We start from the raw sequence: 113,938 nt of genomic DNA, 5'->3' as shown, positions 1-113,938 counted from the left end.
GTGTGAGAACCATTTGGCTTCTTGATTTGTCTCAATGCGTGTGGAGAGCGGACCAGAGGGGAAGGGAAAGTGTAGTTCTTGATTGTGTTGCATTTAGCTAAAACATGTACAGTGGAAACCCGATAATAACACCAACAAAACCGGATAAAACCCCAGCTGTAAATTACTTCCCGCAGGCCTGGACTGGAGAAGTATTATCTGCGGGACACTTCCGGTTAACAGCAGACATACAAGCTCACGTCGCGTCGCAGATGCAACCGTTGTGAGCGTGTAGTTCACACTCAGCTGCGACGCCGGAAATGCTGCTCACCTTCTGCGCAATGCACGATGGGATGTTGGAAAGTTGTGGATAGGAGCAGTCTGTTTCCTGTGTGTTAGTTACTATAGGAGCAGTCTGTTTCCTGTGTGTTACTATAGGAGCAGTCTGTTCCCAGTGTGCTACTATAGGACCATGCAGTCTGTTTGGGAAGGCTTTCCAACGTTGATATGGACACAGATTAGCTGCAGACCAATGGAGCACAAAGGTCTTGTTATCCAGAGAATGGATGCACAGATCCCTCCCTCTCCACACTATACATCCAGCAACCGCGGTTTTCCCGTTGACCCTGAGTGCAACGGTGGGGGTCGATGGGCAAGGAGGGTCGCAAGCTTATGAGAAACAACTAAAATAAGACCTTAAAACCTGGCCTCTCAATACATAAAGCTATATAACCTCTCCATTATCAGCAATAGTCAGTGGTGTGTGTTCCCCACACTCCCGTGCCCCCACCGTTGCGCTCAGGTTCACCGGGAAAACCGTGGTCGCATCCATCCATCCATCGGGACTGTGTACAGTAGGTGTACATTTATTCTTTCCCTGCCTTTACTCGTCTCCGAGGAGAAAGGCGTCTGATGTCACATCAGCTGAGATTGATTGTTTTTAGATGGTAAAGAAAGAGTAGCCTTTGACACAAGCTGCCTTTCATTTTTCATGCTTGGATAAAGAAAATCCGAATAATATGCGTGTTGATGATACATATCCTAATTGTGGTAACAGAATGACGCAAAGTAGTTCGCTATAGCTTTCATAGATTAGCCTACTTTCTTGACTTCTGTCTTCTGTTGTCCACGGACATCCAAAGTATTTAGTGAATACAGTCTATTTTTTATTTAGGCAGTGGTCTCAACCACCCAGGGGTCCTTGGTGGGGCTCCAGGGGGTCCACAGTAAAAGTATAGTAATACAGCAATCATTTTAACGAGTTTATCCTTTTGGCTATTCAAAAATAGCAAATGTAGCCTACAAGCACACAGCACGTCAATTCCAATTTTAAGTACCTTTACTTCTACTCCACTACATCTCAGAGGCAAATATTATACTTTTACTCCACTACAATTATTAACCACAATACATTAACCACGTCTTCAGCCATAATACATTTAGGCCATATGAAACTAGACGATCTTCAATGCGTCACAAATGTGACGCATTGTGAAAACATGAGAGTACTTTTTCCAGCACTATTTGTGACTACATCCAAAAGAAAATAAGAGAAAACGTGAAACCGAAGCACCGTTTCCTATACAACTCCAAATGAAGGTAATCAGCATCATATAAACAGCCATGAAAGGTTTTGTACTGAACTGATTGCTTAGCTGTCGACATTATACATGAAAATGTTGTAGCCTACAGTTACTGCAAACACCAAATAAGCCATTGAGCTGCATTGCGGACAGTGTGTTGGGACCCATCTTTGGGTCGCGGAACACTTTTCATGGCCCGTGGGTAAATATCTCATTATACGAAATCACAACTTTTCATCAATTAAAAACAATTCCAACATTTATCTAAAGTGCAGTATTTCATGAATAAAATGAAAAATTAAGTACAGTGAAAATAGCAGATCTACAACCTCATAACGGGCACGAATCGACACATGAGCTTGTAGGTCTGCTGTTTTCACTAGTCTGGGTCATGGGCAAACGGCAAATTTCTCTTTTGGTTCTTGAGCTAAAAGGTTTGAGAAGCTCTGTGTCAGTTGCTGTGCTTAGACTGTGCAGGTGGTGCAAAAGTGGCACAAAAGAGTAGCGCATTACGCACGCCCCTCTCCATTTGACCATTTTAACAAAACTAGTCTAAAAACTAGCGCAGTCTGCACTCTGCACATCCTTCTGTTCACAAAGACACAGTCTGCACCTCCAGAAGAAGAAGTAAAAAAAAAATCTCTCGACCAAAAATAGCAGATCTACAAGCTCACAATGAATTATGACTTTAGAGTTCCAGTGGATAAAGGACGACTTCACCCATTTTCAACGTCTCTTCATATGACTGATCCTCACTAATGATTATTATAATATGCTACCGTTTTTGAGGGCTGTGGACTGTTCAGAAACCCCCTATAAGTGACATGGAAAATCCAAGCCAATGGAAACTGCAGGTTTTTCTATTCCTGAAAAGTTAGCATGCAATAAGAAACCACTGTTTTTGGAAGCAAAAGATAAATCTCGTTTGAAAAAAATGGAAAACCTGCCTAACGATGATGTCACTGCTATGCAGGTTTCTGAAGTGTCCAAACAGCCCTCCTATGAGACGCAGACTGAGCAGGAAAGGAATGGTGCCATTCCATCAGCAGCTTTAGTGAGGACCAAATAAAGATAGGTTTACAGTGGGTGACCTGAAGTGGTCATTCAATTACCGTACTTGAGTAAATCGTCACTGTCGGGCAGAAAACTCGTATCTCCAAGTTTCAAATGTGTACGTCAGGGGTCTTCAACGTTTTCAGGCCAAGGACCCCTTAGCTGAGAGAGACGTGAAGCAGGGACCCCCACTACATATTGTATGATACAGATTTTCATTGATTTCATAGATGGATTCATAAACTTGTTTGACAGCACTGTCATCAGTCTATGTTAGATTCGTGTTGATGTGTTTTTTTAAACCATTGTTACTTACTAAACTTTGCCTTTCACTCTGTACTTGGTCTGCTCTTTACCTATACACCAAACCTATTTGCGTTGAGAGCTTGTAGATCTGCTATTTTCGGCTAAAGTCTTCCTCAGAATTGGGATGCGAGGGTTCAAGTTGTCAATTTAAAATAATTATACTATCACACAAAGATTTAGCAGCCCCCCTGTAGTAACTCTGAGGACCCCCCTGTTGAAGACCCCTGGTGTACGTTCTTTCGCAAAATAAAGCCCTGCTTCATCACACAAAGCTAGTGAAAACAGCAGATCTACAAGCCCACAACTTAGATCGTCTGTTTTCACTATAGTTCCAATCATTTTTTTTTAAATGATGAACACAAAACCAATGGTTTTGGACATACAAGGTTTTCACCCGACAACGACGAAATGCACTTTGCGTTGCTTCGGTGTGTGTGAGTCCCGTCCAGGGGGACACAGTGAGCCTCTCTACACCTCCAGGACGAGGAGCATGCCAGCCTGTCAACAGGCCGCGCCGGCAGAGGACATTCCATGGGAGTGTATGAATAGGGCCCGACACGCATCCGCAGTATTTAGTGTCCTCTCTTTTAGAAGCCATACACCACACTTGAATCTATCGCTCTCATTTGTCATTGTAACAAACAATGCCATTGTGCAACCCAATCCCTGGCTCTCAATGTACCCCACACACGCGCGCGCACACACACACACGTCATCAAACAGTCTCTCTCGCTCTTTCCCTCTGTTGCAAACCATCCATTGTTCCTTCCTTCGCTGACCTTTGTCTAAGGATACTGTCGCTCATCCCATCGCTTGAGACGTCCTTAAAACGAAGCCCTCTGCCAGGGACACACACACTTGCACAGAATGCACACGTGTGAATACACACACACACACACACACACACACACACACACACACACACACACACACACACACACACACACACACACACACACACACACACACACACACACACACACACACACACACACACACACACACACACACACACACACACACACACACACACACACACACGTTTGTATTGCAGTACTTGTCGAGGACGTCGACATTTTGGGGGGGAGATTTTATGAAAGTTTTGTAATTGCCTTTTAAGGGGGTCATTAGGAAGCCTAAAGTAAACCTAGATATAGCTATTAGTCTACATGTGAGCTTGTGAGCTTGTAGATCTGCTTGTTTTCAGTGCGTGCCGCTGGTGTGCAACCGGAGCATATAATTCAAGCTTAACTCCAACCCTAACTCCAAAACCTAACCTGTAAATTACTCATCCTAAACCAAACGTTCTCCCCTCTCCCTCTCCCTCATGCACGCACAGGCAGGCACAAGCACGCACGCACGCACACACACACGTCACACACACACACACACACACACACACACACACACACACACACACACACACACACACAACCATCAGGCCTTCTAAGGCCATACTGACAGCTGGAGGGGAAGGCAGCCAGAGGGAAGGGATGAGGGATTAAGACAATGTGTCCAGCATGCCGTCCACAAAACAGTTTGAGAGAGACAGAGAGGGAGAGAAAGAGAGAGAGAGAGAGAGAGAGAGAGAGAGAGAGAGAGACAGAGAGAGAGGGAGAGAAAGAGAGAGAGAGAGAGAGAGGATTCCTTGGGAGAATACGAGTGAGGACACCGGTGGGGTGTAATTGAATAAGGTGACGTTCTACTACACCCCATGTGTTGTTATGGCCCTGTAGTGTACAGATACACCTCACCACCGCTCTGCTGGGCCGTGTGCTTCAGGGCACGTTTGTGTGCGTGTGTGCGTGTGTGTGTGTGTGTGAGAGAGAGAGAGAAAAAGAGAGCTGTGCCAAGCGCTCCAACAGTACTTTTGGCTTTGTGTGTGTATGTACGCTTGCATTTGCGTCCCGCAAAGCTGGGAATTAGCCAAGCTTCGCGGGACGTTTAATGAAATTAACTAATGAAAAGGCACCGATCACTTCACAACAGCAATGTATTTATCTGGGACCAACAACTTTTGGATGCAAAGATTGGCGTTTCTACATGGCTGTGAATTAAGGCTTGGCAAGGTGAATCATTTAAAACAGGGGTCAGCAACCTTTTTGAAATGAAGTGCCATGTTTTTATTTTCTAGAGTGACAGTGTGCCATGTCAACATAAATTTGAATGAAAAATGTTTTGACATATTTTGATTGGCAGGACATAACGGTCATTAGTTCAGAGTTTTAATGAATGTAGAATTTTGTGCAAGATGTAATTTGCTATAAATTAGCTAACTTCATTTAATTGACCACGTTTCATTTTTTTTTATGACAAATATTTTGACATAATTTTGATTGGCAGGACGATCAGGACGATAACGATCATTAGACCCAGAGCAATAAGCCATCTATCTCCCCGATGCCCTCCCCAGTCAGAGTTCAGAGTTTTAATGAATGTAACATTTTGTGCAAGATGTCATTTGCTATAAATGAGCTAACTTCATTTAATTGGCCACGGTTAAAAAATCTAAATCCTCTCTCTCACATTCTGCCAGTGTGCCGCCGGTGATCACCCTTCCCTGTGCCAATGTTGGCACCCGTGCCTAAGGTTGCCTACCCCAAGTTTGAAATGTTAAATTTGAACAAACAGTAGCCACAACTTGTTTTAGCCCGGTAAGCCATGCCTAGAAATGATGCGTTGGTAGAAATGTATTGTCTGTGGGGTGGAGCTGACTTTGACCCTGTTGCCCATTACCATTACAAACATAGAAATGTACAGTATATGCTATTGTTATGGATATAGAATTATCAGCTACATCCTCTTCCTGGAGGACTAGTGAAACGTATCATTTTGTTAGTGTAACAATAGTTCTATAGCAAAGTCCTGATGTCACTCGTTCGTCCTCTGGTTCCCGGAAGTCATACAGAGAATAACATCGGGTCATCTTAAAACTGACCTTGTTTACGATAATCAGTCACTTATATTTGTAACAGTCTGTTTCTGTGAGAAAATGTAACTAATTTGGCTGCGATAACATTAGAGTTTTCTCGCCGTCAGTTGATTCTTCATATCCATATGAATCAACCCGCCGAGATCATTGTTTATTTTTGGAAAACAAACTTATTATGACACGATATTTAAAAAAGTCTATGGGAATTCAGAAACGGGACCCAGGGCCAGGTAGGATGTGTAAATGACGTCAGACCTCAGTACTCCATCTGTATAATACAAAAGGATAGGGAAAACTCACAAAAGAGATGCAGGCAGCCAGCAGCAGGATTCTGACCAGGAGGTCCTCAAACTGTTCCCTGATCAACTCCCAGATGCTCTTACCTGAAAATCAACGCATAGATTGCATGAATGTTGTAGTCCATTCATTGTTCTGCACAGATTTATACAGGGTTCCCACACATTTTTACCAATTCATTTCCAAAACTTTTCCAGAATATTTAACCCAATTTCCAGGACTATATAACAATGATTCAGCTCAATAACGAGTCGCTTACTCCTATGCACAATGCCCAAAGACAGGTAGTGTATGCCAGTGGTTCTTAACCTTTTCAGGCCGTGACCCCCAAAATAATCATGTTTTAACTGGGGACCCGGCACCCTGACGAGCACTAAGAGTTGAGGAATTTTGTACAACACGGTTCTATTGTGAAAATAGCAGATCTACATGCTCACAAGCATGTAGATCGGCTATTTTCACAATTTCTGCCTCTAATATTTGACAATTTGGCCCATGTTTAATTTGTCATTTCAGAGGTGTTAACACAATCAATAACCAAAGACAATGCATAGCTATTTATTCCAGGACCTTCCAGGACCCTTGATAAATTCCAAAACTTTTCCAGTACTTGAAAAATATTTTTCTAATTTCAAAATATTTCCAGGAATTCCATGACCGTGGGAACCCTGTGCTGATTAGACCTCATGTTTAAATGTGCAATTGTATTTAAAAGACATCGGCAGACAAATTGCCACGCGATTTTCAAATGGTCGATCGTGAGCTAGCAGCAGTGGTGTAAAGTAAGTAGATGTACTTAAGTACTTTACTTACATACAATTTTTAGGTATTTGTACTTTACTGGAGTATTTCTCAATGTACAATACTTTTACTTCTACTGCACTATGTCTCGGATCCAAATATTGTACTTTTACTCCATTACATTTATTTAAAAACTTTAGTTACTATTTATTTTGCAGATATAAATGATTATATTATAAAACATACATTAATCAACTATTGTATACCTAGGCTATTTGAAAATAGCCGATCTACAATAGAATTATCATATAGAATTATCAGCTACTGCCCTTTTTCCCCTCTACACCAAACCTCTTTACCGAAAATAGCCGATCTACAAGCTCACAACGCCTCTCAGCGCGAGGCGTTGTGAGCTTGTAGATCTGCTATTTTTGGCTAAGGTTCTCAGAATATCGACACTATGGTTCAAGTGGTTAATATAAAAAAGGAGAAAAAAACTTTCTATCACACAAAGATTTGGAGGACCCCCTGTGCTTCAGGGAATCAAAAGGTTTGAGAACCACTGTGCTGTAGCACTGTCACTGCTGATTCTCAATAGCCTTGGAAATGTAATTGGATTTTCTTTTTCCCTCTTTGCTGCAGTATGAAGCAGCACAGTCACACATTGTTAGTGCCCATTCTCTTTTTAAGACCAGTAAGACTCCTTAACCCTCTAAGGCCCACGGTTGTAATAGTACAACGTTTGTATTTTATCCAAAAAAAGGTTTAAATCATTTTATTTTAGCTCCCCCTACCACCTAAACACCACCATTGGATTCTATTGTTTAGTATTACAATGCCATTGGCCACAATATTTGCATATAAATACCCCCCACAGGGGCTGACATTCACACCCGCCACACCCGCTGAAATTCCAGAGTTTTGACGAACAACATCTCACTTTTTCATGGAAGCTATACCTCACAAAAACATAAGTAAAATGCCTGTACTATTTTTTTGGGTGATCATTAGAAAGTCTAGAACATGTACATATGTTATTATTGTGAAAAATATCCCCCATATGTAAATTAGAGCATGATTTATGATTTTTGATTTATGGCTATAAAATCTTACAAATTTTTTTTTGGGAAAAAAACATTACATTTTCCTCTTAATAGGACTCCTACAACACCATCTGATTTTTTTCAATTTTTTATTTCAAGTATTTCTTAATGCGGGCCTTAGAGGGTTAAATCGGGAGATAAGCAACCGTCAGATCAGGAGGGAACATGGGAAATGGGACAGATCTATGTTGATGACATGACTGTAGAGATACTGTGTAGCGCTTTGCGTGATTTTAGGGCAAAATCTGTAGGAGCAGTGTCCAAAAATGTGTTTTTCAAAGATCGGACAGATATGTTGGCGCTAGATGGGACAGATGCATTTTGATGACATGACTGTAGAGATAATGTGTCCCGGTTTCCGTGATTTTAGGACAAAATCTGTAGGAGCATTGTCCAAAAATGTGTCTTGCAAGAATCAGCCTCATGGTGGCGCTAGAAGAGGGCCATGTGAGAAATGGGGGGTGGTTTGGCAGCCAAGGAGTGTGTGTGCAAATTTTGGCATGGATCGGGGCAGAGATATGAGAAGGGCAGACTGACAGACTGACAGCCGGTGGAAGTTTTGATAGTAACTGCGACGTAACGGTCGCAATCATAACGTCTCTCATTGCAAGCCCGACCAGCATTTTTTTGTGGAAGCCATATTGCATAAGTTGATGAAACCGAGTGAGAAAGTCACAGACAGGTGTTGTTATACAGTAAGCTTGGCAGGACACAACGTTACATCACTGCAGGAAGTAGAGGGAACAGGTGTGTCTGGGCAGAACAAATAAACGGAATAAAACAATTGACAGGCGGTGTTATTAATACATGAATAATGGAGAGACAGGTGTCAAAGATAAAAGTGGACTCACCCTCCTCTGCTGGAAGCTCTGAGAGAAACAAGAGAGAGAGAGAGAGACAATGAATATCAGCATTTCTACACAACACATGCACAGTAGTTTACAGTACATGCACCCACAAAGGTCATTTTATGGCCACCAAAATCAGGCATTTTCAACTGAAAAAAGTATAGCAATTTGAAAGTTTAAAGCCTTAAAATACAGGAACTTGTAACATAATTAATATGAATGAATATGCTCTGTAACAACAACAACAACAACAGAAAGATGCATTCTAAACCTCATGTGTTCTTGTCACCATAGGTTCACGCCTGGCATGTTCTATCCGGTTCATAGCTAGAATGTGCATGGAAACCAACAGAGCAACAGAACCTTCCAGGCTAAAAATGTCTAAGTTCCCCCCTGAGCCTAAGTGTTTAATGAGTTACAGTAGCAGCGTTTGCTTAGGGCCTCCAGAGGGTCTGCTGCCGGCTGTGAGGAGTTCAACACTGCTAACTGTTTGACCTTTACAATGACCTTACTTGCCCATGTTGTTTTTCATGCTGTCAGCAGTCATTTTGTCACTTAGCAGTGATCTCCGAAAGCACTGTGCACTGATATGGCTTGATAGTCGAAGCTAACGCTGAAAGTAAAATCATCGTCGTAATTCCCTTTCTGTTTCTCATCTCCCTTTGCGTGCATCATGATTCATCCATTACTTGTATTGCTCGCCATGGGGAAATGTGTTCTCTGTTTGACCCATCCTAACTATTAGGAGCAGTGAGCAGCCATCTAGCGGCTTTTGGGGAGCAGTTATGGGTCCAGCGTCTTGCTCAGGACACTTCGACACAAAGCCAGGATGAGTATTGGGGATTGAATCAGGAACATTCCGGCCCAAGTCACTGCCACCCTAAATGTTTTAATATATGACCTGCTCCTTTGTCATTTTCCTGAATTATTTAAACCAGTATCTCTTTAACCTTTTCTTATGAACCCAAAATGCCTTGCAGGTTTGTGTGTGCACCAAATTGAGGAAGACCAAATTGATGTGGGTTGTGGAGAGATAAAAACAATCCCCTCTGATCTAAACCAAAGGCCTAAAATGCCATAAACACCAGTAGCTATTGTCCGAAACCTGAAACTGTGAAACACCTGCTTGACAATCATCACTCCCTCTGTGACCTTCAGAGGGTGTCACTCGCACCATCACAAAGTCATGCTCATCAGCTCATGCATCAAAATTCCAACTAGCCCACCAAGCCAGAACATATTTCCCGTAGTTCTAATTCTCCTTCTCACTGCCAGACTGTTACTGTGTGTATCTACATCTTGTTCAACTTCTCCAGCAGTCGTTCTTATCTTCCTAAGAAATACAAGTTTGGGGGGCGCGGTGGCGCAGTCGGTAGCGTTGACGCCTCACAGCTAGAAGGTCCTGGGTTTGATTCCCGCTGGGGAAGCTGTGGGCGCTGGGGGCATGTTCTCTCCTCGTTGTCATCAGTACCCATACCCTAGGTGGGGTTGGCAAAAGGGCCTTTCTGTGTGGAGTTTGCATATTCTCCCCGTGTCTGCTAGGGTATAGGTGCCCTCACAAAAACATGCAGTAATCCTGGTCTCTATACTGCCTCCCCCTGGCCAGCCGAGGTGCCTGATGGAGGGGAAAGGAACTGGTTGGAATAACGTGTCCCTTCCACACGCTACGTCCAACCAGGGAATCTCCCCCCTGTCAGGTGAAAAGAAGTGGCTTGGAATCCTCATGCATAGAAGGAAGCATGAGGTCAGTCCGTTGCTCTACCCAGGTTGGCAGTAGCGCCCAGGTTTATATTGGACAATTGACACTGGGTGAAAAAGATGGGTTACAAAATCGTGGGATAAGAATACAAGTTACTTAATTAAATAAGGTGCATGTCAATCAAAACATAAACACTGTCACTCTCTATCCAACAATTCTTTATCCACTGGCTTATCCCATCATCATCATCTGTCATCCATCAATCCATACAGGGGTCATCGCCATGCTGGCTTGTGGACCTTTTTGTCAAAATTACACTTTTTCCATGAAAACACTAGCCCTAAATGACCATTACAGGTCTGTAACTCTGAGTGTGTACAAATGGAAACAAATGGTCCATTTGATTCCATTTGTACACTCTAAGAGTTATGGGGGTCTTTGAAAATAAAACATTTGAGAACCACTGCCACTGGACTCCCCTATGTGCCATATACATAGTTCCGTAGTAGATCAGTGTCATACACATTCTGAAGACAACGTTAAGACTGACCTTCAGTAACTGGGTCTTATGGTTTTTGTAATTTTGTAATGTAAACATTGTAATGTGTGTAATACTAAATAAAAAAACATGCAAAGGACCCATTTGTTTGTGTACGTGTACGTGTACGGACATAATGATGACCCCTGCATCCATCCATCCATCTTTCTTCCTCACCGTTATAGCCATACTTTTCCAAGTTACTCTTGACCTGGTCCTGCGTTAGGCCGTCCTCCTCGCTGACACTGAAGTAGGACAGCACGTCCGCCGTCTCTTTGGCATGTGCGTTCTCCATCCTCGCTGAAAAGGAGAGGCTTCAGAAGGAGGAGGAGGGAAAAAACAAAAAAACTAAAATCAAGTCAAGGAACAGTCAGGGCGCTTAGAAGAGACACCTATTTGGTTGAATAACTTCAATACAGCCAGGCCTTTCTCCAGCCCCGTTAAGGGCTAAAACAATGGGTTTACCCACCACTATGATGAAGTGTGGGACAGGGATCAAAGCTGGCAACCCCCTGCACTCTCTCTCTCTCTCTCTCTCTCTCTCTCTCGCTCTCGACCCCCTCTCTCTGCTATCGCTCTCCTCTCCCGGAGCCCTGGACTGACAGAAAGTGCAACCTGGCAAAGGCTCCTGAAAAGTTTTATACACCGTGAAAACGAGGCCTCATTGGTGCTCGCTCACCATGTGCACGCCCCCTCATTGGCTGCAAAAAAGTTAGAGAAGGGGGCCGGGCAAGGGATGGCCCCCGTAGCAAAGAATAGGCAATGGAGGTGGGGGGGTGGGGGGTGACTATTGCCTGGCAAGCTGAAAATAAGATGCACATTAATTGGGGAACAACATGCACACTTGGTGGAATGGAGAGGAAGGGGCAAGAGGTAGGGGGAATTGCCCCGGCTGCTACTGTGTGCGTGAGTGCGTGCGTGCGCATACTTGCATGTGCACAAAGTAAGAGATTAATGATACAAATTATGGGGGGGGGGGGTTGTTCGTCTACATCCGAAGAGGGAGAAAGAGAGAGTGGAGGAGGCAGTGAGGCGAGACACATGAGGAGGAGACACGTGCATACGTCACTTAGAAGGATTGTGTTTTTGTAAAACCACCATTTCACTCTAATCCTGTGGGGTGTACGGGAGAGAGCCTATAAGGATCTGATGGCATCAAGGATGCAGCAGTGGATCTCAGAGTGGGGTCAGAGGACCCCTTGGGGTCCCCAGCCACATTAGTTACCATACAGTGACATCAAAATCACTTCTTGCAACTTTAACCCTATTCTATGCTTCAGCTAGAAATAGCCGAACTACAGGCTCACACAGTGTCACATCGCAAACCAGATTGTTTTTAAAAAACAAATGTGAAAGTGGAATAATCTTTGAGCATTCGTTACACTAAACTTCTCTTATGGGGGTCCCTGGCACAACATCTTTTACGATTGGGGTTCTGTGGCCAAATACAATTTGGGGGTCCTTGACACGGAAATGACTGTTTTTGTCGTTGGAAGATAAAAATTACATTTCCGTTTAGCTTTTAGGCTTTGAAGTTTCACAGGTCAGATCATGACAAATAACCTATTTGACAAAATAATGTAATCTTAAAAAAAAAAGACAAACACTAGCCCTAAATGACCAATACAGGTCTGTCACTCTGGGTCCATTTGTTTCATTTGTACACTCTCAGAGTTATGGGTGTACTTGAAAATATAACGTTGGAGAACCACTGCCAGTGGACTCCCTACATTATGTGCCATACATAGTGTAGTAAATCAATGTCTTACATATTCTGAGTAGCTCTAGAATTCTAGAAAGCTCACAACACATCCACGGCTTTTTGAAAACGTTTGATAAAAATATGAAGATGTTTTCAACGTGGAAACGATTATGCAAAAATAATTGAGATCATGTCAAATGAATTGCGATTAGATGATTATCAAAGGCCTACGGTTTGATCCTTGGGTTAGAAGTCCAGTGGTGTCAGACACAAGTCATGTTGCCATAACTTAGCAACAGGCATGATGAATTTATTTTAATTTAGTAGTACATTTTATCTTTTTTTCCCCCAGTAGCCAAGGTATGGCAGCTGCCATACCTTGCCATACCCAGTTGACGCCTCTGGTGCACAGAAGTCCATTCTGAGAATGAACACCAAGCCTCCGTTTGTTCTGCTCATCCCCCCCATGACTCAAAGCTTCAGACAGAGGTGGAAAAAGTACTCAAATGTTTTACTTAAGTAAAAGTATCAATACTGCATTGTAGAAATACTCTGTTACGAGTAAAAGTCCAGAATTAAAAATGGACCTGAGTAAAAGTACAAAAGTATTGGCATCAAAATGTACTTAAAGTACCAAAAGAATGTCCCATTTCAAGTTTTCAAATACTTAGATCAGCTATTTCCAAATGGCCAAAATGTATATAGGGTTGAAGTGTTTAATGTATGTTTTGTAATAATAATCAATCTACAAAGTAACTAGTAACACATCATAGCTTAGTTTTTATTTGGGTTTTATTTAGTTTTCGTCAGTGAAAAAAGGTAGTCAATGAAACATTTTTGTTATAATTTTAATCGAAAATATACTTTTTACTCCACTACAATTTAAAACTTAAGATTTGATTAATATTACAAACACTCACTTCAGCTATACATTAAACAATGTGAGTACTTCCACCACTGTCTGTGACGCGTATCAAACTGGGGGGATCCTTTCCTTGATATTAAAAAGGTTTGAGAAACGAGGCTCTAGGTCAGCGGCTCTGACCTATGGTGGTGGTGTGGACCAGACTCAGCCGTGCAAAGCTGCCGACGGCTCACTGACATTTAGCTCAATCTCCCTGTGCGATCAGGTTACCTCAGCTCATTCTGAGCACCCAGCTCTAATACTGATAACACACTGCAGTGTTAATGCTGCGGGGCACGCGCGTGCCCACCCAAACATGCAACACGCACCTCAGCCACCCACCCAGGCACGTGCACACAGACATCAAAGGGGGCTCGAGCCCCCATTTTACTATGGTGAAAGAAATGCAAAATAATGCCCTCTTTCCATGCCATACCTGAAAGGCAGCATTCAAGAGAATTGCCTTGTCCAAACTATCCTGAACTTGAATGCAGCGCCTTATATTGAAAGAAGTATCCTTTCTTTGTAGACATCCATGCCGTTACGCCACATCTCCAGTATTGACTTGATAATGCTTAGTTTAGTGTGGTATCATGTACCGAAAATAGCCGACCTCCAAGCTCACAACGCGTTGCAGCGTGACACGTTGTGAGCTTGGAGGTCAGCTATTTTCCATATTTTCACCAAAAGGCCCATTTAGGAAATTTCAGCCCCTGCCTCTCTAACATTCTCTGCAAGTCCCTGCACCCAAACCTTGGACATGTACCATACTATATACGTGTGCAAACGTGACACTCGACACAGACTTCTGGGTCAACTGTTTGGCATTCGTTCATTGTTGTAAAAGGCGGGATACATCATTTTGCAAGAGTAACGCGCACAGATATTTTATCTTCAATTTTGACAGGTTTCACGCATTGTTATTACCTGTCAGGTAAGCAGCGCTGCTGGCCCTGCCCATGAGTTCCCAGAACTCAAGGTAGTACTACATCAAGAGCAGGACCTAAAAAAGGTTCCCAGAACCTTGACTGAAACCAGGCTGTGCGCTTTGGAAACAAAACCATAACCAAAAAAAACAACCCCTCAACAACCCCTGGGCTTGATAGGAACCACCGACCTGGAGCACTGAAATAAAATATTAGAATGAGAATGATCTGTAATGCCAGCTATGTTTGCAGACTTTGCACATAATTATGAAGAATTTGTCAGAGCAATCAGTGCTAAATGAATTGTGTACATGCAGTGGTTCTCTCAACCTTTTCAGTCCGAGACCCCCCAAATTAATCATATTTGAACTGGGGACTCCACCCCCATGCATGCACTACCCTGACAAACACTTGGAATGTAGGAGTTGAGGCATTACATTTTGTTTGATTCAATTCCACAGGTAAAAACTGGGAAAATAGCCAATCTACAAGCTCTCAACACATTGCAGCAGCACTGTGAGTTATCGCTGTTGGCTATTTTCTCAAATATTTCTTATATTATTTGACAATTTGCCCAATGTTTGATCAGTTTTTATAGTATAGTAAGTTTGTTGATTACTTTTGATGCAGTAATGTTTTTTTTTATTTTTTACTCGGGGCACCTCTGTAAATAACCCATCCACAACGGCACCCCTACATTTGTTTTAATCTTAATTACTGTACTTGTACTGTTCTCCATTTTTGTCTAATAAGATATTCAATCAATCAAACAAACACTGTGTGTCATATTACTTATAGGAATATGCAAATCTTTCCCCCTAAGATGCAGCATGTGTTACGGAGCAATGTCCGTTTACGGTATACTTGACGTTTAACCACTTTGAACCCCAAGCAGCACCCCTATCCTGGGGTGGGGGGGAGCGTTCACCAAAAATAGCCGAACTACAAGCTCACAACGCGTCACAACGTGACGCATCTAGACCAAGTGTTTAAACTGAAGTGATACTGACGAATTCCAAATATCATCAAAGTATTCAGCGGCACCCCTGAACTGGCGTCACAGAACCCACTTTGAGAAACCCTGGCATATAGTGTATAGTATTACTAGCAGTGCCAGGCTGCGAGGGGCTTGACGCGTGCCACTGCACCTATAGCAGCAGTTGTGCCCGTCTCTGTATAAATAGACCCCGTTTGAAGAGGGGTGGCACACAATAGAGTTTCTGTGTTTGTTTCACGGAGGTTGGAGAATGTGCGTGACTGTTGTCACTGTGGCGGCGATGACAACCGTCGACTGGGTCTGAAGGTCATGCCAAGGAGACAGGGAGGGCTGCCCAGGAACACTGGACATTTCTGTGGAATTCTCCATTCGTTCCTGGATTACTAATGTACCTCGGTGTTCTCTTAAAAGCTTTAAGGATCCAAAGGAAAAGTGGACATCATTTGTTAGGAATACTACAACTACAACTAATAATAATAATAATCTTATACAACGTGCTTACAAAAAATACAGATGAAAGAGAAGAAGTTGTACCACCAAATTCAGAGGTATTTAATAAGACAGCTAGCAACAATTCAATTGAACGAGCACCAGTAGACGCACCAAACTTCTGTCACACGGGGAGATTTAAAAAGGGTCATTGAGCTAGCACTGGGGTCCAACGACAGGTTGTTCCTGAGCTGTGTTGAATTTGTCTTGGGTCGCGTGCCCCTGCCGCCCCATATCTTTTCTGAGCAGGGGTTTCTCACTCTACAGTAAACAGACCAACATAGAGTACAAGTGTATACTATACCGAGGACCTGCACATTTCTAAAGTGCCAATTTAAGGACTTTAAAGACCTTTTTAGTACTTTTTAGTACTCAAATATTGGTCAAATTGTCAAACATTAGAGGCAGAAATTGTGAAAATAGCCGATCTACATGATCACAGTGAGCATGTAGATCGGCTATTTTCACAGTGGAATAGATCGAATCAAACTAAATGTAATGCCAACTCCTACAATTCCAAATCCTTGTGCAGGGTGGGGGGGGGGGGGGTCCCAAGTTAAAATATGATTATCTTGGGGGTCACGGCCTGAAAAGGTTGAGAACCACTGCTCATAGACTTAGTAAGACCCTGTTCTTTTTCAGCCTACAGTAAACCAAGTCGCTTCGCCACAAATAGCAGATCTACAAGCTCACAGCGCGTGAGCTCGTCGATCGGCTGTTTTTGGTGAATGTTCCTCCCAGAATAAATAGGAATGCTGGGGTTTAAGTGGTTACATGCCAAGTATAAAATTTATTTTCAGTCTATCCTGTAATGGAAACCGATATTCTCTCTAGTTCTCCTCGTGACGTACTGTATCTTTGGGGGAAAGATTTACATATTTACGTAGCATTAATATGACAAAAGGTGCTATGAAGTAACGGTGTGATTCAGGGGTGCCGTGGATGAGAAAGTTATTTACGGGGGTGACCTGAGCCAAAGATGTTTGAGAACCACTGTGCTACATCAGTGGTTCTCAACCTGTGTGTCGGGACCCCCCAAATTATTTTGGGGGGTCTCCAGATGATTAACTTAATGTGCAACATTGTATTCTCACCAACAAACCAACATAAAGTTTAAAGTGTATAGAGGGTAACTGCACATTTCTAAGTGACAATTTGAGGACTTTTTAATACCTACCAGTAAGACTCCCTAATCGGGAGATAAGCGACCGTTGGTCGCTTATCTCCATAAATAGAGCAAAAATGTGTTTTTCCAAAATCTTCCTGATCCATGTTGTTGACATGAGTGTAGACATACTGTGTAGTGATTTTCGTGATTTTAGGGCAAAATCTGAATCGGCCTCATGGTGGCGCTAGAGGGCCATGTGAGAAATGAGGGGTGGGGTCTCCTCGCCGCCAAGGCGGACGAATAGGTACCGGCCCCGGCTCTCCCGGTCGCTCCTAGCCCGAGTTACGGCATTTTATGTGAGCTGCAGTGGCAGGGGGTCCTCCACTGGGGGCGCCACCACTTTTGCATCCGTTCTGGAGCACCAGGAGTGGGTGGTCCCCGGGAATGCCCCGTGAGCAGCCCCGTTGGGGTGGTCATTTGGTCATTTTTGCACATTTGGTAATTTTTTACACCTGGGGGTCCCCCAGGGACCTGGGGGTCCCCGAAACTCCGGGGGTCCTTGGAGGTTGTAGTTTGGCAGGCAAGGAGTGTGTGTGCAAAATCTGGCATGGATCGGGGCAACGGTTGCAGAGATATGAGCAGGGCAAAAGTGTGACGTGTGACGTGTGACAGAGGGAGTGACGGAGGGAGTGACGGAGGGACAGCCGGTGGAGGTTTGGATAGTGTGCAAGTAACTGCGACCTACGGTCGCAATAAAATGACAAATTAAACATTGGCCAAACATTGGCCAAATTGTCAAACAGTATTGTGAAAATAGCCGATCTACATGCTCAATTTTACATGCTGCTATTTTCACAATAGAACCGTGTTATACCAAATGTAATGCCTCGACTCTTAGTGCTCGTCAGTGTGGGGTGGGAGTCCCCAGTAAAAATATGATTACTTTGGGGGGTGCGGCCTGAACAGGTTGAGAACCACTGTGCTGTGCTGGATGACCGTACAGTGCACAAAACCAGAGGACATAGTGGGCTACGATGCGACTGACGTCCTCGCACAAACTGTCCGCTAAACGGCCTGGTCTTTGTGCCATAAAACTGGGCTGCCCTCCCGCTCACCCTTCACCTCAGACACTCGCCATATTCCAGGACTTAAACCTTTGAACAAGAAGAGCTTTACTGTTCTGGGAAAATGGCTGGATGTTGAAATGTGAAGCTTGTAACAGGAGGGGGGGGGGGGCAAAAAAGTAACGTCACCGGGTCCCATGTGTGGATAGGTTGCTCTCCAACAATCTCTCACCTGAAAAGTCTCGCTATGTTCTCAGTTTCCCAGCTCGGTAGCCCTTGTTCCCTTCTCCTGTCCTCCCTCCGTCAGTAGCATTATCATCACTGCGCTGCCCCCACCCCCCTACACCCCCCCCCCCACACACACACACACACACACACACACACACACACACACACAGGGGTGTCGCACCAAATTCTGGGCCCTGGGTACAAGGATTCACTGAGTTATTTTGTGCTTTAGCTATTGAAAAATAGCAGATATAAAAGCTCACAGACACGCTGCGAGCTTGTAGATCTGCTATTTTTGAAAAATCGTGTAAGATTTGTGCAAGTCTTTGAAGGTTTTTTGAAAAACCAATGTTTCTATGTCAGTGGTGCTCAAACCTTTTCATGTGAGGGACCCCAAAAACATTACATGTATTTGGCCGCGGACCCCCATTTCAAAATATGTTGTTCCAGGGACCCCCCAGAAGCAAAATTTGAGTTACAAATGTTCACTTAAAAAATACATATATTCAAAGATTTGCACACATATTCACAACTTTTCAAAAATAGCAGATATACAAGCTCACAGCGCGGCACTTTTTTATTTTTCAATAGCTAAAGTATAAAATAGTTAAGGCCCCTCCACCTTGGGCCCTAGTAACTCAGTCCCACTTTTCCCCCCCTTGTGACGCCCCTGCACACACACACACACACACACGCACGCACGCCTAAAAACAGGCCCTGGAGGCACGCTCGCTCACTCAGTCCCTGCATGCGCGCGCGCGGGCAGAGCAGGACACACTCCGTCTTCTCAGGTTGCCGTGTTAAGTCACCAGACTCGTGTCTCAGAAGGTGGTGACGTTTTCTACGAGAGCAGAGATTGGAAGGTGAGAAGGAGACACTTCCTCGACTTGACCCTTTAAGACCTTCAGGCCGTTTCTACACGGTGTCCACTGACCTAACCCTAACTAACCTCTATGGAAGAGCCGCCACTCAGACAATTAGAAGTCAATGTCGGAATGGAGAGCGGCCTCCCTGGTTCCCAAACAGTGGGTCGGGACCCATATGTGGGTCACGGACCAATTCTTATGGGTCGCGACACGGGTAACAATCCCATTTTCTTTTCCATACCTTAAATGTGGGATAAAATAAACAGTGGTGGAAAAAGTACTCCGATTCTTTATTTCAGTAAAAGTATCAATACTCCAAAGCAGAAATACTCTGTTACAAGCACTGGAATGTACTCAAGTACATTCTCAAGTACATTCCGGGAAGTGTTGGCCGTTACAAAAGCACTGCGGCCCGCGATTGTTTAAAAACGGTCCTGACTGAAAGAAAACATTATCGTGATAAACAGGATATAACTGGATTACATTTACTCTGATTACTTTTTTGCCATGAGGTACGTAAAATGGCGGGTTGCCATGGGCACCTGCCGATTAAATGTTGAATAATCCTGGGCACGCTACCAGTTAATTACAGTACTTAAGTAAATGTACTTAGTTACTTTACACCACTGACCATGGGATAAAATAAAAGAAAAAAATATATATTCATCTCCAGTGCGATCGATCCCCCGACTGACACGGAGACAGAGGTTTTCTCTGTGCTTCCGCGAAAGGAAAAAAAGTGTCCGTTCTGTAGTTACTGGCCATGGAAAATAGCATGTCTTGCCAAAAATGCATAGGAGAACATCCGAGACGAGATACAGGCATTTCCCCAAAGAGAAAAAAAAGGAAGTGGATGGTGGAGGAAATCTTGCGATCACGTGATCTCCTGGATTTCTCTATGACAGAGAATGAAATGGTGGCTCATAGCGAAGCTTGGCCAATGTTACCCTGGGCGACATACAAACAAACTTTGAGCACTTGGAGCAATGATGTAGGCCAGATGTAGCCCTTTGCGTGCCGGACAAAGACAGATGTTGGAGCTTAGCTCCTTCCAGGAGCATGGCTCAACAAAGAAAAAAAGGAAGGAAAAAAAGGAAGAAAAAAAAATGCATCCTCAGGCGAAAAATTATGTGAAAAGGGGGTTTAGGTGGTCAACTACAGTACTTGAGGCTACTTTCCACTAGGGATGGGACGATAAGCGATATTATCGTTTATCGTGATAAAAAACACTCACGATAATCGTATTGTGGAGATCTGATTCATTGTGATATCGTCCTCCGTCATGCACTGGGATCAATTCACCTTTTATTTTCCGAGCTGCATATCCGGTACCACTTAAACCCTGTGATAATTGGTAAAAGGTACTTATAATATACGTACTTGATAGATTTTCTTTTCACTCTCTATCAAATGTCTTTGCCAAAAAATAGCCGACCTACAAGCTCACAACGCGTCGAAACACGACGCGTTGTGAGCTTGCAGATCTGCTATTTGTTGGCAAATGTTCCGCCCCAGGATAATGGATTTTGATTATCGCGTTAACATCGTAAATCGCGATTTCTTTGGTCACAATAATCGTGATATGAAATTTTCATATCGTCCCATGATCCCTACTTTCCACGCACTGACACACAGACACACAGCACTGACACACAGCACTGACACACAGAGGGAGAGGGGGCTGGATGCTGAGGGCTCTATGTTCGTCCATGCCTTACCTCTCATCCCTAAACTCTTGCCATTGTCTTTACTATTTTGAAAAATATTTTTGAAATGTTCAAATAGCTGATCTAAAAGCTCACAACATGATGTTGATGTAGATCGGCTACTTTAAGTATTTTAAAATGTTTTTAGAAATATATATATACATATAAAAAAAGGCAAAGACGTTTAGGGTCGAAAATATAGCTGTGAGTGTTTGATCTTGTGCTGATCTTCAGTCATTGTCTCCCTCAGGTCATGACACACCCTGTTCACAAGAACGTCACGCACGCACGCACACACCGTGCGCACTGCAATAGAAAAACAAATGGAACACTAGACGTGTGATAAAATATAGAAATGTGACCTTGCAGACACAAGTGACAACATTCTGAGTATGTCACAGTATGTCACAGTATGTTCAAGTGTGTGTGTGTGTGTGTCTGTGTTTGAAAGAGAGAAAGGGAGTGAGAGAGTGAGCGACAGAGACAGAGATCATGGCATTCATTAGACAGGTGCACGTGTGGCGTGTGCGTGCGTATAATACTCGTGCTTGTGAATGTGTGCTTGCCAGCAACTTTGCATGTGTGTCAGTGCGTGCAATCCGTGCATGTTGTTCGTGTGTGCACGCACAAACACGCACACAAAATGTGTACATGAGTGTGTGACAGGTGTTTGGCTGGAATAGTGCTAAGCTGTAAGTGCTGCTCTGTCCCAAACACTAGTCATGTGTCTGCAGTACAGAAACTAACACACACACACAGTGTGTGTGTGTGTGTGTGTGTGTGTGTGTGTGTGTGTGTGTGTGTGTGTGTGTTAAGAACTAATAAACCTGTACAGTACATGCCATAATTATTACGAGTGTTCGGTTCAACAATGCAACTCCTTTCATATCCCGAAACATATTGGGATATACATAGAGGTGTAGCATGTGCATGCTTTCATTGTGTACCAATTGGATTGTGTTGGGGGTGGGGGGGATGGCAACAGCTATAAGAGGAGTCCAGAGAATGATAGGACACATCGCAGCTATTAGGCAGAAAACCTTGTACCTCCAATATTTCAGCTTTTTTTTCAGCAGTGAGCACACTCACCTTTTTTACCAAAAGCATCAATCGTACAAACTTGCAATCACCAAATTAATAGTTTCATGTGAAATATCTTTAGCTCTTTTTTTTTGGCTCCGGTAGCTAGTGTGCAAGGGCCTTTAAAGAGGTGGAGCCATAGTTTTGTACATAAAGACATAAAAGCCCCCCCCCCCCCAAAAAAACCCATCTGGCAGTCAAATGAGAAAATGGGATTTTTTTTCTCAAGTTGTTGGTCCGTGACCCACATGACCCACTGTTTGGGAAACAGTGCGCTAGGCCAATGATCTGGGCCACGCACTCGTCTTCTATTACTGTCAAAGTGTATGGGGGCACCTTTTCCAACCGCACGATCACACCATAGGTTTTTGTATGTATCTACTCGGGCTGTGGATGAGTTAACGCAGTTCCTGTAGCTAGTGTGTAAGGGCCTTTAATGTGGTCAAATGCATATGGGTGGTGGAATGCATTTGTGACGGAAATAATCTGGCTTTCCTGGTTGCGTATGAATGAACAGACACATTTAACACCCCACACACACCCCACACACATACACACACCACCTCAGGTTGGAAACATTGGAATAATTGACAATGGAAGAGGTCACGGCTACAAAGAGATATGAAAATAGTTAGCTGTACAGAAGGTCCCATTTCTCTGAGGCCTGACAACACTCCCTATTAATAGTGAGGGTTGTCCTTGGGTATCTTTATAAAAGGAGATGTGTGTGTGTGTGTGTGTGTGTGTGTGTGTGTGTGTGTGTGTGTGTGTGTGTGTGTGTGTGTGTGTGTGTGTGTGTCTCAGATAGAGAGAGAGAGAGAGAGAGAGAGAGACAGAGACAGAGACAGAGAGAGAGAGAGAGGGGGGGGGGTGAGGATTTCCCAGAGAAGATAGAAAATATTGTTGTCGGGTAGAAACCTCTTATCTCCATATTCAAACTTTTCTTTTTTTACGTCCTACTAATTGAGCACACTATAGCATCGCACAAAAGCTGTAGTATATGATCCACAAGCTCAAAATGCAGTGCGAAGCGAAGCATTCTGAGCTTGTAGATCTGCTACTTTTGATGCTTTCTAATTTGCGTCCTGAAAAGTGTCAATTTAGTTTTTGTTTTTTTTTCACGTATGAGGTTTCCACCCGACAGAGACGATGATATCGTCGTTGTCGGCTGGAAACCTTGTATCTCCAAGCTTCAAATTTGTACTTTCTTTCTCAAAGTAAAGCTTTGCTTCATCATACAAGGCCGTCGCACAAAAGTAGTGAAAACAGCAGATCTTCAGGCACACAACGCCTCAGCCTCAGCATTGTGTCACATGAAACTATTAATTTGGTGATTGCAAGTTTGTACGATTGATGCTTTTGGTAAAAAAGGTGAGTGTGCTCACTGCTGAAAAAAAAGCTGAAATATTGGAGGTACAAGGTTTTCTGCCTAATAGCTGCGATGTGTCCTATCATTCTCTGGACTCCTCTTATAGCTGTTGCCATCCCCCCCACCCCCAACACAATCCAATTGGTACACAATGAAAGCATGCACATGCTACACCTCTATGTATATCCCAATATGTTTCGGGATATGAAAGGAGTTGCATTGTTGAACCGAACACTCGTAATAATTATGGCATGTACTGTACAGGTTGATAAATGCAAATGAACGGTTTTGGACATAAAAGGTTTCCAACCAACGATGATATGTTTCTGTGCAGGCTTGTCACAACTATTACATAATCGTCTAATCGCAATTATTTCACATAGTCAATTATTTTGTCATAATCCTTTTCACGTTGAAAAATGTGCATATATTTTGAAACATTTTCAAAAATAGTGGAAATATAGCAGATCTACAAGCTCACAAAGCGCGTTGTGAGCTTGTAGATAGGCTTATTTTTTAAGTATAAAGTTGTGAAAACTGTCAGTAATTTCTTTGTATACTAGGTTATGTGTCATATCTGCCATGTGCAACTTCAAAGCCTAAAAGCCAAACAGAAATGTAATTGTCAAAGACAAAAACACAATTAAATCGCAATTATTTGAGTGACAATTAATCGGCATGTAAAATGTCATATGGTGACAGCCCTACCTGTTACAACACCTTTAGTCTCGCGTAGCCAGACAACTATTCCACAATCTCCGAATGCTATACAGAGTCTGAAACTACAGCTCCTGAACGGCGAGTAATGGAAGCTGGCATTTACATTCAAGAAAATATATTTTTAAAATGTCATTTCTGATAAGCAGCAAGCTAAATATGATTACATGTTTTTTATTTATATAATGATAAATGTGCGCGATGTGAGACGGAAACGGAAGTGAGGAGGTGGATTCACTTCCGCTTTAACCGGTTACTCATCATTCTTCTTACGTTACTCCAGACTGGAGAGTGCATCTCTCCATTCCGACATGTCTCCATTTCGACACTAACCCTATCTCTTACCCTAACCCTAACCTTAACCTCTGTGGAAGTGTTGCCACTCCGACAATAAGAAGTCACTGTCCGAGTGGCGACATGTCGGAATGGAGAGCGACCCCCCTCCAGACTGTATGACGGAGCATTCGCAAATCTCGGAGTCAACAGTCTGGCCACGCGAGACTACAACACTTCAGCTCTGCATTAGTGTTTCCTGCAGTGGTGTAAAGTAACTAAGTACATTTACTTAAGTACAGTACTTAAGTACAACTTTGAGTTATTTGTACTTTCCAATTTCCAATACTTTTACTTCTACTCCACTACATCTCACATCCAAATATTGTACTTTTTCTCCACTACATTTTTACTTGTAACAATTTCTACACTGCAGTATTGATACTTTTACTTACGGTAAGTAAAACATTTAAGTACTTTTTACACCACTGCCTGAGTCGTTCATCTGCCCCTCTCTGTGGCTTCAGTGGTGGAAAAAGTACCACTTTTTTTACTTAAGTAAAAGTATCAATACTGCAATGTAGAAATACACTGTTTTACTAGTGAGTCCAGAATTCAAAATGTACAGTACGGTATGTCACTACAAAAGTGAAATTGGCATCAAAATGTAGGCTACTAGTACAAAAGTAAAAGTACAAACTGTTTGAAAATAACACCTTGTGAGCTTGTAGATCGTCTATTTTCTAAATTTGAGTAGCCTAGGTATAAAATAGGTAGAAGTTTGTTTTTAATATATAATTTATATCTGCAAAGTAACTAAAGTTTTGAAATTGGAGTAATCGTACAATATTTGCCGCTGAGATGAAGTGGTATAGAAGTAAAAGTATCGTAAATCGGAAATACCTCAAAAAGTACAAATACCTAAAAATTGTACTCAAGTACCTACAGTACTTAATAAGTAAATGTACTTAGTTCATTCACACCATTGTCTGTGCTTCATTCATCCACCTGGATCTTTTTTAAATCCATTAAAAAAACAAACGTGTGAATCAAATGTTATTTTAGGACGGCTACTGGTTGACTTGACGAGAGCCAACTGAAATAGAAATATCTCGCCTAACCTAAAAGTTATGCTTTTCTGCTTCAAGGACTGCACTTCAAATATCACTGGGGCATTTAAATGTGAGTTTTTTTCTTTTCTGTCATGTTCTCTCTCTCTCTCTCTCTCTCTCTCTCTCTCTCTGACGGACACATTGTGGTGCTATTTTTAGCTGTGTGTGTGTGCGCGCGCGCGTGCGCGCAAGTGTGTGAAGGTAGAGTAATGTGTGTGTGCGTGCAAGTGCGTAAAGGTACATGTAGAGCAAAGTGTGTGCGTGTGCACTGTGCATGCATGCGAGCGAGTGTGTGAAGGTAGAGCAGTGTGTGTGTGTGTGTGTGTGTGTGTGTGTGCATGCGTGAAGGTAGAACAGTGTGTGTGTGTGTGTGTGTGTGTGTGTGTGTGTGTGTGTGTGTGCGCATGTGTGAAGGTAGAACAGTGTGTGTGTGTGTGTGTCAAGGTAGTGCAGTGTGCATGCGTACGTGAAGCTAGAGCAGTGTGTGTGTGTGCTTGCGTGTGTGCATGCGTGAAGGTAGAACAGTGTGTGTGTGTGTGTGTCAAGGTAGTGCAGTGTGCATGCGTACGTGAAGCTAGAGCAGTGTGTGTGTGTGCTTGCGTGTGTGCATGCGTGAAGGTAGAACAGTGTGTGTGTGTGTGTGTGTGTGTGTGTGTGTGTGTGTGTGTGTGTGTGTGTGTGTGTGTGTGTGTGTGTGTGTTGACCTGTTGTCTCACCACACAGCCCCAGTCCTTACAAGGACCAGGCGGTGGACACGGTCGCTCGGCAACCACTTGTGTTTTGCACCTAAGCTTTGAGGGTCCAGCGAGCGTCCCCCCACACCTGCCCTTCATCATCCTAATTATCACAGCCATCCCCCTCCCATCCCCTCCCCTCCTTCAACCCCCCCCCCCCACCCACATACACACAGACACTTGCATGACTATACTTGTGAGGGCAATTTTACATTTTTACAATGTTTTGCTGAGGAAGACCGCTACGGTTGAAACGTTGGTTGTTTAAATAAATCATATGCTTCTTGGCTTAAGAGCTGTGCGGTCTCTTTCTTTTCAAACTTTATCATCTGCGTGGTCAGCACCTCACCAACCCAGGTGTGCGCTCCTCCTTTTGGGCCTTTTTTTAAACCATAATAGCCAATCGTCAAGCTGAAACAACGCATCGCAGACACTGTGGTCTGGCTTAACTCCAACCCCAAAGCCCTAAACCTAACCGTTAACCCCCTTATTAACACCTGAGGCCGATTCTACAAATGTCTTCTAAATCAGTTTTCTGAAAACAGTTTTCCTGTGTTTTCCTGTCAGTGGTTCTTTTTTTATAGTTAAAGCATAAAATAATGGTTAAAGTGTTTCCAGGTCTTAATGGGTCAACTCCTTGTCATTGTTAAAAGTTGCCCTACTAATAGCAATCATATAACATAATCACTGTGTAGAAGAAATAGAGTTTGCAAAGTGGCAAAAAAGGAATCAACGTGTGTAAAACCATTTAGATACCAATTGAATCTAAATCAAATTAATTCAACCTCCATTATGACCCAAAGGTGTGTTGACATAATACTCCAATTAGCATGGAGGCCTATAACAATTGAAAATGGCAAATCTTTATGACTGAGGTCAATAAATCTGCGTTTGTGTTCCCAGAGATGTGGCTGGCAGTGGTGGAAAAAGTACTCACATTGTACAAAAAAAAGTAAAAGTATCAAAACTGCAATATACTGTAGAAACACTCTGTTATAAGTAAAAGTCCGGATTTCAAAATGTACTTGAGTAAAAGTACAACAGTATTGGCATCAAAATGTACAGAAAGTACCAAAAGTACACATCATGCAGAATGTTCCATTTCACGTTTTCAAAATGTATAAAACGTATCGTGTCAATGTGAGTGTGAGAGCTATGGATAATGATATCCATAGTGGCCCTCCACTAATAAAACACAGACACGGCTCCTAAATGAAAGTCCTCGACTTTACAATTTGAGCCAGCCTGAGCCAACTGTGTCACAGGCTACAGAGCCCAATCCCATTAGCCTAGCACAGCCAGACAATCCACCCATGTTAAAACAAGGTGGGAATATATACTGCAGTTAGTTAGCTGCATTAGTATATAGTCTGGCCAAGCCAGGCTACAATCCCATAGCCTGCAGGTACACCGTAACAATGACAACACAGCCCATGAGCGTAACAGTGACGACAGATCCCATAGGCCGAACTGCCAATCACTGGTGTTGACACAAAAGCGCTAATAAACAGCTTACATTTTGGGAAAGTGCAAAACGGGCATCGTCATCTTGTGCATATGCTAATGCTCATTGTCCCTGTGCAAGTTGAGATCAATTGCTCAACTCGCTGAGGAAAACCATGTGGGACAGAGTCTGAGAGTGTGATACTGAGAGTGTGACTGAGTTAGTGAGACTGATCTGATCTGTCCTTAATTATATGTAGGATGGGGGTCAATCCTACATATAGGATGGGGGTCCTTGATAGTAGGATGGGGGCCTAATGCATAAAAGAACTGGGGGTCCTTGAAATTAAAAATGTTTTCGGAAAACAACAATTTATGTTTTGTGGCTAGTTGGTTGTAGTCAGGCAAGCAACTACTACTGCCCCCTTTCCATTGCATAGTCCGGGCCCAGCATACTACAGCCTGTCCATAGGTAACCTGCAATGGTCGATGCAATGGAAAAATAATCGCATCTGTGGTATCAAACACGGCACATGTGCAATTGTGCATATCTCCTTGTATGGGCCGTTCTGTCCGTATCAACTGTAGTGATGTCGGTCTCTGCATACTTTCTATGACATTAGTCAAGTGTGACGTAGTCTCGTACTACGGACATATAGGGACACACAAAGACAGACAAAACAAAGAAAACTAGGTAGCAGAGGCAAGCTTAGGTGATACTGTTGTTACTGTATGTATGGAAAGCAGGGACGTGCTGGCTATTGGGAAAAACTCCCGAACGGCCGGTCCATTCCCGGCCGGTCCAGGCCGGTCATTAGGAAAAAATTAGAAATAAAATGTCGGCCTTCGTTCCATTTTGGGGGCTGGGCGGCCAACAAAGTAAATGGTCACTGTCGGGCAGAAACCTCGTATCTCCAAGTTTCAAATTTATAATTTCTTTCGCAAAGCAAAGACCTGCATCATCATATAAGGCTGTTGCACAAGTAGTGAAAACAGCCGATCTACAAGCACACAACGCCTCGCACCGCGAGGCGTTGTGTGCTTGTAGATCGGCTGTTTTCACTAGATTAAATCACTTGTCATGATCTGAAATGGCAAATCTTTGAGTAGCAGCAGCGCTATAGAGAGAGATCTCTCTATAGCACGCAATGAGGGCCTTTCCAACTCTTTTTCCCGGGCTGAATCAGGGGCCCAGCACGTACGTCCCTGATGGAAAGCCACCATTTTAGGTTGCCTATAGCTGACAGAAGGTTTCACACCTTCAGAGGGAGAGTCAACATAACTAAATATGATAGCACCATACCTTTCCATCAATAGTGGTCAGCACATGTGTAAAGTTGTCATCACATTGACCCGGTGTCCCGCACGTGGATTCAGGCTGCTCAAGTACTTTGTATTTCAAGAAGCGCTTTTTGGCAAACCTTCCCCATATCAGCGGATCTGCAGTCTTTGATTGACAGGCCTTTGTCCTGCCTTATTGTATCGTCATTGCACCTCACTGTGAAAAGGCGAGACAGAGAAAGACACATAAGAGAAATAATCAACAACGATGGAACTTCACCAAGTTTTCACCCAATGACTTACATTCAGAGCCTCTATGGCTCCGAATGTGCTTTCAGTTTACAACTAATCTGCAGGTAGGCATTGAGATCAAATAGTATAGATGGGTGATTGTGCAATAGAACACAAGATGGCAACTGTTTTTTTTTTGTTTTTGTTTTTTTTCCCCCCCGGTCTTATCTCAACTCTGTTTTACAGTATCCAAGACGAGGCGTGAGGAGGTTCTTTACATTAGGTTCTCAGTGGGGTCCCTACTTAGTGGCGGAAAAAAATTACCTCTGGGAACTCAGATTGGGTCCCTACTAGAGGGAGTTCAAGGGGGTCCCCACCTAAGTAAATGATTGGTGACTCTGAGAGTGTAAATTTAACCATTTTGTAGGTTACAGTATACACTCTCAGAGTTATGGGGGTCTGTGGCCATACCCCATACATAGCATAACTCATTGATGCCCTCTGCATGAGTAAAAGGCTGTACCTGGGGAAGGGACACATTATATCTCCATATTTGGTCAAGAAAGACTGACATGGACACTTCACTGTGTCTAGATGACAGTGAAGTGACAATTTAAGGACTTTTTAAGGACCCTTTTAATACCTCAAAGGGAAAGAAATAAAGACAAGAAATACATAAGACCTGAATCAAAAGTAATCAACAAACTATACATGAGCACACCCGCACTCACACACACACATGCCTTGCACGTGCACCCACATGACATGATTAAACATTGACAAAGTCAACTCACTCAACTATAAGAGAGTAGCTAGGTTTTGTATTTGTGTCGAGACATATTGCTACCAAAACAAACTTAGCACTAAATGGAATATGCTTTGACAGTAACAAGTAGCCTGCCAAGTAGCTCTGGTCCATAGCGTTAGTGGAGTTCTAGAACTCCACTAACGCTATGGACCAGAGCTACCTGCCAAGGAGGTTCATTTTTACAGATAAACATTCAGCCATTGTGTCATATTTTATGAGATAATGATAATGTTAGCTTGTTACAGGCTATTTAATAGTAAAAAAAGAATAATATAAATAACTAAATACCAGTTCGGCCATGTCCAACTGTGTGTGGACTGTTTGTTGTCACGTCGTGATTCTCCCACAGCTGTGGTGCATAATGTATTGATTAGACCATGGTCCATGCATGGACTTGAGCGCTACTAAATTACTATTAATTATAGTAGCTTGTATAAAGTATTTGTTTGTGTGTTCCATTTGTTGAGAAGATATGTTTTGCAACTGCAACTTACTTGCTTGCGACAGCAGAAGCATAATAGGCCTATATAGGCCTATTTGACTGACTGGGGGATTTCTTTTTAAACAGCCTCCTCCTCAGGACAGACACACGTCCTGTCTTTTTTTCAGCAAGTCTTTCCGGCTCCAGTGTGTGCTCTTTGTCTTATACTGGGAATGAGCTTATTGGGGTCCATATTTAATTGACGCAAACGTCAATTAATTTCTCCTTCGTTCTTTCTGACCATAAATTATAACCCTTGTAGTGCACTTTTATTAAAAAAAAAAAAGAGTTTTCTCTCTTCAAAATAAAAGTGCTCTACAAGGGTTATAATTTATGGCTATTAATTTCCCATGTCAAGGCAAGATATTGTTTCAAGGAGCACCAATGGGGAAAGTCAAAATCTCAACCACTGTTGCTGATCAGAATCCTAAAGGCTCATTCATACTCCAGAGAAGGTGAAGAGCAGTTCACCGTGGTGAAGTCTTACTTCACCCTAGTATGACTTTAGAAAACAACACCGCTGTGAAGTGCTCTTCAACTTCTTTAGAGACCGCTTTGACATTGCAGACCCCATATTTGGGCACGTATGACCCATAATTCCATATGTGGGCACAGCTAGCTGACTCAGTGTGACATCATAGTGACAAAGAGCATCACCTGTTTATAAGCCATCGCGGTGCCTGTGATATGGCAGAGTCCCACAACGAATACTACAGATCTCAATAGACCGTTTGTCAGCCTTCTGATTGGTCCCTGAGACTCCCTGACTGGCCAACCAGAAAAAAACATTCACTTTTTGCTATCGGGGGTGGAGTTTGTGCAGTGGAGAATGTTGCTTCAGCCTTTCAAAAACTGTCCGCAGTGCGCGACACGGAGATCGGCCGGTACGGTGATAGCGACGGCAAGCGTCAAGCGATCTCGCTCATCATAACGAATAAGCTTCAACAAACTAGTTCACATGTACCTTATCAATGGTCTAAGAGTCACGATTGGGTACATATAATTTAAATGGGCAGAATTACGAAAAGCCAGCCTATTATGTGAGGAGAAACATTCTCTCTGTCCTCTTCCTAGTACCCAAGATGCAATGCGCTTCTCTTTCTATCTCTGATCCAGAGGATTAAACTAATTAAAACATTTATTTTTCGGGGGAAAACTACTGTTTTGCTATGTAATTACTGTACCTTTTTCTTCCCTTTTTATTAATATCACGTAGATGTGTTTTTTGTGGTACTTTATATAGCTGTAATGAGGCTATGAAGGGAAAAAAAATCGCATCCACTACCACTATAAAAGAATCTGCAAAGAGGATTCTGTCCCACTGGGATTAAACAAATTAAAACATATATTTTCGGGTAAATCCCCTGTTTTGCAATGTAACTACTGTACCTTTGTCTTCCCTTTTTATTAATATCACCTAGGTGTTTTTCCTTTGGTACTTTATATAGCTGTAATGAGGCTATGAAGGGAAAAAAAAAACCCATCCACTTCCACTATAAAAAACAATCTGCCCAGGGTTAATGTCCCATCATAGTAACAGGGCAGAATGGGGCGGGATTTGCAAAAGGGTTTATTGGTGCTGAGCCCTAAAGTATACTGCTCTTTACGTTGTTGTCTTTGCCTTGAGACTCAACTCCAGGAACATGAGAGCCAAGTGGAAGAAGAAGCGCATGCGCAGGCTGAAGCGTAAGAGGAGAAAGATGAGGCAGAGGTCAAAGTAGGAAGAGGCGTCAATTGGGTATGGCAGCTGCCATACCTTGGCTCCAGGGGGAAAAATGAAAATGTACTTCTTAAAATAAATTCATCATGCCTGTTGCTGAGGTATGGAAACATGAATGGTGTCTGTGTCTCGCACGTGCAAGACACCGGTTGCCATACCTTAGCTTTTGCTGAAGTGACGCCAATGAGAGTAGACCTTTGGAGGCAGCGGAGGCTTAAAGGTTGAAGGAGTGAGCTGGTGGCCGAAGGCTTTCTGGTTCCATCGCCCCCCAGATCGGCAGGAAAGATGTGGGTGGGGAAGTGAATGACCACCCCTGCCCCCACGCTGTTGACGTGCCCTTGAGCAAGGCACTGAACCCCCAGTAGACCATTTTCACACGGTGGCCATCTTGCCATTAAGTTAATGAAATGAAATGAAATGAAATGGGAGAGTGTTTTTTGCAGGTCGTTCAGTCCGAGTGTATCAAAAAGGCAACTGGGTTAAGGTAGACCGAAGCTTGTGATTGGCTGCGCGGAGGTGACGAAAGTCTGGGGGACGGAGATACACCTAAACCTAACCCTAACCTCAGTAAAACTAACGCTGGTGAATGCTAACCTGCAGACGCTGGTGAATGCTAACCTGGTGAAATTCTAACCTGGTGAATGTTAAACTGGTCAGACCAACTTGCTTAACCCAGTTGCTTTTTTGATACACTCGGACATAAAGACCTGCAAGAAAAACTTTTGTGCAGGGCGTCACATGAGCCACCGCCAAGCGAGCTAAAGCAAGCAAGTCGCCTTGTCGAGCATTGCGAAGTCCGCTTGAGCCCACTGACTAGATCCATTTTTTTTAAATAGATCTATAAGCTCACGTCTTGTGATGTGATCATGTGACACATCACAAGCAAGCTTGTTGATCTGCTATTTTCAAATAGCCGATAGCCTTGTTGCTTCTTTTGAGCTTGTTTTCATAGTGTGTAGACCTTGTCTCTTTTTGCTAAATCTGGCAACACCATAGAGTTAGGGGCAACACACTTCACTTCCTTACTAGGGAGGAAGGGAAAAGATATTTAACTAGAACTGCACTCTGTCAAGGTGCCAACTTGCGACTTGTGCAGTAGGCCATGTATGGCCTACTTGTGTGCCAGCAGAGCGTGCCATGAGGTGCGCTCACCACTGGCATCACCAGGAATGCTGGTCCCTCATTGGCTGTTAATGATGACGTTGCCAGAAATGCTGGTCCCTGATGGCTACAGGCTTAAACACACACAGCTACCTACCTACATACTGTACATACGCAGCTGAACGCAGTACTTGCGCGCTGCTGGTGCAAGTAATGAAGCAGCACACAGAGAAAAACTCAATGGCGACCCAAGAGGCAACGGCGGCGCCATGGAGAAATTCACTCATAAAAGGCACCACTCAATTCACACTGGGTGTGATTTTATTTTATTCTTTTAAACAAGTGGCTGACCGGACCTCAGTAACTTTACTGTTTTTATTTGAAAGCACTGATAACTAGACTGCACTCTGTCGAGGTGCCAACTTGCGCCCTCTTTCAGCGCACCTGAACACAAGTCAACATCACAGCACAATGTTGTGAAGACAAGTTTATTACAGTGTAGAAATACCGCACTGCTCACACAAGCTCTCTTCATATAATTCATAATTCAATCTTTCATAATTCAATCAAAGACCATTTTCAATACTGAACAAAAAAATGCATAATAATCTAGTGTGAAGCACAGACATTCGTTTAAAACATACATGATACACAAAAGCTACATAATTCAGTTTTAAAAGATATCTATATAGAAAATGTGTAAAAAATCTCAGAAAGCATTTGTTGTTTTGCCAGTAGCAACAGAACACGGCAGAAACGCAAAGAAATAGCAATAATATACAAAGATCACCATGGCAACACTTGAGCCCCATTTATACGACGGAGCATAAATTAGGCTTCACGGTACGGATGGTATGGGTTACTAAATATTTCACATTTAGTCAGAAGTCTGGCGTAGGAAGATGCACCAGATGAAAGTATCTATAAAATAAGCCATTGGGCTTTATAGCGTATTATCCTTTTGATGATTGTGTGAGAATGTACTGCATGTATAAACATAATTTAATTATCAATAAAGATATCAAAGTTAAAGTATCCAGACAAAACAGGGATGAGAAGCGGTCGGCACTCTAGCGCCAGATCGCCGTTTCGGGTCAAATCACGTTCGCATCAGTCGATTCAGGAAGTGTATTTCTCCACCACATTGCTGAAAATTCACTTCCTGAATGGGAAAATCTCAGTAAAGAATTAGCTAATTCACTCGCTGAAGATATTGCAGAGAATTAATAACCCTTGCGTTACCACTTTAACCCTGGCATCACTCAAGAGAATATCAATATGTTCAAGAGGGTTGGAATCTAAAAGCTCGCTGTTTTGGTTTGGTGAGATGCATTGTGAGCTTGTAGATCGGCTATTTTCACCATTTGTTGTACGACCACATATGCAGGCCTTAAGTGGTTAACGGAGTGAGTGTGCAATTTCAAAGTAAAGTTGATCGCACTTTCGGTCGCCAACAAAACCCAAGGAACTTGGGAACTGATGAAGTGATTGTCAGGCAGGTTTACATGGTTGGTCCCATTGTCATTCTAATACAAAAGTGGTTCTCAACCTGTGGGTCGAGACCCCCAGGGGGGTCCCCAGGTGACAATTGCAATGTGCAATGACAATTTAAGGACCCCTTTAATTACTGCATCAAAAGTAATCAACAAACTATGTTATGAAAACTGGTCAAACATTGGCCAAATTGTCAAATAATATAACGTTGTTGTCGGGTGGAAACCTTGTATGTCCAAATACCGTTCGTTTTGTATTTATCATTTTAAAAAAGCACAACGCCTCGCATTGCAAGGCGTTGTGTAGATCTTGTGTGGTGAAGCAGGGCTTTACATTGCGAAGAAATGTACAAATTTGAAACTTGGAGATACAAGGTTTCTGCCTGACAGTGACGATAAACAAGAGGAAACATTTATGAAAATAGACAATATTTTTCACAATGTTTGTGTGTGTGTGTGTGTGTGTGTGGGGGGGGGGGTGTTCTGTTGGGGGGTCACTACCTGAAAAGGTTGAGAACCACTGTAATACAAGACACTCATCGATACTGTTGGACAGAAACCTTGTATCTCTATATTCCAACTTAACTGTTTTTAAGAACCTGAAGACGACAGATGCCTTTTAAACCAGTAGTTCTTTCTATATCTTTTCAAAAATGTATAGCAGATGTACCGCACTATGAGCTTGTACTGTAAATCTGCTATTTTTGAATAGTCAAAGCTAAAATCTAAAATGACACACATGCTTTCCCGGTCTTAATGGGCTAATACCCCGTTTGGGTATTAATTTAAAGCCCTGCTGCCTATGTCAGCATAGTAGTGTCACACAAAAGTAGTAAAAACATCTGCTATTTTCCAAACATTTTTAAAGTGAATGTAAAAGTGGTTAAAGGCATACCTTGAATTCATGGGAGTTTTTTTTTTTGTTCAGTTTAGTTTTGTTTTGCTTCAACAATCCAATATTTGACTAATTGAAGTAAATAGGAGACCAATGATTCTTAACAAGAGCAACAAAAAAGAACATTTAAAACATTCTCTTTGAACCTAGAACATCAGTATAGGCTCATCAGTGATGACACTGTGTGAGTTGAGTTGTTTAGCAGTTTATATTATTCTTTTATACAGTTTATAACTTTATATATAATATATATATATGTACAGTATATTGGTCTGCAGCGGACACCGCAGATATTGAATTATTGGCTCAGAATTCGCCATGAATTCAAGGCTTCATGGGGATAGTAGGACGTTTTTTGGGGGGTGAAGTATTCCTTTAAAGGACAACTTTGTTTTTTTTACAACAAGGGTTCATATTTTAGATTGTAATTAGAGAAAAAAAGACGAGTGTTAAAATGTTTTCATGTACTGCTTTCTATTGTTTTAGCGATTTTAGTATTTTGATTTCATTGGGTGTGGGGGCATGCATACAAGTGGCTAAATATGTCTTTTTAGAATAAGCCAGGAATTTCTTTGTTACTATTTACACCAGCCCCCATAAGTCACATCTGCCCATGAAAGATTGCGGTGCATCTTGGGAATGGGCTTATTGTGTCTAAAAATACATAATTAGCCACTTTCAGGCATGCACCCAACCTGGGGGCATGCATACAAATCAAAATAGTTAAAAATCATCTGTCTGTGGGTTTTACAACTATTGGTTCATCAAATGGAGAATGTGGGTCATTAGCAAGAAAACACCATGACCAACTCCACACTTTCCCACAGCATACACACCCTACACGGCATGGACTGACAGCGTCCATTAAGCACTGACGCACGCAGGTACACATGCACACACATACTGTACGCATGCATTCATTTTTAATCTGTTCTAGTTCTCTTTCCAACATTGGCATTATGCGTCTTTCATTGTTAGTAGTACATCATTTATAACTGGAAGATAATAAGAATAAGAATCTGAGTGTACACTATATTTTACAGATATCCCTCGCTCTCCTAACTGCTGGTTTATATTCTCAAATCTTCTCACGTCTATGTGAGCATGTGACTGTGTGTGTGTGTGTGTGTGTGTGTGTGTGTGTGTGTGTGTGTGTGTGTGTGTGTGTGTGTGTGTGTGTGTGTGTGTGTGTGTGTGCTCTATAGGTTGCTGAACAGTTCATTTTTCTTGGTCCAGTCCATGGGCGGGGCTCTCTTGTTGGAGCGCTTCTGATGAGCGCGCTCCTTCACCTGCTGCAGCGTCAGGTTGAGGGCTGGGATGGCATCACCAGGCATCTGATCCGACTCCTTAGTGAAGGAAGGAAGGAAGGAAGGAAGGAAGGAAGGAAGGAAGGAAATTTGTTTAATTCAAGGGTCTTCAACAGGGAGTCCGGGACCCCTAGGGGGTCCTCAGAGTTACTACAGGGGGGCCTCCAAATCTTTGTGTGGTAGAAACCTTTTTTCCTCCTTTTTTATATTAACCACCTGAACCCTAGTGTCCATATTCTGAGAACTTTAGCCAAAAATAGAAAATCTACAAGCTCACAACGTCTCACAGCGCGAGGCGTTGTGAGCTTGTAGATCGGCTATTTTCGGCAAAGAGGTATGGTGTAGAAGGGAGTGAAAGGTCAAGTTTATTAAGTATTGACGGTTCAAGTGGTTACATATCTGATAACACAAATTGACATGAATCCAAAATACACTGATGATTGTGCTGTCAAACGATGAAACTACAGTATATGGAATCTGGGGGTCCCTGCTTCATCTCTCTCTCAGCTAAGGGGTCCTTGGCCTGACAACGTTGAAGACCCCTGGTTTATTTGCCTGTTTGTTGTTTAAACTTGAATCAGGGCATATGATCATTAAATTAAATGTCATTTCACTGAATGGTACCTCAAGTGCCTTCATAGCTTGTTGCTTATATTATTGCCTTTTTATTTCTCTCATTTTGTTTTTTGCCCTATTGCTATACTGTCATCTTTGGCATTTATATGACTGTCTTTTTTTTGTTTTGTTTTTTCTCTTTGTGATTGGTTCTCATAATATATGAACAAGTCTTGGTTTACTGTATGCCCTGAATTTCAAATAAAAAAAACTGTGAAAAAAAGACCCCTGGTTTAATTCATGTACTCGGCAGAGATGGCTCAAAAGATATCGTCTCTGACGGGTGGAAACCTCATGTGTCTAAAACGTCGAGCTTGCAGATCTGCTATTTTTTATGCTTTTGTGTGACGCTTTAGTCAGTGTGATCAAGTAAGGTTTCTGCCCGACAGCAACGATGTGTGTAGAGGGCTTTACAGACGGGGAGCAACACAACGCCTGCGTTCTGGCTTGGATCAACTGTGCTTACAGTAGGCATACATGCAAAGATGCAAGGGTCGATCTGAAAGCCTCATATTTCACTCGCAATTTATGTGGCATTTCAAAGACATTATTCCTCACTCCTAATTCTCAACAAATCTCTTTGTTCTAATGATTCTAATTTTCCTATAATCATTAGAAGTGTCAATTCCTTCCGTCAATTGTGTTTATATAAGATGTATGTCTTTTTAAACTAAATTGAGTCTATTTATTCAAAGATAAGGACCAGTCTTGGTCATACCAAAGACTCTGAAAAATGGGACCCATTGCTTCCCTGCTTGGCACTCAGCATCAAGGGTTGGATTGAGGGTAAATCCCTTTGATATACTAGCGTCATGTCCAGGGGGTTTAGGCCTTACTTGTACATCAAGATGCCTCACGCTACAGAAACAGACACACACACACACACACACACACACACACACACACACACACACACACACACACACACACAAAAGCACAACAAGCAAAGCATTTCACCCACGTAACCCTGTGATAATGTTACCTCAGGAGTGTTGTTAATTGGTGGGTTTGTGATAAAGTTACCTCAGGAGTGTTGTTAATTGGCGGGGTTGTGATAAAGTTACCTCAGGAGTGGTGTTAATTGGCGGGGTTGTCAGAGAGGTGTTAGATGAGGCGTTGGATGGAGATGGACTGACTGACAGCTTCGAGTCCCCTTCTGCCTCTTTGGCCACGCGACCATTCACCTGGGAAAGGAAATCAATCAATCAATCAATCAATCAATCAATCAATCAATCAAAATGTCCCCCAGCTCTCAATTTAGCCCATTAACACCGATTCTACAAATGCCTTCTAAATCAGTTATCAAACTTTTTCGTAACGCAAAGATATGTAAACAAAATTCAAACACTTTCAACATTTTTCAAAAATGTAGCAAAATAGCAGATGTGCAAGCTCGCTGATGTGAGGATTGTGCAACATCCAATAACCTCGGCACCACTGCCCTGAACATGTAGTGAGAAAAAATACATAGACGATCAACAAGCTCACAACGTGTCACGCTGTGTGAGCTTGTTGTTCTGCTATTTTCGGAGAAAGCTTTTCCCACGATACGGATGCTGGGGTTTAAAGTGGTTAAAATCGATAACTTAATATGTTTCCTGTCCATTTCTGCTGATTGTGTGATTTTGGCATCTACAGTATATGTAATGCTTATAGTGAAAAATATACCAGTGGAAAGATTACAATAACTTAATACATTTCTAGAGCGCATCATCGTATTTAGTGGTCTTTCAATGGCAACAACACTCTGAACAGTAGTGGATATCAGTTCTTCTCAGCAGAACTCATTGCTTAACACATTGGCCTGACTTTGTTTAATTTGTGTGCAGTACTAATAGTCCACCACCCGGAGGCAGCCTTTCCTTATGGAGTTTGTTCACAACCCAATGTACAGTGGCTTTGACAGACTGGGAGGTATAAATGACAAGTGGTGGAGAAAGTAACTAAGTAGGCCCAATTCTCAGTACCTTTACTTCTACTCCACTTCATCTCAGAGACTTATTATTATTATTTTTTTTTTCAAAAGATTTCCAATTCATGTTGGACTTGAAAACTTGAAACGGGACATTTTGCATAATGAGTACTTTTACTTTTGGTACTTTAAGTACATTTACTCGGAACAGTATTGCTACATTGCAGTATTGCTTTTACTTAAGAAAAAAATTGTCAACTTTTTCTACCACTGCAAATTACACGCCGTTGACTGAGAATGTAACGTCTGCAGCACCCCTGGTCCCTAATGTCCACACCGTACACGTACAGTACAAGGAGAATTCCGGACTGTGCATTTTCTTACCTTGATCTGATGTTATCATATGCCAGAACGAGTGGTACAGGTGAACATTTTCATAACCTCATCCCGAGTCCACTGCAGTAATAATAAGCAATTAACCGCAATTTATCCGAGGTCACGGTGTCCGCGGCCAAATACATCTCAATTTGGGGGTACTTGACTAGAACACGTTTGAGAACCACTGCCCCACAGCCTTCGATGTTAAAACATGCTATAATGCAACAATAACCTTTTTGCACTTGACCGTGATGGGAAAATGTGTGAACTATTAGTTTAAGCCTCAACCATTAGTTAAAAGCATGTTCACAGAAAACTGCTGGCTGATTAGAGGAGAAGCGGCTGATGCCCCAGACCAGGACAGTTTGATATATTGAGCTCCTAAAGATAAGGAAGCTGCAGAATTCCAACATATTCTCACCTCTAAAGCGTCATACGTCCGACGCGTTGTGAAGTACTGTACTGCGTCGGACGATAGACGCTTTGGGATTGCCTACTGTGTCAAGGGTTGGACGCATTGTGTGGTCTAAGAAGAAAGAAAGAAAAAGTAGTTCCCGAAGCGAGATTCGATACCGCTATGAAGGGCTTACCGGTTTACCAGCCACCCGACGCTACCGCTCACGCCACTATAAACGACGGAGCCGCGCTGTCTCAGGCGCCGATGAACGCCGAGAGACGCCGGCGAGGGAGCGGTAGCGACCGAGTCGCTGCGGCGAACGGTGTGAACGGCGCATGAGCCGACGCAGCGGCGTTACCGAATTATGTGCCGTTATGGACAGAATAGTAAATTTTGACCAGGGGACTGCTTCCGCGTCCGAATACGGCTCAAAGAAGGGACTAAGTTATCATCCACGTTGTCAAAGATAAAAGCACAAAAAAAAAGGAACTTCCCAGTAGGCTCGTTAGCTCAGTCAGTAGAGCATGATGACAGCTAAACCAGAGACCCGGGTTCGATTCCCCGTGACGGAATATATTCCAGTAAACACATATCGGCGCATGCGTACTAAGACTCTCCGTTCTCGTCCTAAAACTCTCCGTTCTCGTCAGACCGTAGACGCAGTAGACGTTCCAAAGCGTTGCACGGGTGAAGCAGAAAGCGAGTTGGGAACGCGTCGGGAGGGTGACACAAAGGGGGTGAAAATGGGCTGAGAATTCTCCAGCCTGAACCCTGTGTGTGTGAGCGCTATGTCTGCTGTGAAACGACTTAAAAGAATAGTTCACCCTTTTTTTCTATTGATACTCATGCCATGGAGACTTGAGTTCAATAATGTTTTTATTTTTATTTATTTTATTTCGCTATGTCGCTTTCCTAAGACAAAAATTAGATCATAGTAAATGTATCCCCATTGATTCCGGAAGGGGACCCGGATGCATGGCCCTGGATGAGGACCCAAATGCATGGCACTGGATGGGGAAACCGTCAGGGTAAGTTTACTGTAATCCATCTTTTGTCTTAGGAATGCGACAAAAAACTAAAAATATTATTGAACTCAAGTCTCCATGGCGTGAGTAATCAATAGTGGGGAAAAAAGTCATTTTGGGGGTGAACTACTCCTTTAAACCTCGTGTCGTGATAATATCAGGTTTGTATTTTGTGTTATTATCTTCATTTGCTGTTTATATTCATGATGTGGGGAATCTTCCCTTTGTATTCTGATAAGGTGTAAGAAATAAATATGTAGAGTTTTAGGCTAACTTTGATACTGGACTATGATAAACTGAACACACGACACATCAGCAGCCATAGGTGATGACTGGCCTGGATCGGGCTTCATTTCACACACCTGGCAACATGCCTTGATCTGTAGGACTAGGGAGCCGCAGTGGACCGGAGAATAGATGCTGAGATAGTAAGTTAAGTAGGTCCAAGCTGTTGTCAGTATCAGTCTGAGTGATGAGGGTGTCTACTGTAGGGATGGGACGATAATCGCTATTATCGTTTATCGTGATAAAAAACACTCACAATAATCGTATCGTGGAGATTTGAATTTAAATCTACCAAATGTTATCGATCTACAAGATCTCACAACGCGCCGTGTTATGAGCTTGTAGATTGTCTATTTTTTGGGGGGCAACATCACAGAACATGAATAGATACGAACAGGTCCGTTTACAGGCACAGAGTGGCTTATTACTGTATGCCTACCCTCTTCCACTCCAAGATCTAAATGAACCCCCCCGAACCCTCCAAACGGGAGTCCCCCAGGGATCCGTACTTGGCCCTCTGCTGTTCTCCCTGTACACCAAATCCCTTGGTGCTGTAATCTCTGCTCACAATCTATCATATCACTGCTACGCTGATGACACTCAACTGTTTTTGTCCTTCCCCCCTTCTGCCACCCAGGTGGAAGAGCGCATTGCTGCATGTCTGGCCGACATCTCACAGTGGATGTCAGCCCACCACCTCAAGCTGAACCCGGACAAGACGGAGCTACTCTTCTTCCCCAGCTAAGTCTTGCCCCATGCAAGATCTCACTATTTCCATAGATAATGCATTGGTGACTTCAGTTCCGACTGCTAGAAACCTTGGTGTGGTCCTGGACACCCAGCTATCATTTAAGGCACATATTGCATCAGTCACCCGGTCCTGTAGGTTCACACTCTATAACATCCGTAAAATCAGACCGTTCCTCACCCAGGAGGCAGCGCAGCTCCTCATTCAGACATCTGTCATATCAAAACTCGACTATTGTAACTCTCTCCTCACTGGTCTCCCGGCATGTGCACTTAAACCTCTCCAACTGATCCAAAATGCCGCGGCACGACTGGTCTTCAACCAGCCTAAGTTCTCACATGTCTCTCCCCTTCTCCGCAGCCTCCACTGGCTCCCGGTTGCGGCCCGCATGGAATACAAAACACTGATGCTGACCTTCAAAGCAGCCAAAGGTATGGCTCCTCCATACCTCCAAAAGCTGATCAACCCCTACACCCCCACTCGTTCACTTAGATCAGCCAACACAGGGATGCTGACCGAACCCTCGCTAAAAACTCCAGGGCAAAAATCCACTCGTCCGAGACAGTTTGCCCTCTTGGCTCCCAAGTTGTGGAATAAACTCCCTGTCGCACTTAGAACAATGGACTCACTCGCTACCTTTCGCCGTGGACTGAAGACTCACCTTTTCAGACTCCACCTAAACCCTTAGCACTACAGTAAAATCAATGACCATACATGAAGCGAGTTAACATTTGTTTGTTAGGTTTCTTTAGAACTTGATTATATTGTGTTTTTCTCTAGATAGATATCCATTTACATTGTTATATTGCTGTTAATGTACTGACCTATTATCTTGTTTATTATTGCGATGTTGTATCTGCTTATTGTAAGTCGCTTTGGATTAAAAGCGTCTGCTAAATGCCTAAACTGTAAACTGTAAACCCATGACACATCAGGTTCTGGAGTTGTTTCCATACTGTACTGTTAGGCCTGTCACAATCCATTATTATTGTCGCCTAATCGTAATTATTTGACATAAATCCAATCATGTTATATACCTTAATCGTCATAGGCGTTTCCAAACAAACATTTTCAAAGAGAAATGGCAGAAATATCCGAGTACACCGCATCACTTCGTGGGCACATTGCATGCTTCCCTTGGACTAACATTTTTAAAAAGCATGACCCTCCCCTTTTTTCCTTTTCTTCCAGGGTACCCTTCTAATACAAATCGATACATGCTACTCATATGTATAGTAATAAAGTACCAGTAAAGACACATAAGGGCGAAAAGCCTAAAGGGTGAGGTCGCGCCATGTCTTGGCACAGAGTCACAGTGATGTCACAATGATGTGGACATCAGGGATCTCCATATTATGGGCATAAAAGGGACAGAGACAAAGTGATGTCACAGTGATGTGGACATCAGGTATCTCCATATATGGGCATAAAAGGGATTTGTTCCCCTGGCATCACAGAGATCTCCATATCTCCATATATGGGCATAAAAGTTATTTGTTCCCCTGGCATCACAGGGATCTCCATATATGGCAATAAAGGGGATTTGATTAGTCAATCAACAAAAAAGACAAGCATTACCCAGATACGGTCTAGATGTGACGGTTCTGAGAGTAAACTGCGACCTACGGTCACAAATAAGCGTGTGTGTTCACGCGCGCGCGTGTGTGATCTACAGTAAAAGTAGCTGAGTGTGCTCCCATAAGGATTACAGCTAAATACCTTTCCAGGATTAACATGAAGCAGCTCAATTCTCCCTGGCCGATTCACCCTTCTGCTCTAATTCCATTATACAAGCGCTGGGGTTAAGTCACTCATTCACTGGAACTGTACGGGGTTCCAGGAGTCCCCCCAACAAAAGTTAATGTAGCATTCCAATCATTTGAGCCACTTTATCCGTTTATATGTTTAGTTGGCTATTCAAAAATAGCAGGCGTACGTCTTGTACGTCTAATTTATTGTTTGGAAACTGTTCTAGTGGCAAACCTGCATTAAATAGTAGGGGTTCAACAGTTAATCCACCACCAGAATGTATTTACTGTAGGGCTGAAGTGGGTAATGTACAGTATGTTTTGCAAAAATCATCAGAATCTACAAAATAACTAGTGACTAAAGTTTTCAAATAATTGTAGTGGATTAAAAGTATATTTGCCTCTCAGATGTATGTAGTTGAGTAGAAATATTGCATATTGGAAATAATCCAGTAAATATACTTCTAAAGAAGGGATGGGATGATAATCGTTATTATCGTTTATTGTGATAAAAAAACAAAAAAAAAACACTCACAATAATTGTATTGTGAAGATTTAAATGTATCGTCCGCCATGCACTGGGATCAATTCACCTTTTATTTGCCGAGCTTCATATCCGTTACCATTTCAACCCTCTTGGTAAAACAGACCTGGAAATAACTTGATACCAAAAAATAGTTGATCTATAAGCTTGTAGATCGGCTATTCTTTGGCAAATGTTCCGCCCCAGGATAATGGATGTTTGGGATATTTCGATTATCGCGATAATATTGTAGATCGCAATTTCTTTGGTCACAGTAATCGTGACAGAAAATTCTCATATAATCCCATCCCTACTCCAAAGTGTACTTGAGTACAGTAGTTGAGTAAATGTACTTAAGTAACTTTCCACCACTGGCCTGAACTATGTTTGACCTGCACTCCATCCATCAGGAAGACATGCTACCTCAGAGCACTGAGGTCACCCAGGGCTCTTTAAGGAGGTTCCAGCTAAAATGTACATTTTGATAAATTAATGAAGTTTAACCACTTTAACTTAGTTTATACGTTGATAATACTTTGATACGCACTCACAATGTGTCGTAATACGTTATAGACAGACAGACAGGATATGATAGAATACTTGGGGCCCTACCTTGTGCTGTGCCTTAGGCTATAACTCAATTTTGAAGGCATTTCTTTAATACTTTTAAAATAGTGAAAATAGACAATCTACATCTACACACTATGAGCTTGTAGATGCTATATTTTCTGTTTTGAAAATATTTTTAAGTATATTAAATAATCGCCTAAGAATTTTAGGCATTAGGCAAGATAGGGCCCATTAGACTTATCCTGATGTCCCAGTTTTGGCTGTGTCTTAAGTAAAGTGCTTCTTACCTTGTCCTCCATGTCTCCGTTGATGAGCGGCTCAGGCAGCGGACCTGCAACACACCAACACACCCATCAGTCAGCTGCACACTTAACCCATTAAGACCGGCGGACCCCATTCTATATAATACTCTGTTTCTATTAGTGGTTCTCAAACTTTTTTTTAATTAAGGACCCCCAGAATTATATTTGGCCACGGACCCCCGTCCCAAATTGTTTTGTTCCAGGGACCCCCCAGAACAGGGCCGCTGCAACTCATTGTGGTGCCCGACGCACAACTGGCCTTCGGGGACACTGCCCCAGAAGCAAATTAAGGTTGGAGTTACAAATGTTTGCTTTAAAAATGTACAGTATATATTCAAAGATTTTCAGAAATAGCAGATCTCCAAGCTTGAGCTTGCTATGAGCTTGTATATCTGCTATTTTCGAATAGCTATTGCTAAATATAAAATAGTGGTTAAAGTGGTTAAATTCTAAAGTGACACGTTTTCGTAGCCGTCGTGGCTTTGGCGGTACAGCCGCGAAACGGCGGACGTACAGCTAGCCTTCGTATCTTCATGCGTGTCTTTGCATCTGGCCCAGTGTGAACGCAGCATAAATGCATCATCATTAATATTACCCAATTAACCTGGCCCCAACAATAATGCCCCCTATACCGTTCGTTGACTAAAACAATGACGAAAAATGTTTTCAGACTACCTTTTTTTCACTGACGAAAACGGAATAAAAAACAAATAAAAACTACGCTGCGATGACTAAAACTAAGAAACTAGACTAAAATGTTAGGGAGGGACTGGTGGAGAAAAGATCCAGTAGAACTATAAGTCATTTGATGTTTGGTTGCACTCTGAAAATAGCAGCTCACTAGTAGACTAGTATTTTCAGCATGCAACCAAGTGTAAAATCAGTCATTGCGACGCAATCAAGGCCTACAAAACACATTTTAGACAACAAAATCAACTGTAGATTTAGTCTACTAAAACTAACACCAAAACATTTCAGATGACTAAAATATGACTAATACTAAATCAAAATTTGCCGTCAGAATCAACACAGACAATGTACTAAACCAGACCGAAGCTGGGCTGTCTCATTCTGGTCCCCTCTCAGGTGTTTTTCTGCGGTCGGTAGCTGTAGCCTTCAGAAGCAGCAGAGCAGAATGCTCCGTTCGTTCCGCTTAGATCAAGGAATACCTTCTCCGCAGCTCCGCTTTCATTCCACCAATGCCTCTCTATCTCCTCTGTTACATAGCGCAGCTATGTGTAAAGAGCCCCATCTATTATTCACACAGGGCGGAGGGTTCCTCTGCATGCCGGTCGCATGTTCCTCGGACAATTATGGGCCTCAGCCGTAGTTTAAAACCCATTCAGAACCTGAGGGCGATTCTATGAATGTCTTCTAAATCCTGCCATGGTTTTTGAAAAACGCATGTTTCTATGACCAATGGTTCTCGAACCTTTTCATGTCAAGGACCCCTAAAGTTATATGTATTTGGCCGCGGACCCCCATCTCCAAATATGTTGTTCCAGGGACCCCCCAGGAGCAAAGATTTGAGTTACAAAAGTTCACTTAAAAAAAAACAGATCTACAACTTGTACAAGCTGGTATATCTTCTTTTTTTTTATAACTAAAATATAAATTAATGGTTAAAGTAAAATCTAACGTGACAGAGATGCTTTCCAGTAAAAAACACTGGTTGACTGGATGACTTGCCCTCGCCACAGGGGCCCTGCTCTCTGGTGTCTTGACTAATCCAGTAGCCGTCCACAATGAAGACACTCGGATCTCGAACACGAATCTCTCAATGGGGAGACGCGTATACACAGCAGTGGTTCTCAAAGTGTGGCCCGGGGGGGGGGGGGGGGGGGGGTTCGGGATCAAATATAGTTTTGGGGCATGAAAAGATTTTGAGAAGCAACCGTCATATAACCATTCTACAAGCTCACAACGCAACACATTGTCAGCTTGTGAATCTGCTATTTTTATACTTTATACTATATTTGAAAACTTGTGAAACGGGACATTCCGCATAATGAGTACTTTCTACTTTTGGTACTTTTGATACCAATACTTTTTGTACTTTTACTCAAGTAAATGTTGAATTCCTGACTTTTACTTACAAGGGCACGGTCACACAACACTTTTATTCTAGGGTGGATTCTGCCGATGCATTTCAATGGGAATGGAGCGTTATTTTCTACATTGAAGAACTTGATACTTTTGCTCAAAAATGAGTATTTCTACACTGAAGTACTTGATATTTTTACTCAAAAATGTGAAGTACTTCGTCCGCCACAGATCATCATAAAGGACCGACACATTTCTTACCTTCCGTCCGTATGACTCACAGTGAATGTTTTCCCTTTGCCGGTCGCTGTGTTTTTACCTACAGTACAGTACAGTACCTACTGTACACACTCTGGTTCGCTCAGTGTGTCTATTCTGAGAGCAGTGTCCTCCGTAAGGTCCCCAGTGTGTGTGTGTGTGTGTGTGTGTGTGTGTGTGTGTGTGTGTGTGCGTGCGTGCGTGCGTGCGTGCGTGTGTGCACGCGTGCGTGCGTGTCCCTGACTTGGAGAAGAGCCTCTCCACTCCCAAATATACAGCTCCAGCACTGGGGCTGAGTGGCCACTCAAGAGCCAGCGCCTTGGAAACCAAACAAAGCTGCTGGCCAGAGAGGCAGGGTGCGTGCATGTGTGCGTGTGTGCATGTGTGTGTGTGCGTGCGTGTGTGCATGTGTGTGTGTGAGTGTGTGTGTGTGTGTCATAACGAATTTGAGGAATATACGTGTCACGTATATCTCCTAGTTTGAAACATTGATATCCCCACACTTAAGTAATACAAATATGTGTGTGTGTGTGTGTGTGTGTGTGTGTGTGTGTGTGTGTGTGTGTGTGTGTGTGTGTGTGTGTGTGTGTGTGTGAGTCACTGAGTGGTCAGCACATGAAGTTACCTGGGCAACGTCTCCATGGAATGTCTTTTTTAGGGACTTTTTTTCTGGGGGGGGGGGGGGGGGGGGGGGGGGTCTCTTTCTGGACTGGAGGCTACTATAATCTTTCAATTAATCACATAACATTGAAGCTTTTTTTTTATCAACTAAATTAATTAGTATCATTATCCACTTGTCTTTATCCCTACTTCATACTTTGTACAACTGAACAGAAATAGCAGATCTACAAGCTCATGACAGGTCTGATTGTGAGCTTGTGTTCATAATAGATTGGTTTGATTAGTTCGATTCACTTAATTATTTGTTGATATTATACTGTATGTTTTGATATCATACTGTTTAGACTGATGCTAGCTAGGTTCTTGGTTTACCTATGATCCTAGATCAGTGCTTCCCCCAAAATAATCATATTTCACCCGGGGACCCCCCAACCTGACACGCTCTAGGAATTGTAGGAGTTGAGGCATTACATTAGTTTGACTCCATCTGTTCCATTGTGAAAATAGCAGATCTACATGCTCACAACGCCTCGCGTTGCGAAGCGTTGTGAGCATGTAGATCTTCTATTTCCACAATTTCGGCCTCTAATATAGTATTTGACAATTTGGCTTTTCTTTTTTTTTTTACCAGAGATAGTAAAAAGGTCTTAAAAGTCGTTAATTTGTCCCTTTAGAAATGTGCAGATAGCATGTATATACACTTATACTGATAGTCACTGGCTCCCAGTCACTGACTCACAGTTAAGCACAGAATAGATTTCAAAATGCTAATCACCACTCACCCTAGTGATGGAAGTATTTTGGCATGAAAATGCACATAAAGTAGCCTACCAAAAGTAGAAAGTACTCATTATTATGCAGAATGTCCCAGATGATTAACTTGTGCAACCAACTTAAGTGTATAGAGGGTATCTATCTGCACATTTCTATAAAGTCACAGTTTAAGGACTTTTTAATTCCTCAAAAAAGACAAATGAAACATTGGTCAAATTGTCAAATATTAGAGGCAGAAATTGTGAAAATAGCCGATCTACATGCTAATTTTTTGTATTTAAGTAAAAGTATCAATACCCTATGGCCTATTGTAGAGATAGCATGTTACAAGTACAAGTTCGGCATTACAAATGTACAGTACTTGAGTAAAAGTACAAAAGTATTGGTGTCATAATGTACTTAAAAGTACCACAAGTAAAAGTACTCATTTTGCAGAAGGTCCCATTTCATAAGTTGTCAAATGTATAAAAGTCCTTTGAAAATAGCAGATCGACAAGCTCACAACACATGGAATTGCCTCAGGTCTAATGGTTATCAATGATGACACCCAGAGTGGCACCAGGACTGTCCAGCCAAGCCTGTGTGAGGACTGGCTGAGTGTTACTGCTCTGAAATCAAAGACCAGGGGCTCCCCCTAGGGATTTCCTGTAGTATTTCAGATCAAAAAGAAAAGAGGGGGAAAAAAGCTTTCACATAAAAAAAGAAAGAAAAGAAAACAGAGTTTGTTTATAATGACTTCCCAAAATAGGGATGCCAGGGTTGATGTGGTTAAAACATCAAGCAGAAAGGATTTACTGTTACTCAATAGACATAAAGATCTATAACGCTGCCTCTCAAAGCGGGGTACACAGGGACCCTCTGGGTTACTTGAGAGGGTTCCAAATGGACCCTTCACCCTTAAGAGGTCTGTAACGTTTGAGAACCCGTACTGGGGTCCTTTTGGTTCACTCTCAGAGTCATGGCGGTCATTGAAATAAAAAAATAAAAAAAGTTTGAGAAGCGCTGATCTATAACAAGGCTATAATGCAAGGCTCGGCAGGAGGGGGCAGGAAGTCTTCTGTCTGCGTACTTTGGCAGAGAGAGAGAGAGAGAGAGAGAGAGAGAGAGAGAGAGAGAGATAGAGAGGCAAAGCCGAGCAAACGACTCAGCATCGTAGACAGACTTTTAATTTCCTGGTGTTTACCAGTGCAGTGGGAACAAAGCAGCAGAAAGTAACATGGAGGAGGGAGAGAGAGAGAGAGAGAGAGAGAGAGGGGGGGGGGGCAGCTTAGGGGTGTTCTAACCGTTATTAGAACACGGAGGGTTCCCGAAAGGTTCCCAGTTCAATCCCGGGCTCCCCCAGAGTTAGTGTCGAAGAGTCCTTGAGCAAGACTCTGAACCCCTAGTTGCTCCCGGTGAGCAGGTTGGTGCCTTGCATGGTTTCCATCGGTGTATGAATGTGTGTGAATGGGTGAATGCAATGCACAATCTCTGTAAAGTGCCTTGGATAAAGGCGTTATATAAATGCACCATTTACCATTTAGAGAGGCCCACCAAGTGTCACAGCGCTCACAGTGAGAACCATAAAGGAGGCTAATAACACTGAGGCTGATTCTACAAATGCCTTCTAAACCAGTATTTCTCAAACCTTTTCATGTCAAGGACCCCCAACATGCCTTTGGCTGTGGACCCCCTCTTTTTTAAAGGTAGGGTTTTAAGTGATATTTTTGAGTTAAAACAAAAAGGTTTTTGGTTAAAAGGTATGAAGACCCCACTATATTCTGAAAGTAATCATTGCTATAAAAAGTTCAGCTCTTTAATAAACAGAAAATCAGAGGTGAGCTGACAGTGGAGCTATGTGGAGCTACAGTAGCTAGCTTTGAAGCTACACGCACGCCCTCGCATGCACCATTACATTCAGTGGCATCAGTTCAGAAAAAGCTAAGGCGCGCATGCAAGACACCAGTCATGTTGCCAGGCATGATACATTTATTTTAATAAGTACATTCTATTTTTCCCCACGTTTCTATGGTTTCTTAATTGGGCTGGATATGGCAGCCTGGAACAAGTGCAGCTAAACTTGGCATGTTAGTAAACGTGCCACAATTAACGTGTGGAGAATATAATTATAATACCTTGTTAAAGTGACCATTTTGTTACATTTTGCATTTGTAGTTATTTTACTGTAATTTAACAACATAATAACCAGAACAGATAGACAAAGAGACATTTATGGATTTATATTTTAAAGTAACTTTTATTTTCCCCCTGGACCCAGGGTATGGCAGCTGCATAACCCTGCCATACCCAATTGACGCCCCTGATTACATTGGCTGTTTTTGCACCTCGCTAAGAAAACCTGCCGATCCGCTGAGTGTCACAGCTTGAATTAACAGCCATGACCGACCAGGTTGTTGCATACTGTATAAATGGTCCATCCATTCTGTGACCTGCTAAGAAGCCTAGTAGGTGTGAGCGTGACCGCTCCACTAGCTAAACAATCCACAGCACACCACTGTAGAAAATACATTTTCAGGTATTTGACAATCAGAAGAGAATGCCCATTTATCAGCTTCATTTTGTATAGTGTTCCAGTTCCAATTTTGTCTGCTCATTTATTGGTGTCATCAGTTGAAATTTCACTTGTTAACTCTTTATCCTGACTGAGTTCTCTATCCTGATCTTTATTATACAATTTAGCAAAAGCCGCATCCCACTTCCATGCCCAGTCACGCCCACTCTGCCTCCACTCCAACTCAACTTCAACTCAACGGTAGGGAGAACGTACGGAAAAATACCGCCCACCTCTATGCCGATTCGCTAATCGCTAGGATCAGGGGCGTCACTTGGGTATGGCAGGGGTATGCAGCTATGAGAGAGTGTTTTTTACTGGTGATTCAGTCAGAGTGTATGAAAGGGTGCGCTCGTTTTATTGTCCACGACATTGCAAGCGGCGCGAAGGCCAGCGGACCTTGGTCCTGCTCTTCGCCCCCGAGCGCCGCAGGCGCGAGTGGCCGCGAAGAGCGGGCCAGGGCCGCGCGGCCGGCGGAGCGCCGCGCGAGTTACGAAGCCGTGGTGAATGCAATCGTTATATTTATGCCCAGGCCGTAAGGCCTGGGCAAGCCCACGATAAACGCCCGCGCAGTCCGGTGCGCATTTCCGAACGCACCCTTTCCCCACACTCGGACTGAAACTGACTGAAACACCAGTAAAAAACACCATCCCATGCAGCTATATACCATACCCTGGGTCCAGGGGGGAAGATAAAAGTTAGTTCGAAATATACATCCATGAATGTCTCTGGGTCCAGGGGGGAAGATACAAGTTAGTTCTAAATAGAAATAATACATGTACTTGGGTATGGCAGGGGTATGCAGCTATATACCATACCCTGGCTCCAGGGGGTCCAGGGGGGAAGATAAAAGTATAAATCCATGAATGTCTCTGGGTCCAGGGGGGAAGATAAAAGTTAGTTCGAAATATAAATAATAAATGTATCATGCCTGCTGGTAAGGTATGGCAACATGACTGGAGCTACTTCTTCTTAAAATAAATGTATCATGCCTGTTGGTAAGGTATGTCAACCATGTTGCCATACCTTAGCTTTTTCTGAACTGACGCCACTGGCTAGGAACCCGCAACACTTCCACAGGACAGACGGAACGTTGGAAAGTTAGAGCACAGTCCCACAACAGCAAGAGCATCAACACCTACTTTTTTCTCCAGTGACAATGACGACCAAAAACCCAACTACAGCACAAAAAGGTACTGGCAATTACTTTCTGTAAAAAAAAGCACACGCGCTGGTGCTGTCTCTGTGTCTATGCATGTCCCCCTATCTGCTCTACTTGAGTAAAAAGCACAAAAGTAATGCTATTCGCTACCACCCTACGGCCGTAGCTGCAATCTAAAATGTACTCGAGTAAAAGCACAAAAGTAATGCTATTCGCTACCACCCTACGGCCGTAGCTGCAATCTAAAATGTACTCGAGTAAAAGCACAAAAGTAATGCTATTCGCTACCACCCTACGGCCGTATCTGCTCACTAAAATGTACTCGAGTAAAAGCACAAAAGTAATGCAATTCGCTGCGTCGTCTTCGTCCCTCTCTCTCCCCCTCCCTCTCTCTCCCCTCTCTCTCTACATCGTGTCTCTCTCTCCCTATTCTCTCTCCCTCCCCCTCTCTCCCCTCTCTCTCTCCCTCCCTCCTGTGTGTGTGTGTCTATAACACCAACGGCAACATCAGTTGCAAAAAGTACTCAAATGTCCACCCTACGGCCGTATCTGCTCACTAAAATGTACTCGAGTAAAATGTACTCGAGTAAAAGCACAACAGTAATGCAATTCGCTGCGTCGTCTTCGTCCCTCTCTCTCCCCCTCCCTCTCTCTCCCCTCTCTCTCTACATCGTCTCTCTCTCTCCCTATTCTCTCTCTTGCAAACGCGCGCGCGCGTGTGTCCCCTCCCCCTCTCTCCCCTCTCTCTCTCCCTCCCTCCTGTGTGTGTGTGTCTATAACACCAACATCAACATCAGTTGCAAAAAGTACTCAAATGTTTTTACTTAAGTAAAAGTACTCCAACTACAAGGAACATGCCTGTATTCGAATGTGTTACTAGACTAGAAGTATTCCCATCATCAATCCACTGACACCGACATAAGCTATGAACAACAAGATGTGTGTAAAATTACCTAAAAACATGTACTTTCGAACATCAACCAGGTACAGTAACTTGCACTCAGTGGCTGTTATTTAATTCTGCAAATCAAACCCTCAATAATGAATAAGTAATTTTGAGGCAGACACATAGTAAATAGGCTACTGTGGATGCGATAAATTTGGTGTGTGGGGGGGGGGGGGTCTCAAATGTTTTAAAAAAGTAAAAAAAAAAAAAAAAGTAAAAAAAAAAAGTAATAAAAAAATAATAATAAATAAATAAAAAATTTGGGGGGGGGGAACTATTGTGGCGGAACTATTTTTTTTTTACTTTTTTTTAGTAAAGAAGCGGGCGTGGACTCTAGATGTGAGCGGGCCGTAGGCCCGCGAACCTCTAGTTGGATACAATTGGTATCCCTGGAGAGACAACATGGAGACTCCTATTACTGAACAGACACAATGGCAATGGTACTATCAGAATAGAGCTATTTAACACTTATTTTAACTAAAGAAAATCACTTACTGCACCCTACCTTTATTTAAGCCAATTTGCAACACAGGGACCTTGGTCAGAGGCTTTAGGGCTAACGTGGGTGTCCTTGCCACGGTCAGTTTGGGACGTCCTGCCCTAATAATAAGGCTGTCTGTGTCTCACCTGTGAGGTGGTCTGGGGTGGGGGCCACCCGGCACCTCTTGAAGAAGGCGTCTGTCTCGGGGTCCACCACCAGGAGGCGCGTTTCCTCACCGCCCGCCTTAATGGCCGCCACCACGTCCGAATGGTTCCTCCCTTCAACCGACACGCCATTCACCTGTAGACAACACTACCGGTTAGGAGACACACCTTCACCTGTAGACAACACTACCGGTTAGGAGACACACGTACGTTCACCTGTAGACCAGTGGCTCAGGTCAGGCCGCGACCCCCAAAATAATCATATTTTAACTGGGGACCCCCCACCCACCCTGACGAGCACTAAGACTTGAGGCATTACATTTTGTATAACACTGTTCTATTGTGACATCTGCTATTTTCAGACTTCCAGCCGGCAGATTCGTCGCACTGGGGTGTCGGACTCACACCGGAGATTCGGTGAAATAACATCCAATAACATTGGATTTCTGAACGATTGAGACCTTCATGAAATAGGCCTACTTGGCTCAGGAAAATAAAAGAAGACGCATGTCACACCATTGTTTTCCGCTGTGTTGCTTTTCGATGTACAAACGTGTGTGTGTGTGGGGGGGGGGGGTTCATGGGTGTGAACGTCTAAAGCCAATTCCAGAGAGGAAGCCAGACAATAGCAGCTTGGGCAGTAACAGCACTAACAATGGGTGTCCGCTCAGCACAAAACCCCGCTCCTCGTGGGGGGGGGGGGGGGGGGGGGGAGGGGAGTGAGACACCCAGGCTTAGTTTTGCCATGTCTGCTTGTATTAATATAATATAGTTTCTTATTTGGGCTTTGCAGCGCGACGCGTTGTTTTCAAAAAGTCGAGGCATATAGTTTTAAAGTGCTCATGTGGCCTCGTCGCTGCTCTTGGACTTGTTTTCTGAAAACACGGCTCTCCTCCCTCCATCCCTCTTTAGGGGTGCAAACAAACCAGTTATCCAAAATGTAATGAAATAATCAAGTAATAATCAATCACTATTTTGGGCATTCATCATAAGCGAATAGACTATCTAATAGCTCACAACTTTCATCCGATACGAAATGATAATCAAATGATTATCAAATATCCACGGGTCGGCATACAGATCTTATTATTGACGACGGGGCAGGTGCAGGTTGTCAAAATTGGACCAGTGCAGGACTCTGCCATGCACTCTCTGAACATGTGTTAAAGGTGTCTTAAGCCACTGTCACTGTCACATAATGAACACTGGAAAATGTCCAGGGGAACAGGTCGGGACATTGTCCGGTGTTGGCCGTTCACACATGTACTGTAGCACGCAACAGGAGATTGTACGGTTCAGACACATGAAGGTAAATAGTCTGTTTGATAAGGTGAGGGCCGGGGTCTGGGTAGTAGACGTACGCCACGCCCATGTAAATATAACACAGGCACAGCCTGAGGGAGATGAGAGGATCTAATGCAGTATCTTTCAGAGTACATTGGTCTCTACACAGGGGCCTTGCTGGCTTATGGTGGACATTTTTGTCAAAATAATATATATATTTTTTGCCATTGGACATACAACATGAGTAGACAATAATATTACCAGAACACATAAAGAGCTAGCCCTGAATGACAATAACAGGTCTGTAAATCTTGTGAGTGTAATCTCATTTCTACACTCTCAGAGTGTTCAAAAGTACAGCCTCTCCACTTGAACTCTGGAAAACCTCCATAATACAGTGCAAGTGCATGTTTGAAAGTGTCTTTGGTGGGTGAGTCACTGATCCTCATTCAATGTTAGCAGTCTTTGATGAACTCATTGAGGAAACTGTGGTTTTTAGAGGTCTGGCCGTGAAAACCCTCAAGCCTTCCAACAGTGCTTTCCACACATTTTAGCTCCAGAACCAAAAGTGAAATGTGATGTCTTCCCCGGGACCAATAGTGAAAATAGCGGATCTACAAGCTCACAACTTTAAGATATGCTATAGAATAAGCAGAATATTATATATATATATATATATATATATATATATATATATTTTTTTTTTTTTTTTTTTTTTTTTATGAAATTCTTTATAAAAAGTTTGAATCTGTTAATGTATGAAAATTACTTTTTTGTAGATCTGCTATTTTCACTACCAATTGTGGTAAATGGAATTACGCACACACACATGCACACACGCGCGCGCGCACGCGCACACACACACACACACACACACACACACACACACACACACACACACACACACACACACACACACAGACACACACACACACACACACACACACACACACACACACACACACACACACACACACAAAGCTGATTATCCCCAGTCTATAAGCTAGTTAACTTCCAGTAACAGCTCTGGTACACAAAACCCATCAAAGCCACTGTTAGTTGAAATAACATTCCTCTTAACTGCCTGAGCCTGAGCACTTGTGAAGTTCTGAATACAGGTCATGCCAGAGCAAACAGTGAGATGTTTGTTTCATAGTCTGACTGCCACATGGCTGGGCTTTTACAGTGCATTAATTCACAACAAAATAGTGTTGATGTCATCGACTATGACGATGAATATGTTCGTCATCTTTTTTCACTGACAAAGTCGGAATTAAAAACGAAATAAAAACGAAGCTATGGTGACTAAAACTGAGACTAAATATGTTGACAATTTCGTCAACAAATAAAAACAAGACTAAAACGTTGGGGAGGGACTGGTGGAGAAGAGATCCAGAACTAAAAGACAATTTCATGTTTGGTTGCGCTTGGGTGTTGCGGTTTGAAAATATCAGATCTACAAGCTCACAACGCGTTGCAGCGTGCAACCAACTGTAAAATCATCTGAGAACATTTCAGATGACTAAAATATGACTAAAACTAAATGGGATTTCATTCGAAAGACTATGACTAAAACTAAAACAAAATGTGCTGTCAAATTCAACTCTACAACAAAACATAAAAAAGTAAAAGAAATATGGAAGGAAATTGTAAAAACAGAAAGTGAAATGTTTTACACATGGGAAACCTTTTGGTCTTATTTGCATATTGTTGCTGTTTTGTCGAGCAGAAACTATCCATATTCTATACTTTTTGTGGGGTTCTTTTCCGTAATTGAATACGTAATTACGTCTGCTACTTTCAAAGCATTTTCATACCTTTTAAAGCTTATGAAATGGGACATTCTGCATAATACTTTTGTACTTTTACTCGAGTACATTTTGAACACTGGAGACAGAGTGGGCCTATTTCTACATGATGGAATTTACTTAAAGGGCCATGAAACACAAAATCACTTTTTCTATAAATATATATTTTATCAATGAGTCACTTGTGATAGGGAGTAGTGATATGGTTCATTTTGTCCATATGCTTGTGGATTCAGAGCTTTCTGCTGTCTCTGTAGCTATTTCTGTGTTCTTCCAGTTTCAGGGTAGAAAATAAATATTTCGCGCCACTCATTAAATATTTGCTCACTGCATACCATTAGTTCGGCGTGACGTGGCTTATCTAATTAATATTAATGTTTGTTTTATATAGATTTGTAGGCTGCTTACAGACAGAGAGCAGAGCAGGGACTCCGTCAACAGACCGCTCACAAAATACACTGTTGTGCTTGCGGCTGCAGTCTCGACAGTGGTCCGTGGGGCAGGGCTGTTGCTGACTGTTCGACTCAGTGGTGGAAAGTAACACTTGTTACATGTTGGAAGTACTGTATATTAATATTGCGATGTAGAAACACTTTTTCGTGCATGTGGACATGGCGTTTAGTGTGTGTGCGTGTGCGCACTGTCACCATACACAAACACGTGTCACACGCACGCACGCACACACACGCACACACACACTACACAGTCACAAAATAGCCGACAGCGTAGCGTAGCATCCATGTAGCATCCATTGCATCAGCCTCCGGCTGTCCCCACGGATAATCCACTCCACACACAGAGCTGAGAGCACGGCTGGAAAACGTTAAAAAACCATGGATAAAAGCTCAGACAGCACATTTTTCCTGGTTATAGAACATGGAGTTGCCGAATCTTTATACTGTTTACACCTCCAATGGCTGGTTTTAAATGTGTTTCCGAAATGCAAATGCAACAAGTGCGGACGCCGGACAGCTTCTCTTTGATAGAACACAATGATATGTGCATTACTCCGCCCCCTCCCCCCACAGCAGCAGATAATCATGCCTACATTTCAGATTTCTTTTCATGTTTTGAAATCCCATAAAACAAATTAAGAGTTTCATGCTCCTTTAGGGAAAAGAAAATGTGTTATTTTTCCACCACTGAATTACTTCCACTCTACCACTAGGACACACTGTTGAGCAGGTGAATTATTTTCAAGTTTATGGCCACAATGTGAAAAAAAAGCATATAGCATATATCAGGGGTCTTCAACGTTTTCAGGCCAAGGACCCCTTAGCTGAGAGAGAGATGAAGTACATAATGTATAAAATTGTGTTGCAGATTAAAAATAGATTTATTTCTTAGACAGTGTAGACGTGTTTGACAACACTGTCATCATGTTGGAGTATGTGTTTCTTCAGACATTTAACCACTTGAAAAATACTGTCAAATACTTTAGCTCTTCGTTTCCCTCTACAAACCTCTTTGCCAAAAATAGTCGATCTACAAGCTTACAACGCCTCGCAGTGCGAGGCGTCTTAGCTTGTAGATCTGCTATTTTTTGGCTAATGTTCCACTCAGAATAGGGATGCTAGGGTTCAAGTGGTTAATGTAAAAAACACAAAGAATTGGCGGCCCCCTTCTAGTAACTCTGAGGACCCCCTAGGGGTCCCGGACCCCCTGTTGAAGACCCCTGATATAGCATATATGTTTTCTTTGGTGTGTACAATGGGAATAATATTCACAACTGTCTGTGTCCATTTCTACGCTCAGTACAGTACTGAGGTTACCAATACCTGTGGCTCTCAAACATTTATTTAAAATAGATGGGGTTCGCAGCCAAGTGCATATTTATTTGGAGGTCCTTGGCACCAAAACGTTTGAGAACCATTGCCCTAAAGCAGGGTTCCCGAATTAGTTTTCCCCAAGGGCCAAATTATGTCTAGGGTACCAAGCCGAGGGCCACTACATTGCAGGGGGCAACGGTGGCGTTCCCGCTACTAGTTCAGATATCGTCGTTGTCGGGTGAAAATCTTGTATGTCCAAAACCGTTCGTTTTGCATTTATCATTTTAAAAATGATTTAAACTAGTGAAAACAGCCGATCTACAAGCACACAACGCCTCGCACCACAAGGCGTTGTGTGCTTGTAGAGCTGCTGTTTTCACTACTTTTGTGCGACGGCCTTGTATGTGATGAAGCAGAGCTTTACTTTGCGAAAGAACGTACACATTTTGAGATACAGGTTTTCCACCCGACAATGGCGATATACTAGTGTTGTTGCTGCTCTTATACCACCATTATTACTGGGATTGGTGGGGGACAGACAGTAGCCCCCCGTGGGCCGCAAATGGCCCGCGGGCCGCATATTGGGGAACCCAGCGTGAGTCCCCCCTCCCACCTATAACTGACCTGTACTATCCTGTCCCGGGGCTGGAGGCCTGCCCTCTCTGACGGCGAGTCCGGGTCCACCGCTCGGATGTACTGTCCGGGACGGGCCTTCTCGCTGTGCAGGTTGAAGCCATAACCGCTGCTCCCTCTCTGGATCACACAGAGACGCGGCCGCAGCTCGCCGCACACCTCCTGGAAAGAGAACATAACATGTGGATGTGTTTAATGATCGTGCTATGTAACGTGAGTGCGTTCTTAATCAGGGAGGGGTACAATAGTTAATCGAACCAATCGAATGGATCAGTTCAAACAATCGATTAACAATCAATCCCTATTTTGTAAACGCTAAAAAAAAAATTTGATCGGATAGATTATTCGATTAATCAGGGGTGCAGGAGTTAATCGAACGAATCGAATGGTTTGACGAAAATAATCTTTTTTTTTTTATTAAACCGATTGTTCGATTAATAGGGGAAAAGCAAATCGAAAGGACCTTTTTTTCTTAATAAGCCCCTAAATTACAGCCACTGGCAAATACCTGGACCGTGCTGATGGGTCCCTGGCCCGCACTGACCAGAGGCACAAACACCATGGAGAGCTCCAGAGAATCGTTTAGCGCCAATATTAAGCCTAGGCTGAACATACAGACAGACACACTGGTCCTGTGCTGCGGCTGCTGCTGGTTCTGTGCGCTGTCGCCTCGGCCACTGTACAAAGTCACGAGGGATTAACTGACGCTGGCTCTTTAACACGTGACTCCATTTGTTTTTCGCTGAGACAGGAAGGAAAAAGGGGGGTCATCATGGCAAGGAACGGAAGAAATGTGATTGGAGGGTCCGTCGAGAGGGGGTCGCCGCTGGGGGTTATGGGGTGTGGAGATGGAGGATCCAGTTACAGCAGGGGTCTTCAACAGGGGGGTCCGGGACCCCTAGGGGGTCCTCAGAGTTACTACAGGGGGGTCCTCCAAATCTTCCAATCCTTTTTATATTAACAACATGAACCCTAGTGTCCATATTCCCGAGAACTGTAGCCAAAAATAGCAGATCTACAAGCTCACAACGCCTCGTGCTGCGAGGCGTTGTGAGCTTGTATTTTTTGTATTTTCAGCAAAGTGGTTTGGTGTAGAGGGGAAACAGAGCAGACTGGTAAGTACAGAGTAAAAGGTCAAGCTCAAGTGGTTAAATATCTGAAAACACAAATTGACATAAAAAATTCAAACGATGATGAAACTATATGGAATCTATGAAAAGGTTGTGGGGGTCCCTGCTTCATCTCTCTCTCAGCTAAGGGGTCCTTGGCCTGAAAACGTTGAAGACCCCTGAGTTACAGGATTCAGTTTCAGATCTTAATGTTTGTTTTTATCTTGGCGGTCTACTGCATGACCAGTCATTTCTTTTGGTCCCACAAAAAAAGCTGAAGACCAGGGGAGACTGCATGATAATTTTCCGTGGTAGTGTGTGTGTGACTGTGATTGTGACTGTGTGTGTGTGTGTGTGTGTGTGTGTGTGTGTGTGTGTGTGTGTGTGTGTGTGTGTGTGTGTGTGTGTGTGTGTGTGTGTGTGTATGTTACTGAGTTTACAGCTCTTTGGTCCAACGCTGTTGATGTAAATGTGCTCTATAAATAAAGTGGATTGGAGAGAGAGCCTGGTTGAGAAGGGAAGGGAAGGGAAAGGAAGGGAAGGGAACAAGCTCCGGAAGAGTTGGCCCAGGACCCACAGCTCTCTCCAGGCTTTCTGAGCAGGACAATGGAAGCTGTGCGCTGACCTCTGACCTTTCCACACCCCACCAGTAGCACCGCACTGCATGCTGGGAAGCCAGGAAGACTTGGAGCCGTCCGTCCGTCCGTACGTGGTCGGTCAGCCACTCCCACACTCTCTGGACCCAGAGCCTCCCTTTTCCGCTAAGTTTGGACGACGCCATTTCTTTATTTAGCTAGTGGCTAATGTCCCGGAAGAGGTCTTCTTTATTTAGCTATAGTAGTGGCTAATACAGATAAAGACAGGAGGGACACAGCATCGCCGTGACGTGTATAGTTAGCTGTCACGATCATGATGTTTATTTGACCATTAATTTGTCACACGAATAATTATGATGAATTTGCGATTAGGCAAAGCATGTAATAATTGTGACAATGACTGGCTCTGTGCTCCCACCCTTAGCCAACAGAATACCACCAGAAACAATGAGTCCATGATTCATTTCCCAAACACAGGAAAGTCCTCTGACTTACAGTCTTTATTTATACTCTGTTATGCTGTGAGAGGCAGGACTTGAGGAGCTGCATTATTGTCTGACAATGAAGTATATATTAAGGCTACACCCATTCAGCTCTCTCTCTCTCTCTCTCTCTCTCTCTCTCTCTCTCCTCTCTCTCTCTCTCTCTCTCTCTCTCTCTCTCTCTGTTATTTCTTGATAATGACCGATGGGCTCTCTCTCAAATATTCAACAAATATTGAAAATATACATTCTACAAGTGCACAACGGGTCCCTTTGAGATGTGTCTTGTAGATGGGGGCTAAATGATGTATTTTACATTTTTAAAGTTTGAGAACATTGACCAATTCAAACGGTGTAATTTTAAGCTTCTAGATCTGCTTGCTATTTCAGAGAAATCCTGAACATTTGTGTGAATCTTTGAATAGGCCTATATGTATATTTTTAAAGCGAACATTTGTAACTCAAATCCTTGCTTCCAAGGGGTCTCTTGAACAAAATATTTTGAGATGGGGTTAGCGGCCAAATACATAATACTATTGGGGGTTCTTGACATGAAAAAGTTTGAGAACCACTGACATAGAAACATGCCTTTTTCAAAAACCTTAGCAGGATTTAGAAGACACTGATAGCAAATATATAAAAATATTCAAAGAATTGCACAAATGTTCACAAACTTATAGCAGATCCACAAGCTAAAAATAGCAGATCCACAAGCTCGCAGCGCGGCACTCGGTGCCGCGCTGTGAGCTTTTAGATCTGCTATTTTTCAATAGCTAAAGCGTAAAATAATGGTTGAATTAATAAAGCGTAAAAAATGCATTCCAGCCAGGTCCTTCCAGAGCTCTCCTGGAGAGGAGGTGGTCATGTGGGCGTTGGCGGCCCATCATCACCACGCCGCCTCCAAGCAGGAAGATGTGCTTTTGTCTGAGGAGCTAACCTCTCCCCTACTCTGTGGAGCTCCAGGAAAAGCTGGATTTCCTCAAAGACTCCACCTGTTTCCAGCACACTTAAGTGACATGGGGGGCACACAGAGCTGGAGAGCAGAGAGAAGAGACGTTTCCTTGACCAGCTGCCCACCCTTCAACTCTCAACACAATGCTTTCCTCGTCTTCCAAGAAGTCAATAGGACTGCCATGATACTGATAAAAACTACTTTTTTTTTGGTCGGGCAGAAACCTCTTATCTCCATATTTTAACTGTTGGTGTTTTTTTTCTGTAATTTCTTTTTTTTTCCCTCGTAAAATGAACGCGCCTACTTGACTACACCGTCACACAAAAGCATCACAAGTAGCAGACCTATAAGCTCGCGGTGCCTTTTGAGCTTGTAGATCTGCTACTTTAGCTGGTTTTGAATTTGAATGCTGAAACTTAACACTTGTTTAGGACATTTTAAGGGCTCTGTTTTGATTGTCTTAAGTACCAGCTCTTGTCCCTTAACTTAAAGGCTTGTCTCCATAATGTCTCCGACCATCGAACTTTTCGTCGGGAAGGTCCGGTTCAACTACAAAATGACGTCACTCGCAGGAAAGCTGCACGTCGGAAAGTCGGAAACTATCCGACGAAAAGTTCGGTGGTCGGAGACAGTACGGACAGGCCTTTAAGTTAAGGCATGAGAGCTGGTACTTAAGACAATCAAAATAGCCTATGATATGAGGTTTCCACTTAGTTTCCACCTGAGAGAGACGATATATTTTACTACAAAACACAAACCTGTGTGTGTGTGTGTGTGTGCGTGCGTGCGTGCGTGCGTGCGTGCGTGCGTGCGTGCGTGCGTGCGTGCGTGCGTGAGTGATTTAGCCAGTTATCACCCTGTGGTGCTTCTGGTTGCCGCCCTTCTCTGTCCCACAACCCATTAAGAGATCGTTGTTGTCGGATGGAAACCTTGTATGTCCAAAACTGTTCCTTTTTTATAATTATTTAAAAAACAAGTTAAAGTACTGAATATAGCCGATCTAGGTACAAGACTACAAGCACACAACGCATTGCACCGCGAGGCGTTGTGTGCTTGTAGATCGGCTATTTCCATTACTTCATGAAAGAAACGGACAGGTTTGAAACTTGGAGATACAAGGTTTCTGCCCGACAGTGACGAGATGCACCCTACTGTCAGTGTGGTTGACTGTGCTTCCTCTTTTAGCTGTCTAATCACACTGCTGTTGGCTGCCTCATTTGCATGTTTGACACTGATCGCACCAGGAGGGGATTACCAGGATAGCTCACATCTAGCGCAGATCTACATTTACATCTACAAACTCGCATGTGCCGTGTTGCGAGCTTTTTGCACAAGCTTGTAGCTCAGCTATTTGACACCAATGGTGAAAACCATTGGTGTAGATGGTAATACCAGGTAATACCATTGCAGTGATGCCAGGATGCAACGGACATGAACAGAATTCGATAGGAAACCAAATATGGTGCATCACGACCATACAGGCTCAGAGGCTTGCGCAAACACGTCTCGCATGAAACCCTAGTAACAGTAGAAGAGAGGAGTTACCGCAACTACTATGGCTGAGCGGCGTGTGAGTCAAGGGCTAAATGTGAGATTTTTGTGGTATAGTTTGAAGACAATTTGACAGTAACTGCTGGGCTATGAGTTTGTAGTCCGCACACATACGGGCTAACTGGGGCCTGGCTTCAATTAGAGTAGAGAAGATATGGTTTAAGTGGTTAGCATTTTTGCACAGGGTTTACAAAGTATATCATTGCTGTCAGAAACCTCTTACCTCCATATTCCAACTTTTAGTGTTTTTCTGTAGATTATCACTCTACTTGATCACACTACAGCATCTTACAAAGCACAAAAATAGCAGATCCACAAGATCAAAACGCGGCAGTAGGTACAGTAGATCTGCTACTTTTGATGCTTTTATATTTCAATCCTGAAAAGTAACAGTTTTGGACGCATCACAACCATTAAAAAAACCACACACACAATCACACGCGAGCAAACCAACACAGCGCCACAGGCATTCACCAGTTGACTCAAACAGTCTGAAACTCTTTTAAAGTTGTTAACGATCCACAACAGAATGAACGGCCCTGAATACAAAAGGAGAGTTCTCATCTCTCATTGTATAGTCTGATAGCTGTTGGCACAAGGAAAGTCTGTAACGCTCCGTTTTGGTCTTAGTACAAGTACATCCCCCAGACATGATGTACAAGTAGTATGACGCAGGGACTTACTACCCCAATCCAACCATTGATGCTGACTGCCAAGCAGGAAGGCACTGGGTCCCATTTTCCTAGTCTTTGATACTGTATGTCCTGGGCAGGGGATCGAAACACAACCTCCCAATCTCAGGACAGACACTCTAACCTGGTCAGGTTTTTTCCTCCCCCCCCCCCCCCCCCCCTCTCTCTCTCTCTCTCTCTCTCTCTCTCTCTCTCTCTCTCTCTCTCTCTCTCTCTCTCTCTCTCTCTCTCTCTCTCAGCAAATTAGTTTTCAAATGTGGCGATTAAGGAACAAGCCCTTGTCCATTGCGGGAAGGGACGATGGCATTTGGTATTGTAAGTTCATTTGAGGTGACGGAGCGGAGCGGCCAGGTACCGGAGCTCCGGCACAAATGAACTGAAGCCCTGTGTATACGATGAAATACCAGGGCAACATTATCTGTCTTAAAGGATAAAAACGCCACAAAACCCCGTGCTGAAAATAGCTGATCTACAAGCTCACAACGCCTCGCAGCGCAACGCGTTGTGAAACTGTAAATCAGCTATATTCAGTCTGTGACACCCTCCCATGATGACTCATCTGTTGGATCTCTTCTCCCACTAGTGGTCCCTCACTAACATTTGTGTTTAGTTTTTATTTGCTGACGAAAGTGTCAGTATGTTTAGTCATAGTTTTGGCCTAGTTCTTAATTCGTTTCTATTTCGTTTTCGTCAGCGAAAAACAGTTAGTCGACGGACATCTAGTTTTAGTCTACGAAACTGATGCTGGCGCAGTGTGAGTATGTCTGAGTGGCCGGCGTAAGGCCTCGCCGCCGGCCGCACGACGGGGTGAGGGTCAGCGGAAGCCTGGCAGGGACAACAGAGGTCGGTCTGTGTCTGAGAGGAGAGGAGAGGAGCGAGCAAGAATCTCCATGAGGGGACGGAATCCCTGGAATCTGCTGAACACACACAAACCACAAGGAAGAGAACTGAGGAGGACATCGTAACTCACTCCCACTGCATGTTCTGAGTGCACAGTGTGTGTGTGTGTGTGTGTGTGTGTGTGTGTGTGTGTGTGTGTGTGTGTGCGCGTGCGTGCGTGCGTGCGTGTGTGTGTGTGCACGTGCGTGTGTACGGGTGCATGTGTGTCTACACTGTGACGATACTTATTTGCATGCTTGTACACTGGAACATACCGGTAACGTTGCTGTCGGGGCAGAAATCTCTCATCTCCATATTTAACTGGGTTTTTTTTGTTTGTTTGTTTGCTTTTTGGGGTAAATTAACATCGTACATGATCACACTACAGCGTCACACAAGATCTGCAAAAGTAGCAGATCTACAGGTTCGGAATGCGGCACGGAGCTTGTAGATCTGCTGCTTTTGCTGCTTTTGAATTTGAACAGTGAAAGGTAACAGTTTTGGACATACAAGCATATAAGGTTTCCACCCGACAGAGACGGTAAAACAAATCTACCCAAAACGTCATGCAACCAGTCCTCCAAAGTTCTGCAAAAGAAAGCAGACAAACTGCAAGTGTCAACATAGCGACTGATAGCTGTGGGCCCTTTGAAGAAGTCATCACAGTAAAGGGAACAATCTGTAGGTTATCCACAGAAATCCTTTAAAGAAGTAGTTCATCCCCAAAATGACTTTTTTTCTATTGATTACTCATGCCATGGAGACTTGAGTTCAATAATATTTTTAGGTTTTTGTCGCATTCCTAAGACAAAAATGTGATAACAATAAATTTACCCCCATTCGTTCCGGATGCATCAATGGGGGTAAATTTACTCGAATCAAATTTTTGTCTTAGGAATGTGACAAAAACCAAAAAATATTATTGAACTCAAGTCTCCATGGCATGAGTAATCAATAGAAAAAAAGTCATTTTGGGGATGAACTACTCCTTTAAGCGAGTCAGTATATGCAGTACTTGCTTTTCCATGTACAATGAGGAAACGGCAATGGTTTAGAAAACATATTTGCTTGGGTCACACACGCACACGCACACGCACACGCACACACACACACACACACACACACACACACACACACACACACACACACACACACACAAACAAACACAGAGAGCATCTCACATAACTTCCCCCCACATAGATCACTGAGGCTACAACCAAATATTTGTGTCAGATAAGCTCTGGCTTTTGCTCAGCAAATATCTTGTGCATTTCTTTTGGTCAGACTCTTCGTTACATTTGCATGCATTCCTGGGCCCTCCACGCAGGCTTCCAGGACTCGATTATCATCATTATTATTATTATGTTTTGTAGAATTTAGGGCGGAGTGAGCAGGGAGGTGTAACGTTTATGTCACGGTGACCCTCAGGTTACAGACCCAAAGTTCAGTTCCCACTTCTGACTCTTCCCCTTTCCTCCCCATACTGTACAACTCCCAGTTGTTTTGCTGAATGCTTACTTTCGCTGCATGGATGTTTTGACCTGTTATGCCCTGCCCAGAATCAGAGACGCACAGGTCACAGAGAGAGAGAGAGAGAGAGAGAGAGAGAGAGAGAGAGAGAGAGAGAGGAAAACAGAGTTGCTTGTCGTTATTCAAAGATTAAAGTCCGGTTTATACCTTGCTGCGTGCCAGTGTTGTGCTCTGTAAATAGTAGAAATACAAGTTCACACAACGTGTGGGAGCTTGTAGATCTGACATTGCACAGCACGCAGCACCAGCGTGCAACCAAGTACAAATCAGGTTCTTTCTGTGATGCAAAGAAACCTTTTCCACAGGGGAGGGAAGTGGAGCACAGGAACTGATGATACATATTCCCTCAAAATGCTTCCCTCTGTTAGCTCAACTTCCTCATATAAAAGAGAAATCAATGCACACAGAGAGAAAAACTAAACAGGAACGCATTGTCTACAGTACTGCACACACACAAATGCGCGTGTGTGCACACACACACACACACACACACACACACACACACACACACACACACACACACACACACACACACACACACACACACACACATACACACACACACACACACACACACACACACACACACACACACACACACACACACACACACACACACAATGTATCGGCAGTGTTTGTTAAACACACAAAGAAATATGAAATCGGTGCTTGAAACTTTATTTGACAGGGACCAAATTAAGTTAAACACATGCTGACGCACCGCTTCAAAGCACCAATTAGCAGGGGAGCGAGGCAAATCTCAGAGGGAGGTCTGTGTGTGTGTGTGTGTGTGTGTGTGTGTGTGTGTGTGTGTGTGTGTGTGTGTGTGTGTGTGTGTGTGTGTGTGTGTGTGTGTGTGTGTGAGTGTGAGTGTGTGTTTGTTTGTTTTACAGTTAAGAGGACTGTGGCGAGTGCACGCTCTAGTGATCTACCGACTGTACAGGTGAGACTGCACATGGGCAACATGGGCTCATTCCCAAATTATGTATTTTTTGGGGGAGGAGCCTGAATCGACCCGACCGGGTCTGATGAGTGATTATGCTAAAACATGGATCCAGACCCGTACGAATCTCGGATCTCGGGTCCGGTCTGGTATTACAACAGGCTGACCAACTATCTGCGTTATGAGAAGTACTGATTCATCCCGTATAACAGTGTTGTGAAAGCACCTTAAAATACACACTATCTCTGCCAATGGAAAGGCTACAATTCAGACCGACACTGCTCAGGGCTGTAGAAGAGTAGTTCTCAACCTTTTCAGGCCCCAGTTAAAATAATCACTGGCCAGCCAGCTATCGATGGCCAGCTTTTGTTGTCTGTCAACCCTCGCTTCAGGGCACAAACCTAGCCAATCTGATGACCTTTTTCCCACTTTCATTTATTCACTCCTCTCTGACTTCTTCCTCTCATGATCCACAGCCAAGTCCACTTTCCATGTTTTTTTCCCCCCCCTGCTACAGGCGCAACAGTTGATTTGATCGATTATACGAAAAGGTAATCGCTAATGATCATTTTGAATATTTAATAAAATAGTTTATTAATTCTATTTTGAGTCGTGTCATGATTAAAGGTGAAACGTTTCCAAAAATGTAAACAATTAAAAATAAATAAAGTGAAAATAGCAGATCTACAAGCTCACAACGCGTCACTATATGGGAGGGAGGGTGGAAGGGGTGAGCTTGAGGGAGATTGGACTGGAATGCCACAAATCATTCGGCAACCATAAGCAAATAACAGCTTGTCTTACTAAAGACATATATTTTATTTTCAATTATTATAATTCTGGTGCTGGTGATTTTCCTTTGGTGGTGGTGGTGGCTAAAAGCTCTTCTTTTTGTCCCAAAAATGCCTCTATGCAGGAAAATCCCTGCTTTCTATTTGCACAAAAAGAAAAGCAGTTTTCTGCCTTTTAACAGAGGAAGCTGGCCTCTGACCATGACCCCATCCCCTTCTCCATCTTCCACATTATTGCAGCTGATCTACAGACAGTAAGCCATATCATTACTACAATCATCAGCATCTCGCTCAATGCAGATCGGCACAAAACATGGGGGGCGCTTATTCTACCTATTTGGGAGAAAGTGCACTCTCTCGCACCCAGTGAATCAGCGCACGGCCCTGACTGCCAGCACAATCGCCGCTAACACAGGCACTGGGCACAGATTTACAAGTCTCTGCTCCAAGACAGCTCAGAGAGCAACGCACAATCATACATTCAGTGCTGAATCTCAAGTGCAACAGCCAACAGAGCCATAGCCTACCCTATTAGGTACTAATGTTTGAGCATTAAATTCAACTTCACCCATTATTCTGACGCCAGAAAGTTTATTTTAATTGACGACAATGCAACAGACAATGCAGATTGTGTGTATAGTAGCTACGGTTTAAAGCTGCCTACCGCGGGGGTTGAAAGAGAACGCAGCAGACTGACTTGTTGTCTACATTGTGTAAGTCATAAGCGCAAGGTTTCCTTGTCCAGTATGAAGTTTTGCCCAATTATTGTGTCCCTCTCTGTTGTTTGGTTTAGCATTGTGTGAAGTGTCAAATGGCGACAATAGAAATCAGATTTCCTCCTACAATTGCAAGGCTTTCAAGATGAGAGTAAAAAGAATAATTTTTAATTATTATTAATAATTATTTTTTATTTTGAATACAATGTATACAGAGCCCTGCAGGCAGTGGGCCCTGGTGCTTCAGTGCCACTGAATTCCATCTTTAATCCGCCCCCAACAACAAAGGCTTTGCACACTTAAAGAATAGAAATGAAAATGCTTTTGAAATAATTTGTTAAAGGGCCAGTTGACCTCTGGGACAACCAGACTCATATGATGCATTTTGCATCATATGAGTCATCATATGATGCAAAATGCATCATCATTCATGCCGAAATACTAAAATATCTCAAAACACAGATTGAACACAAAAAATAACTCCAAAACAACAATAAAATAAGATCTGGTTGTCCCAGAGGTGAACTGGCCCTTTAATGTTTACTGTGGCAGATTGAGATGTTTCAGACATAGGTCAAAAATTATCTTGACAGAATAACTGTCACTTGAGGGTCATCTAATTCAACTGCATTTTAATTTATCTATTCAAAGTCAAGACACATAAAATCAACAAGAAAGCTAAGCTAAGTACAAAAACATGACCTAATTCTTCCTTTACAATCCTTTAAGTGGACAGACAGATTCAATATGATGACGTGTGTATGCCTTCTGCTGCACAACATTGCTCAGTGAACGGCTCAAAGGAGGGACGGATCAGAACTCTTTTCCTGTTTCCAAGGAACATACTGCTTGCTTTGCATGCCTTTAGTTGTAATCATAGGCATAGATGGCCACAAGGAAACAAGATGAATGAGCAGAACACTTTTCATGACAGCTCTGTCTCTCTCTCTCTCTCTCTCTCTCTCTCTGTGTCTCTCTCTCTCTCTCTCTCTCTCTCTCTGAATAGACTAGACTGCGCCGTTAGGGGCATAAGGAAGGCAGTTAGCACCCTTTCCAGCAGCTAGGGGCAGAAGGAAGGCAGCTAGGGGTAAAAGGAGCAGGGACGTGCAGAGAATGTTTGAGAGGCAGGGGCTGAAATTTCTAAAATGGCTTTGGGGAGAAAATATCGAAAATAGCAGACCTCCAAGCTCACGTCAAGCTTGGAGGTCGGTTATTTTAGGTGCTTGATACCACACTGAACTAAGCATAATCAAGTCAATATTGGAGATGTGGCGTAACGGCATGGATTTCTACACAGAAAGGGTAATTGTTTCAATATAAGATGCTGCATTCAAGTTCAGGAGAGTTTGGACAAGGCAATTCTCATGAATGCTGCCTTTAGGCATGGAAAGAAGGCTTTTGCATTTTCACCATAAAGAAAAAAGCAAACTACATTCATGGTACACTTTTTATAGATGGATAAAAGGGCAAGGGCTCAAGACCCCTTGATGTCTATTTGTGCATGTGCCTAAAAAGGAGAGCGGTGTGTGTGTGTGTGTGTGTGTGTGTGTGTGTGTGTGTGTGTGTGTGTGCGTGCGTGCGTGCGTGCGTGCGTGCGTGTGTGTGTGTGTGTGTGCATGTGCATGTGCATGTGCACATGCATACCCGTGTGCCTGTGTGTGTGTGTGTGTGATGCCACTCAGCCTGTCAGTTGTCTGGTTTCATATTTGCCTCTTGCTGTGCCAGGGGACATGTGTGTGACTGTGGGGCGTATCACACAGCTATAGCAGTGGTTCTCACATTCTTTTGCTCAGGGCACCCCTGAATTACAGTTACACTGTTAATTTATAGCACCTTAAATGTATGTCATAGTACGGTATGTGAATATGTAGGCTACATCTTTCCCCCTAAGACATCTTTTCCGCTAAGAGACAGTATGTCACAGTGATGTCATTACGTGCGCATCCCGCATCAAAAACTCATTCAAGTCGCCCAGGGACTCATTCATGTCATGGTCCTGGGGTCCCGGGGATGCGCGTCCATTGGAGTCCATGTTAAAATAATTTACCGGGTCGTGGTAAAAGAAAAACATTTTAAAATTCCACAGACACCACCATTGTTCATGGGTGAAAGCATCCTACTTTACCCTACGTTAACACAAATAAAATCCACGTAGAAAGTCTTAAACAGGCGTATGGGCATACAAGGGATTCTGTTAGGGATCTCCATATATGGGCATAAAAGGGATTCTGTTAGGGATCTCCATATATGGGCATAAAAGGGATTCTGTTAGGGATCTCCATATATGGGCATAAAAGGGATTCTGTTAGGGATCTCCATATATGGGCATAAAAGGGATTCTGTTAGGGATCTCCATATATGGGCATAAAAGGGATTCTGTTAGCTGTTAGTGATCTCCATATATGGGCATAAAAGGGATGCTGTTAGGGATCTCCATATATGGGCATAAAAGGGATTCTGTTAGGGATCTCCATATATTGGCAGGAAAGGGATTCTGTTAGGGATCTCCATATATGGGCATAAAAGGGATTGTATCCCAGATGATGCCCTGTTAGGAGATCCACACTAACAGAATCCATATATGGTCCTACCGACAGCTGCTATAAGCCAACCCTGGCGATAAGGTCTGAGTCGAAGAAATGCTTCTTTCCTGGCAAGAATTGCCCCTTTATACTGTAGGGCTCGTTTGTGTATTGTATGACATCACGCCACATCATCGGCTGAGGACTGTGTGATGTCATCATATCTCCATATATGGAGACATAAGTTGCTCATGCCCAAATATGGGCTGGTGAGGTCAGACTTAGTGTGATGCGTAGGTTATCTCCATATATGGAGATTCAACTTCAATGAGTAACCATGGCAAACTGTCAACTGCCCGTATGTCTTGATAATTGGTAAAACAAACTTTTGGCTTATTTGTGGAGATAAGCGACCAACGGTCGCTTATCTCCCGATTAGGGAGTCTTACTGGTTAAGTATAGCGGGTTTAAGTGCTACAGAGCCATGGACCCCCACAAGAGAAGATTTGACATTGTGTAACGTTTTTTTTTAAAATTCTAATCTATGAGCTCACAACCGGTTACACATCTCCATTTCGGAAGATTGACTTCCATTATTCTAAATGGCGGTGTCACCTAATCCTAACTTTAACCCTAACCCTAACCTCAGTGGGGGTGTTTCTGAATGGAGGTCTGCCCCCCTCACGACCATGGATCGGCTATTTACATATTCATATTTCATATATTAATGTTCTTCATCTACACATTATGTCAATCACATTTTTCACACTGGCGGCCGTTATTTTGTCTGTATTATTATATTTTTTTCCGACCAGGGTCAGTTTTCTCAGTTTTTCGCAGCTGTCGCCGCTGGGTCCCTGCTTTGCAACTCTCAATGCTCTTGTACATATTTTCAAAAGGTTTTAGACATGTGAAAACTTTTACTCAAGTACATTTTGAATTCCTAAATTTTACTTTTACTGTAACAGATTATTTCTACATACTGTAGCAGCATTGATACTTTTAGTAAAACATGTTAGAACTTTTTCCACCACTGCATCTCTCACTGTGTCCCACTCCCATCCTGCCCCCTGTGGTCTTAATCAGAAAAGGACAATTCCACCATGATGTTTTAGCCTGCAAAGCCAGCCTTTGATCAGCACAAAGAATAAGCAGTGAAGTGACATGCAGCCAGGCACCATGGTTACTCAGCGAAAGGCTTTATCCTGCCAACCCCCTTGTGATTGTCATGTGTCATTTCCATAGAACAGGGGTCTTCAACAGGGGGTCCGGGACCCCTAGGGGGTCCTCAGAGTTACTACAGGGGGTCCTCCAAATCTTTGTGTGATAGAAACTTTTTTCTCCTTTTTTATATTAACCACTTGAACCCTAATGTCCATATTCTGAGAACTTTAGACAAAAATTGCAGATCTACAAGCTCACAACACCTATTTTCGGCAAAGAGGTTTGGTGTAGAGGTGAAAAAAGAGCACTAAGTACAGAGTGAAAGGTCAAGTTTATTAAGTATTGACGGTTCAAGTGGTTAAATATCTGATAACACAAATTGACATGAATCCAACATACACTGATAATTGTGTTGTCAAACAATGAAACTATATGGAATCTACAAAAAGGTTGAGGGGGTCCCTGCTTCATCTCTCTCTCAACTAAGGGGTCCTTGGCCTGAAAACATTGAAGACCCCTGCCATAGAAGATTAACAATGTTAATCAGTGTTGTAAAGTAACTACGTACTTTTACTTATGTACTGTACTTAAGTACAGTTTTGCGGTATTTGTACTTTACATGAGTATTTCCAATTTCCAATACTTTTACTTCTACTACATCTCTGATCCAAATATTGCACTTTTACTCTTTTTTTTTTTTTTTTTTAACTTTAGTTACTAGTTACTTTGCAGATATTAATGTATAATATTATAAAAAAAATACATTAACCACTTTAGCCCTATTTTATACCTACGCTATTTTCAAACATTTTGTACTTTTACTTTCGTGGTACTTTAAGTACATTTTGATGCCAATACTTTTGTACTTTCACTCAAGTACATTTTGAATTCTGGACACCAGTGTGTATTTATTGGCTGGCTGATGACATAGCTATACCCTAACCTTACTCTGATTCGTTGGATAACATCCAATCATCAACAGCATCGCCTATGTCACAACGGACGTTCAGAAATATGTGACAGATTCATTCTGTTGCAACTTCAGAAATGTGCATGCATACTGTATATGCTTAGTGTGATCCACATTGGACTACTATAATGTGCATACATGTGTGTTTGATGTCCCCTAGTGGACAGGTTAATTAGCGCATTATGTAACACGCTCCCGTATCGGTGAAGTTTTTATTTATATCTACTTTTAGATTTCGGTTAGATGGCGTGTAGTTTGCTATTTATAAAACGTCTTTGAAGTATTTGGGGGGCTTCTATATTTTTCTGTGCATTATAGTGGGGTATTTTGAGTTTTCCCGTTATGTTTTAATTATATATAATCTGCTGCGCATGCGCTATAGAGACGTGAACAACGCAGTGTGTTTACAGCTCATTCCATCTTGAGCATCGCGAGCGACTGACGGTAAGATAACGGAGGGAACTATGAGCGCACTTTGTGCGACAAACAAACCCTATTTATATATTTACATTTACCATGTTTAGTTAGTATTGCGTGGTAGTAATCGTTGTGTGTATTTCTGTTTGTTTCCTAGGTTAATAACCTGACTATCTGTTACAGTGTTTAGTTGGTGTGAGTGTGTTGTTTGTGTGACTGGCAACAGTAAATAAACCCAGATAAAAGACACTGTTTAGACGAGTTGTTTTCGATTTCGGCCGATGCTTAAGAAATACCAGTACATGGGAGACTATTTAGTTGCATAGTGGGTGTGATTGAATAGTAAAATGTACAGTTATTAACCGACGACGCCGTACGAGGACGACGCGTCGTAGGACCGGACAACGTGACGGCCACCATTGCCCACCCAGCGTGGAGGACCTCGAGAAGGACGTTGCCGATCGCCTCTACTGCCACATGGAGGATCTCACGCAAGTGTTGCTTTAGACCACAGTTACATAAAACTGTGTGGAAAAAGGGAAAAGTGATTGTGCCTCTCATTGCTTCGTGGGAGTGAAGCTAAAGTTGCTAACTGCTGATGCTAGACAATAAGCTAATGTTGCTATGCTAACTGCTAAATAGCCACAGGAAGGAGTTGACATTGTCTGAATGCTAATGCTAACTAGCCACTGGAAGGAGGTGTGACGTTTTCTGAAAGCTACTGCTAACTAGCCAAAGGAAGGAACTGTCATTGTCCGAATGCTAATGCTAACTAGCTGCACAAAGGAGCTACACTGCCACTGTGAAGACATTGAATGTGAATGCTAATGATAACTAGCCGAAGGAGGGAGCTACTTTGCTAAACAAAGGCTGGGTGATTTGCATATCAATACTAAATGGCTACAAGCTAAGCTAAGTTCCATTGCTAAGCTGGACAATAGACTGAGACTTTGCTAAAGGTGCTAACCAGCTAAGGGGCTAACTGACACTACTTGCTATTACTGTGAAGCCTCATTGCTTGCCATTTGCTAATCGACCAGCTGCCCTACATTCTACGAAGGAGGAAAGCTCACTAAAGGTAGGATGACGGATCTGGAAGAGTGGAAGCAGAAGCGCGCTACGGTGCAAACGGCGTTTACAAAAGCGGCAAATATAATAGACAGTAGACTCCCTTATGCAGAAGACACAGCACTTGTTAGAGAACTAAAGGACCTCAGGGGAGCGTTTAATAAAGTCCTTGATGTCACTGAAGACTATGTCGCTGCTTTAAATGACGCTGGCGATAGTTCATGTGCAACGGCAGTAGAAGGAGTCTACAAAAAGAGGGACGAATGTAGCCGGCGGTTGATAAGCACTGAGGACCGCGTCAAGGCGGCATTATGGGATCGTTTCGTGAATAAGACAGTAACAACACTAGAAAACGAGTTTGAGTGCGCGTTGGATGAGACAAAGAAACTCACTTCAAAAAAGGCTTCTGAAAGCCGACGAAGTAGGGAAGATGACATTCTACGTGGACAGCTCTATGCGCTAGAGGGAGTCGCGCGTGAGTGGAGTGGGTTTGTGCCGAGGGACAAAGCAGACTTCATGTGTAAGCGCATCCGGGAGCTAAGAAGTAAGAAAGAGAGACTGATGGTGGATTGGGCAAGCGTAGACAGCGACAAGGAAGAGAATGGGGACGACAGCGACGGCGGAAGTCCTGACCAACCTGACGCTGCCGATAACTCTACTCAACCTAGCAATCAAGACAGTTCTCCTCCAACTACTAGCCCTACTCAATCAGGCGGCGGGCAAGCAGCAGCTGTCACGCCACCACCACCAGTGTTGTCCCCAGGTCCAAGGCAGTTGGATCGGGTACTGGTGTTCAACCCATCACCCAACTCTGCTAGCACGCCACGACAGTCGGATGCTCGCACAGCGTCACATAGAGACTCTAGTGCATCGCACGCTGGTGGTGTACACCACAGTAGTGCTGGTGTGTCTACCGGAGGGGACAGCAGCTACCTGGGGGGCAGGCCAAAAATTAAGTTGGCACCCATGAAACTGCCGGAGTTCACCGGAGACAGAAGAACCTACTGCAGTTGGCGTAAGAACTGGGAGAACCTCCAGATACTGGCTGATCCCACTGGATCAGAAGTATGCAAACTATTCAACCTACTGGACAGTGTGGAGGAGAGAGTGAGAAAAGAACTCAGGCTAGATCACTGCAGGTCCTCAACTGAGGTGTTCAGGCTCCTGGAGAATCGATATGGGAACAAAGAAATGACCGCTCGTCTGATTGTGAAAGAGCTGGAAGACTTTCCGGCTGTCAAGGGCGGCCAGCCTAGACAAACCATAGAGCTAGTGCGGGCAGTGGAGAGGGCATTGTTTGATCTGCAAGATCTCGACATGGTGGATGTCATAAAGAACAAAATGACTGTTGCTGCCATAGAGCAAAAGCTGCCTATATCAATAAGAGAGAGGTGGCTCTTTTATGAGCGAGATTCCATGAGTGGGGTTACCCAAGCAAATTATTTCGACAGACTTTTAGAGTTCCTTAAGGAGCATGAGGAAGTCCTTGAAAGGCTGGCAGGGCCTGAACTTGGGACCCAGGCATATGAGAAACCAAGCCACCGAGAGAAAATAAAAGACAAAAGACCGGGAAAGCAGTCAGTCACCAGAGCGACAGCGAGTGAAGTGAAAGAGTCCCAGAAAGAACCCTGCGTCATGTGTGGGGAGGATGGACATGGGAAGAGACTTTTCCGCTGTAAGGCTTTCAGGAAGGCTGCCGTGTCAGAAAAAAGAGCCTTGGTGAAGAAGGTGAAAGCATGTACCAAGTGCCTGGGTTCTCATGGGGTCGACGGTGCTTGTAATCTGAAATTTCTCTGCCGGAAGGAGGAGTGTGCTCCAGCAGATCACCATTACTTCCTCTGTTCTAGGCCCGCAGTGAAGGACGCTAACAGAGAGGAACCCAAAGCGGAGAGAAAGAGAGGAGCTCATGGCCCAACAGAGGACCAAGAGCGCATCTTTGCTGAGCTAAACCTGACCCCTGAACAATTAAAAGGTGTTAGGCAAGCGTGTACTAACATGATCTCAAGAGCCTGTACCGCAAGCAGTCTCACGGAGGAAGGTGACTTAAAAGAGTATCCCGTCCTTATGATGCTTGTGGAGGTTGTAACCAAAAGGGGGGACTACGTAGGTGCCTTAATCGATCTCGCCTCCGACACCAATTATATAACACACCAGGCCGCTGAAAGACTTGGACTGACCGGAGAACCGATCACTCTGGTTGTGAGTGGTGTTGGGGAGATGGCAGTGAGAGTTGATACAAAGAGGTACATCGTAACCATAAAGGTTTGGACCCCGCACGGGACTTTGAAGCTCCACAAAATGATCTGCTATGGCCTTGAGAACATTGCCAGAGTGGATAGATTGGTGGATTCCAAGCAGCTAGAGCAGTTCTTCCCAGATGTCATGCCAGGAACATTGGCCCGTCCCGAGAAGATTGAACTTCTTATATCTACTCGGGAAGGTCGCTTGGCACCCCAGAGACTGCAGAGGGTTGGAGACCTTGTGCTGTGGGATGGCCCATTGGGCAAGACAGTGAGCGGCGTACACCCCGACCTCTTCGAGGATGTAGAAGTGACAGCACGACATTCGTTAACCCACTTCGCACGCTCTATGAGGGCAGTGGCCGGCAAAGTGGAAGAACACCTTACAAAGGACCTGGTGCAGAGAGGCCAGGTAGACGTCAGGACAACTGCTGCAAGCAACAAAGAGGTCTTCGAGTGGCTGAAGTGGGACAGCATCGGTGCAGCGTGTCAACCTGTCTGCGGGGGCTGTCGCTGCGGAGGGTGTTCTCCGGGGGGTAAGGAGATGTCACTAGCAGACGAACGGGAGTTGGAGATCATCAAGGCGGGCTTGACCTTCAGGGAGAGGGATGCACACAGTGATGAGTCCCACTGGGATGCGAAGTACCCGTGGACGGAGGATCCTGCAACGCTCCCCAATAACCGCAAAGCTGTTGAGGCGACGTTCCTGAGAACGGAGAAGCGCCTGGAGAGGGAACCTGCGTGGAAGGAGGCCTACACCAAGCAGATCCACGAGATGGTTGACAGAGGTGCAGCGGTGAAACTGACGAAGACCATGATGGAAGAGTGGTCCGGGGCAGTATGGTGGGTGAGTCATTTAACTGCACCTAACCCGCACTCTGTCACCACACCTGTACGCATCGTTTGGGACAGCAGCCAGGAATACAGGGGTGTGAGCCTGAATGGCATGCTGCTCAAGGGACCCGACGTACTCAACCCCATTCGAGCTGTACTGCTTAGATTCCGAGAGGGAGAGTATGCAGCTATTGGCGACATACGCAAAATGTATAATTCTGTATGGCTTGAAGAGCAAGAAGTCCATGTACACCGTTTCCTCTGGAGAGACTCGCCACAAGACGAGTTAGAGGACTACGCAGTGGTTCGTGTGAATATGGGGGACAAGCCGGCCGGCTGCATAGCGCAAGTGGCTATGAGGGAGACTGCTAGTCTGCCGCAGTTTGCTCACCTTGTGGACGAGAGGAGAGTCATCGAAGAGAACTGCTATGTCGATGATTGCCTGGTATCACAGAATGACCCGCACAGACTTGAGGAGATCTTGGAGGGAGTAGAAACCATACTGAAGACTGGTGCCTTCCACCTCAAGCCCTGGATCCGGTCTGGGCATAGTGGGAGGGCCACTGCGACAGAAGCCAAGCCTGTGACACTTGTACTGCCAAACCAACTCAAGGAGGAAGACAACAAAGCGTTGGGAGTTGGCTACCTCGTCGGAGACGATAAGCTCTTCGTCATGGTGTCCATTAATTTCTCCAGAAGGAAGAAAAAGATGAGGACCGAAGTGGACCTGACGGAAGAGGAAATCGTGGAGAAAACCCCTGACCCATTGACACGTCGCATGCTACTTAGTCAAGTCGCAGGACTCTACGATCCACTTGGTCTAGTAACGCCGTTGAAACAGAAGGGAGTGATACTCGTGAGGAGTGCCTTCCAGGAAGCCGGCAAGTTAACCAAGGACACCTGGGACGAGCCACTGTCGGACGATCTCCGTGGAAAGGCAGTGGAACTGTTCAAGGAATATGCACGGCTAAGCCGTGTCACTTTCCACAGGAGCATCACGCCCTCCGGCTGGAGGGGCAAGCCATGGGGGATTACGTTTTCGGATGGAAGTTGTGACTCCTATGGTGCCGTGATGTACCTGCGATGGGAGACTTCTGGGGGTGTGATCTGCCGGCTGGTGGAGTCCAAAGCAAAGCTGACACCCATGGACCAGAAAGGGGACTCAGTCAAAGCTGAACTCTGCGGAGCGGTGTTTGCCACCCGCCTGAAAGGCTATCTGCTGAAGCACGGGAGGTTGGAAGTGGAAAAATGGTTCCATTTTGTGGACAGCCAGACCGTACTAGGAGCTATCCAGAAGGAGAGCTACGGCTTTCAGACGTTCTTCGCCAATCGGGTCGGTGAAATACAGAGGGCTGGTCCTGTTACCGATTGGTGGTGGATACCTGGACCGCTAAATATTGCTGACCTGGTCACAAGGGGCTGCTGCTCCCCAGAATTGCTAAAGGAGAATTCCGTTTGGCAGGCTGGCCCTGACTTTCTGGCTGATCCTGTTGAAGAATGGCCCATGAAGTCCGCTTCTGATGTGGCTGCTGCTGCCAGAGACGCCGTGGGCAAACTTCAAAGGAAGGCCTTCACTGCTGTTACCACGAGGGCTCAGGCCAAGATGGTGCCGGTTCCCGTCAATCCAGACAGAGCAGGAAAAGTCGGAAAGGACGGTGACGTGCTTCAAAGCTTCTCCAAGGTCACAGATTTGCCCTCAGGAGAAAACCAAGACCCCATGAAACTGTGGGGGGCTGCGCTCGTTGACCAAATCGACCCAAAGAGATACAGTTCACTCAACAAGCTGTGCTCTGTAATCGGCTTTGTCAGGAGGGCACTGAAGTACTGGTTATGCCGGAAGAGGAGAGCCCATACATCGGCAAAGTGGGAGGCATTATCGGTGACAGAGCGCCAGCTGGCGTTTGAAGAACTGTGCCTAACAGCCCAGAAGGGAGTGGTGTTTCCTGTCACAACTTTGAACAGGCTCGTTGTTCACAAAGACGAAAACTCTGGTCTATTGCTATGCTACGGGCGAGTCCAAGCCATGTCTGAAGAGAGGTCTGGTGTGCCATTGATTCCTTACAAGGACTGGGTTGGCACCCTTCTGACTGAGGAAGCACACAGGGCTAATCATGAAGGAGTGGCCGGGACCCTCTTACGAGTGCGAAGAAAGGCGTGGATAGTACAAGGCCCCAGGGTTGCTCGCAGTGTGATCGACTCCTGTATGCACTGCAGGAAGAGCAGGGCAAAAATGTGCCATCAAGTCATGAGCGACCTCCCTCCTGAACGCACAAGGCCTGCTGCACCGTTTGAATACACTACGTTGGACCTCTTCGGCCCGTATACCATCAGGGATGCGGTGAAGAGGAGAACCTGCAGGAAAGCTTGGGGGGTAGTCTTCTGCTGCATGGCATCACGAGCGATGCATGCTGATATAGTGGAGGACCTCTCAACTGATGGCTTCCTGAGGGCATTCCAGCGTTTCACCGCTCTGAGGGGCCATCCTCAGAAGCTCTGGTCCGATCAGGGGACGAACTTTGTTGGAGCTAAGCCAGCGTTAGAGGAACTGTACAAGTTTCTAGCTGACATCGATAAGGAGAAGGTGCAGAAGAAAGCTGCCGAGTCTGGGACAGATTGGACTTGGGTGTTCCACCCACCAGACTCTCCGCACCGGAATGGGGCGGCGGAAGCGGCAGTTCGTGTGGTGAAGAAGGCTTTGAGCAGCGTTGGAGAAGGAGGTAACCTTACAGCGCTGGAGTTTCAGACACTCCTCTACCTAGCTGCCAACCTTTCGAACGAGAGGCCTATCGGAGCTCAGGCTCAGCTGCAGGATGAGACTGTTGAAGTCATCACCCCTAACTCCCTTCTACTGGGACGTGCAGGGCCCAGGGGGGACCCCCAAGGGTTCGAGTCTACCACCTACCCCTTCGTCCGTTTGAGAGCAATCCAGATTGAGGTGGATAAATTCTGGAGGCGGTGGAGCCAGCTGGCGGGACCAGGGCTTTTCATAAGACCAAAGTGGCACACTCCAGCCAGGAACGTTGCTGTGGGAGACCTGGTTTGGTTGGCTGACCAAAACGCACTCCGGGGCCGGTTCCGGTTGGGCCGGGTAGTGGAGGCGTGTCCTGATGGGAGAGGCGTCGTCCGGGACGTGAAGGTGAGGGCGTGTCATAGCCTTCCAGTCTCCGTAAATCACTCCAGGCGTGACCAGCACAGTGACAGTTGCCCCACAACCATCCTTCACAGAGATGTGAGAAGGCTGGTAGTCCTTCTACCTGCGGAGGAGCAGTAAAAGAACAAAAGACTTCCCCTGCCGGCCTCCGCAGAGGCTGGTGGTGTTTCGGTAAAGACGGGTTCTGTTGATGCGAGTGGTTCCGGTTGTGACTTTTCATGGTCGGTGTGTAAGCCTCGTTCGTTGGGGCTTGAACATCGGCTTATGATCAGTTGGCAGCCGGGGTAGGTCGCATCCGCAGGGCTTCTTAGTCTAAGGAGGATTACGACATCGCAGAGGACGTGTTTTTCTTTTTGCCAAGATGTGCCTTTTTGGAAGCTTTTTTAATGACTCTTATTTGAGACTGTACTGAGCTAATTTTGTGTGGCTTTCTTTGGTTTAGCAACCAGAAACCCAAGTGGGAGGTGACAGATTCATTCTGTTGCAACTTCAGAAATGTGCATGCATACTGTATATGCTTAGTGTGATCCACATTGGACTACTATAATGTGCATACATGTGTGTTTGATGTCCCCTAGTGGACAGGTTAATTAGCGCATTATGTAACACGCTCCCGTATCGGTGAAGTTTTTATTTATATCTACTTTTAGATTTCGGTTACATGGCGTGTAGTTTGCTATTTATAAAACGTCTTTGAAGTATTTGGGGGGCTTCTATATTTTTCTGTGCATTATAGTGGGGTATTTTGAGTTTTCCCGTTATGTTTTAATTATATATAATCTGCTGCGCATGCGCTATAGAGACGTGAACAACGCAGTGTGTTTACAGCTCATTCCATCTTGAGCATCGCGAGCGACTGACGGTAAGATAACGGAGGGAACTATGAGCGCACTTTGTGCGACAAACAAACCCTATTTATATATTTACATTTACCATGTTTAGTTAGTATTGCGTGGTAGTAATCGTTGTGTGTATTTCTGTTTGTTTCCTAGGTTAATAACCTGACTATCTGTTACAGTGTTTAGTTGGTGTGAGTGTGTTGTTTGTGTGACTGGCAACAGTAAATAAACCCAGATAAAAGACACTGTTTAGACGAGTTGTTTTCGATTTCGGCCGATGCTTAAGAAATACCAGTACATGGGAGACTATTTAGTTGCATAGTGGGTGTGATTGAATAGTAAAATGTACAATATGAGTCAACTGAATCATTTCCAGACTGTGATGCGGAGAGACAAAACGAACCGGGGAGCGAACAGGATGGCACCCAGGCTACAAGGTTTCTGCCCCAACAGCAAAGATAGGGATGGCCAACGGTTAACCGTTACCGTTAAACCGATAAGAAATTGGTTACCGGTAAGCACTAACGGTCAATTTTGACCGATAAAAAAGAAAAGAAAATCAACCCATGTGTCACACCAAAAGCCCCGTACACCAATATCTACGCAACATCAAGTCATCAACCATGCAACTATACGCGCTGTGGTCACACATTTCTGGGACACCAATGTCTGTGTAACTCACGCAACTGCGAGTCTGCGACGCTGCTTGATTTGGAGTCGTACACGCTGACTTGTTCAACAAATGCTCCGTCGTGGTGTCGTCGATTGGATTTTACAAAACAGACCCCCGTCGTCACATTGAATCCCGTTTAAGAAGAGCTTAAAACACAACTTTCTAATGTTACATGTTGATGACGTGAGGAACGCTAAAGTCGTCTTGGTTACAGTAGGATATGCGAAAATAACAAAGCTGAGCTCAGACTCCTCAGAGTCGCAAATTCAATGATCGCTGCATAAGCACACACAAAACACGGGCGAGAGAGAAAAAAATGAATGAAATGGACATCACGTTTAGCCGATTCAACCACTCCAAAAGTCATACGATTGAAAGTTATCTATACATACATTTTAGAACTGCAGCCAGCGGTTTTTGTTTGTTTGTCAGTCAGACAAGACCAAATGCAGCACTCCAATTGGCTAGGACTGATCACGTGGCACACGGAGTTCCTAACCGGAAGTGCGTCCGGCGGTCAAATATGTCCGACCGGAAACGTGCGCTGCGGCACAATAGTTCCGCCACAATAGTTCCCCCCCCATTTTTTTTTTAACTTTTTTTTTTTTTTTTAACTAGTTTTTTTCTAGTTGCTCTACATGCGAGCATCTCGCTGCGGACTGTTTTGTTAGGCGATATCCAGGGAGTGCACAGAATGCTAGAGAGGCATGGGCTGAAGGGCCTTTTGGTGGACAATTCTGTTGATAAAAGTTAAGGGCTCCAGCCCCCTTTGCTGTATGTGCGCACGTGCCTGGCGAAAGCGCATCACATTATTTACAGACTGATCATTTCAATCCCACTGTTTCTTTGCAAAAACACATTTCTTTTAGAAAACATTTGTATTCTTGTTTCTCCTAGTTTTATTGTTTGTAATGTGTAAATATGGCACTTTATTATGGGGAAAAACGGGTGTATTTTCCTTTTTTAAATCGCTAAAATAGCGCATTTTTGAACACATTTCCTTAACGGTTAACGGTTAATTAACTGATAAGGCCTTTCGGTTATCGGTTAAGAAAAAATCTCCATTTGGCCATCCCTAAGCAAAGATGAACATAAGGTTCAGCATTGCTTCAACCACTAGAGACAATTTGAGAGGGGCAAAGGGTGACATCATAACATCGAGGCATATACTAGTAAGACACCTCAGGGTGACATGCGCGCGCCAATTCATGGCCATCTGGCCATTGATGTATATGGGACCAGTTACTCACTATATGGAGACCCCTGCATGATAGTTAACAATGTTATATCAAAACATGCCCATATATGGGCATTACCAAATATGGGCATTCCCAGATATGTCCTTAATATTGATAACATAATATCCTTAATAATGTCCTTAATATTGACAAAATAGGAATCTCCATATATGGGCATAAATGTATTAGTAAAGCCAAGCAGGGCCTTGGCGAGTTAGGGCCTGGGTTTGATACCTGGGGATCTCCATATATGGGCATAAGGGGGTAACCTAACAGGGCATCATCTGGGAATGCCCATACTGTATATGTACATTTTATTTATTTTATCCTATATTAATATATATCCATATACATATATGGACTTAACGTTTTCGGCCTGGGATTGATGACATCAGAAATCTCCATATATGGGCATAAAAGGGATTTTGTTTCTGGGAATGACCAAATATGGACTTTTTATTTTATTTTATTTTATCCTTTATTAATAATATATTTTATGCCCATACATGGAGATCCCTATCTGAACCAGCCACACAGGGGCCATGCCTTTGCCATCTGGCCAGTGATATTTATCAATGACATCAGTGATCTTCATATATGGGCATAAAAGGATACCCATATACTGTGATATCACCTGTGATGTCACAGTGACAGTATGAATATCCAGGGTTTATAAGGGCCACGAGAGGGGACGTCTATGCTCATAGCAAATCAGATGGGCATAAACGGGATTGGAATTGTAACTGTCAGATGTGCAAATCGGTGTTATTAGGAATGATGTCAATGGTTTGTGTTGTGTGACGTCAGACCAGTGCTCTGGTCGACCTGAATAATATGTGACACAGTTTTTAAACATCACATTTAGTCTGGGTACGAACAGGAGAGAGACTTTGCAGACCAACTTATACTGTTAGAGTCAGAGGAGCAGGGATATATAGAGAAATAGAGGAGGAGAAAGAGACTGACGGAGAATATATTAGTCTTTCCAGCCAGCAAGAGACAAAGTAACGCCTTCCAATTTACAGAGCAAGTTCAGCAAGATGAACCAATCTTGATGAGCCACAACAACCTCTACTGTCAAAGGATGAGAAAGATCACCAGCTGTGTAACCATCCGGCAACAAGGAGACACAGACCAACCGAGATCTTGCGAGGACCTCAACGCAGCCAGGAGAAGTAAAGAAACATTTGATGACTTACAAAGGAAAGAAAACCTCTTATGTGATAAGAGTTCCATTGAGGTATTGACAAAGCATGCCCAGTGTGTTCACACCAAAGAAAACCCTTTCCAGTGTAAAGAGTGTGACAAGAGTTTCAGTGTGAGTAACCTGAAAGATCACCAGTGTGTCCACAGTGGCGAAAAACCTTTTGTGTGCAAACAGTGTGACAAGCGTTTCAGACAGTCAGGTGACCTGAAAAGGCACCAGCGTATCCACACTGGAGAAAAACCCTTTGTGTGTAAACAGTGTGACGAAGGTTTCAGTGTGTTAGGGACTCTGAAGACACATCAGCGTGTCCATACCGGAGAAAAACCTTTTGTGTGCAAACAGTGTGACAAGCGTTTCAGACAGTCAGGTGACCTGAAAAGGCACCAGCGTATCCACACTGGAGAAAAACCCTTTGTGTGTAAACAGTGTGACAAGGGTTTCAGTGTGTCAGGGCATCTGAAGATACATCAGCGTGTCCATACTGGAGAAAAACCCTTCATATGTAAACATTGTGACAAGGGTTTCAGTGTGTTAGGTTACCTGAAGACACATCAGCGTGTCCACACTGGAGAAAAACCTTTCGTCTGTAGACAGTGTGACAAGAGTTTCAGTGAGTCAGGGACTCTGAACATACATCAGCGTGTCCACACTGGAGAAAAACCTTTCGTCTGTAGACAGTGTGACAAGAGTTTCAGTGAGTCAGGGACTCTGAAGAGACATCAGCGTGTCCACACTGGTGAAAAACCCTTTGTCTGTAAACAGTGTGAGAAGAGTTTCAGTAGGTTAGATCACCTGAGGAAGCACCAGCCTGTCCACAGTGGGGAAAAACCCTTCCAGTGGAAACAGTGTGACAAGGGTTTCAGTGAGTTCGGGTCGCTGAAGAGGAACCGGCGTCTCCACACCACACTTCACCAAACGAGTTGTCCACCAGACAACTCAGGCCATGCCTAAGCGGAAGGAAACATGATGATCCAGGCGTCTCACCTAATGCAAAACTCTATTTAAAAAAGAATTACCGGTATGAATACAAAACGAACGGTTACAAGATTTCCACCCGACAACAACCATATACAGGTTGCAGAGTGTACATAAGGAACGCACCACTTGCTCATGCGTCGGGGGGGTGTCGGGTTACAGGGCACGGACCACAGAACCAGCTGCGAGGCAGGCCTTCCGGGCAGGACAAAGCACCTTACTGTCCCCACACCCCCACCCCCACAACCATTTGAAGTTGGGACAGACTGGGGGTCGTCAATAGATACCCTAAGACGCTGTTTCCCAAACAGTGGGTCGGGACCCATCTTTGGGTTGCCGGAAAATTTTAGTAAAAAAAAGTAGTTTATTTTTTTATTTTTTTTTATTTTATGTTTCCTCTATACGGTAAATAAATATGTCAGGTGGAAACCTTGTATGTCCAAAACCATTCGTTTTGTGTTTATAATTTAAAAAATATACATTTAAACGATATAAATAGCTGATCTACAAGCACACAACGCCTCGCACCGTGAAGCGTTGTGTGCTTGTAGATCTTCTATTTTCACAAGTCTTGTGTGACAGTCTTGTATGATGAAGCAGGGCTTTACTTTCCAAAAAAAACATACACATTTGAAACTTGGACGGTGACGATATATATTATTTCAAAAGGTTTTAAAGGGTTTAAACAGAACAAATCACAACTTTTCATCCATTAAAAACAATTCCAACATTTTCCAAAGGTATTTCATAAATAAAATGACAAAAACTAATAGCAGCAAAAAGCTCACGTTGCTTCGCGCTTGCTTTGTGTGAGTTTGTTGATCTGCTTTTTTCACCAGTTTGGATCTCGAGCTGAAAGGTTTGGGAACCGCTGCTTATAAAGCCCCTTTTCGACTGCAGTTTTAGCACCACACCACACCACACTACACCACACCACACCGCACCACATAACAATATCTACATTTTCCATTACACAAAAGTACCCCTATCGGTAAGAAACAAATTGACCCTTTTAACTGTGATTATAATACAATATAAATTTGTATTATAACTATCCTAATTATAATGCACTATAATTGATTATAACTGTGATTATAATACATTATAAAGTATTAATGTATTACTATGATAATTATAATACACTATAATAGATTATAATAGTGGTTATAACACAATAGAATCTATTATCATGTATTACAACTATATCCTGGTGGTCCAAATGAAAGGTCAGTGAGTGATCAGTCATTATGAAGTGTTTGGCCCTGTTTGGCCTAGCTCAGACCTACTCTAGAGTGGATACTTTTTAGTACCCTGTTTAGTACCACTTTCACACCACTCTACCCAGGTCCTTGTAGTGGAAAACCTGGCACAAGTGGGCGGTGTGGTGTGGAGTGGTGTGGAGTGGGGCCTGTGGAAAAGGGGCTTAAGAGAGGCTCTGCCGAAAGGTTTCCAGTTACTCTCTATAGGGGCCGTGGGCGGGGCACCGAGAGTAGACAACCAACGTCAGTCATCACAGCAGGGCCGTGCAGATGCCGATAAGAGACAAACGAAGGGGCCCTGATTAGCAGGACATTAGCAAACATCTGACGTGGAACCTTCGTGTCCCTGGCTCTTCTCAACGCTCTCCTGGGGCTCGTCCATCCTCCAGACAACATGTCACTATCCGTTATTCCTCAACAAGCCTGATTAAGGCCACATTCACACAGGCATGTTTTATTGCGATTAAAACGAATCCTGTAGCGTATTGTCTGAAAATGTGCATCATTTGGACATGTGTGAAGACGCATGTGTATTTATTTTCACTGATAAAAAAACCCAATGCAAATCCCCCCAAAAAATGTAGTTTCGATGCGCAACAGCATACGGTTCATTCGGGTTCACTGTTTGTGTGAAGGCAATCGACATAAAATGCTGGAAATTAAGCAAAACATGAAACATTGCGGTAGAGCCCTGCGCAGGTTAAATCACACTCCCGACCATCCGCTCCATTCGATTTCTGACCATTACCGCCTGTCTTTTCAATGATTTCATTTCTGACAGCTGATCCCTCCCGCATAGTTAATTTGTAATTTGCGCACAGTCACAGTTCCTTGCTGCAAGCGGTTGACAACGTGCAGTGTTAATATTAATTAAATATGCAAGAATCACACCGACTATACCAAATTATATGTGAGAATGTGTCCTTAGACTTACAGTAAGGCTCATTCATAGTACTAGGGTGAAGTGAGTAGCTCCTCACTTTATTAGATGAGTCGAGAGTGAAGAGGTGACGTCGGAAAGTAAAAGCAGGGAGATGTGTCGGAGTACTTTGTGGTGAAGCGCTCTTCTAGTTTTCTGACTTCAGAAAACTACACCGCGGTGAATTGCTCTTATTCACCTTCTCTGGAGTATGAATGAGCCTTTAGCCACCATTTACACGGCGACGACGGTCTCTAGAGAAAACTGCAAAATAAAATGTCAGGTATGCCGTCCGTTTAGACGACAACAGCGTTTTCGGGGGTTGAATCCACAAGAAAGTGAAAGCGTTGTAGGTGCTCCGCCTTCCGTCTCCATGTAAACAGGGAAAACGGAGGAAACAATAACAGTTCCTCCAACTAGCCACTTGGCATGCTCACTATGGCATTTTCGATCACTGATGCATTTCCAAGTGAAGGCACAATAAATAGTGAGAACGCAACAGGACTTTGCCATTATTTCTAGAGACCGCAGTCGTCTAAACGGAGCGTAAGTTGCACCCCGGTGTTGCACGCAGTAAATAGCAGATCTGCAAGCTTGTGAGCTTGTGGATCTGCTATTTACTGAGGAATCATTGCTATCCTACCTGTCCTAGAGACCAGCACATAGGAATTAACAGAGTTTATCTCCTCAAACACACTTCCTGTGGATAACCTTCCACCTTTGTACCACTAATGCTCATTATATTAAGAAACACTTTTTGTCTACTTTATCTGTGCCTCAGAGGAGGGCTGTGGACAGTTCAGACACCCTGCTAACAGTGACATCATCGATGGGGACTGCCAAGCTTATAAACTGCAGTCTTTCTATTCCTGGAAGGTTAGCATGCTATAATGGATATTGCCATTGTTATTGTGTTAATAAAAATCTAAATACAAAATGTTGAAAGCATGTAAAAAAAAAAAACTAATGATGATGTCACTGGTAGGCGTGTTTCTGAAGTGTCCACCGCCCTCCTATGAGACACAGACCAAGTAGATTTTTTTTACCACTTTTTAATGAGCATTGAGGACACACGCGCACACAAGCACGGATGCGCAGTTGCGCACGCACACACACACACACACACGCACGCACGCACGCACGCACGCACGCACGCACACACATCACATCTAGCTCACACAGCAATTAGGAAATGAACGATTGCTAAATATATAAAAGGGAAGGAAAAGGAGTTTAGGTTAGAGTGTTGCATACAGTATACAGTACATAGACAGACATTATTGCCACATGTTTGTAAGCATGTAATCTCCAACAGGACGTGATGTTACTAAATGCTGTGTTCATTTCTTCACATCCGCTTTAAACCTTCCATTCCAGTGGTGGAAAAGGTACTCAATTTACTTAAAGAGGCGGTGCCATAGATTTGTACTTTTTCTGGTTAAAAGTGCCGGTCCAAAAACACAGATACAATTACATCATAGAATCAACTCGTCCCCTTTTACCATTCACCCAACACTGTGGGTGTGGCTAACTTCAGCTGGGTCACCACTCACCACCCACCATGACAACCAGGCATACTTAATGAACTGGTGGGTGTGGCCACATAAGAACCTAATTTTAACTCTTTCTGTACACTTTTTTGGAAAAAATCTTCCTCCTAGTATAATCATAATAGCTGATAATCATGTTTAAGGGGGCAAACAATCATGGCACCCCATCTTTAAGTAAAAGTATCAATACTGCAATGTAGATATACTCTGTTAGGGAACGGTCACACACGCTTTTATTCTACCTATGATGGGGGTGGATTCTGCCCTGCATTTCAATGGGAATAGAGTGGATTCCATCGAGTGGATTCCAGGGACTCTCTGGGTTCCTTTAGGGCAGTGGACATTTCGAGAGTCACCGCTCTATGGCTCCTCTTGTCTTGGCCGATGAGAAACGGCTTAGCGAACGGGCACTTGGGTTTGAGGGCGGGCGTCTGGAAGGTGGGTGGGGTGTGTGTGTGGGGGGGGGGGGGTCGGTTGAGTCTATTTCAGGGCGAAAGTCATTTCCGCCTCCACCCCGCGGCCCTCCGGCCTCATTGTCACAGGCATAGGGGCGGTGAACCCTGCGGAGAATGGAATGGGAAATGGAATGTGTGCCGCTTGTCCTGGTCTCCGTCGTCCAGCGTCCCCATGGGAAGCCCACCTACCCACTGCCTCCTGCCCTGATCTAACCCCCCCACTCATCTCACCCCTGGGGTTCGGTCTCGGCCCTCCCCTTCCTCTACCCTTGACCCAAAGGGCCTTTCGGTGGCACGGGGGAAGAGAGACACTGACGCTGCTGTTTGGAACCAGCGTCACTGGCTTAGCATCGCTGCGCTGGCCGCTTCCTTCAAAGGATTGTTATTACGCCGCTGGAGCAGTGACCCCTCGGCCCCTCCGGTTATCAACCCCGGGACCCCCGGTTTGATGTGCAGAATTGGGGCCACGGACCGCCGTTTGAACCCAATGTACACACTGTTAAATCCATTGTTCATTTAACCCATTATTTAGGCCTGAGACCGATTCTACAAAGTGCCTTCTGAAATCAGTGGTTCTCACAGCTTTTCGTGCCAAGCACCCTCATCCCCAGAATGATATGTATTTGGCCGTGGACCCCGGGTCTGAAAATGTTCAAGAATAGCAGATCTACAAGCTGTGAGCTTGTAGATCTGCTATTTTTTTCAATCCTAAGAGTTTTTTTGAAAAACCTATGTTGTAATATACAGTATATACATACCGGTACATACATACATACATACATACATATATACATACATACATACATATATACACCGCTACTGAGTGTTAGTATATATACTGTATACTACGCACATACTCTACAAGGTTACATAACAAACTTCAAATTGAGCTCTTAACCTACACATACACACAAACACACACAAATAGGAAAGTGCACAAACACATACATCCACATATCATTGAGTTGAAACACAATATGTCCTGTGACACTCTGGAACCCCCCCCCCCCCCCCCCCCCACGCCATCTTGTCATGTCCTCCATTTCCCCTGGAACACCAAGCGCTACGATCAACAAAGACCACTGAAGGGAAGGGTGAGTCCCAAACGTTCTCACACACTCACACACACACTCTCTATCACACACACACACACACACACACACACACACACACACACACACACACACACACACACACCCGTGCACACACACACTTTCACATGTGCCAAAACATGTGCCCATCCATGCACACATGCTACTTCACATGATACCCTGACCCCCCCAACACACATACTCACACACACACACACACCCCACACACAAACACACACACATGCACGCACACACACACGCACACACACACACACACACATACACACGTGCACACGCACAAAAAAAGAAACATTGCAGACAGGCGCCCAGGCATGAACCCACACCCTGAAAACAATATAGTGTATAAGCGTAATCCCGCTGTGTAAGAAGGAACCATGCAGTATGTACTGTATCTGATCCTTTGTCAGGAAATCACAATGACAAGCTGTGTTTCTTTTAACCAAAGAGGGCCCCCACACACAAAAACCCAACAAAAAAAACTAAAACTAAAACAATACCCACAGATCAAGCAAGATCGGCTATTTTCAGCGAGCTTTCCCCACAGCCTCGCGTCATGGCCAGACAATACCACTGCGTGGATATGCAGAGTAGAGGGGCAACAGATTCGTCTGGAACCAGAGATTTGGTCGAGAGAGAAAAAAGAAATGTATCAAGTAAGTTATTTACGTTTGACCAATTATAGAGGGTTTAAGTGGCACCAGATATGCAGGTCGGCAAATAAAAGGGGAATTTATCCCAGTCCATGAGGGAAAGCAATTTCACAATAAATTAAATCTCCACGATACGATTATTGTGATTGTTTTTTTATGGCGATAAACGATAATATCGATTACCGCCCCATCCCTAGTCGTGATGTCACCCAAGCTGGAGGAAATTAGAAGAAGTGTGTCTCTTACTGCAGTGGTTCTCAACCTGTGGCTCGGGACCCCCCCCCCCCAAATTATTTTGGGAGGTCCCCAGATAATGTACAACATTGTTTTCTCACTAAGCTGTAAACAAACCAACATACAGTTTAAGTGCATAGAGGGTATCTGCACATTTCTAAAGTGACAATTTAAGGACGTTTTCGTACCTCTAAAAGGACAAATTAAACATTGGTCAAATTGTCAAATATTTGAGGCAGCAATTGTGAAAATAGCAGATCTACATGCTCACAAGATCTGCTATTTTCACATTATAACTGTAATATACAAAATAATGCCTCAACTCTTAGTACTCGTCAGGGTGGGGGGGTCCCCAGTTAAAATATGATTATTTTGGGGGTCACGGCCTGAAAAGGTTGAGGACCGCTGTCTTACTGAACCGGAGGATTTACACTTTACAGAGCATCTGTTTTTTTTTTACCTGGACCACCTGTGGCGAGTGCCGCACACCGTGCAGCATCTGTTGCTGTGAGTGACATGATTTGGGGCTTAATGTTTTAGAGGGGCTTAACGATGAGTAAGCAGGTAGGGGATTACAGGCCCGTAATCCTACAGGACACACACATGACTGTTGATGAACAAATTGGCTGCAGCCGCGGCGAAGTGACCTTTCACCGCTTTGAAAACCCATTAGGATCTCAGCCCCGTCCGTCATTTAGTAACAGTACCCGACAGTGTGGCTGCCAGATTCTTGCAGGCGGGAGACATAAGTGGCCAGGTCTACTACGAGAACAAGCCCAAAAGACACGACTATTACAGGCCGCACAAGCACTTTAAACCTATATGCTTCGGATCTTCTAAATCAATGGGTTAAACCAGTGGTTCTCAACCGGTCCCCGGCATGATTTAGGGGTGGCGTGGGGTCTCCAGATGACAGTGAAGTAACTATTTAAGGAGTTTAAATACGTTTTGTATGTAAAAAAAAAAAAGAAAAGCTAAGAAAAAGAAAAACGGCGTCAAAAGTAATCAACAAACTAAGAGGTCAAACACTGGCCAAACTGTCAAATAATATAAGAAAGAGGGAAAAGTTTTGAAAATAGACAATCTACAAGCTCACAATGCCTCGGACCAGAATAGTTGTGAGCTTGTGGAATTGAGTCAAACTAAATGTAATGCTTGTCAGTGTTCCCAGTTCAAATATGATTATTTTTGGGGGTCGCGGACGCGGCCTGAAAAGGTTGAGAACTCTGGGTTAAACAACATTACACAGTAAGTAAATGAACAACTACACTTTAGAGACAAGACACCTGCAACTACCAAACTAGCAGTACACTGGTCACCAGGCTGTCCTCACAACAGGATTACTGTGTGTGTGTGTGTATGTGTGTGCGTGCGTGCATGCGTGCATGTGTACGTGCATATAGGACTGCGCTCCGCCGGGGGCACGGTGGCGCAGTGGTTAGCGCTTCACCTCACAGCTAGAAGGTCCTGGGTTCGATTCCCGCCGGGGGACGCTGTGGGTGCTGGGGGCGTGTTTCTCCCTCCGCGTCATCAGCGCCCACAACCCTCACAAAAACATGCAGTAATCCTGGTCTCAATAATGCCTTGCCCTGGCCAGCCGGGGTGCTTGATGGAGGGGAAAGGAACTGGTTGGAATAACGTGTTCCTTCCACGCGCTACGTCCATCCCGGGGAAATCCCCCATCAGGTGAAGAGAAACAACTTGGACTACTCATGCATTGAAGGAAGCATGAGGTCAGTCCGTTGTCTCCCCAGGCGCGGCAGAGGGAGAGCAGAGCCCAGGATTACATAGACAATTGGCACTGGGTGAAAAATGGGTTGCAAAATCGCGGGATAAAAATTATAAAAAAAAAAAAAAAAAAGGACTGCGCTCCGGTGTTGCTGTGTTCAAACTGCCACATATGTTTACACTGACTATGTCTGATTATGTCTGGGCTATATTCTTGACAACAAACTGACAAGTGAAAATATTGCATCAAAAATGATCAGAAAGTCAATCAAAAGAGAAGATTCTTGGTCAACAAAAGTGCTCTCTAGCTGGAGCCCTTTTAATCATGCTCGCACCTCTTTGTTTTCAAGAGATGTCAATGTCACTAAGAACTAAGCTTCAGACCTCAAACATGGGGAAAGTTCTCATTCTACTACTCTGCCACAAAAATGTGCAATGCCCTGGCACCAACCACTAAAAGAATCACTGGTTTATTTCAAAATGTGTCTGAAAAAACATCAGGAGACCAGAAGGGGAGACAAATGGATATTCCCATCAACAAGGAGGTGTCATTCACTGCTGCCTCAGTTTCTCCCTTTCGACCTTTGTTTGTATTTGTTGATTTCAGACTAATAACATATTCAATCAATCAATCAATCAATTTAGATCTGCTGCTATTTTAACTGCCTCGTTACATTGCATAAACATGTATTTTAGTACTGTCTTTCTATATCTATCCTTCTTCCCTTTTTTGAAAACTGCAAATGATGGAAGGCTCTACGAAACACTATTTCAGATTTAAATCAGAGATGGATTATTTATTTTTTATTTATTGTTTGTAGTTTCTTATTTGGTCTTGCTTTCTAGTGTTGCTTAAACCAGCATTTCTCATGTCAAGGAACCCCAAAATGAATATGTATTTGTCCCATGTGAAAATATTTTGTGCCAGGGAACCCCATACAAAACTTTATTTCCTGGGAAAATAGCAGATCTACACGCTCACAACGCTATTTCCAAATAGCCGATTGTATTGTATATAGGTTTAAAGTGCTTGTGTAGCCTATCGTCACTGTCGGGCAGAAACCTTGTACCGGTATCTCCAAGTTTCAAATTTGTATGTTTTTCCCCGTAAATTAGAGCCTTACTTCATACAAAAACGTTGCAGAAGTAGTGAAAATAGCAGATCTAAAATCATGTAGATCAGCTATTTTCACTAGTTTAAATCATTTCTAAATGATGAATACAAAACGAACAGGTTTTGGACACACAAGGTTACCGTCCGCCTGACGCCGACACTATAGTCACTCCTTTTGGGCTCGTTTTCATAGACCTGGTTGCTTTGTTTCTCCTGCCAACAGCAAGCTCTCCTCGCTCGAGGAGGGGAGAGGAGGAGGAAAAGGGGGCTTTCATTCTGGCAGACTGCGTTGTTCTACCTCCAGCAGCAGCAACAATGACAGGAAACCAGCCCTGAGCTCTGTGGAGTCTGTGTACTGCCGGCCCGGGCCCAGGCAGGGAGCCCCCCACCCGGGATGAGACTTCCATTTCAGGCAGCCTGCTAGAACACACACTTTCGACCTTCCCCACTCCTCCTCCCATTTGGGTTCCGAAAACGGTTCCAAATGTGATTCGAATCCTTCGGTTCCTTAATTCCATTCCTTTGGTTATTCCGGTTCCTTTGTTACCGTCGGTTCCTTGGGTTCAGGATCCCAACCCTAAATAGCAGATCTACAAGCTCACAACACGTCGCAATTGTAGATCGGCTATTTTTGGGCAAAGACATTTGGTAGAGAGTGAAAAAAAGACTACAAAGAGTACAAACCCTCTATAATTTTACCAATTTTAGAATGTTTAAATGGTACCGGATGCAGCTCTGCAAATAAAAAGTGAATTGATCCCAGTGCATGACGGAGGATCATTTCACGATCAATTTAAATCTCCACAATACGATTATTGTGAGTGTTTTTTTATCATGATAAACGATAATATTGATTATCGTCCCATCCCTAGAAGTCTGGACCCTGGTGGTCCCTGGTCCAGATGTTGAGACCCCTCCTCTGACCTCCGCCCACAGCCCCCCCCCCCCCCCAGTAGGCGTGGCTGTGCTGTCACCAGTACAGTACATGACAAACGACCAATGAAAAGTTGACATGTATTCCATTAATAGCCGAGAGTTATCCTATGACAGCCATTCTGGAAAAGACGTGACATCAGGAGGCTGACGAGCGAAGCGTTCTCGAGGGGATAAACATCCAGTCTTTTTAAACCACACACGCCCAGTGACGGAACATTGCTGCCAAGATTTAAGTCTAAGCTGGAGAGTTGTGTGGGTAAGTCCACCCTCTGACTTTGCTGAGACAAAACATAGGTCAAATATACGCTGTAAGAGTACATAATCAAAACTGTGGGTCAAATATTCTATGAAGGGAACTTTTGAAAAAGTCCGGCTGAGAAATATGTGTAACTTAAAGGGCCTGCCACACTGCCACAGGGTACGTAGTGAGTTCATTCATACCGAGTGACTGTTAAAGAGGTGGTGCCATAGTTTTTCACTTTTTCTGTTTTTTATGTGTCTATGGAGTTAACATTACTCTAACAGAACCCTAATTGTGGTTATAATATGCAAATGAGTCTTCCCTGTGTATTTTTGGTTACTTCCTGAAATCAATCCTGAGTAAAAAGGCGCAATTGAAATGCACAGATATAATGACATCATAAAATCATCCCCTCCCCTTTTCCCATCCAACAACATCTGTGGGTGTGGCTAACTTCAGCTGAGTCACCACTCACCACCCACCTGACAACCAGGCATACTTAATGAACAGGTGGGTGTGGCCACATAAAACACTTTCTGTACACTTTTTTGTAGTATAATCATAAATACCTGATGATTATGTCATAGGGGGGAATAAATCACGACACAATGTCTTTAAAATGCGGGTTACTGTTCTCTAGCAGCTGATGCCTATACTAGCCCACAAAACCAAATACTGTCGACCCACACACCGAATGCCGCACAGCGGAGGCTAAACCAATATAGATATAGAGTGAATCCTTATTATGCTGTGCCCCCCCCCCCCCCCACACACACACACACACTCTCTCCCTGTCTATGGTAACATGGCGAGGGACAAAAAGCCAAGTGTGTGTGCTAAAAGCAGCGGAGGAGCCCTGGTCTCTAATAAGCTGCTTTTATATGAATGGGCAGATTAGAGGCTCCATATCCGGTAGAGAGAGAGAGAAGTGAGGGTGAAGCGAGGAGAGGAGAGGAGAGGAGAGGAGAGGAGAGGAGAGGAGAGGAGAGGAGAGGAGAGGAGAGGAGAGGAGAGGAGAGGAGAGGACTTTGTGCCAACTGGTGGCAGATATACATAGTAGCCTTCACTTTCTCCCATTCAGAGTCTCTGTGGTCCCGCAGCCTGTTAGCTTATGCTGAGTTCTCTCAACTTTATACTGAGCCTGGAAGAAAACATAGAGACAGGATGACACACACACACACACACACACACACACACACACACACACACACACACACACACACACACACACACACACACACGCGCACACGCATACAGAGACACCGCACAAACACACACAGCCTGCAGCATATAGTAGGTCTCATCCTGTCACAGTCCATTTCATCTCGACACGGCGGGCTCTTCCTCTCCTGTAATTAGTGCCTTGTGTAAGCAGCCGCCAGTCACTCTGGAGGAGAGGAGTCTCTCTAAACAGTGTGCATGTGACCCCTGGCACCTCTCTCCACCGCTCCCTATGGAATCTGGACGCAGCACGGCCTCTGTTTACATACAGTACGGCCCTTTTTGCCCTCAACAGCAAAACTACTTGTTGTGCCCGTTAGAATCTCAGGACACTTTAGGCTTTTATTGGTCACTTATTGTAATGTTAGTTTAATTAATAAGTGCAGTCTATGCTTTCTAGCCCTAGATCGGTGGTTCTCATCAATTAAGAGGGGTGCAGGATGGAACCTTGCAGGTCCGGAACTCTGAGGGCGCTTTTTGACTGGCAAAGAACCAGTTCGGGTTCTTTCTCCCGCCTATGGGATGTGAGCTTTTTTCCACCGAGAACCGAGATGGTTCCGTACCGTAAAGGTTGGTTCGGAACGGGAACCACAAAATCCTTGGTTCCTCTGGTTCAATCTGGTGGAAACGCAAGCCGGTTCGTGGCCGGTTCGCAAGAACGAACCAAGGTTCCAAGAAAGTTGAACGGCACTGGTTCTTGAACCAAGGTTCTTTTGGTGGAAACGTTATTTTGGTGAGAGCGTACGAAAGGAACCAAACCCGACACTGGTTCCATTTGTACATTATCAAAGTTACGGGGGTCCTTGGAGAAGAAAAAAAATCACACTTGGTTGAACTGAGCGGTGGAGGCTCCGCATGTGTGTGCGTGCGTGCGTGCGTGCGTGCGTGCGTGCCTGCGTGCGTGTGTGTGTATGTGTGTGTGTGTGTGTGTGTGTGAATGTGAGTGTGAGTGTGCCTGGCCTGAACAACAGCGCCCCTCCCTTAACATGTGTGGTCAGAAAAGGTATTGCAGGCTACATACAGACTCAGGCTACATACAGACAGACAGACAGACAGACACGCATACCCACACACACGGCCACGTATAGGAGACGGTGTGACCACCAAAAAAAAAAAAACGCTTGAGAACCACTGGTCCAGATAAATGTGACAAGCCACGTCCTGAAATTGTCACTGTAATTGACGCTAGTCAGAGTGACAGCTCTGGCGATAGGGAATCCCCCTGCTACGTGACCGCGTTTCACAATGCGAGGGTCGGGTTTTCTCTGCCTGGTAAACAGAGAATGACCTTTGGAAGCGATCACGCTGCATGTGTTTCTTTCTGTATGGTTTGTCCCGCTGTGAAGGGAAGGCTGAAAGCTCTGCCCTCCCACTCTGTGTATCAACATACCAGCTGTCAGGAAACCTTCTATGTCCCCGTTTCATCTTCTTATGTTTTCTTTTCATAAATGCTTGCTATTGTCTTCCTTTAACCAATTAAGCCCTGTTGCCGAAAGACAATGTCATGCAAAAGTTGTGAAAATAGCAAATCTACAAGCTCACACAGCGTCGGCGTTGCAGTAGTTGTGAACTTTTGGAAACTTTCACCATGTTGACATGGGAGGCCAGGCTCAAAGTGCTCAAGTGTGTCTGTGGGTTTTATACATGTTTAAGTTAATCGGTTAAACAGTTTAACCGATGAAAAGTATTAACAAGAGCTTGTGACTAAATAATATCTACACTGACTGGGTCCAGTGGAAGGCACTGGTTCTTTTTTTAAGTAACAGTTTTGGACATTCCATCATCATCATCATTGCTCATTCTTACTTCACACACCCCCGTGCATTGTTGTACACGCACACGCACATGCATGCATGCACACACGCAAAACAAAGAGAAATACAAAGATAGCACACACCACATGAGAGTAACCATGGCAACCTTGAGCGAGTTTCCTCAGTTTCCGGTGCGGGCGTTCCTTCTTCGAACCCTCTTTTGTGTTGCTTCAAAGTCTGAGCCACAGACAGGCCATACGGCCGTCAACGTGCCTGCTAAAGCAACATGCAAGGCTGTACACGAGACGTGTGTGCACGTGCGTGTGTGCATGTGTGCGTGTGTGTGTGTGTCACTGCGTAGGCCACAGGGAGGGCATGAGGAATGCTCGACAGGATGCAAGCTGAGAATTCCAGAAAAACACACAACTCTGTGCAAAACACCCGCCGCCGATGCCGAGCGCTGGCCCTCCGATTACCCATGTTTTTGCCCATATCTTGTCAAAGAGCGCAAATATGTATTCTAATCATTTGAAAAACAATTATTTGAGTAACAATTAATCGTCATGTAAAATGTCATGATCGTGACAGCCCTAACAGACGTTGAATAATGACATGAGCCTCCGTCCGTCCGTCAGTCTGTGTACAGAACATACTCTGAGTTCCCACTGACAGAGAGACAGAATGTGCTTCCTCTGAACGTGACTGCATCCCTGGAGTCCAATTTGTTACACGCTGGCTGTTGAACATTGTGTCTTCACCAAGTCATTGGCTGGGCGCGCTGGGTGAGAAGAACTCTCACCAACGTCTTAATGTGCATCAACACAAAGCCATGTAGCGAGCATGTTGTACTGTACGTCACAGCTCCATTAGGTGAATTGGTAAATATGGGAACACAATCACTCTTATTCCTATGACAAACAGCACAACCCGTGCTTGTGTTCTGCGGTGGCACTCGGGTGAGTTTACTTTACAGCACCTTGTTCAAGTGCATCAGAATTCCAAACGAATCGCCACTTATGACTTATGTCTGAAGATGAGTAATGCACTTTCTCCGCCTCAGGTGTGGCTCAGACGTGTGCATTCTGCATGCCATAGCGATAATCACAGCTGTTGGATCATTATAAGTCAGGGGTCTTCAATGTTTTGCAGGCAAAGGACCCCTTAGCAGAGACAGATGAAGCAGGGACCCCCCCACATTGTATAAAATTGCATTAACATAAATCGTGGGCAGTGAAATGACAATTTAAGGACTTTAAGACCTTTTTAATGCCTCAGAAATAACAATAATAAATAAATAAAGACCTGCACTAAAAGTAATCAACCAACTATCCTATAATAAAATCTGGTCAAACATTGGCCAAATTGTCAAATAATATAAGAAAGAGGAAAGTTTTCATCATTTCAACAAATAAGCATAAAGAAACTAGTTCACATGAACGATATTGATGTACAGTAACTAAGATATCCAAATGGGTACACATATTTTATATGCGCAGAATTACAATTAAAATACATTTTCATGTGAGCCGGTGTCAGTTGTGGGAGTGGGAGAACAAGGAAGGGACAGACAGCTCTCTGTGCAGTGGGAGCGCCGTTACGTCATCAATCATATTAGTTCATTTGATATAGTCCAGTTGCTTGTGTAATTTGTTCAAATTTGAACAAATCTTCGTGTTTGGAGATATTGAACTGGACTAATAGCCTGATTTCCCTTTTTTGCGCACCATGCCTCATTTAAAGGAGTGTATTGGTCAGGGGGTTGCAGAGCTGCAGCGGACAGTACAAGAAGACCACAATCAGCCACAATAATACGACACAAATACACAAATACAGACTCCGAACAGACAGGCGGTGAAAAGGAACAGAGAGAGAGAGAGAGAGAGAGAGAGAGAGAGAGAGAGAGAGGGAAAGAGATACTTGTAAACAATAAACACAAGAAACAGACAGAGATGTACTGTGGGGAGAGAGACAGGGAGAGGGAGAGGGGGAGGGTGGAGGTGTGGGGGGGAGAGAGAGAAAGAGAGAGAGAGAGAGAGAGAGAGAGAGAGAGAGAAAGAGAGAGAGAGAGAGAGGGCAGACACAGACAGGGGGCCAGTGATGAAGACAGCCCCAGGGGTAAACATCCGGAGCACAGCAGGGGGTACAGATGTTCCAGACTATACAGCAAACCTCTCCAACACAAGTGCTTTGCAACCACATTAACCCTAGTGTTCCCTACCATGGACGTATCACACAATGATTGTCTCCACCAGCCGAAGGCTGAGGGAGAGTATGTTTTCCCCTCCGTCCGTCCGTGCGTGCGTGCGTCCGTGCGTCCGTCCGTGTGTCCTCGCAGTTTGTGTGCAGCTAATCTCAGTCGCCGTTGGCCCGATCGCTGCCAAACTGAGCACACACACTCCCTGGATGCCAATCTAGAACCTCTGCCCCACATTTTTCAAATCAGCCTCATGGTGGCGCTATAACAGGCCGATTTGTGTGGCCTGGTTGTTACCAGCTAATCTCCGGCGCCGTTGGCCCGATCGCTGCCAAACTGAGCACACACACTCCCTGGATGCTAATTCAGAACCTCTGCCCCCCATTTTTAAATCAGCCTCATGGTGGCGCTATAACAGGCCGATTTGTGTGGCCTGGTGGAGACCTGTGCTCGGAAGAGCACTGCTTCTAGTTTGCTTTTCTTTTTTGCTTTTACAGATTTCCAAAATAGCAGATCAACAAGCTCACAATGCGTCATATCGCATTGTGATATACCGGTATATAACTACTACATTTTCCATATTTGTGCTACTAGTATAACATAAATATTAATTAACGATTAATGAAACCCTGGACAATGGGGCTTAACAGTATTGGAAACAATTGACAATTGGCAATATTTTTTTTTATATATTATTGCAATATTAACGCGATAATCAAAATATGCCTGATTCTCTTAAAAATGCCACTTTAATCAACCACTTGAACCCCTGCAACCATCTTCTGGGGCAGAACATTTGCAAAAAATAGCAGATCTACAAGCTCACAACACGTCGCAACGTGTTTCACTGACAACCGATGTCCATCAAAGATCAAAGGTTCAGGCAAAGGTCGAGCAGGCATTGATTGGGGGGGGGGTACTATGTAGTATGTACCGTGGTTGTGTCTTTGTTGATGTGGTATGTTGAGCAACTTTGTTTTCTTCCTTTGCTTCTCAACTCACAGGAATAGGAGAGTGTTTGTCGTCCCCAGATCCTAAACATCCCTGTTTGTCCCGGGTTCTCAGTGTTGTGTATGTGCCGCTAAGTCTGTCATTAGACTGTCATTAGACTTGACACTGACATTATGTTTATACGACTGCTGTTCGACAACACGGCCACTGGTGACACACGCACGCCCGCACACGCACACGCACACGCACACACACACACACACACACACACACACACACACACACACACACACACGTGCTGTGTCTGGGAACGTATATCCACAGCATGTAATCTGCTCTTGTTCTAGGATCCTGGTTGATTGATTGAATCGTTTATTAGACAAAAATGAAGAACTGTAAAGTACAGCCAAACCAAACTAAAAAAATTGTACAGCACAAGTACAGTCAAGCACCCTGCCTAAAAGTAACACCCCAAAAAAGCCCTTGTGGTCCTTGGTATTCAATTCATCAACACCAAACAATCATTCATTCATCAACACCAAACAATCTTGGGACCCCCTGGGCGTCCCGACCCACAGGTTGAGAACCCCTGTCTTGGACGACTTCAGTGGGTATTTAGAGTCAACCAAGGATGGGAAGAGACAAAGAGTGGCAGCCAGAGTCCCAGTCTGGGACACTGTTTACTTGAACCCCAGGCTGAAGCGGCTTGTTTGTCCACTTTCCCCTGCAGCCACGCACCCCGCCCCCAACAACAAATGTCCAGCCAACTGACTGGCTCGCCTACAGCAGTGTAAAGTAACTAAGTAGGTTTACTCAAGTACTGTACTTATGTACAATGTTTGGGCCATTTTTTACTTTACTGGAGTATTTCCAATTTTCAATACTTTTACATGTAATAACTTACCTATTTCTGGTCCACGTTACACTGATAAAAACCTAGATGCACGCTCAGGTCGGTACAAAAATGAGCCAATGAAACCAGCGCTCCCCAAAACAACAGGTTTGGGGATTGGTGGGAATTGATTACATGATACAGTCACCTGTGCATTTAGTCTCAATGTTTGTAAACAAGAAACGGGTCTATAGTAATTTTACTCCACTATAATTATATGAAAACTTAAGTTATAGTTACTTTTGGTTATTACACATTAATCACTTCAGCCCTACACATTACAGCCATTTGAAAATAGCTGATCTACAAGTTCACAATTGCGAGCTTGTAGACCTGCTATTTTCAAAAGATTTTGTATACGTTTTGAATTTGTGAAATGGGACATTCTGCACAATGAGTGCTTTTACTCTTGGTACTTTAAGTATATTTTGATGCCGATGCTTTTGTACTTTTACTCAAGTACATTTTTAATATCGGACTTTGAGTACTTTTTCCACCACTGCTCGCCTACACAGCCTGAGCGCTCCCTGCCAAGGCTCAACAATAAGCAGCGTGTGTGAGAGCACTGCTGGTGCAAGCTGTACATGTTAATGATGTTGTTATCCATACACAGGGCACCTATTCTCTCTCTGTAAAAAAAGGGGGACGATAATCGTTATATTGTTTATCATGATTAAAAAATTATAATAATAAACGCTCACAAATAATTGTAACGCAGAGATTTTAATTTATCCGCAGTCAAATATACCGGTATACATTTGGAGGTTCTTTGCACTAAACCATTTGAGAACCACTGGTCTATACCAGTGGTTCTCAACCTGTGGGTCGGGACCCCCAGGGGGGTCCCCAAATTATTTCGGGGGGTCCCCAAATGATTCACTTAATGTGCAACATTGTTTTCTCACTCAACAGTAAACAAACCAACATAGAGTTTAAGTGTATCGAATCTATCGAGGGTATCTGCAGATTCTGCACATTTCTAAAGTGACAATTTAAGTACTTTTTAATAACTCTAAAATGATATTAAACATTGGCCAAATTGTGAAAATAGAAGATCTACATGCTGTTTTCACAATCTGCTATTTTCACAATAGAACCGTGCTATACAAAATGTAATGCCTCAACTCTCAGTGCTCATCAAGGTGGGTGGGGGGTCCCCAGTTCAAATATGATTATTTGGGGGGTCACAGCCTGAAAATGTTAAGAACCCCACTCAGTTACACTCCAGTCAGTGTACTGTACTCTGTGGTAAGCTCTCACAATACACTCTGTTACACATACTCAGTGTTGTCCAGGGGTGAGATGCCGTGGGCTCGGCGAGCCCAGACTTATTTACCTGCACGCGCGCGCGCCTCACGTGCAAGCACACGCACGTCACAAATTTAGAGGGGCACCACTTCTAAAATCCATATCACACCACTGGTGTTGTCTCAGGGTTACACTCTCAGAGTTTACTCTGAAACTCTGTCTCAGTAGTAGCCTACCTACACTCAGTTAGGCCCTCAGAGAGTACAAAGTATTCAAAGAGTCAAGTAGGCTATTTATAAGACTGACTGACAAAACAACCTAACCCTACTCTAATACACTAAGGGGTATGTGGGCTCGTACAAGCCTCAGGGAGATGAACGCACCTGCCTTACATAGTTCCGGGTCACCCTTGGGCAAGGTGTAGCACCCGTATGCCTCCCCCATCAGGGTTACGAGACTACTGCCTTGTAATGAGGCCCTGGAAGGTCAAAGGCTAAGGGACCTCCCCTGACAAGAAAAGGGTGTCTGAAGAAGTTGCGCTCTCAACACTAATTAGCAAACCACAAGATCATGAAGACACAACTTGTTTGCACCAGAGTTAAATCCCCTGCCACCTGCGGCAATGAGCAACAGAGACCTGTGGAAGCTCGAAGGCACTCGAATGATGATGATGATGACACTTCTCAAACCTTTTCAGGACCCCCACATTGAGATTTGGGCACAGCTGACCCCCTATATATGAAATGATTTGGGGAGCCTAAACAAAGCAGATATAGGCCTACAAGCTCACAGCAAGTCACTTGTAGATCTGGTATATATTTTGAACATTGTTTAAAAATCTTGAAAGTGTGATAACATCTGATTTAGGGCATGGTCACAGCAAAGTGTGATAACATCGGTCACAGTGCCCTTATATTCTACCTATTTAGGGCGAAATCTGCCAATGCATTTCAATAGGAATGGACTGGAGCATATCTGCAAATGTCAGCAACCTGCTCCATTCCCATTGAAATGCATTGACAGAATCATCCCTCAGAATAAAAGCGTTGTGTGACTGTGCCCTTTGAAGAAGGCATCTGCAGAATGGGCCTTAAGGGCACGCATGGTCACACCGCACCTTGATTCTAGCTGTGAGGGCGGGTTCTGCCAATGCATTTCAATGGAAATGGAGCAGATTTTTGCAGAAATCCGCAAATGGCAGCAAACCACTCCATTCCCACTGATGCATTGATTGAATCCACTCTCATAGGTAGAATAAAAGTTAACTTGTGACCGTGCCCTGATTGGTTATTTTGCTAGGGGTCCACTAGGGGACAGTGGACAGTCAGTGGACCCACACTCACCACCCCATCACTCAATGTGAGCAGTGACAACCCCGTCCCCGGCCCATGGGGCACTGACCTTCTCAGAGTTGATGCTCAGCTTCTTCTCCAGGACGTGGACGTGGTCACGGTCACGGACCTCTCCGTTGCCGTTCTCCTCGTCCCGTGCGGGGACCGGCGGTGGCGGCGTGCACGACTCCTCCGTCGGCGTCATCACCACCACCATCCCGTTCTCCTCCTCCGTGCTGCGCTGCAGTTCCTCCTCCTCCTCCTCCACCTCTTCCTCCACCTCTTCTTCCACCTCCTCCTCCTCCTCCTCCTCTTCGGAGCCGTCCAGGCTCCCCGGCGGCAGCGGGACTCCCTCGGTCACGTACTCCCTCCGGCACTTGAGTCCGCGCCGCTTGAGCAGCGCGTCGGTGTCCGCGTCCACCACGACGAGCTCCAGGCGGCCGGCGGTGGCGCGGATCCGCTGCACGACCTGCTGGTGGCTCTCGCCCTCCACGCCGTCGCCGTTGACGAACGCCAGGCGGTCGCCGGCGCGCAGCCCCGAGCTCTCGCTGGGGCTGTCGGCCTCCACCAGGCGGATGAACTGGCCCGTCCGGCCCTTCTCCCCGTGGAGGTGGAAGCCGTAGCCGTTGTCGCCCTTCTCCAGGACGCACAGCCGCGGGCGGAGGTGCTCGCTTTTGCTCGGCATTGTCTCGTTTGTTCTTGTTGTTGTTGTTGTTTTGAGTTTATCCCCGCTGCAGCGCGCACTTTTTCCTCTCCTCTCTTTCTGTCGCTCTTGTCCCGACTCAACTTGTTGCTGCTTGGAGCAGGAGGAGCGTGGGAAAGACTCTCAACTCTGTAGAAATGAGACCTGTTCTGTTCAGTTCAGGATGCTGACGATAGAAACTATGAATGATAAACACCCTCTCTCTCTCTCTCTCTCTCTCTCTCTCTCTCTCTCTCTCTCTCTCTCTCTCTCTCTCTCTCTGTGGTTCTAAAGGAACCTCCGCCCTCTGGGAGAAATCCGGCGCCGTCCGTGGAAACGGTGGTCTGGGTTGTCACCTCCCAGCGCACATACACAGTTCTGTTACACACACACACACACACACACACACACACACACACACACATACACACACACACACACACACACACACACACACGACACACACTCTCTCTCTCTTTTAGGTGAGTCATGAAATACATCTACTATTACATGACTCTCTATAGGCTATACAATAGGCTATACGTCTAATATTGTTATACTGTAGCTACAGTAGGCTACATTCTCTCATTGAATTACCTTGGTGGAATTGTACTGAAATGAACCACTTTCAACTTGGCTTCCCTATTGTCTGCATGTCCTACAACAAAAATATAGTAGGCCCCAATCACCGCTTTAATATCACTACATAAGCGTGGGGTGGCTCAAAGTAGCTGATCTTGCAATTGTTCTGGTGTACAACTCATTTGGTCTATGTCATGACATCAAACATGATGTCAGACATCAACAATTTCTAATGTTGGGAAAATATGGCCACATTTTGGCCAACTTAAACAACTGTCACTGAGGCGGATGTGTGCACGCTTCTCGCCCTTAGTAGACTGGGCAGAATTTCTGAGAATGTGCTTGTATAAAGTCCCGAAGGCATTTTGCGAATATTTATTATATACAACTGTTCTAGGGGTATTAAGGGATGCTGAATCCAAATTTGCTGTATATAATGCTCAAACATGTTCCTAAATGGCTCAAAATTGAGAAATCCAACATGGCGGCCACTGCAAGGCTGAAATCTATTTAAGTGCAAATCTTTTTTACTAAACAAGGTAGAAACTTGAACTAAATGTGTTTTTCTAGGTTAGCCTACATGGGGAATTTGAAATTCTATCCTGATTTTAGATCAGACGTGAATAATTGGCTTGAAACTCATACGTGTATAGCAGAAACGGTTCGTTATTGATGCATAATTCATCAAACAGAAACAAAAGCAGGATGAACCATGGTTTTATTCATCAAAACTCTTGATCAATCAACAAGTCATATATGCAAATTATATATAGTCCTTAATATGAAGGTAGGCTACATTAATTTAGCCTATTTGCAGTCATCAATATTTCGAGCAGATGTCATAGGTATCTTGTAGCTGCATGCATCCAATTCCACTTTTCCTGAATAGAATAGAATAGATTATAATATAATATAATAGTATTTTACCATATCAATAAAAGTAAATGTACATGGGAATACTTTTTACTGTAATCCTTACTGTGGCAACTTATTCACAGTCTTCCTCAGTGTTCCGGCAAGTTTTGAGTTTTTTGCAGTTGCATGCTTACATACATGCCATATGACTCTTTCTGGATAGAATAGAAGAGAAGGGGATACAACGTTTATAGCCAGCACAAGTACATCAGGGTAGGGTTCATCAATCTGTCAACATCTAAGGGGCCTATTATACGGAGACGAATTTGTAATTACCAGGTAGTTTTTACTAGTAAAACGGCCATTTTGACACACGGAGACGCGTTTTTATGACCTAATCCGACACTTTTTTGAATTCGGGTCTGAAAGTGGAAAAGTGCGTTTTCGCATCAAATACGCAGCTGTGTAATAAAGGAAATCGCCGGCGAGGGAGAGTGCGATGATGTCATAGCCCCCCTGCTCCCCCTCCCCGCTGCATAACAGTGTCAGTCTGTCATACTAACCTGAAAATGTATTGTGTTGTTGTAGGCCTAATTAAAACCCAGAAAATAGCCAAAACTGAACACATAGTGATCTATTAGCCCAAACCTCATTTGGAAAATATCAGGAGTAGGCTAGCCTATATGAAAGCCTTTTAAAAATGTTTATAGCCTACAATTGGAATCCTTCTCCAAACCAATCAATTACAACTGCCAGCAAAAGACGTAAAGATTATGTAGGTCAGATCAATTTATTTAGCGCAGCTGGCTACTATACAGCTCGTTTGACAGGAGTCGCAAGCACTAGGCTACCAACAGCTCTCCTCTCATCAAAGTTAATTTAAACCAGTAGGCTATTCCATTCTCAGCCAACTAATTATTAAATCCATGTATTTCCGAGTTTCCAAGAGACCGACCATTTAATGATTATTAAAGCCCATAGTTGTGCGTCCCTCTCTGCCTTCATGTGCCGATCCATCCACTTGCAGTGCAGCCGTGCGCTGTTCTGATTGACAGCGAGGAGCTGTAAACTGTACACTTTATAGTGTAACATTTATGGTATTCCAGGCAATAATGCATTCCCCTTGTTTTTACCTAAAAACTGGATTAATTCTTCAAAATGTGGACTACATCACGTCACAGATGCAGCGCACTCAAGGTAATTATTGTGATTTATCCAGATGCTTTGCAATTAGGCTACTCACACGAGTAATGAATATGCTGACAGACAGACAGATAAAAGAAACAGCTCATATCACAAAAAAACGTCCTCCTATCGCTCCTAACTTTTACTGTCCAGTCAGAGTCCACGAATAGGCCACTCGCTCATAATGTCACAAAATTCTCCTCCTCCTCCGGCGCTGCTGGCGCTCCTCCCGCCAGCAGCGTCAGTTCTGCAAATGCAAAGGTATGGCAACATGGCTGTTGTCTTGCACGTGTGAAGGCATGCATGCAATACATCAGTCATGTTGCCAATACTTTTTAGCAACAAGCATGATGAATTCATTTTAAGAAGTACATTTTATTATTTTCTCCTGTAATCAAGGTACGTTATACCATACCCATGTGCGCCTCTGTAGTCTACTCCACTCGCTGCCTCGCTCGGGTTATGCATTTTTTCCGACTTTATATCGCCCATCCCCATAGATAATGTCCAGAAATTTGCTCCATATAGTTCCAACCTTCATCTTCCAGGTGGCTTTTATTGGCTTTTTAAAAAACCTCTACGATGTAACTTCAGCCAACTGGCTGCACCGCGGGACTCATTGAATATGCGAACAGAGTTCAACAGACGATAATAATATGGATTTGGGAGCATAGCATGTCTCATTAAAAACAACATAGGCTATATTTTATAGTTGAAGGGTAAATACACAGTAGCCTATATGTACGGGCATATGTAGGCTACTACAGCATTTTGCATGACATGGTGCGTTTCGTGTAAACGCAGACAATACGAATCAATGAGGAGCCAATGCGAGGTGTAAAGGCGATCTCATTTTGATAACGAATCCAAAATTAGATCGGCAGCGTCTCCGTTTAATAGCAGCCTAAGAGTCTGTAGAGTATGCAGTCTAGTAGGCTAGTATTCTCTAAAATTACCAAATCCCATTAGTACAATCTATTATACATACATACCTGCAGCTGCAGCGTTGGCTGAGGCACTCCTTTGTACACCCACATGAAGTGAACACCCTGCAGGCTTTGGGCATAGGTGGCAGAGAGAATAGCCGTGGCACTAACTGGCCTTCCTTGATCATCCATCCCATTTCCTCCACTGGAGGAAGATTGGGGTGTTGCAGGTGAGCTTGATTCCATATAGTGTGCACGCATGATATGGAACCTCACAGCATCTGTGGTTGGTGGCAGTCTCTTGGGGACGACCTTTGCAGAATAACTTTACTCTTGCTTTGTTGCATGAATCAACGTCAGGCACACCATAGATCTTACAAATGAATCTTTCTGATGATGTCACGATATCTTCTGTGAAAGGGCCCTTCCCAAGGCCAGCAAGATCAGTGTGATGTTGTTCGAACACCTGCCAGGCTGTCTTCTTTCCGTGGCCGCTGAACTGAGACACACTGTCACATTCAGTAAGGGCATGGAAGGCAAGGAGTGTGTCCAGTTGATCCTCAGACAGTATCCTGTGAATTTCATGCACTGGGAAAGACTTTGGGTCCTTTGATGTCCCAGCTTTCATGTAGACGTAGGTACATCTGATTTTGTCAAAGTGAGCAAGCAGTAGTAGAAGCACGTCTGTGTCACGTGCATGCTGACACGACTACTGTTTCCATCGGTGCATGGATACAGTGAAGGGTCAGTCGTGTATCAGCTTGTATCGTGTATCAGTCGTGCATCAGCTTCCTCGTGGTCAGCACTCAGGGAGGAGACTTCAAGATCAGATCAGATGTACCTATGTCTACATGAAAGCTGGGACATCAAAGGACCCAAAGTTTTTCCCAGTGCATGAAATTCACAGGATACTGTCTGAGGATCTTCCATGCCCTTACTGGATGTGACAATGTGTCTCAGTTCAGTGGCCACGGATCACACTGATCTTGCTGGCCTTGGAGAGGGCACTTTCACAGAAGATATCGTGACAACATCAGAAACATTCATTTGTAAGATCTATGGTGTGCCTGACGTTGATTCATGCAACAAAGCACGAGTAAAGTTATTCTGCAAAGGTCGTCCCCAAGATACTCTGCCACCAACCACAGATGCTGTGAGGTTCCATATCATGCGTGCACACTATCAAGCAACTATATGGAATCAAGCTCACCTGCCACACCCCAATCTTCCTCCAGTGGAGGAAATGGGATGGATGATCAAGGAAGGCCAGTTAGTGCCACGGCTACTCTCTCTGCCACCTATGCCCAAAGCCTGCAGGGAGTTCACTTCATGTGGGTGTACAAAGGAGTGCCTCAGCCAACACTGCAGCTGCAGGTATGTATGTATAATAGATTGTACTAATGGAATTTGGTCTTAGATGTTAACAGATTGATGAACCCTACCCTGATGTACTTGTGCTGGCTATAAACTATCCATTCTATCCAGAAAGAGTCATATGGCATGTATGGAAGCATGCAAATGCAAAAAACTCAACACTTGCCGGAACACTGAGGAAGACTGTGAATAAGCTCCCACAGTAAGGATTACAGTAAGAAGTATTCCCATGTACATTTACTTTTATTGATATGGTAAAATACTATTATATTATAATCCATTCTATTCTATTTAGGAAAAGTGGAATTGGATGCATGCAGCTGCAAGATACCTATGACATCTGCTCGAAATATTGATGTATTAATGTAGCCTACCTTCATATTAAGGACTATACGTATATAATTTGCATATATGATGATAGAAATATGATGATAGAAAAATCTAAATCAAGTTTTGATGAATAAAACCATGGTTCATCCTGCTTTTGTTTCTGTTTGACGAATTATGCATCAATAACGAACCGTTTCTGCTATACATGTATGAGTTTCAAGCCAATTATTCATATCTGAGCTAAAATCAGGATAGAATTTCAAATTCCCCATGTAGGCTAACCTAGAAAAACACATTTAGTTCAAGTTTCTACCTTGTTTAGTCAAAAAGATTTGCACTTAAATAGATTTCAGCCTTGCAGTGGCCGCCATGTTGGATTTCTCAATTTTGAGCCATCTAGGAACATGTTTGAGCATTATATACAGCAAATTTGGATTCAGCATCCCTTAATACCCCTAGAACAGTTGTATATAATAAATATTCGCAAAATGCCTTCGGGTTTCTGATTTTCTGAAAATTGATCCTGTCTATAGGGCGGCTTACTGGTTATGTCAGTCTATTTCAA

General features: G+C 43.9%; 1 protein-coding gene across 1 annotated transcript; it reads right to left on the bottom strand.

Annotated features, from left to right (window-relative positions):
- Positions 1–33,906: 33,906 nt before the first annotated feature.
- nherf1b (NHERF family PDZ scaffold protein 1b) lies at positions 33,907–108,464 on the bottom strand. The gene is made up of 6 exons (XM_080722950.1): positions 107,510–108,464; positions 60,103–60,273; positions 54,600–54,753; positions 45,603–45,646; positions 38,794–38,913; positions 33,907–37,153 (listed from the first exon to the last, which is right to left on the bottom strand). Exons 1-6 carry the CDS (start codon positions 108,122–108,124, stop codon positions 37,007–37,009), a joined length of 1,251 nt encoding a protein of 416 aa, XP_080579076.1. The 5' UTR covers positions 108,125–108,464; the 3' UTR covers positions 33,907–37,006.
- Between the last annotated feature and the right edge of the window lie 5,474 nt (positions 108,465–113,938).

The sequence above is a fragment of the Nannobrachium achirus genome, assembly GCF_963921795.1.
Source record: "Nannobrachium achirus genome assembly, chromosome: 4".
Classification (NCBI taxonomy): domain Eukaryota; kingdom Metazoa; phylum Chordata; class Actinopteri; order Myctophiformes; family Myctophidae; genus Nannobrachium; species Nannobrachium achirus.
The sequence above is the reverse complement of the archived record's forward strand: the minus strand, read 5'-3'. Positions and strand labels throughout refer to the sequence as shown.

Bases quoted from the DNA above. Each gene is read 5' to 3' on its own strand.
- nherf1b (XM_080722950.1), bottom strand. From the start codon at position 108,124: ATGCCGAGCAAAAGCGAGCACCTCCGCCCGCGGCTGTGCGTCCTGGAG. The intron at 60,274-107,509 runs GTCAGTGCCCCA...TTCTCTTTCCAG, and splicing joins TGAGCATCAACTCTGAGAAG to GAGGTGTGCGGCGAGCTGCG. The intron at 38,914-45,602 runs GTAAGAAGCACT...TTCCTTTCCCAG, and splicing joins ACGGAGACATGGAGGACAAG to GTGAATGGTCGCGTGGCCAA.